This window comes from Diplotaxodon limnothrissa, linkage group LG15 (assembly GCF_057381915.1).
Source record: "Diplotaxodon limnothrissa isolate DT_005_m linkage group LG15, D_limnothrissa_male_GT1.1, whole genome shotgun sequence".
In the NCBI taxonomy this organism is placed as follows: Eukaryota; Metazoa; Chordata; class Actinopteri; order Cichliformes; family Cichlidae; genus Diplotaxodon; species Diplotaxodon limnothrissa.
In genome coordinates this window covers 44,015,445-44,159,623 of record NC_140610.1, presented here as the reverse complement: position 1 = coordinate 44,159,623, position 144,179 = coordinate 44,015,445, and the positions used below count along the sequence as shown (strand labels likewise).

The 144,179-nt window shown below is 39.4% G+C and overlaps 7 protein-coding genes, 1 long non-coding RNA gene and 1 pseudogene across 8 annotated transcripts; 5 read left to right on the top strand and 4 right to left on the bottom strand.

Moving 5' to 3' along the window:
* Positions 1-7,351: 7,351 nt before the first annotated feature.
* Positions 7,352-10,439, top strand: LOC146618105 (cyclic AMP-dependent transcription factor ATF-3-like). The gene is made up of 4 exons (XM_085372388.1): positions 7,352-7,469; positions 8,639-8,897; positions 9,029-9,136; positions 9,305-10,439. The coding sequence occupies exons 2-4, from the start codon at positions 8,640-8,642 to the stop codon at positions 9,605-9,607; spliced, it is 669 nt and encodes a 222-aa protein (XP_085228514.1). The 5' UTR covers positions 7,352-7,469; position 8,639; the 3' UTR covers positions 9,608-10,439.
* An 18,001-nt stretch (positions 10,440-28,440) lies between these two features.
* LOC146618104 (basic leucine zipper transcriptional factor ATF-like 3) lies at positions 28,441-30,312 on the bottom strand. The gene is made up of 4 exons (XM_085373301.1): positions 30,230-30,312; positions 29,782-29,886; positions 28,761-28,805; positions 28,441-28,584 (listed from the first exon to the last, which is right to left on the bottom strand). The coding sequence occupies exons 1-4, from the start codon at positions 30,302-30,304 to the stop codon at positions 28,441-28,443; spliced, it is 369 nt and encodes a 122-aa protein (XP_085229427.1). The 5' UTR covers positions 30,305-30,312.
* Positions 30,313-31,585: 1,273 nt separating this feature from the next.
* On the bottom strand, positions 31,586-40,390 carry LOC146618103 (kinetochore-associated protein NSL1 homolog). The gene is made up of 6 exons (XM_085373202.1): positions 40,197-40,390; positions 38,559-38,631; positions 38,321-38,451; positions 38,010-38,064; positions 32,174-32,241; positions 31,586-32,080 (listed from the first exon to the last, which is right to left on the bottom strand). The coding sequence occupies exons 1-6, from the start codon at positions 40,386-40,388 to the stop codon at positions 31,823-31,825; spliced, it is 777 nt and encodes a 258-aa protein (XP_085229328.1). The 5' UTR covers positions 40,389-40,390; the 3' UTR covers positions 31,586-31,822.
* Positions 40,391-40,510: 120 nt separating this feature from the next.
* On the top strand, positions 40,511-46,376 carry LOC146618102 (putative deoxyribonuclease tatdn3). The gene is made up of 10 exons (XM_085372871.1): positions 40,511-40,648; positions 40,796-40,828; positions 41,051-41,124; positions 41,558-41,642; positions 42,694-42,756; positions 44,587-44,696; positions 45,106-45,161; positions 45,230-45,323; positions 45,413-45,512; positions 45,600-46,376. Exons 1-10 carry the CDS (start codon positions 40,592-40,594, stop codon positions 45,732-45,734), a joined length of 807 nt encoding a protein of 268 aa, XP_085228997.1. The 5' UTR covers positions 40,511-40,591; the 3' UTR covers positions 45,735-46,376.
* Positions 46,377-50,561: 4,185 nt separating this feature from the next.
* On the top strand, positions 50,562-60,202 carry LOC146618101 (choline/ethanolamine transporter FLVCR1-like). The gene is made up of 10 exons (XM_085372648.1): positions 50,562-51,245; positions 51,712-51,856; positions 52,600-52,740; positions 53,879-53,946; positions 55,976-56,079; positions 57,009-57,119; positions 57,519-57,624; positions 57,954-58,065; positions 58,202-58,269; positions 60,104-60,202. The coding sequence occupies exons 1-10, from the start codon at positions 50,562-50,564 to the stop codon at positions 60,200-60,202; spliced, it is 1,638 nt and encodes a 545-aa protein (XP_085228774.1).
* Positions 60,203-74,774: 14,572 nt separating this feature from the next.
* On the top strand, positions 74,775-84,379 carry LOC146618100 (uncharacterized). The gene is made up of 8 exons (XM_085373556.1): positions 74,775-74,955; positions 75,114-75,215; positions 80,904-81,212; positions 81,655-81,936; positions 82,075-82,188; positions 82,450-82,478; positions 83,942-84,022; positions 84,302-84,379. The coding sequence occupies exons 1-8, from the start codon at positions 74,775-74,777 to the stop codon at positions 84,377-84,379; spliced, it is 1,176 nt and encodes a 391-aa protein (XP_085229682.1).
* A 976-nt stretch (positions 84,380-85,355) lies between these two features.
* LOC146618099 (cell adhesion molecule CEACAM2-like) lies at positions 85,356-88,973 on the top strand. The gene is made up of 6 exons (XM_085373555.1): positions 85,356-85,401; positions 86,151-86,453; positions 86,908-87,186; positions 88,280-88,390; positions 88,471-88,499; positions 88,893-88,973. Exons 1-6 carry the CDS (start codon positions 85,356-85,358, stop codon positions 88,971-88,973), a joined length of 849 nt encoding a protein of 282 aa, XP_085229681.1.
* Positions 88,974-135,993: 47,020 nt separating this feature from the next.
* Positions 135,994-136,663, bottom strand: LOC146618098 (uncharacterized). The gene is made up of 3 exons (XR_014906872.1): positions 136,649-136,663; positions 136,142-136,284; positions 135,994-136,064 (listed from the first exon to the last, which is right to left on the bottom strand). It is a non-coding gene; the product is annotated as an uncharacterized LOC146618098 (long non-coding RNA).
* Positions 136,664-136,835: 172 nt separating this feature from the next.
* Positions 136,836-137,513, bottom strand: LOC146618097 (cytochrome P450 2K1-like; annotated as a pseudogene).
* Between the last annotated feature and the right edge of the window lie 6,666 nt (positions 137,514-144,179).

The following is a 144,179-nucleotide window of genomic DNA, read 5'->3' as shown; positions in this document are numbered from 1 at the left end:
CTGAAGAAGATTTCATTCTTCATACAGTTCAGATTAGAGCCAGAACTATTGTTTTATTGATCTGTTCTCCATGTCTATTGAAGTTATACTAATAACAAGACAAGGAAAAGCAAAAATCCAGACCATGAGACCAAAAAACAAACAAAACAAGGAAAAAACTAAAAAACTAAAATAAATAAATAAATAAAATGGGGGTAAATAAAAAAAACTAAAATGAAAATAAAAATGCCCAAACAAAACAACCCTGTTTCAGAAAAAAAGTATGCCATCAAGCATGTGAAGCTTTTTATTTTAATTGAATTTTCCCATCTCCTACACTCAGAAAAGGAAAGCTAAAGTGGTTTATTCCCTTTTTCTATTCCTTTTTTCTGTTACAGTAACTGTGACAACCGTTAACGGTCAGTTACTTTTCTGTTTGCTAACCGCCTTTGAGTTTCAATAGCCATAAATCACATTTTCAGCCACAAGTTTCTTGTGACACGTGCACTCTTGTTGGTAAAATATAGAGCCACTGAACATGCAGGACATTGTCTCAGTATGCGGCGTGCTGTCACACAGCAGCAAAAGCAAAGCCAGCCGGTAAAGTCCTAAAAGGAACCCCCGTTGAATCATTATTAGGGCTGCAGTGAGTTTTTACTGCTATTTAACTTGATTCCAGTGCAGTGGGTTTGATCCCTTTCTTTGTAACATTTTCTTACATTTTGATTAAGTTAATCCAACATGTAGCCCTTTGTTTACTTTGTCTGTGCAGCCATTGCCCCAGTTCTACTCACTGCCCTACAACCCCAGTTAAGGATCTGAGGCTGTTAACCTGCTCACGCGGAGGTCAGTATTTCTGTCATGTAGCTTGAACGCAGACGCTGACACACTTTAACACTAAATCTTAAAATCAATTCCAAAACGTACAGGGTGCCAATGGACAAGAGCCAGGACATGTGACAGCATGTGCTAAAACCATTAAGAAGCTGCTGCTGCATTTAGAACTGGCTGGAGGCAAGAAGGTGACTTTTTTAATAAGACACAGTTGCAGTAGGGAAGCTTTTACTAAACAGAAGCATGAATGAGGTGTGAGTTAATGTGCAGCCTGAACCACGAATTGCAGGGTGTTTAGTGTTTAACTGAGGGTTTAAAAAGTAGGCTTTGCTTCTCTAGACTGCTGCACATGGGCTTACGAATTCTTCTTTGGTTTTCACTTTCTCTTCCACTGAGAGCAAACTCTCAGAATGAGAAACTCGCTCTTATTCACATTCCTTTCTGTCATAGTGAAACCCGTCCTCTGTCCTGTTTTCTTTATCAGCTCACATCAGGAACTGTTTTGGAGATTAGGTAAGAGTCCAGGATGTGAACTGTAAGCAGAATAGCAGGTGAAAGTGAGAGTTTTGTGGCGAAATCCTGCGGTGCCCTTATTTACAACTTGTAAGAAGAACTGTTTTTCTTTTTAGGTTAAACTGAATAGAAACAAAATGATTTATTATCACAAGGAAAAGTTATGGTTAACTGGCCAAAGACCCACCTACATATTATACATCACCCTATGTACTTTCTGGGATTAATATATTTGTTTTCATATGTTTTTGTAATGTGTTTACACCAGATTTATTTAGAAACCAGCTAAAATTCACTGTTTATCTTTTAATTTAGCTTTTTAAAGTCCACCTGTTTCCATTATTGGATTTTATATTTTAAAAAGGTATGAATTTTTTGAAGTTTGACATTAAGAAAGTTAATCTGATAGACTGTATTTTCCTTTTTAAAAGCTGCCCAAAGAGCCTGCTCCTCCATACTGTATGTGGATATGAGCACACGTAGCTCTTTGGCATGAAACACTTGAAACATAAAAATAGAGAATGCAATATTTAGCTGAGGAGGGTTAGCACTCCGATCATATGGTATTAATAAGCGACAGTGTCAGCAATGACTTCATGTCGCAGCATCAATCTGGATGACCACACTGACCTCATAAACTTTTCAACACTCGTCTGGCTGCTCGCGGAGAAAGACAGAGGAGTGGAAATGCGAGCGTGAGCATTTTTGCCATTCAGCTCGAGCATTTTGACGATTGTCTGGCGTACTAAAAATAAAAACTACAACTCCAAGCGTGTCAGCTTTTAATTAGATGCAGTGTAACATGGATGTATTTTGAGGCGAGGTCAAGCATGCGCCACAGTAGATCTGTGAAGTGATAATCAGCACAGGTAGCATTTCTAAAAGGCACAGTTAACTAATGGTACGGTTTAAAATCAGAGCTGGGAACAAACGACACTGGACTTTATATGTCGAGTATTTCTCTGGCAGATTCAAGACAAGTTGACAGAAATTCAACTAAACTAGATGTGAAAATAGCTCAACTAAAAATATTTTAGTAAAACCTATAACATCTCTATTCATAATGTTTGTATATATTATTGTGAATGACTGTGATGTTCTGCTCTTACGTTAGTTGTCTGGGCTGGTGACCTTTTAAAGGAAGTTGTCAGCTGTAAAAGATTAAATATGTTTCTTTGGAAAACTCTGGCGCATTTATGTTGGAAACACCTCCCTCCTCCCGAGCACCTTTCCAACGTCAGGCTGAGGAAGGGGAGTACTGTAACTTTCCAGAACAGCGTGCACACCTGGGCCTGAAGTTCTCCATCTGGGGCTCTGAGCTATGAGACATCACATACTATAGGACATAAACATATTTTGACAGGTGGATAACCAGAGCTGGTGGGAGTTTGCAAAATGTGTTGCAAAAGCCAAGGCTCCGCATTCCACTGAATGTATTCACTTTGATAGCAACAAACTCAAAATGTGCGAAAACACTTTTCTTTTCTATTTTTTTTGCTTTTGTCAAGATAAAAATCATCTTTATTTATAGGTTTTGTTGGTTACGCATTTTTGCTTTTTATCATAAGAGTTGTTCTGAATTAAGAATAAAAATATATAAATAAATTTCCCAATGAAATGAAATCATCACTACAAGCTTAATGTTTTAAAACCATCTAAACAGTATTAATATAACCAGTTAAACGGGGAAAAGTAAACTGAAACCAGCGTACCTACTCTATGAGTTAACTGAAACTACACTGAATCAAAGCATACATTGAGTCTCTGCATGACTCACTGTTATAAATGTAAGTGATGGCTAATTCAGATCATGTGACTCTTTATGAGGTTCAGAACTGGACGTCATTTCATTTCCTTCAGCTAAATTCAGACGAAACTTGCCACCAGGTCGTAGGTCACGCTGAACAGATTCTCCCACCGGCTGCTTCTCGGCCTGAAAATTTCAAGCTGGTTGCAAATTATCTTGAAATCTGATTTAATTAAAACCTAAATTTCAAGCACCACATTGTGAGACTAATGCAGTCATGCTTTTATCATCTTAAAAATTAAAAAAAGATGTCATTTAAGATTTAAAAGTGTGCTTTTACATGTGTCAGCCTTTTTTTCTTTCCTGAACTAAAACTCTATTTGAACGACTGTAGACTATAAAGAAGTCAGCAGCCTCCCATCACTCCCATTTTGGCATTTTTAAACTGGCTCCCAGTATGTTCTGGAATAGTCTAGATTTGTCATTTTGATTACTTTTGAGGCTCTTCCTGCTCCCAGTAGAGCAGCTGAGCAGCTCAGACTCAGTCCCTTCATTTAATTTGCCCCTAAAAGTGTTCTTATTAATATATTACTCTTCTTACTTTCATTTTTATTTAGCCTGCCTCTGATTTGTCTGTAACAATTTATGTTTTCTTTCTTTGAGTGAGTGAGTATTCTTCGTTGGAAGAGCTTTTTAGGATCCTAAGTTTGCTTTGGAAACCCCCTCCCCTATCCTCTGTGATGTCTGATTGAGCAGGAGTTCTGAGTCGGAGCATTTTCTTAACTTTCCAAACAGCAGTCACTCTGCATTTATGTTTTCCATCTGGACCAAAACTAAAAGCACAAAATCAAGCCATGTGACTGTGAGTTAGCACATACATTACATGTCACATGCACAGGAAACGTAGACAATGCATTGAAGAATTCAAGGGCATAAGTCAATGAAGTCACTTTCATTTAGTCTGAGGCCGACAAAAGCATCTGTGGTATGTTTTTATTTATAAGAATATTTATGCTGGGTTAAATTATATTAAAATAATTTTTATTAGAATTTATTTTAACCTATTTCAGGGTTTCAGATTTACAGCTTGGGGAAACAGCAGATCTTTTCTTTCAGTTCCTGGCAAAGAGAAATATTTCCCTTGTTCAACTCGGCCTTCAAACTCACCGTCTAAAAATGGAGAAAACACCTCAGCAGGTCACCACTACATAACCTTCTTTGTCAGGGAGTGTTTTTTCAGAGGTTCACATAAGGCCAGATGTTTTCCTTAGCAGTGGAAACTCATTTGTTTAATTATTAACCATTTTATGGCCTTTACAACTGGGTGGGATTCATAGTTACATGAATTTCTAGATCAGTCATGGCAGTCATCGTTCATGTGACAAGTCATGTCTCCTTGGCTTCATTTCAAGTAAAGTTAAGAAAAGATGAGATGCAAACATAGTGACCACTTGATGATCACTCGATTTTGACATTTCATAATTTCATGAAATAGTGAAGCAATATTGTTTCCAAGAAAGTCTTGAGTTGGCAAAACTGAAAGTCAATTTTGTTGGTACACTCAGAGAAACTGGGAGTTTCAAAATTACAAAACCGAGAGGGCATTATACTGAAAATGGCAGGAAATGAGAAAAGGAAGGAAAAGATAGAAAGACTACAAGGAAATAGGAGGGAAAGAACCTTTTCTTCAGTGTGTGAAATCACTCGAACAAATAAAAAAAACCTATGACACTTACAAGTTAAGCACATAAACTGCAGTAGAGGTCAACAAGATGCCCAAAAGCTTGCATCTTTTAATCAGAATTAAAACATCCTCATGAATCAGGTCACTTAAAATCTAGTAGGAGTAATCTAGTGGAAGCAGGATTTTACAAAACTGCAGAGCTGTTGTTGCATGGTTCGTGTTAGATAACAATCTATCAGGAAATTATTGTATCATGTACGCAAAAGTTGAGCCGAGTTTTCTGCTTTGACAGGATATGTAGGCATCATAACAGACACACACACACACAAAATAATAACGTTGTTCTGTTTTCTGACAGAAATATTTGAGACAAAACAATCTGTTTCTTTTCTTTTCTTTCTTTTTTGGAATGATTCTGAATCAGGATGACGTCAGCATGCTCTGCTTGTCTTTGCTAGATATGTGTGCACTTTAAAGCCATGCTGCTTTCTGCTTTATGGCTGCACATTAAAACAGCCCAACATAAACAGCTGCACCTGATGTGGGTCAGCCCATATGGAAAAAAATAAAATAAACTAAACGTGCGTTTCATGAACCATCTTCTTTTCCAGTTTTGGACAATTCAGTAAGCATAAAATAAACATTATGTTACAGTAGCAGAGTTTTATAGCTAAGGTAAAACCCTTTAAAATGTATTTTCCTTTAATCTGACTGCTAGGACGAGGACATTACTGCTAGAGCTGAAGTTGCAGGTGTAACTTTGAAACTATTATCAATAATAATACATAAAACTAGTGTGAAAGACTGCTAATAATATCGATTATTATGTCTGAATATTATTAACATATAGATGCTTACTAGTTGTGTATTTCCACAGCTGCCACGACTTACAATTTAAATTTAGATGTTAAATAGTGAAAATTCGCACATATTTTTGTATTCTGAAGCCAAAAACCAACATTCTCACAGGAAATCTGTGTCAGCAGTCGAGTAAACAAGATCATCTGATTACGACTAATCAAGAAAATCCCTGCGTGTAGATTACATTTACTGGCAGTCTACAAATCTGTGACACACACACACATGTAAAAGCACAAGTAGTTCAGAAATGAAAACATGCAGAAAGTTTTCTTTACCTGTCCTCACATGACAGGTAAATGTCATCATATCATCAGACAGGAAAAGGAAAATCATTATAATCCTTCCATCCATCCATCCATGCAAAGGTCCATATCTGTCTGCATGTCTGTCTAACCTCTTTTATACCCCAGCTGGTGAGTGTGGTGTAACCGCACAATAAATAACCGTCCACTGTCACTCAGCCTGAACGGCTTTATTCACTCGTTAGTGTGGAATGCCTGGAATGGAAATCCATGTCAGTGTCAAAACAGGGAGAGATGACAGAGAGGGAAGGGAAGCGTGTGAAGAGGTGATGCTTATGGAAACAATAATGGAGGGCAAAGAGGAATAATAAAATGAGGCTGATTAGTACAAGACGGGACATGTATGGGGGTGAAAAAAGTGGAGGAAAGAGAGAGAAGAGAAATAAGATAAAAGAAGTAGAAGAAAGAGGGCAAAAGACTTCAGGTGAATAGAAGAAGGAAAGATGTACAAGTACTATGATGAAAGAATATAAAAACATGGATAATTAAGAAAAAAGTATCAAAGTAAATACTGGGAAAAAGTGAGCAGAAAGAACTTGGAAATATAATGATGGAGGAGTGAAAAAGGAAAAGACGTGAAGGTTTTTAGTAGAAAACAGGAGACAAAATAAAAAGGGAATAAAAGAAACTGCAATTTTAAAAAGAAAAAGATCAAACAGGTTAAACTGGTTATCTGTAAATACCATCAACCTACCAGGTGTCGCAGAGGAAAATTAGCCCGTATTTCTAAATTTGGTAAATTTACGAGACAATAACAAAAAAAGATTCAAGTGATTAGTGGAGATGCGTGTGCAGGAGGTACAGCAACGAGTGGAGAAGAGACAACTGGAAATAGGATGACAGAGATTAGATGGGAGGGAAGATAAGAGAAAAACATGTTATGAGAGTGGCAAAGAATAGAGGGATTTTGGGACATAAACCATGGAAATTTGTGAAAAAGGCCAAAGCTGATGGGGGGGATTAAAAAAGGAGGGGGATAGAAACTATACCAAAAAAGAGGATTGGAGATGATGAATGAAGTGTTGAAAAAAGAGACAAATATAAAAACAAAAAAGGAAAAAAAAAGATTAAAAGATTGGGAAAGGAATAACGCGTTGGTGGGAAGAGGGTAGGAAGCAGAGAGGAGGAGGAGGAGAATGAGGAAGAGCTGAAAATCTGCGGGAGGATAGGCAGAGGAGGAAAAAACATGAGGAGGAGGAGGGAGGGGACGCCTGTCCTGTTATGGCAGAGAAGAACACTCGGGGTTGCTAGATTGCATCATCGCCGGATCAGCCTTCTAAAAATAGGATGACGTCACCCCCCCCTACTCTCAGGCTCCCAACCCTAGCACCCTCCCTCTCTCGCTCTCTAGTAGCGTTGCGTTGCGTCATGTGTCCCGCCCCTTCAACCAATTTAAAAGCGCGAGGTGACGCAACGTAAAGGCCACAAGAGCAACCGTAGCCAACGAGCAGGAAGCCGACACAGGAAGAGCGGAACGCACAGACATAAGAGAAGGTTTATTTTCTTCACGGCGCACTTCATCCGATCCGGACACTCACAGCTTTAACAGGTAGGCTGGAGATCTGTTTCCCGTGGAGGAGGACGGGGGTGTTTGAGCGTGTGTGTGAGGGGCAGAGAGGCGGTGTTGTCGCTCTTTGATCCCGGTGAGAAGCGCAGAGAGCCGGTGTCTCCGTGCGCTCCGTCCCGGGACACTGCGAAAACTTCCGCGCGTGTTTTTGCGTGAAAATATAAAATATATAAACAAGCGCATCTTTTTGGAGCAGTTTGCACTAACGATTTTTCTTTTTTTCTTTTTTTTTAATTTTAGCGTATTTTGTATTTATAAAAACTTGTTATTGTTTTTGTTTCAAATATGACATCATGCGACGTTTTTCTTGGATTCTGCTTGAATGCATTTTGTTACACTTTTTTTGTAACTTATTTATAATCAGGTATTTCGGATTTTTGCACTTGTTTCCTCACTTTTGACGAGACTTTTAATATTGTTGTTTCTTTTTTTTCTTCTTTCTTTTGAGTTAACTTTATAATAACAAAACCAAAACAAACATATGAATAGCACAATTCTCTTTTATAATTACCTGAACACATAATAACGAAACTGAAGGGAACAGAGGGAGGCGGTGGTAAAATATTTGTAGAGCTAACAAGACTTTTTAAAACTTTTTTTTTTTATTCTAAGAAGGTGCAGCTGTGTGCAGACTAATACAAACCATATCATTAATGACTTCGTTGCAAATGATTTATTACTGGAGAACATAAGAATATAATATAAATGTGCTTGTTTTGGTTTTGGTCTCAGAGCTGATGTAAACACCTTCTTATCTGGCTGATGGCCATAATTCAACTCTTTTCACTTCTCCGTTTAGATAACAAACATCCACACCTCCCTAATTAATGAGCCTTTTTTACAGCATGTTTTCCACAAAGCAAATATTTGCTCAGTTTTGAATGACACAGCTATTTGTCTTGTCATCACAATCTGTTTGTCCTCCTTAACATGCCATGTTGACCTTTCAAACCGATCTTAGCTTTGGACTTCCTTCTGACATTTGTGTCATTGTTACTCAGCAAAAAGTTGAACATTCCTTTATTATTCTTCCCACATTATTTATCTTGTGACTTTCAGCGTTGGGTTCATAATGACTTTAGCTCAGTTTCTTTTGAATTATATTAAGTGTTTCTAACCCACCTGATGATTTTCATCTCTTGCGTTTACAGAATGATGCTTCAGCACTCGGGTCCTTCTCTGGCTGACATCAGCTGCTCCGCCTTGGTTCCTTGCTTCTCCCCTCAAGGCACACTCACCCTGGACGACTTCACCAACTTCACACCCATCGTGAAAGAGGAGCTCCGGCTGGCAATCCAGAGCAAGCGACTGTCCAACGGGCTTAGCACCGACATGAGCTCCGATGGTGCCAGCTCCAGCTCGGATCGAGCCTCTGAGCTAACTTCATACAGGAACGGGGTCAAGCGAGAGGTAAGGCAGAGGGGGAATTACAGCATGTAGTTATCTGTAATGTGTCTGTTATATACATACATACATACATACATACACAGAGAGAGAGAGTATTTTTTTCTTAATGGTCTATATTTCTCACTTTTTTTTAGTTGACATCTGAGGAGCATGAAAGAAGGAAAAGGAGGAGGGAGAGAAACAAAATCGCTGCCGCCAAGTGCCGCAACAAGAAGAAGGAAAAGACTGAATCACTCCAGAAGGTAGTTTTCCACTTTCATCAATCTGAGCATTGGTTATTCTGCACCTACTCTTAGCTTTTTGCACCCTCACAGTTAGACAATTTATAAAGCATGACATTCGCAGCTTGCGGTGAGAAGTAGCTTATGTTTCTCGGGTGAATAACAGTCTTCTTCCATCCTTCTCTGCAGGAGTCTGAAAAGCTGGAGAGCATCAATGCCGACTTAAAAGCTCAGATTGAGGAGCTTAAGCAGCAGAAGCAGCAGCTGGTCTACATGCTCAACCTGCACCGGCCGACGTGCATCGTCCGAGCCCAGAACCCCCAGACGCCCGAGGACGAGCGAAACCTTTTCATCCAGCACATCCAGGAGAGCACCTTACAACTCCACAACCTCACCTCCACCACCACCTCATCCGCATCCACGTCCACAGCAGCGCCTCTCGGCGGAGGACTTCTGACTCTCGATCATGTCCAGTGCCCCAGTCACTTATGATCGCCCAGAGTGTTATCTAGGGCTTGCAATTCTTCCATCTCCTGCTGCTGATGTAGGACTGACTGGTTTCGCAGGAGGTGGAGTTGCCACATACAAACTTATGACCTGAGAATGAAACGCCACCTATGACTCCTCACGCCCACCTGCCGTCCATAATGCTGCTAGAGAAAAAGAGAGCGGTGTAAAGTGACCTCAGCACCTTCCGCTCCCTGAACCCGTAGCTGCTGATTGGACAGGAGTGAGAAATGATGGACAGCACTTTGACTTGCATTGTGTTTCTTTTTTTTTTTTAAACATTTTAAACAGTCAGGGCCAAGAACAGATGCTAAAGCACTTAAACAAAGTTCAACAGCTTTTCTTGATTTATTAGTATTTTGAATAGTCGATGGTCTGATTTTTGTACCAAAGCACGATTTCAAGGTGATCAAGGCACATTATTTAAGAGTTCACCCCGACAGTAAGGAGATTCAGAATGACTGTGTGAGTGTGTACAGATGCAAGTCACTGACTTTAAAAAGAAGCGGTCTCTGTTTAGTGTACAGCAAAGATGACATATTTATTAAATGATTACTGTATGTTAGGATGTTGCTGTTTTAACCCTGTCTGCTTGTCCTGTATACAAAGTGAATTACTAAAAACGCTGCTACTACTAACCACTCAGGACCTAGGTATGCTATAGACGTCCGTTTTGTTATACATAATATGAGATGACTCGTCCAAAAGCATGAGTACGGGTCGGGTTCCTTGCTGTGAGTGTAGCAGACACAAAAGGGAAATGTACGTTGCAGGCAGGGTTTCTAATTCTGCACTTAATGAAAAAAGCCTAGTACAAAAGACAGCGTAATCACATGTATAGATAAGTGTTTTGTTGTGGGGTTTTTTCTTAAGAATTCAATATTTTATGGCAATCACAATTGCCCAATGGACACTTTATTTATCACTGTGTTCTCTCTTAAAGCAAAGGGGATTTTTTTTCAACCTGTTCTGTGACAATGAAGCTACATAAGTGTTATTTTACAGATGTGTTTTCTACCCAGTGTCTTGTATAAAGTATCAAATGCATATTAACTATGTGCTGCTGTATGTAAACACCAATGCCTCCTTTGGTCTCAACAGAGCAAAACCAAAAGTTATTTTTTTACAAATGTATTTATTGAAAACATTTGGTCCGGATGTTGTGTTCATTAGATATCGTTAGCTAGGTATCAGAAGCGCTGCATCAGTTTACTCTGAAGTTATGCAAGATTTGTTGACACGTTAGAATCTAAGTGTGTCGTGAACTTCCACTGTTTGAAAACGAACTGCCAAAATAGTTGTTGTTCACTTGCACACCCTTTTCCATTGTAAAAAAAAAAAAAAATAGCCCAAGGAAAAAAGCAGTTTATTGCTCAAACAGAAATTTGACAAGCACGATGATTGCTGTTTGTTGTTTATTGGCAGTAAAATAAAGCCAAACATGAGATCAGAAGCCCTTTATTCCTGAGCGACACTCTAACTTCTCATTCTCAATCAAACTGAAATTCTGACGCACAAAGCGAAGGATGAGTACATACCAGAAGGGGTTTCCTTTGACAGAATAATAATGAATTTTGTAGACTGAAGTTGTATTCCTCTGTTAGAAGGTTTATATTGTTGTATGTGTTGTGTGAGAGTCACATTGTTAAAGGGACGCAGGCGTCTTTGTGGTCATAGTACTTTTGTCACCTGTTGTCCCGATGCTAGTCATTACTAGATAGTCACTGAGCACTGAGTGCATGTATTCATATTGTGCCTATTTCTACTACTGAAGACTTTTTTTTTTCTCTATAGCTGTGTCATAGCAGAAATAAATAAAGGATGTCAGGTACAACTGCACTGCTACTATCACTGTGTAACTACTTCCATCTTTGTTTTGATTTTTGATACTTTGATAATTAAAGATGTGAACTGAAAATGCGACCTGTGAGATGCCTTTTCTGGAAATGGATGGGCAGATGTGACATCAGGAGTTTCTGGTAGAGAGCAGAATTCATGTTTCCATCAATTACAGCAACCAGTGAGGTCCTGAAACAGGACAGCAGTCCCAGACCGTCACCCTGACACCACCATGTTTGGCTGTCGTTTAATGAAATGCTGTGTTAGTTTCACACCAGATGTAACGGGACTCATTATTGAAAACATTTGGCTTTGTCACCCTGTCCAGACTGATAGATGTTAGTGACTAGTTATCTCTTTCTAATATTATATTTTGTTTGATGATCTGAAACATGTAACTGGGACAAAAATGCAAAAAAAATTGTTATTAACATATCAGTAGTACATAATAATAATAATAATGGTTAGAGCTTAATAAATGTGCAGCAATAATTGTAGAACCAAAAACAAGCTCCCTGAAGCTCAGTGGAAGTGGGCTGAGTAGCTGATTTCTTATGATAATCTTAAATTAAATTATGATATGATTATTGCTACAGTGAGCTCACATGATGCTGTTGGAAAAAAAGCTGTGATAGTACGTTGATAACACTAAACAGAGCAGAAACAGAAATATTAGTGCCTTGCTCTTCGCTGTTGGAGCTGTACAATATCATATACCTATAGACTTTCTGCACTTATGAAAACATGTGCCATCTGATGCAACACGTTGTAAAACAAATGTTTGCAATGCTTATCATCAATAATCACCACTTTCTGACAATGCAGTTGACCGGTCAGTTGCTTTGGATTGCATCAGATCAGTTTTGAAACAATGATTTTCATTTTGTAGCCATTAACCCGCTCGCGTATGTCTCATGTTCTCCATGTCTGAAAATGACAACAGCAGAACTAACAAAACTCATGCTTGATCTTTAGAAAACTAACTCTGCAGCTGTGGTCTTCTGCTTTACTTTAGGAACACAGTTACATCAGCACCGGGCCCTCTCTCATTAAAATAAAGAGTGTGTTATGAATATCAGGAAAAATAACACAGTTTCCTTGAAGGATACTCGGTTTTAAAATGTTTTAAAAGCTTACATTCCCAGATGTACTGCTGTACTTCTATCACCATGTTTTTTTTCCACAAGTGGAACAATTTCACAACATAAACGTTTGCTTACAAAAATCTCCGACAGAATTCCTACATGTAATCACAGAGCAACTGTGCATGTGATGGAGCTGAAGGACAAGACTGAACATGTTCTCTTCAAAGAGGTAGAGGCAGGCAGAAGGGTGAGGTAACACTGCCTTGTTAGATATGACTGGATGTTTTCTACAGTATCTGTCCAAGAAGGCTCTGACATGCAGTTCAAATAACAACAAACCCGCCCAATAAGGCCACTGGCCTTAGAGATGTGCGGTACATCACACCGTAAACAAGCGTGTTCAAACACGAGCCAATATGTGGAATGTGCAAAATCAAATCCATTTGTTTCCTGTCTTTTTTTTAATACATAGTTATGCCAAAGTTGCAACATAGAATGATGTGAATGATGTGATAGGGAATTAATCCGATGAAACCATTCAAATGAGCTTTCTGATGAAACGTGACATATGTGTTCTAAACAATCCCGGCAAACTGAAAGTGTATAAACAGATAATTATGTGATTACACAAGAAGCTTCATGCGCTCAAGCATCAAATCTCACCCACCTGCACCAGGACGTTAAAACTCACACAGAAAATAACTTGTTCCAGGTCTGCCAGCCCGAGATCTGCTATGGTTTGACCCCACCTAGCTGTCACTGAAAGTGGATGAAAGCAAACATCCAGGTATACAATCACTGTAATCAATACTTTGCACCTGTCCTAGTGAGTTTCACGGTACCAATAGTTAGTATTCCGGTAAGCTGCCCAGAACCTAGAGAACACATGACGTTCCGCCTCTTTCCTATCACAAGTATTCTGATTTCCTGTTAAACTCCTTAAAGAGCAAGTCATCTCATTTCAGGAAACCATGCATGGAATAAAAGAGTGATGTCAATTATTCAAGGCCTTTCACAACAGCTCTTATCGTTTATCAATCTAGTTGTTGAAGTGATGAAATAACGACACTCTTTGAGTCTATTGTACACTGCAGCCCTACAGGTGGTGTCCCAGCCTCCAGATATATGTGGACATCAGTAGTATCAGTCTTGGGTTACCTAAGATTTCAGTGGATATTAAGGTCAGGTTCAGGATCTTTGCGCCCATATATAAATCTCTAACCTTGTGCTGTGTGTGGGCTCATCTCAGGCATTTCTTGGCTGGCGTTTAGTCCATTTTTGATGTTTTTATGCTCTCAAATGATGTTTGAACACGAGAGACTTTCAACTTGTTGACATTTTAGAGAAATGTATCCTTCTACAATTTCCTGTGAAAAAAAATAGCTCACAGATCATATCTGCTGGCTAGTCCAGGTTCACTGACACTCACTTCTGTTGATACCTGTCTCTGCTGACATTCAGAGTTGTTCATGAGACCGCTGGGATCTGCTTGGCTCTGAGTCATCAGACATTGAGACCGAGGGTCCATGTGGATGTCTGCATGCTTGCCAATTTTCGTGACTGCACAGACTTGTCGACAGATCATTTACATCACGTTACAATGTACCGACCATACGATATGACAACTTTTTTGACTTCAAAGGAACTACTTCTCCAGCTCCGGCAGCAGAGTACAATTGAGGCCTGGATTTTGGATGTAGTTTTTTATTTTTTACAGATGGAGCTCCCAGACAGAAGGAGGAAAAGAGGAAGACCACGGAGGATTTGTGGATGCAGTGAAGGAGGACGTGCAAAGACTTGGTTTGACAAAGGAGGATGATAGGGATAGAGTTAGATGGAGGCAGATGATCTGTTGGGAAGACCCCTAAAGGGAGCGACTGGAAGAAGAAGAATTTATCTTAAGTCCAGAATTGAATCCACACCCTAAACACTCCTGTCTATAAATGCCTCTGTGCCCACATACGTTTCTCATTGTTTCTATGCCCTACCCTCTCTCACGCGCACTTTGTCAAAGGTATCAGTCAGGGAGCTGCTGCCAATACTTCATAAGGCTCCAAGCTTTGTTGCTTCATTATTATAAAACATTCACATGTGGGGTTTTGGTACTTGCTAGTGAATGATGAGTGCAACAAATAGAATAAAAGAGGACTCCACTCCTCATTATTCAGTTTATTAGAACGCTGGGATGAACAACAACGGGGCTGTGACCAATTTATCACATCTGTATAAACACCTTAGTTTCATTATTATCATCTTGTAAAGAGATGACTTCAGATTGGCTTAAGGTATACTCCTGTGTCATAAAAAACTACAATAAAAAGTTCAAAACTGTGTATGGGATCTTTTCAGAGGTGAGCCAAGGTTCAGCGTTCTTCAGCTGCAGGCTGTAATTAACAGGTTCAGTGGGAATGTCAGGAGGAGATACATCAGCAGAACAGCATCTCACATGAAGGCGTTTGTAATGCAAATGGGATTTCTCCTTTGCTTTTGAGAAAAAAAACAGTTCCAACTATTTGGTCAATCTTTTTGTGCGCTCGTTAAAAAGGAACTAAGATTGCACTACTTCACAGTATGCAGGCATGGGGAGTGTCGTTATGCACTGATATGACAATAGTTTTCAAACTCATTAAAGTGTTAGTAATGGTAACTAAGGCGAACTCCCAACTCTTGAGCCACGATCGCCCCGCAATCTCATTGCACACAATCACAAAATTAACAAACATTGCTAAACTGTTATAGTGTAAGGGCATAATATGTGGCAGATAACATTATTTCTGGCCCATAACTTTTAAGTTGAGTTTTTATGTTGCTTGTTGCCATGCAGGAATGTTTACTTTTGGCAGGTCAACAAAGTTGTTGGGACAAGTTTAATGGCAACACCATTAAGGGCAGGGTGGCTTACATAAGTGTTATGGTTTTATAAGCATGCACACATCTGTTTGGGTCCGAGTTGTGCTCTGAGACAAGTTACGAAAAAATTGTGCGTCCGTTCTTCAGCCTGATTCTAAACAGACTTTAAAAATAGACAACTACTTGTCCCTGGCTCTGTTTCAATTCATTTGACACTATGTGACATAATAATCAGTTTGTTTGAATTTGTACTTCCCCTCCTCTACCAATCCTAAAGTTCATTGCTCTATAGTGCCTGCGACCTGTTGATTACAGTGATGTTTGGCCATGTTTTAGGAAATGTCAGACACCAATGATGCTGGAGATTTAAGAATATTTTCCTTCTGTAATCATTATAGTTTGTTTGAACATTAGTCTATGAATAAAAGTTTATTTACAAGAAGTGAAAATGGCTGATGTTTTCAACCTGATGAGAACTGTTCTGCTTCATTGCTCAGTTTAATGTCATTTTGAATTCATTAATAATAAATAATTAAGTTAAAAAAAATAAGCTGCTGAAATAAAGTTTTATATTTTCAACAGCAATCAATCTGTAACTTAACTTAACTCAAAAATAACTGAAACACAAATTAACATCCTTTATGGGTTGTTTCCCTTTAAATTCTTTTTTTTTCTTTTTAAAAAGTAACTTTGTTTCTCAAATTTCAAGCGGAAGTAGAAGTGGGAAGTGCATGCTTTGACACACCCTGAGTGCTGCGAAATCAGAGGACAGTTTATCCTTGGGTCTTTTTGGGGTCAAAAGGTGACATCATGTTAAGTCATTCCAGAGGGCGAACTCAGTTTCTACCTCTATGTTTGATCATAGTTGGTTGTTTCACTGGCAAACACGTATTGCTGCCTGTGGTCTCAACTGCTGGTTGTTTGTCTTGAGTGTGTCCCATGAGTTGTTGGCTAATATGGAGCCAAAGTACACACAGGCAGGAAGAAGGGGGGTTGTAATGGAGAGGAAGGATGGTTGGTCACTTGCTTAAATGAGAGGGAAACTGAGGCAATTCAGTGACAAGCAGAGGAAAGACAACTGATGAAACAGCAGTGTCATAATCTCTAACCAATGTCACCCTGTGTGGTCAAAAGGTCCAATGAAGACTAAAAGGTCATTAAGGGAGCAGTTCACGGTTAACGAAACTACATTCAGTGCATTCGCTGTTCTAATCATCACAGCTGCTTACTTAGCTACTGACGCATTAACAGAATACGAGAAAGATGAGTGTGAAATATGAGGAAAATCTGGCATCCAAAGGGCTCCATTTTTCAAAGAATCTGTCTGGGTAAGTATCCGCTAACATCTGGGAAATGATTTGGTAACACTGGAATGTATTGCATTATTAATGTAGGAGTATCCTGTCAAAACATTTGATTTAATTAATATAGTCACCCTGGTGTCAAAACCAGTTTCAACAGCTTTGATTGTGTATTTTGTATTTTGTGGTAAAAACACAGCACATCCTCTTATAAGGTTTGATTTAACAGCACAAAAAATATTGGTCATTATGAGGTTTTAAAAATTACAACCTGTGTCATTATCTCTTTATTTGTCAAAATACAGAAGGAGAGTGTAGATAAACGGTCTGATTTGGCAATGGCCCAGGCAAAGTCCACATCTTGAACTGATTGAAATGCCGCGTACAAATAAATGCCTGTAGTCCTGAATGAACTGACGCAATATTATCAAGAAGGGAGGGCCAAAATCCCCCCCCCCCCCACTGAAATGTAAGAGATAAAGATATGAAATTACACAGATGAAATAATAAGATAAAATTACACAGAAATGTATTACTCACTTACTCAGATTCTTGTTACGAAGGGTGGTTCTACATTCCTGTTCCTAGTAATTCAATTCAATTCAATTTTATTTATATAGCACCAAATCACAACAAAAGTCGCCTCAAGGCGCTTCATAGATACAGAGAAAAGCCCAACAATCATATGACCCCCTATGAGCAAGCACTTTGGCGACAGTGGGAAGGAAAAACTCCCTTTTAACAGGAAGAAACCTCCGGCAGAACCAGGCTCAGGGAGGGGCGGCCATCTGCTGCGACCGGTTGGGGTGAGAGAAGGAAGACAGGATAAAAGACATGCTGTGGAAGAGAGACAGAGGTTAATAACAGATATGATTCAATGCAGAGAGGTCTATTAATACATAGTGAGTGAGAAAGGTGACTGGAAAGGAAAAACTCAATGCATCATGGGAATCCCCCGGCAGCCTAAGTCTATTGCAGCATAACTAAGGGAGGATTCAGGATCACCTGGTCCAGCCCTAACTATATGCTTTAGCAAAAAGGAAAGTTTTAAGCCTAATCTTGAAAGTAGAGATAGTGTCTGTCTCCCGAATCCAAACTGGAAGCTGGTTCCACAGAAGAGGGGCCTGAAAACTGAAGGCTCTCCCTCCCATTCTACTTTTAAATACTCTAGGAACAACAAGTAGGCCTGCAGAGCGAGAGCGAAGTGCTCTAATAGGGTGATATGGTACTACAAGGTCATTAAGATAAGATGGGGCCTGATTATTTAAGACCTTGTATGTGAGGAGCAGGATTTTGAATTCAATTCTGGATTTAACAGGAAGCCAATGAAGGGAAGCCAAAACAGGAGAAATATGCTCTCTCTTTCTAGTCCCTGTCAGGACTCTTGCTGCAGCATTTTGGATTAGTTGAAGGCTTTTCAGCGAGTTTTTTGGACATCCTGATAATAATGAATTACACTCATCCAGCCTGGAAGTAATAAATGCATGAACTAGTTTTTCAGCGTCACTCTGAGACAGGATATTTCTAATTTTAGAGATGTTGCGCAAATGGAAGAAAGCAGTCTTACATATTTGTTTAATATGTGCGTTGAAGGACATGTCCTGGTCAAAAATGACTCCAAGGTTCCTCACAGTGTTACTGGAGGCCAAGGTAATGCCATCCAGAGTAAGAATCTGGTTAGATACCATATTTCTAAGATTTTCAGGGCCGAGTACAATAACCTCAGTTTTATCTGAATTAAGAAGCAGAAAGTTAGCGGCCATCCAGGTCTTTATGTCTTTAAGACATTCCTGCAGTCTAACTAATTGGTGTGTGCTATCTGGCTTCATGGACAGATAGAGCTGGGTGTCATCGGCATAGCAGTGAAAATGTATGCTATGTCTTCTAATGATGCTGCCTAAGGGAAGCATGTATAATGTAAACAGAATTGGTCCTAGCACTGAACCCTGTGGAACTCCATAATTAACCTCAGTGTGTGAAGAGGACTCTCCATTTACATACACAAATTGGAGTCTATTAGATAGATATGATACAAACCACTGCAGTGCAGTACCTGTAATACCTACAGCATGTTCTAATCGCTCTAATAGGATATTATGGTCAACAGTATCGAATGCTGCACTAAGGTCTAGCAGGACAAGCACAGAGATGAGTCCACTGTCAGAGGCCATAAGAAGATCATTTGTAACCTTCACTAAAGCTGTTTCTGTGCTGTGATGAGCTCTGAAACCTGACTGAAACTCTTCAAATAAACCATTCCTCTGCAGATGATCTGTTAGCTGTTTGACAACTACTCTTTCAAGGATTTTTGATATGAAAGGAAGGTTGGAGATTGGCCTATAATTAGCTAAGACTGCTGGGTCTAGAGATGGCTTTTTGAGTAAAGGTTTAACTACAGCCAGCTTGAAGGCCTGTGGTACATAGCCGATTATTAGAGATAGGTTGATCATATTTAAGATCGAAGAATTAATTAATGGCAGGACTTCTTTGAGCAGTTTTGTAGGAATGGGGTCTAAAAGACACGTTGAAGGTTTGGAGGAAGTAATTATTGAAGTTAACTCAGAAAGATCAATTAGAGAAAAAGAGTCTAACTTAACATCAATGGTACTAAGAGTAGCTGTAGATAATATTACATCTGTGGGATGATTACTGGTAATTTTTTCTCTAATGATAAAAATTTTATTTGTGAAGAAGTTCATGAAGTCATTACTAGTTAACGTTAAAGGGATGGTTGGCTCAAAAGAGCTCTGACTTTTTGTCAGCCTGGCTATGTGCTGAAGAGAAACCTGGGGTTGTTCTTATTTTCTTCAATCAGTGATGAATAGTAAGATGTTCTGGCTTTGCGGAGGGCTTTCTTATAAAGCAGCAAACTATTTCTCCAGGCTAAATGATGATCCTCTAAATTTGTGACACGCCATTTCCTCTCCAGCTTACGAGTCATCTGCTTTAGGGTACGTGTTTGAGAATTATACCACGGAGTCAAATACTTCTGATTAGAGACCTTAGTTTTCACAGGAGCTACAGTATCCAGAGTCGTACGTAGTGAGGAGGTGAAATTATTAACAAGATAATCGACCTCTGTTGGGGTAGCGTTCAGATAGCTGCTCTGCTCTGTGTTGGTACAGGGAATTGAAGATGATAACAGTGGGTGGATTATATTCTTAAACTTAGTTACAGCGCTTTCAGAAAGACATCTACTTTGATAAAGTCTACTCTCCACCGCTGTGTAATCAATTATTGTAAATGTAAATGTTATCAGGAAATGATCAGACAGGAGAGGGTTTTCAGGAAACACTGTTAAATGTTCAGTTTCTATGCCATATGCTAAAACAAGATCTAGAGTGTGATTAAAGTGGTGGGTGGGTTCTAAACAAACAGTAAACAAACAGCTACAGGGTGGATTGTTCACATGTTTGTTTCAGTCTTCACCCCAAGGCTAATTTAACATTGCAGGCATGTAGCTTTAATTTCCGAGATGTGTCAAATCAACTCGACCTGACCTTATTTATTTGTGAGGGGACCAAATCAAGTTGTGGGCGAATGCGCTGGGAACAGTTTAAAAACCAAAAAACTACTGAAATCCAATAAAGTTTACCTCTAAAAGCAGTAGTATTACAATATACAGTTTGACTGTGGTGTTCAAAAAGATGATGCCTGAAGGGACATGTGGCTATTACATTACATGACTGGTTGTAGGATGTATTGTTTTTAATTTGCTATCTCTCTAAATAACATTGGAACGAATGGTATAACCTTCCTGGAAAAAATTGGGAAAGACTCTTTTGTGCTCAACGGCACATGAATCCACTGTAGTTGCTCAGGTAGTTACAGGAAGCATGGTTTCTTATGGTGTCAATGACGTCCAGCATCAGACCTGTAAAAAAAAAAAAAAAAATGGAAATACCGCATATAAAAAATGAGGGCACCTGTCTGTGATGGCCTTTACGTGGAAGGTTAACATTGCATCAAAGTGCAAGAGGTTCCAGTGCAAAGACAGAGACACCATTTTGCTTTGGCTTTGTAAACACGTTGCTAGAAGCAGCAAAACAAGCCCTCACTTATAATTCCAGAGTTAAAAGAGGATTTGAGTGAACTGTGTGATGAAAAAGGCATTCAAAAAGCTTTCAAAGTGTTTATAATTATTTAGTGCTGCTTGCACTAAATTAAATCTATTTGTGAGTTGCAGACCAAAACCTTAGACACTTAAACTACTGCAGAAACAGATGATCTGTCCATTGGCACAACCACTACTCTTCTAGGGAACTTACTGAGAATGCAGTTCATATTTCAGCAGAAGTGTGTGTGTGTGTGTGTCTGTGTAGATGCGTTGGAGGTGAATGGAATTTTTATGTCAGTATGTGGGTGCATTGTGTCTGTGTGTGAGATAACATTTTTTATTTTTTTTTATTTTTTTATTTTATATTTCTATTTTCCCTCAGCTTTCCATCAGTTTTTGAGAAGTTTCTAAAGGAAACTGGAATTACTCCAATGCTATTTCATGCACCCCACCACTCAGCAAGTTAGCACTTTATTTTAATGTCTCATAATAAATCTAGTGAAAGCTTTATTAAATAGATGGTCACCAATAAACTGATAAAATAAATCATTTTAAATTTATAATATGTTCATGATCTCCCTTTCTATCCCTGAATTATGCAACTGAGTAATTGCTAGAAACGTTATGGTGTAAGTCGACTTTAAAAAAGACAGAGAAGTTGTAATTTGATTTAATTTGATCTCATTAACATTTATGAATACATTTTATAATTCGCCTAGGAACTTTTGAGCTATGGTCACTGAGGTCACCCATTAGCTTACTGAATTTTTCGGACCATGAGGCGCACAAGATTTTAAGGCGCACTATTGATGAACACGTCTGTTTTCATGCATAAGACACACCGGATTATAAGGCGCATTAAATGAAAGAAAACAGATAAGTCAAACTTTACTCAACTCTTGCTTCCTCTACATCCGTACCATTGATTCATTAATGGCCAGAGGGGCCGATGGCGCGATATGGCAGCCTCGCTTCTGTCAGTCTGCCCCAGGGCAGCTGTGGCTACAACCGTAGCTTGCCTCCACCAGTGTGTGAATGCGAGAGTGAATGAATAGTGGTATTGTAAAGCGCTTTGGGTGCCTTGAAAAGCGCTATATAAATCCAATCCATTATTATTATTATTAATGTTGAATTCTTTCGCAGCTGCTCTGTTCCCGTGTTGTTGCAGTATATGAATGACTAACCTCGTATTGTGGATACATTACCTCAGTTGTTCTCCTGACTGAAGTTTGGTCCGTTTATAGCATCCTGCCATGCGATTGCATTTGTCCCTAACCATCGGGAACCCTTGGGTTTCCACCCTAGTGGAAAAAACGTTAGCATTCATCTTCCAGCTTCACTGTGTTTATGTTGTGCTAACATAGCTGTGCCGCTAGCGATCACATGGCACATCATTATATACCAGCTAGTCCAACTTCAGCAGCCCTACAAAAGTAACTGCTGTTTAGTTATCTGTCTTCATTTATGTTGAAAGTGATAGCAGAGCTGTAAGTTTTAATTATTTCAGAAATCTCTCAGTCAGAACATGGTATATCATGTTTACGTGGAAACTAGCGAGCTAACTTCTTGCTAACTGTGAACTCCGTTAAATGTAATAAATTCTGTTTTCGTGGTTGCCTGGATGTGAAACTTAATTGTTACACCTGGTAAAGCAGCAACGCTGATCATTTTATTAAAGAAAGAATTTAGAAACAATTTAGACAGTTTTTAACTCTCAGTGATGCCGCAGTGTTCTTTTGAATTTGGGACCTGAAACAGACGGAGTTTTGGACCCAGATTACTCTGCGAGGCTCCTGACTACTCTGACAATCCATCAAGCAGTGCAGCTTTGTAGCTTACCAAAGTCGTACTAAAACATTTTTTTGAATGCCGCGTACCACATAAAATTGGTTTGAGGACAGTAAGTATAACCAGAATTCATACATAAGGTGCACCGGATTATAAGGTGCACTGTGCCTTATGGTACGGAAAATAAGGTAGTGCTGTAATTTAGTATCATAATCATCTATTTTATGAGTGCAGCTCACAGAGACACATAATAAAGAACTTTCATTTCACCCACAAAACTGAAGTGCAAGCTTTCCAAATAGACTTTCATTCACAAAGAGCCAAATTATATGTCAGATAATTAAAAATCAGTCAATTCATATAATTCAAAGACTTGTGTTGTCAAAAGTAAAGCTTAGTAGTCAGTAATCAGCAACAATGCTTTTTTCTGGCAAGCCCGAACATCCTAGTGTATTGCATATAGTTATAGAAACACTGTAGATATGTTTGTTTCACAGCTGAAGATGGACATTTTAACATGAGAGACTATGGTGACTGACTCACTTTTGGAGACAGCCTCATGTGACCATTGGAACTGCAGTTTTGGCATTTCTGCACTGGCTTCACCTTTTAACCATGAAGGTTTCCTGTTTTTTTTATCATGTCGTTCTTTGTGAAGCCACTTCGATCTTTTAAAATCAGTTAATCAGGTCACGGCTGTCCCAAGAATAACCAATCACAGTTTGTAGCAGGATACCAACACAAAGGGAAATAAACTGTAGTCTGTGAGAGACTTGGTTTAAAATATAACAACGCCTAGGCTAAAAAACATGGACTTTAACAAATACAAACAAACAGCTATAAATTTGGTAGAATTTGAAAAGTTTAGTGTGGGGATACTGTACAACATCATACTGTCTAAACATTGTCAAGCTAAAAGGCAACAATGGGACTCAAACTGTACTCTCCTGAGTAAATGTCCTCCTTTAAAACAAACACTTGATCCCATTCCCATGCAGAGTTTGTTTGCAATTTAATATCGGTCACCTCTGTCACTGGATAAACTTTTCCATTACAGTATACGTTTCCTGAAAAACGGAAATTTTACTATGGAATTTCATCTGATTTATGATCTCAGCATTTCTAAAACATTTCCTACAGCCCTGTTCTCATCATTCTTTATCTGTACACAGAATGAAAGATTGTATCAGAATTTCAGCAGAACTCTGTGGATATTTGTGTGTGGGGTGTTACTTGACAGCTGTGTAGGTGCCTGAATGCCTTTATCTTTGTTCTGTGTGATTGAACATATATTTGTAGCTTAATTATCTGTCTCAGCAGGCTGCCTACTGGATTCCTCTGAATAAGTCAGTGACATATTCGTTTCCGCCTGGGCAGCGTTTCCTTACTTATTGTGCAACGTGAGTTGTTTTAGAGAATGGTTCACTTATACGTTGGTCTTGGCTCAGTTTCATAGAGTCTGTGCTGCCAGTTTCCTGAGGATGTCTGAGGAACTGGAGAAGCCAGGCCAAATATGGTTTAATTTGTGTAACTTGGAGACCTTGATGGGTGGAGTTCAGCACAGTAAGGCAACTGGGAGTTGTCCAAGTTTTTTTTTTCCCTGAAACTGTTGATCTGTGTTTCATTAGAAAACATTTTGTACTGTTTTTTGGCCAGTGGTGTTTACATTGCAGCAGATTAATGAGTGGATGTACGGTAGGTCAGCTTTTTCTGGGTCCTAAGAATTTTTTTTTCCAATATCCTTGCAAAATATTTTCTCTTAAATTCAACAGCTTAACATGATTCGTTTCTTCAGGCTGTAAAAGGTAAAACTTCCTCATTTTCCAAAGTATTCAGACACATGGACAATAAAATGAACATTAGAAATAATTTAAAACCACTTGTGGAATATTTTAACCTTCACGCTGGGGGAAGCAATTATTTGATCCCAACTGAATTTGGCAGAAATGACCAGTCTCTCATTTTTACGGTAGTTTTATTTTAATGAAAAGAGAAAATATCAACCAAAACTCCAGGAAAAAACACATTACATCGAAGTTATAAATTGATTTCTGTGTCATTTAGTGAAATAAGTGTGTGATCCCCTACGACACAGCTAGAATTCTGGTTCACACAGGTGCAGTGTGCCCATGTGACACACAGATTCCAATCAGTCAATCAACCAGTAAATCAGATACTCATGAGCTAAACTTGTTATGTGTACAAAGCACACCTGTCCACAGAGTAAGTTTCTTCCATTCCAACCTGTCTATCACCATGGGCAAGACCAGAGGAGGCGTCAAAGGACATCAGGGACGATCCGCACATGGCTCGATTTGACAATATGACCATCAGCAAGAAGGCAAGTGAGAAGGTGCTAGCTGTTGGTGTGATATAAAATAACCCTCGGTCTGGAGCTCCACGCATGCAGAAATGGGGGGGGATCAGCCCAAAATTACATGGAGTTTTTTAATGATCTGATAGATTGAAGTCTTGCAGTGCCCCGCAAGGTGAGAATGACCCAAAGAGCACCATCCCCGCAGCCAAGCACGAAGGTGAAAACATTATGCTTTGGGGCTGTTTATCTTTTAGAGGTACAGAACTTCACCGGGATCAATGGACAGGGGCGTGTATCGTAAATTCTTGGACCACAACCTCCTTCCCTCAGCAAGAACACTGAAGATGGGTCATGGACATGTTTTCCAGCATGACAGTGACCCAAAACATATCACCAAGGCAACAAAGGAGTGGTTAAAGAAGAAGCACATTAGGGTCCTGAAGGCATACCTCAGTGCCAACTACTGGAAACATCTTATCGCTGGCTTTGCCAACAAGGTTTTCTCCACTAAGTACTATAACATGTTTTACGTGGGATCAAATAATTATTTCTGCCACTATACATAGAGTATGGGTTAAATTTGACCTGCTGCAGCCTATCCCCACTACCATAAATTCTTTTAACCTGAAAATTAATGACTTCTCTTAAAGTGTGCAAAGAGGCTTTTCCCGGTCAAATTTGACCTGTATGTGGTTAGATGGATTTTAGAGGGAAAGTTTCAGGGAATCCTGAAACTGTGAAAGCATACTATGGGAGGAAGTGGGAGTACTTGGAAAGAACTTCCTCAGAAAGAGGGAGAACATGCAAATTTCACATAGAAAGGCCCAAATGTGAATTTGACCAGGACCTTTTTGCTGTGAAGTGACATATCTCTTTAAGTGTTTATTTAAAAAATTCCACCAATGTTAAAAAATATCCAGAATCTAAGTAGATTTAAAGTTTTAAAGAAGTTTAAAACCTACTATTCATCACACCTCTTTAATAATACATATTATTATAATTTATTCATTATGTAGACATCATTAATGTTGTTTTGACTGATTTTCCATGGAGCCGCCTACTGCCAGCTGTAATTCTAACACGCTGAAAACAGCTCACCTTCCCACTTTGTTTCTTTTTGTCTTCAAAGAATTCATCAGCAGGTTTGTGGAAGAAAAGCATCCGTTTGGCTTCCCTGAAATCTTTTGCTACGAAATGGTTGGTCTCTGGTGGTTTGCTTCATCATATTCTGTGTCGAAATGATCCACTCACCTCTTCATGTGAAGGGGGAAGGAAGGAAGGAGGAAGGAAAACTGAAGTGGGCTCTGTACTGTGCTGTCTTAAACTCTGATGCAGTTGCGGTCAAAATGGAGAACTGGTAGCATTTACCAACTTATAGATTTCTATTCATATGCTCAAAATGACCTCAGGACTTCAAGTAAAAGGATGTGATGTCCTCAAAGACGTTTCTGTTACTTAAACTGATGATGGTGAGCATTAGCTTCGCAATTAGCCCGTGACACAATTGAGAGATTTTGCAGTTTTCATACATCATGCAGGTCTGGTGAGCTTGACCTTTTGTGATTTTGACCCACACAAACACACACAATTCACGGTGAGCAGTTTTAACGTTCTCGTTGTTTGGTGTGGTGTCACTGTGGGACTTTGAGAGGCAAGCATGGGAAGAACATGGAAACTCCACACAGAAAGGCCCCATGTGACCAGGAGATTTAAAACCAGGACCTTTATGTTGTGGGGAGACGGTGTGCTAACCGCTGCACCACCGTGCATTAGAAAACAAAGCTTTGATTCAAAGTGTGGTCTGTGGGTTTAGTACTTGACGTGCTAACATTTCATGTGTCTCTTAAGTGCAAAATAAAGTGCATTGCTGTGCTTTTCTTTCAACCAGGGCTCATGGCGTATTAGCATATAGCAGCACAAAATAATGCTAAAGGAACATTTTACTTCAGTGTCAGCTTCTTTAGGGATTATCATAAAATTAGGTTTTAAGATTTGACTTTTTTTTAATCACTGGCAGAGTGAAACAGCTACTGGAAGAAGCATTCTCACAGAAACTGTCTGTCTCTGAATTAAAGTTAATAAACAGGTTATTAACGGGGTTTTTTAATATGTCTTGTGCTTTAGGAAACTGTATTGCCACACCACGTAGACACAGTCAGAAAAACCTGCTGAAGTTCAAGCCAAGCATCGGAGGAGGAAAGAAATCTGATTTACACTACATTGCACTCAGTATGGTTGTTAGTGCCAGATAGGCTGGTCTGGACATTACAGAAACTGCTGATCTGCTGGGATTTTTCTAAGGCCATTTCTAAGGTTCACAGAGGATGGTCTGAACAAGAGAAAATATGCAGTCCTCTGGGCAAAAATGCCTTGTTGATGTCAGAGGTCTTAGGGGAATGGCAGACTGCTTTGAGCAGACAGGAAAGAAACAGGAATTCAAATAATTACTCATTACAACCAAAGAAGGCAATATCTGTATGCGCAACAGGTCCAATCTTGAAGCAAATGTGCTCCAGCAGCAGAAGGCCACACCAGCTACCACTCCTGTCAGCTAAGAACGGGAAACTGAGGCTACCGTTCACACTGGCTCACTGGGCTGGTATTGTATTGTAGAATCAGTATTTGGTGAAAACAACATAAAGCATGGATCCATCTAGCGTTGTAACAGCAGTTCAGGCTGCTGCTGGTGTTGGAGATATTTCCATAGCACACTTTGGGCCCCTTAGTACCAAATGAGCAATGTTTAAGCCTGAGCAGTGATTATTGATGAGTAGGGTGTGTCACGATCTAGCAGGATAACACACCCTGTCACAAAACTCATCTCCACCGGGTTTCTAAAACATGACAGGGAGTTCGCTATACATGGATGACGTCCACAGTTACCAGATGTCAATCCAATAGAGCATCTTTGGAATGTCATGAAACAAGAGATTCTCATCACGGATGTGCAGGACCTGTGTGAGGCTATCACATCAACTTTCCAGCACCTCGCTGAAGCTACGCTACACTATGAAGAATTATAGCAGCTCTGTGGGTTAAAATAGGGTCCAGTCTTGTACTAGTGAGGTGTACCTAATAAAGTGGCTACTTAATGTGTAATTTCTTTCAATCCCTATCCCTGATTAAACTAATGTTGTTTTATGAGCAAAGGCTTCAGACTAGCTTCTATGAGAAGAAGAAGGAGATAATAGTAATGGCCCATCTTTCATCATTTAGGAACAGTGAAAATGTATAACCAGATCCTTTTTGTTAAACATATGTCCACATACGAATGAGTCAGTATTTTATTCTGATCACAACAAAGATAACAATATTACACTGACGTTGCTTTTCGACTGATAGCTTCGTATTTGCTGCAGCTCAGGTCTGCTCTCAGTAACATGATCAGCTCTATAACAGCACCACCAGAGGACGCTCTTCACCTGGATTTCAGATCAGCAGCAGCTCGAACCTGTTGCGTCGTCACTGTGTGTAAGCGTGGTGAACAGCGCTCTCTAGAGGTTCACTGCAGCATTACAGAGACACCAACTCTCAGATACATTCAGAAATTTAACTCGTCTTCAGAGACTTTGTTCCCTGCCTCAGACAGAACGGGCTGCCATGTTCTCGGGCTGCAGGGTGGAAGAGGTGGAGGAGGCAAAGGAGCAGTGCATGATGGGACAGAAGGGCTCGTGGGCTCTAAGAGCTTCGGTCAGCAGGTGCTGCTCCTCTGACAGAGAATCCACCTGGAGATGAATTCACTCTGTTACTGCTGTGTAAAAGCAATGGAGGTACACCAGAACTATTTGCTTTCATTTCTGCTGTGTTTTATGCATTTCATACAAACAGGACTTGCTGCTGTTTGTATAAAATAAAATTGTCTATAAAAGACGAACAGAGACAGAATTAGCAGTGTGTTTACCTCTCTCCTCAACTTCCTGTTCCTCTGCTCTAGCAGCTCACAGGCCTGGAGGTGAAGAGGGGGAAACAATGTGGGAAATACATGTTACATTAAAAAACAAAAGCTTTCATATGAATAAAAAAAAAATATTTATTTGAAAACAAAAGCTAGACTGAACATTTCATCTTTGGGGTATTTTGATTGGGATTGTAACTTTGGAAATGTGATTTTTGCATAGACACATAAATGTGGCTGCCACACATTCATTGCATAAATGCACAATGGGATTTTTATTGCTGCAGTCCCAGCTTGTAAGCACTCAGTCATCTCTGGATTTGAGAATATGGAGACAGAGAAATCAGAGAGCACTCTCCTTGCCCTATTTCAAAAGCCAACAAACAGTCAGGAGACACGCATCACTTTTTTTTTATTAATAAATTTAAAAAAAAAAAAAGCTATAAAAGTAATATTAATTAACTCAATTTCACTTCATATTTTTATCCCGGTGGTCCACATGTAAATTTGCTCTTCAACTGACAGTTTGCTTTAAACCAGCAGCTTCAAGCAAGAAAGGACCTGTCAAAATACTCACTCTAGTTTATCAGCCACATACAGCCCAATTTGATCTGAACTGTAGTAAAACCTAAAACAGTTTGAGAAACAAAACAGCCAGCCAGAAACACTCCAGCTGTAAATCAAAGAAACGTGTTGGCATGGTCGTTGGTTTAACCACCTCACTTTAGCCGATGTGTTATGGTCAGTAACAAGTCTGTAAAGGTGAGCGGGCGGTCATCTGGCTGTGATGAAATTAACGTCTCAGACAACCAGTCTCAAAGACACAATCTGTTCTCAGTGACTTGCAAAATAAACCTTCATGGAGGAAAAAAATACAGTGCAAAAAATATTTGCAACATTTTGCAAACCTGTTAAGAGCCCAAAAATAGACCTTTTGGTGGGCCACTTTGGGCCCAAGTGCCATATGTTTGACACACCGACTTAATGCATATATCAGAATCTGATCAGCAGAAATACGTTCACCCACCTCGTGCAGCAGGTCGGCTCTCTGAGTTTGTCTTTTGCGGCTCTTCTGAGCTGCAACTCTGTTCTTCTCTCTCCTCTTCATCCTCCGCCCCTCATCCTCCGAACACTGACACAAACAAACAAACACTATAATCCGTTGACACGTTCTACAATTGTGATATTTTACGTCTCGTTTTTTACTGCTTAACCAGAGTTTGTTTGTGCAGATTCATGTGAGGACACTGGCAGCGTTACATCACATATCTGCCTATTTCTCACACAACCTCCATGTGAAGCACCGAGGGCGACCATAGCGATATCAGCCTATATACACAAGATGATGTTTTAAACCATCTTTAAAACCTCTTGACCCTTGACCTCCCCGTGGATTAATAGGAAGGTAAACAGTAAAAAAACAAACCTAAATGTACACGTGTTAAGAAAAAACACGATGACGTGATCTTTCTTACCTCCCATCCTTCACAGAGCTGGTTGGTGCTGATGTTATTCTGTTGAGACTGGCATGAAAAACCAGAGACTGACATCACAGGCTTTAAAATCAAAACCTAAAAGGAAAGACGACGGTGTTCTTAACACTGGTTCTGTCAGGAGACTGATAGGTGTGTGTGTGTGTGTGTGCTGGGCACTGAGTCCAGTCAAGTTCAAACACACTGGGTAGAAAACTAGCTCGAGTTTCACTTCAGCTTACTTTTCAATTTCGCTGCCTTTTTTAAAGAAGTGGCGAGCACAGTTAATGTAAGTCACGTGACTTGTGGGGCCCCATGGTTAACCTGTATTTAGCATATGGAAGAAGTCTGTCTTCAGGACTACCAGACAGCCAACTGAGATAATCAACAGACGAAGCAGATTCTATTTAAAAACAACAAACTGGTGAGACGCAGGACTTTCACCCTGGAGGTTAGGGTTCAGCTACTGTTTACACTCACACATTAGATTTATGCACCAAAACTATTTGGTTAGATTTACAGAATGAAATGTTGTGCATTAAAATACACACTTCTTCCATTCATAAACATGTTTTAAAGTTTCTGTTTTTACTGTGCGCACAGATCATTCCCATATTCTGCAGGTGACAACTATAAATCCACTACTTACAGTTTCTCTCAGTTAAAGTTTTGAAAAACAGAAAAGGGATTTAAAGAGTTATGACATAACAATATATTTAACTAAGCCGACAGCTTTTACGGAGTTTTAACCATAAATTTAAGGTTTATGAAGCTCTTTAAAGTGGATTAAAGTGACCACAAAGTGACCAATATGAGAAAGAAGTACAAGCAAAGCCCCTGGAATTGTATTATATACACATCATGCACAAGATAACAGAAATGACATAAATGATTTCATTTGATTCAACACTAATCAGTTTTTCCTTTACAAAAATCAATTTAGACTAACAAATGAACAAATCTGATGCTGATCAAGTTGAGATAATATGCAAAAACATGCTGCACGTAACTCCACAAGATTAAACCTCTGATGCTACTTTAGTCCTTGCAAGTGGACAAACAAATCAGCCAGTTTGAGGTATTTTTATTTGTGCTTTTGACTTGCCAAACAGTATCTCTGTTGCCGCCCACACATGGAACTGAAACTTCTGTTTGGCTTCATGGAAAAGAATGATCATGTTTACACTTATTAATTTCAGCCACAGACTGGATATTAAAAAGGGATGTATCCACTTTGACACAATCTGGTATATTTTAAGGCCCCAGTGTTGCTATTTTGGCCACCACAGTGCTGGTGAAGTGCTGACAGAGAGAGCAGTGAAAAGTTTTTGGCCAAGTTTGGACGGCAAGCTGCATACAGACACAGACCAGATCATACTAAAGCTAAACCTTGTACAATTGTTAAAGAGGGTGGAGCAGGTTACAGAGAGCAAAACATTTTTGTAGCAGCTTGTAAAGCACATTTATTTCCGCTGTAAAGTTAGACATTTTAATGTGGGAGTCTATGGATGTGCTGGCTCTTGGGATCAGCCAAGTGGCCATTAGAGGAACTGCAGTGTTTGGGAATTTCACACTGGTTTAATGTTTCTTGAAGTGTCACTCGAGCTTGTCCTCTCCCACGCAGCACTCTGGTTTCTTGGCTTGGGGCACATAGCCCTCTGCGGCTGCTGCTTCCTCTACAGCTCTCTTGATTGGTTGCTTGTTTCCCATGGCTCTTTTCGCAGGAGGAAAAGGAGCCTCTGATTGGTCATTAAAACCAAACACTTCTCTGTGTATCTCCAGAGAGGCTTGGCTGGGTTTCATTTTGAGGATTTCGCATAGGCCTTCAACTTGTGTTTGCAGAGTGTTGATTGACTGTAGAAAAAAAATATGTGAGTAATGACTCCATACATGAAGGTGTGACTCTATACATGAAGGACAACTTGCTAAGAGCTTTCAGTGTGTTACCTTTATGACCTGGATGGCCTGCTTTACCACACTAGGAGCGGCTGCTGTCAAATCATTCATGATGTTCTCTGGTAAAACACACAAGAACGGCTCTGTTATCGAGGGTAAACTGCACGTCAGCTGTGTCTACAGTTAGTCTTGTCTGTCTGCTTAGGCATTGTGGAGATTTGCTGCAAAATAAAAAGAACTGTCCACACTGATTTAACACAAAGAATATCACAAAATAGTCACAGAATCATTGGAAATACTGAAACTAAACTTACTCTAGGTGTGTGCAGAAGGGAATACTGTCTGGTATAAAATTTGTAAGGAAACAGTGACTATATCTGGACAAATACTGCGGTTTTATTTATATAGGACTGGATCGAAACAACAGTTACCTTGAGTTAAAGACCCTACAATAATACAGAGAAAACCCAACAATCAAACAACCACCTACAAGTAAGCACTTAGTGACAGTGGGAAGGAAAAACTCCCTTTTAACAAGAAGAAACTGCCAGCAAAACGAGGCTCAGGGAGAGGTGGCCATCTGCTGCGACCGGTTGGGGGTGAAGGTAAGAAGACAGGACATACTGTGGAAGGCAGCCATTGATGAATAACAACTAATGATTAAAAGTAAACTGGTGGAAGAACTCATCTATTTATACACCATATAAACATATCTGCTTGAGCCATTTGCTCCTCAAGCATCATTTATCGTTTTCAAGCTAATGTTGATTCAAATTTATTTTAAAGCGATTGATTCGGCGGCTGTGGCTCAAGAAGTAGGTCATGTACTAATTGGAAGGCTCCAGTCTTCATCTCCAAGAATCAATGGGAAATATACTGAATCTCAAGTTTCACAGAATGATAAAATGCACTAACACGTAGGAAAACGTGAAAGTGTGTAAATGAGTGATACCTTATATATGTATGACTGATAAAAATTTTGAGTGGCAAAATAAGGTAGAAAATTCTGTGCATTTACCATTTAAAGTGGCGCTATAATATATATATATATATATATATATATATATATATATAAAAAACACCCAGCACGCCCCTGCGGGCGGTTTATCCTTCAAGCTCGGGTCCTCTACCAGAGGCCTGGGAGCTTGAGGGTCCTGCGCAGTATCTTAGCTGTTCCCAGGACTGCGCTCTTCTGGACAGAGATCTCCGATGTTGTTCCCGGGATCTGCTGGAGCCACTCGCCTAGCTTGGGAGTCACCGCACCTAGTGCTCCGATTACCACGGGGACCACCGTTACCTTCACCCTCCACATCCTCTCGAGCTCTTCTCTGAGCCCTTGGTATTTCTCCAGCTTCTCGTGTTCCTTCTTCCTGATATTGCTGTCATTCGGAACCGCTACATCGATCACTACGGCCGTCTTCTTCTGTTTGTCTACCACCACTATGTCCGGTTGGTTAGCCACCACCATTTTGTCCGTCTGTATCTGGAAGTCCCACAGGATCTTAGCTCGGTCATTCTTCACCACCCTTGGGGGCATCTCCCATTTTGACCTCGGGACTTCCAGGTTATACTCGGCACAGATGTTCCTGTACACTATGCCGGCCACTTGGTTATGGCGTTCCATGTATGCCTTGCCTGCTAGCATCTTGCACCCTGCTGTTATGTGCTGGATTGTCTCTGGGGCATCTTTACACAGCCTGCACCTGGGGTCTTGCCTGGTGTGATAGACCCCAGCCTCTATGGATCTTGTACTCAGAGCTTGTTCTTGTGCTGCCATGATTAGTGCCTCTGTGCTGTCTTTCAGTCCAGCTTTGTCCAGCCACTGGTAGGATTTCTGGATATCAGCCACCTCCTCTATCTGCCGGTGGTACATACCGTGCAGGGGCCTGTCCTTCCATGATGGTTCCTCGTTTCCCTCCTCTTTCTTGGGTTTCTGCTGCCTGAGGTATTCACTGAGCACTCGGTCAGTTGGGGCCATCTTCCCAATGTATTCTTGGATGTTCGTTGTCTCATCCTGGACTGTGGTGCTGACACTCATATATATATATATATATATATATATATATATATATATATATATATATATATATATATATATATATATATATATATATATATATATATATATATATATATATATATATATATATATATATATATATATATATATATGTGTGTGTGTGTGTAGCGGAAGGGGCTACATGAATAGGATGACGGACCTATGGATTCTTCGATACCCAACATCCACAATGACGGCGAAACAACTAGTAGCTCAGTGTTCCAACATTCGAAAGAAGGGACTGCTCTCACAGCTAGAGATTGACGAGGTACAACACAAATGCTACGGCAAGGAGGAGTCAGGACGCCAGGTCAGGGGGGAGATATCATCACCCCCACCCGAGATTGGGTACATAGCCCCAAGTGCGATAGGAGAAGGATCGTTGAGTGCGAGAGGAACTGACCTGAAAAATAGGATAGCTTGAAACCTGGATCCCCCGTAGCCGGTTACCAAGATTACGTGAAGTACCCTCAGAAAGTCTGCTAGATGATGTTAATGCAGCACTACGGACAATACCTACAACCACAATTACCGACACTAACAAGCTGATCTACAATACGGCAGCAGTGATCAGTGAGATGCTTGGCTACAAGTTGAACAGCCACAAGGGGCAGTACCCTCCATGGAGAAGGAGGCTAGAGGGCAAGATCAAAGTAGCACGGAGGGAGGTTAGCCAACTAACGGAGTTGCAGAAAGCTGCGACAAAGAAGGTGCATAAGAAATACAGCAAGCTGTCCATACCTGAGGCCTTGGAAACTGCCAAGCAAAGACTCACAGCCTTGGCCAGCCGCTTGAGGAGGTACACCAGAGAGATAGAAGGCAGGAGAATAAACCAGCTGTTCTCCACAGAACCAGCAAAGGTGTACTCTCAGTGGCAAGGGAACAATAATAAGAGAACAGCACCACCAAGGCTGGAGACGGAGCAATACTGGAAGAGCATATGGGAGAAGGACGCAACCCATAACGGCAATGCTCAGTGGCTAGTGGATCTGAGGGCAGACCACAGCGACCTCCCTGAACAGGGTCCAGTAACCATCACAGTGGCAGATATCTAAGAAAGGGTCTCCAGTATGAAGAGTTGGACAGCACCAGGGCCCGACATGGTTCACGCCTACTGGCTAAAGAAGCTGACTGCACTCCACGAGCGTCTGGCAGCACAAATGAACCAGCTGCTAGTTAACGAGAGACACCCGGAATGGCTAACCGAAGGTCGGACGGTCCTGATCCCCAAGGACCCCAAGAAGGGACCGGTCCCCTCCAACTACCGACCAATAACCTGCCTCAGTACTACATGGAAGCTCCTGTCAGGCATCATATCGGCTAAGATGAACAGGCACATGGGTCAATACATGAGTGGGACACAGAAAGGAATTGGCAAGAATACCAGAGGCGCAAAACACCAGCTACTGGTAGACAGAACAGTCAGCCGAGACTGCAAGACCAGACTGACCAACCTGTGCACTGCCTGGATTGATTACAAGAAGGCCTATGACTCAATGCCCCACAGCTGGATACTGGAATGCCTAGAATTGTACAAGATCAATGGGACCCTAAGAGCCTTCATCAGGAACTCAATGGGGATGTGGCGTACAACACTAGAGGCCAACTCCAAGCCCATAGCACAAGTCACCATCAAGTGCGGGATCTACCAAGGAGATGCTCTGTCCCCACTGCTGTTCTGCATAGGCCTGAACCCCCTCAGTGAGATCATTAACAAGACTGGCTACGGATACCGACTACGGAACGGAGCAGTTGTCAGCCACCTCCTGTACATGGATGACATCAAGCTGTATGCCAAGAGTGAACGAGACATCGATTCACTGATCCACACTACCAGGCTATACAGCAATGACATTGGAATGTCGTTCGGACTGGAGAAGTGTAGTCGGATGGTAACAAAGAGAGGGAAGGTAGTCAGTACTGAGGGGATTGAACTACCAGAAGGCAACATTGCAGACATAGAGGACAGTTACAAGTACCTGGGGATCCCGCAGGCAAATGGGAACCATGAAGAGGCCGCTAGAAAGGCTGCAACCACCAAGTACCTGCAGAGGGTCAGGCAAGTCCTGAGGAGTCAGCTGAATGGTAAGAACAAGATCCGGGCCATCAACACGTACGCCCTGCCCGTGATCAGGTACCCTGCTGGGGTAATAGGCTGGCCAAAGGAGGAGATAGAAGCCACTGACATAAAGACAAGAAAGCTCCTTACCATGCATGGAGGGTTTCACCCCAAGTCCAGCACCCTGAGGCTGTACGCTAAGCGGAAGGAAGGGGGCCGGGGACTGGTGAGTGTCAGCACCACAGTCCAGGATGAGACAAGGAACAGAATACATTGGGAAGATGGCCCCAACTGACCGAGTGCTCAGTGAATACCTCAGGCAGCAGAAACCCAAGAAAGAGGAGGGAGACGAGGAACCATCATGGAAGGACAGGCCCCTGCACGGTATGTACCACCGGCAGATAGAGGAGGTGGATGATATCCAGAAATCCTACCAGTGGCTGGACAAAGCTGGACTGAAAGACAGCACAGAGGCACTAATCATGGCAGCACAAGAACAAGCTCTGAGTACAAGATCCATAGAGGCTGGGGTCTATCACACCAGGCAAGACCCCAGGTGCAGGCTGTGTAAAGATGCCCCAGAGACAATCCAGCACATAACAGCAGGGTGCAAGATGCTAGCAGGCAAGGCATACATGGAACGCCATAACCAAGTGGCCGGCATAGTGTACAGGAACATCTGTGCCGAGTATAACCTGGAAGTCCCGAGGTCAAAATGGGAGATGCCCCCAAGGGTGGTGGAGAATGACCGAGCTAAGATCCTGTGGGACTTCCAGATACAGACGGACAAAATGGTGGTGGCTAACCAACCGGACATAGTGGTGGTAGACAAACAGAAGAAGACGGCCGTAGTGATCGATGTAGCGGTTCCGAATGACAGCAACATCAGGAAGAAGGAACACGAGAAGCTGGAGAAATACCAAGGGCTCAGAGAAGAGCTCGAGAGGATGTGGAGGGTGAAGGTAACGGTGGTCCCCGTGGTAATCGGAGCACTAGGTGCGGTGACTCCCAAGCTAGGCGAGTGGCTCCAGCAGATCCCGGGAATAACATCGGAGATCTCTGTCCAGAAGAGCGCAGTCCTGGGAACAGCTAAGATACTGCGCAGGACCCTCAAGCTCCCAGGCCTCTGGTAGAGGACCCGAGCTTGAAGGATAAACCGCCCGCAGGGGCGTGCTGGGTGTTTAAGTTATATATATACATACACATATATATATATATATATATATATATATATATATATATATATATATATATATATATATAAATAAACATTTTTCATGGCAACTGTATGAATGACTGTGTGACCTGCGATACTACAGTAAAACTATTGTTATCGCTTCATGAGTCATTTACAACCTGCCGATATGTTTTTATTCACAGCCTTTGCTTCATTCTACTAAAAACGGTGAACAAGAAGTACTGATGTGTTTAGGTATTTCACTTCAGTGATGCTGAAACTTTCATGTCTGCCTTGAAAAAGAACCAGTTCTTCCTAAATGCACTTTAAAATAGCAAACACCCCCTCACTGAACAAAGGGCGCTTTATGTGTTTTTCTTTTTGACTCTACACGTAACCATAAGATGTCTAAATTTACTCTCCAAAGTAAGACAGTAACACTGTCCTGAGCCAGCAGTACAGCACTCTGTAGCTGGTGCTCAGCAATTCAAGTCAGCTGCAGGTGAACAGTCACTGGTATACCTGTAAAGATTTGGGGAAGAAGCTAAAATAAAAAATGTCTGTGTCTATAGAAATGATCAGAGGCTACTACCTTGATCAGGATCTTTGACCACCTCTTGAGGTTTGATGGCCTGCTCATACAGCCCCTGAAACATGAAACAGTTTGTTTCAATCTTTAGACAAATATCTGTTCATGAAAGATTCTGTGAAATCTATAATTAGCAATAAACATTTTCTCAAAGATAGAAAATACTCTTTGCTTTGAAAAACACTTGCCACTTTTGCACTTTAGTTATTCAATATATTTGTTTATTTTTATACAAAAAACTCAAATTGAGAGTAATGCACAATAATCAGAGCTGGTAAATCAAAAAATAAACAAGGAGAAAAAAAAAGCCCCACCATGATTTTCCGTTCAGCCTTGAGGGCATGCACCACATGAGGAAGGATCTTTTTGGGGAATGTACGGCGCCTTCTTGTGGTCTCAACAATAGTATCGTCCAGGAGGCTTTCCAGATCTACAGCTTCATCCTCTGCTGAGGGTGTTGGTGGTAGAGAAACAGACAGCATAGTTGACTTAATAAAGCTTTCCTTAAAATATAATAATTGAAACAAGAGTATGAAAAGGGCGAAGGATCACCTTCATCATCGGGCGCCTCCTCCCAAGGCCGTCCATTCACCAACACGTTAGCCTGAACAGCAGCCTCAAAATTCTGCACAGTTTCAAATAAACAAACACACAATCAGTGGCAACACACATTAAAATATGATGTCAGCTGTTCAACTGCAGCAGGATCAGATCAATTTGATAACGTTTCTATTTTGGTCAACACAGGAAGCCATATTACACTTTATTTTGCAGGACTGTCCTGATTAATCTAGTCCCAAAGAAGACTACCAGGATCATTTTCAGGAAACTCTGTTGCTGTTATTATATGAACACTGTACAGTCCTCCATACAAAGGTCAAACGTTGATCACAGTTGTTTCTGTACTTAGTTCACATGAAGCTTAAAGTGGGCTACAAATAATCTGCACAACTGAAACACTGTTTTCCCCAAATTTCCATGAAAACTTGGTTTCTTCTGCTGCAGCGTGATGATGATTCAGTATGAAGCACATAGCTCGAAATACGTGGGATGCACTTACTGTGTACTTAAAATAATAGTGTGATAAAAAGACTAAAACAGTCATGCCTGTCTTTGAGGATTTAGTCAGTGCAAAAACTGACACGAGTCACAACATAAACTTCAAACGCTGCGTTGGTTACAATAAAATAATTCGTTAGAATACTGACAGCCGGCAATATCTGTAGATTGTAAGTTTATAACGCAAGTATCCACACAGCAGTCAGCACAACTTAAAACACAAAACAAACAAACACACAGTATTTACACACTCTCCATTTAATTATTCTCCATCCTAGAGCATTTAGACTACCCCTAAGTGAAATTTAGTACTGTCACCATATCAGATTTCCTCTATGTAATTAAAAAAAAAAAAAATCACCATAGTGGCATTTTTTCAGCTGTCTGTCTGTTGTCTCTTTTTGGCACAGACAGTCTGTAATCATAGGTGCATAAAGGATTTGTAAAAATAACTAGATCAAAAAAATGGGGTCATCACAGCATATCATCTGTCTCCATCTCATCCTAACCCATGCATCCTCATCTTCTCTTCAACTCCATCTTCAACATCCATTGTCCAATAGAGCCATTATCCCTCCTCTGCACTTTTCCACACCATCTGTACCTCACCTTTCCAACTTTGTCTCAAAATGCTCAACCTGAGCTGTCCTTCTGATGTACTTATATCTAATTTTGTCTCATCACGTTCAACTATCATCTTTTTCCACCTCTCGCGTGCACTGTCCATTTCTTTGAAAGGTGACCCCAGGTATTTAGGCTCCTCTACCTTCGCTACATCCGCTCCTTGCATCTTCGCTGCTACACCTGCCTTCCTCTCATCCACACATATCTATCCTGTCTTGCTTCAACTGACTTTCCAGAGCATACCTCCATTTCCCCTCTTCCACCTACTCTCAGTGTGGTCTGCTAACATCACAGCCCACAGACACTAATGCCTGACCTCATAACTATTACTGGTGAGCTTAACAGATGTGGCTTAATAATATCAAGCTGTAAAGTATATATGCAAAGATTTTATAAATACGCCTTCATTAAAACAACTATCAGCGGCCTGGCATCTACAGTTTAGCATTGCCCACATCATGTTCAGTTACAGTCAATCCCAAAATGTGAGAAAGGACTCGGACTCACTGCCAGCAGCTCCTGCAGTAAAACTCGCTTCGTCTCCTCCGGAAAGTCCTCCGGCTGCCCGTCCAGAGCCGTCTTTAAAAGTTCTTTGTATTTGTTCACCTGCTCACTTACTACTTTCTTCGAGGTTACCTGGACCCTGTACTCTGGATTTGTTTCCTCACTTGGTAAGATTTCACTCTCTACAGCCTCCATCTTTACCGCCAACTTGTTTATATTTTTTTTTAACGCAACCCGGAACTGAACAGAAACGAACCGGTCCTTCTACCATAAATGACCGTGAAGGAACAACGTTTATTTCTGGAGGAGTGTTCCGGGATGGTTGTTAGCTATGCTACTAACGCAGAGAAGTTATTCTAATATTATTTGGTCTCTTAGCTTTTATTTGTTGATTTTCAATGGAGAATGGCTTCGTTGATTGTCACTGTCATATCTCGGCTCATGAGTTTGAAGAGGTAAATTGTCACATGTTGGAAATTATCCGTCACCTCTTCATGAACTGCAGGAAATTTGGAGCATTATTTACTCTTTTTATTTACAGTCTGATTACAGCTCCTAGCTTTATATATACTACTCAAATATAGCCTTTCTTTTACTTTTAGGATTTCGAGGATGTGATCCTGAGGACGAGGGAGGTAAGCATAATGAATTCCTTTTATACCTTCACATATGCCTTACAGATCTTGGCCATTTGAAACCTGTAGATATTTTCAGAGCCATTTGGAAATACAGCCTGAAACTACAGATGAAGAAAACGTGTAGTTGTATGTTTCATCTTGTTTCACACAAGTACAATAAGTGCAGTTTAATATAATATTTAAAATAGTAAGCATGCAGTTATGTGTGTCTATGTGTAGGCTGGTGTGAAGACTCTGGTTGCAGTTACAGAAGAAGTCGGAGAGTTTGCCCGAGTTCTCCAGCTGCAGGAAAGGTCTGCACGTCTGCAAAGCACATTGTCTGTCTCACAAACATATATTATGCTGCTTGCTTTTTATTGAGAGGACACCAAATTGAAGAAAAACGACATCAACAGCATAAAGCCTAAAAGAATCATTAAGCTGAAATAAGACAGGAGAAAAAGAGACAAAATTTCAGTTATTTGCTGATGAAATAAATACAACTATCCAGGAACTTAGGTGCAACTAAAGGTTAGGTTTTCTGAACTAATATTTGTATAGTAAAAGTACACAGACACACTGAGGTGCGCTCACAGTAAGAACAGAGCTTGTGTTACTTTTCCTCTAAAGTCAGTCATGCAGAGTGTAAAGAAAACAAATGTGTATATACTGTTCTGCACAGCTGTTCACAGCTGGAAAGCATTGCATTTATTATCTTTGATGTTATGTTGAATTCCTTTCTCACAGCTATCCAGATCTCGTGGCTCCGTGTTTTGGCATCCATCCGCTGCAGGCTGCCGAGGGCCCTCAGCAGCGCAGCGTGAAACCTCAGGTAGTGAACCAATGTGTAGCGCATCTGTCTTTTAAATATTTTACTTAAATAATCATGAAAAAATGGGAAGGAAATCTGTATCCAGACTGTATCCAGTGATTCATGTAGTTTGCTTACTATGGTAGAAATCTGCTTTAATTCTTCATGGCAGCAATTCAACCAGGTGCTTGAAGTATTCCTCAGAGATTTTGGTCCAAGATAGCATTATCCATCCAGTACAGATTTGTTGGCTGCAGATCCATGATATGAATCTCCTGTTCCACCGCACCACACCCTAAAGTGCTCTGTTGGATTGAGATCTGGTGACTGTGGAGGACATTTGCATACATGTTCAAGAAACTAGTTTGACAAGGATGTACCAACCAGCTTGAAGCAACCATCAACAGACAGGCACACTGTGGTCATAAAGGGATGGAAATGGTCAGCAACAGTAATCAGAAAGGCTGTGATGTTTAAAGGATGTTCAATCTGTTCTAAGGTGGTGCAACGTGTCAAACCATTACACCACCGCAGACTTGAACAGTTAATACAAGGCAGGATCCATTTCATGTTGTTTATACCAAATTCTGGCTTTCTGTTTTTCAAATTTATTGTTGTTTAATTTTAGCGTCAGTTTTCCTTTCTTCGCTGACGGGAGCGGCAGCCCATCAGAAACAGAATGCTTATTAATCCCTAAGGAAATGATGTAATCAGACCACCATTGTGGTCTTCTGCTACGCATTTGCTTCAAGTATCTGTGAGTGCGTGTCTGTGTGCTCAGAGATGCTCTTCTGCACACTTTAGCTATAACAAGTGGTTGTTTGAGTTATTGTTGCAGCAGTCTGGCCATTCTTCTTTGATCACTGTCATTAACTTCACATTTAAACTCACAGAACTGCTGCACACTGGTTGTTTTCTCCTTTTCAGACTATTCTCTGTAAACCCTGAAGATGGTGTGGGAAATTTCCAGTAGATCAGTGTTTGCTGAATACCCAGAAAAATATTTTTTTTAATGTTTTTTTTTTTTTTTCTTTTTTAAACCTCACCTTTAATAAAGAAATATGTTCTACAGGATCTGGACGTCGCCCTTCCACACTTCTATAATCACAAAGAACGCCTGGTCGCTGTTGGAGAGGTAGACTTTTAACCTCTAACTGAACCTTATAATAATCTCTTTTATTAAACTATTTTTAATTTTTCTGCGGATTTAATAAAACATGTTTATATGTCTAAGCTAAACGTCTTTTTAAATTGACTAAGAAGTGTGCTGCATCTCAGACTCCATGAAATGGAGCTCAGTAGGAAAAAGTTTAACCAAAGTTTTATATAATAAATAATTCCATGACTGGAAGACTTCATAGATAATTTAAGTTATATCAGCTTCTGAAGGCTTAAGGGTGGTCATGGATTCAACTGTTACAAACACACACACTAACACACACTGTGTCTGCCCCATGTTAAAAAAATCTTTACATTGTTAACGTAACCTGTCTTGAAGCAAAGCAGATTAAACTTGTTAAAAGCCCCGATTTACCTGCTAATCTCGCTTGTAAGAAAAGGTTAATGCACACGGTCAGTAACAATCTTTCTCAGGCTCACAGACAGTCACACACACACTAACTGCTCTCCAGCAGGCGCTGATGGTGCAGGGAATTTCTACATGGTCTCAATGAGGAATGTGTGTTTTTTCAGCACATTTCAGGCGTCACAGGGCTAAATCGACACTCTCCTACTGCTGTTTCCAGCTGTTGGATTAGGTTGGAGACGTAGAGCTCCATCCTCTGCTTCACTGAGCACATTTTAGTTCAGCTACAGTTTGAATCTGTAACCTTTTCCCTCATATCTGGTCTGGCAGTTTTTTCTTTAATCTGCGGATGCTTGAGTGGTTGAGGGTACTTTGTGGTTTTAGGTTGAGCAATCAAACCAGTTTGACTCGACTTCATTTGGACATAAGCTCTGTGAGAACTGACTCACTTGAGAGATGGCGACTTAAACCTCTTCCTTGCCAGAGGCTCATGCACCAGAGCAGGTGTCAGTTTTTAAGGTGGCACACACAAATCCAATGTAGCATTTGGTGCGCCTCATTTCTGTTTCTTATAGAAATTTCTTATGTTTCTTCTCTTATGAAACTTAATCAGTAACGATTCACTGACATAGATCAAAGTTGAGAGTTTAAAGAGCGAACCTGAGACCAAGGTTTAGTTTCTACCGTAGCATGCATAAACCCTTTGAATACTGAACTTGTAGATCAGTGCGTTAAATGTTTATGTCAAGTTAATGGTGAGCATTAAGATGCTAGTCTGAGTGTACCTTTTCAGGAAATGAAATTTTGATTAAATTTGTTCTAAAAACGACTTAAAATTTGGAACGATCATAGTGAAAAAGAAATGCAAAGTGATTCTGGTCTTCTAAAACTTTTCCTACATTAATAGTAGTCTGGGATGGGATGACTGATTAAAAGAAAATGTATTTATTTTTTACGATTTGGGCTTGGGGTGTGTAAGGTCCTACTTTCAAATCCCGGATCAGCCCCAAACTTTTACGTACTCTTAAAGGGTCCAGGGGATGAGGGAAATATCTAAAGGAGACGTGGGAGGCAAAATGGTTAAATTAAAGGGTTTTATTAATGTTTTTATTAGTAATTCAACTAAAAGAGACGGACAAGCCCTATCACATTTTAAAGAAGGAAAACGACAAAACCCAGTAGTTGGTCAATAAACTGAAAAGTAAGTCAAAAAAGGGTTAGTCACCGAAACACACTCCTCTCCACAGAGCAGGCCACCTACAAAACCCAACAAGGCTCTTTGGCACTAGACCTCACCTGTCTCTGGTCCTAATTGCTGATTAGAGTCAGCTGTGCAAAAAGGGTGGCACCTACGGTAGGAGAGAGCAGGACACACCCACACAAGTTCAATTTCACAGGAGGCCCTGCTAGGGCCATAACAGCCTTCTTTTAATTTTTCAGATTGGTTTAGACTTCACTCCCTGGTGCGCCCCGACTCAGCAGGACAGAGATGACCAAGTGACCGTCTTCATCAAACAGCTCAGCATCGCCAAGGAGCTGGACTTACCTGTGTGAGGACTAATTAAAATAGCTGTTGTTAGAGTTCAAATTCAAGTTCTTTCCCTTTTCACAAATATAACACAGGGTTTATATTTGTGTACTCCACTGTGTTGAATTCCATTGTTTCAAAGTGTTTGAACTTTTAAATGACGGATTTCATTTAACACATTTTAGGACCAAACAAGATCTTATAGCTTAAAGAAGTCCTAGTGCATCAAGACTCAGTGTAAACATGAATGAACAAATCATGCAGAGTCCAAGAATAAAAATATGAAGCTCACATTGAGCTTTTTACCCCGAGCCTGTGTTTCCCAGAAATAATCAAACAGTCAGTCTGCCGAGCATGCACAAGTCGCTAAGTGAAGGTTTTTAATCCACATAGAAGTCTGTGTAACGTGTCGATTGTGAATTTCTGTTCAGGAACGTCCACTCCAGATCAGCTGCTAGGGTCACGATTGAGACCATGAAGGAACAAGGTGAGTGTTAGATTCCAGCGAACCGTGCAGACATCTGAACGTTATCTCATGTTCTGTTTTTCTGTCAGGCATCAGCCGAGCTCTGCTTCATAACTTTGCGGGGAAGCCATCGGTCGCTCTGGAAGGTGTGAAGGCGGGCTACCTCTTCTCTTTCCCCCCGCCGTCTGCAGAAGCAAACAGGTGAGATGAAAAATGTCGTCCTGTGGAAAAACATTTTTTAAAATTTTTTGCTGAGTCACCTGAATAAACAGTTTTAGTACCGCCACACAGAGAGACAAGTTAATCAAGCAGATCCCATTGGAGCACATTTGTCTTGAGACCGACTTTCCTGCCCTCGGGCTTCACCAGCATGTAAGTTTTAAAGGCTTTAAAGTCATCATCATATTGAGACACAGCGCCACAAGTGCAGACATGTTTAATCTGTCTTTTGTCTGCCAGGTGAGGAATGAGCCCGCTAACATCATCCTGCCATGTCGCTACATCGCTGATGTCAAAGGTCTCCCTCCAGAAACTGTTCGGCTGGTCACCGCACACAATGCATACAGACTCTTCCCCAAAGCTAAAACACGCTGACAGTGACATGAGCGTGATTTCGAAATCCAAGGCTCACCCAGTGTGTGACGTCATGGAAAAGATAACTCCCTTTACTACTTAGGGGTGAATCAATTTTTTAATATAAATTTATTTTGCCCAAAACGCCAGAATCTCAGGTTAAACCTCACAAAATTTCAACAACCACCAAACAGCTAAAACAGTAAATGCGAGCAGGAACACGGATTCTGCACAAAGACGTAAACACAAAGCGCGGACCTGCTGACGAATCAGTGAGATGTCGCCTTTCTCACCCGACGGCACGGACACGTTCGGGGCTGAAAGCGGTCGCGCTTTGTGTTTACGCCCTTTTTGCGCTGATTCTAAAGCTGTTAGTTTTATCTCTCTCCAAATATATTGACTGAACCAGCAGCAAAAGAAGATCCAAACGCTTCACATAAACAGTGTCATGAATTCACTCTGACTTTTGCCGTTTTGCTTCCACCACGATAAAATCACACTTCATGCACAGCTCTCTCTCTCTCTCTGTACTGTTTTCTGCATTATTCGCTTGCTTGTTACGCACAAGTCTACCGTTGTTTACAGCGCTGTCGGCCGCTGTTTCCCCCCCCCCTTTAATTACTTCCAAAAAGAAAACGTAATTTCTGCCGTTCAAATAGGCTTCTGAACAAATTTAAACTTTTTAAATTATGCAAAACGCTTAGCCGTGTCTCTAATAAAACCTCTGTAACTTCAGAGGTAATGTTCATATGTTGATTAATGTTTTTCTTTCGTTTTTGATCTACTGCAGCATATTTTTATAAAATCCCAGGCCAGGAAAATCACCTTCATGTTTTTCTGTGTTTTATCTTCAGCTACTTTGACACAAAGGCCTCTGCTCTGATGCTCACACCTATATATAATATTTCTGACTGTCTGAGGCAAAATTTCCCAGATTCAAATCGAATCGAATTGAATCGAATCGATTCGGGACCTTGTGAATCGGAATCTAATCGATTCTAGAGATCAGTGACGATGCCCTATTACTACTGTCCGCCTCTCAGTGTTTCACTGCGAGGCTGTGAACTTTTTTAAACACGTGATGAACACTGCTAACGTTTGAATATCAGAAAGGTTTTTCTTTACTTTTGAGGGTTTTTTTTAAGTTTCACACAAGCTAGAAGCTTTTTGCAAAGTCTTGCAGATGATTTTAATAATTAATGAGATGTGTCTTTCTTGACCAAAGCGAGTGATGCATGGAAATTATTTTTTAAAAATGAGTTTTTAATTTCGGTACTGTCAATAACAAGTACAATCAAATCTTTTAAGACCTCATGTGCCATGATCTCCAGCGTATTTGGGGTTTTGTATCACGTCATATATTAGTTGTGAAAATAAAATATTGAAAGTTGCCCCACGTCTGGGTCCCTGGTGTATCTGCAGTATGAGCTCAGGTCATCTTCTAAGGCTGCAGCTCTCTAGACCAGGTGAGTTTTATCTGGAAGAGAAGAGACAGATCTCAGGAGTCAACAGCTGCTCATTTTCTTTTTGATCACTTTATAGAAAATCAAATAATACGGCTGTTCTCAAACTTGTTTTTCAAACAAGTTCTATTGAACATTAACAAAACAATACTTAAGTAGAATTTCAGTTAAATAAAAGCAAGAAGAATAGCATCAGTTTTGTTTTCCTCCATAAATCATTGATACAGCATAGTTCCACCTCATGTTTTTGATAAATATGTTTATGTCAGCCTGATCAAGACATGCAGCAATTAAGTGGTGCACTACAGATTTTAAACTTTAAGCCAGTTAACTACAGTACAAGTGGTAAATTTGCATTAGATGATTGCCTGGGTAAGTGATGTGAAACTCATTTTACTTTGTGGGCCACATACCATCAATTTAACCTTAAGTAGACTGGACTGGTAAGACCACTGCATCAAGTTTTTAACATCAAGCTAATAATAATACGCCTCGTTTTTTACTTTTCCCGTCTACTGTTAGAGAAAGGCATCAGCGTGGCTCCTAGGTGTAAGTAGATTAGTAAGGTGTTGTATGACACATTGTGGGTAAAATCTTTTAATGAGAAGGCTGAGAAACTGACCATGATTCAGGGTTGAGGCTCAGATTTAGCACGTTAAACAGCCATGCTCTCCTTTTCTGCAAAACCATCCAATGAGGTGGAAAGGACCTACTGAGGCTGGGTCTGTCAGCAAAAACATGTGGGCCACATGTTTGACAACAGCAGTCATAAAACAGGTGACCTGTAGGGTCCTAATGTAATGGCATGTGTGCAAACTATCTCTCATTACTAACATTTCATTTCATTTCTCTGTACTGTGGAGCAAATGAAGGTACTAAACAAATTTCATCTTTAATAACGTAATACGGGAAATTGGAATATCTGGAAAGTGGGATTCTTTGATAAACTAAATAACTGTGGATACAGGTTTGCTGTAGTTTTAAAATATTGAATCTTTCAGCCTTTTAGAATTTAATTACCTAATTAAATATTAATATCTTTAAAGTATTTGGGACAGACACACAGTTTCTCGTGTCCATATCAGATCTACAGAAACATTTCTGTAAAATCTTCAGAGAAGCCTTCTTACAGCCCTCCTCGAAGTGCCTTCTCTCCGGGAGCTTGATGGGGGCAGGCCGCTGGGTGCAGGCCTCTCTGCGCTGCGGTCCGCCGGTCAGAGCTGTAAGGAGAACCGAGCTGGACTTCAAGTGACTCCGGTAATGTCTCCTCTGTGATCTCTCCCAGCCCTGCCGGGGGTTCATCTCCACCTGACACCACGTCTCCCTGCTCTGATTCAGCTCCAGCAGAGCCCGATCCTCATACCCGGACATTACTTTTTATCTTTGTAGGAAGTATTAATGTGGACTAGATTTCCTTTCATAAATTATCCAAAGGTAAGCTGTGAGAATGCACTAGTTACCTGGGCAACAAGAAACCGGAAGAGGGGTCTCAAAGATAATTTATTAAGGGAGATGAGCCACTCTGTGCGAGCGAAAGTAGAACATCCCTCGCCTCGAGATTACTAGAATGTGGAGTAAGAATCCCACATCAGATATTAAATTTCAAATTTAGTCGAGGTGTGATCTTAGTTTCCTTTGGTTTTGTTTTATTCTTTAGTTGTCAGGCTTTCATAAAACACTGATACATGAGAAAACAAGCCTTGTACGAGATTCAACCTCAGGTATTCTACAGTCTGCAGAACCTGTAAAGCCAGCTGCATAAAAACAAAATAAATAAAACCAACCACTGTGTATAATTAACGTAGTTGTGACGTCCGGAGTGGACAGAAGTTTGATTAAGCCCACTGAGAAAGAACCTAATAATAATAACTGGGATATTTACAAGCTGGAGATTTATAAATGATTGCAAGCTGAATATTTACACATTGTTCAGTGAAGTCAAACAACACTGCACTGCCATTCATTGGAAAAGAAACACAGAAAGGGCTGTGAAATGTTGCTTGCTTTGCATTTTAAAGTCCAGTAAAGAGATCAGATGCGTGTAGATTTTACTGTAGGTGTGAATCACCTGTAGGATCAGACTTGCTGCGGCATCCAGTCTCACTGGGTCACACTAGGATTAGAGCAGATAATGCTCAGCATATGGACAGGCTACTTTGAGTATATGGAACAGGCAGCGTAGCTACAGACTAAAGGAACACTGATTAGTTTTATATTTTTTCTATCAGTTCTGTTCATCTTTACTTGTATACCATTTACAGTATTAGAGGAAGAACCCCTGCAATCTGATAATCCCCATTAAGGTAGGGCTTGGCGACTGTGGTGAGGAAGAACACTGTTTTATCCACGTCTCCCATAGGCTCAGGGAGGCACAACCATCTGTTGTGACCAAAGAAAGAGGAGTGTAGACAGTGTAAACATAAAATCCACGAGAGAGTGGCCAAACATTAGTCGCATAGAGTAGTGGCATATTAGCAGCAGGAGTAAAAAGAAAAAGAAGGAAATGCTTAGTGCATCATGGGAAGTCTCCCAGCACCCTGGGCATACAACAGCATAAATATCAGGTGAGTCAAGCGTGCCTGCTCCAGCCCTGCTTTAAACAAAGCAGCCTCTACTTTGTTTAAAGCAGGGCTCTAAAAGTAGAGGGTGTGTCTATTGCTCCCAAACTGAGCTGTTTCCACGGGAGAGTCTGACAGTTTAAGGCCGTGTTTCTAGGAGCCGCTGACTATGGTACCGAGAGATCTCACAAGAAGCACAGATTACATGAAAATAACTCACTCATCTAATTTGGTAGAAATTAGAAACAGTCTAACATCCACAAACATTTAAATGATCTCGCGTTACTTTTTTGGTATTAGAAAGCAGATTAAAGAGAAGATGATTTAGTGACGAAACTGACTCGTTTTGACTTCCTAGCAGAGACTTTTCTTTACGTGTGCATCAGAGCTTCCACGGTTACCATTCACACATACGCCCAGACAGGCAGCACTACTAGATACTACTACAAGCTCATGCTGCTCTGCTATTGGCTCATCGTTATCGAAAGGCTTTGTGTCAGAGTCGGCTTAAAAGGTAGAGAGACGTATTGAAACCACCAGACAGGGAGAGAGAGAGAGAGAGAGAATCAAGTGTGTCAGACCGGGAGCAGCACGCTGTTTGACAGAAGCCGGGTATTGTTTTCTAAGGAGTGTTGAGTGTTCGAGTATTTTCATATTTAAGGATATGTAGTCAGCAGTTGTTCATATTTCAGTCATCTGCAGCTCAGCCTTCTTTTTCACCGGTAACCAAATGAGGAAACCTCTCTGTTTCCTGCTCAGCTCGCCTCAGTCGATCATCTCTGGACTCAGCATCGCGCAAAAAGAGCAAAAGGCTGCGAACACGCATCATGGTCGCCGGTGAGCTCGTGCAGGAGCATCTGCGCGCGGGTACCGGCGCACCTGACGACATCACGGTCGGCAGGAAGGAGCCAGAGGACGAGGAACGGCCAAACGAAGCGGCCGGGGAGACAATCTCAAAGCGCGCGCAGGAGCTGGAGGAGGACAAGGAAGCTCCGCCTGATGAAAGAGAGGTGATGCTACCTAACGGAGGAGGAGGAGGAGAAGGCGAGGAGGAGGAAGAGAAAAGGCTGGAGACCAGGGTGTACGCCCGCCGGTTCGCCGTGCTGGCCGTTTTCAGCCTGTACTCCCTCGTGAACGCCTTCCAGTGGATCCAGTACAGCATTATCACCAACGTGTTCACGCAGTACTACGGGGTGACCAACGACAAGGTGGACTGGCTCTCCATCGTCTACATGGTGGCCTACGTGCCGCTCATCTTCCCCGCCACCTGGCTGCTGGACCGAAAGGGTCTGCGCTTAACGGCCCTGCTGGGCGCCGGCCTCAACTGCGCCGGCGCCTGGCTGAAATGCGCGAGCGTGAACCCCCAGCTGTTCGCAGTCACCGTCACCGCGCAGGTCATCTGCTCCGTGGCGCAGGTGTTCATCCTCGGCCTGCCTTCCCGCGTGGCTTCGGTGTGGTTCGGACCCCGAGAGGTTTCCACTGCGTGCGCCACGGCAGTGCTCGGAAATCAGGTCAGCGCGTGCGCGTGTCACAGATTATTGATAGGTTAGGTTTGTGTGGAGTTTAGTGAGCAGACCGAGTCAGGGGGGAATAGAGACGTGATTCTATTTTAGTGATCATTCAAAGTTTTTACAGCAAATGAACAACAAATACAATAATAACAGCCAAGAACTCACTGACAATTATTGACCCCCCAAAAATCATTGTACCCACGAACGAACAGTCTAAATTCCAACATTTTCATTACTAGAAATAGAGAAATTAGAAAAACTAGGGACCAGTGGAACATACTAGGACTAATAAAACCTAAGAATAGGCCTATAGTAGATGAAAAATAATTTCTTAGCCACAGCCAACTAATGGACAACACTATCATCACCAGATTATCAGCTCTTTATATGCTCAGTTTAGCAATAGTAATATTTGTGTAAGTAAATAATCTCTTCTTCTCTCTCTTCCTGTGCCTTTTATTTGTAGTTGGGGACAGCCATTGGCTTCTTGTTGCCTCCTGTTTTGGTTCCTAACACCCCTGATAATGTTGAACTCACAGGTCACAACATCATGATTATGTTCTACGGTACAGCTGCCGTCTCCACGGTCCTCTTCGTCCTGGCAGTGATAGGTACACATTTAATATCACACAGTCGCACGCTGGCTTACATTATGCAAAGCAGCATACGTTTTCTTGGTACTGCCAAATGTTTCAGTTGCCAGGGAGTGGTGCTCAAACTCAGACTTCTGTTGTGTACATGTGTACAGAGGCCTGCAGGTACAAAGAACACTGGCACACCTCTGCTTCCAGGTACACAGGTGTGCAAGTATGCTTTTGTGCATCCAAGGGCCAGGTTGTCTTCTTGAGACTAAGATTATTGTAAATATTCTAAAAAACACTAAGCATCCAGTTCAGGATCATGAATTGGGTTTGAGATTAAGATTCTGCATCATTCTGTAAAGTGGGGTTAATAGTAGGTGTCTTTAAATATCTATGACACCGTATGTAAACACACAGTGTTGAAACTGCAGCTGGTTTAAAACGAGCCAATCAAGAGTTGACATATTATCAAAGTTCCATTGCAGTAATTTCAGGAACTCCTGGTTTTGGCAGCTGACTTCCTGAAACTACCTCAGACTCTATAACAAATCTCTGATTTAACCTCATACTTGAATTGAGTCAAAAATAATCTAAATAAATAGTTTATAATTCAAAATGTGGGCTGTATGTACGCAGATGTGTATTATTTACATTTGATACCACATATCAATAATTTCCTAACTTTTCTGGTTCTTGTATGCTCACAGAGGCTCTGATTTATTTTCTTCTCACATAAAAGGTCCATGACTTCACTGTTTCTGCCTTTTCCACAGTCATAAAAGACAGACCTCCTCTCCCTCCCAGTCAAGCACAGGCTGTCTTACCAGACTCCCCTCCTGAAGATTACTCTTACAAACAGTCCATCCTCAACCTGGTGAAGAATAAAGCTTTTGTCCTGCTCCTCATCACCTATGGCAAGTGTAAAACACCTGACTTTTACATTGTTTGTCTTTATTTTTGGTAACATTTTGGAGACTCTTTCAGGTCAGCAGATCTAATACATTACCATTAGTCAAAACAAACCCTGGCCACACTCAGCATATTCAGCCCTGATATTTCCTCCAATTATTTGATATGATATGAAGCAGGAGTCCAGTAAAGATTGCGTAATACTACGATCATTACCTATGTTATCCGGACTTACGGCCTATGCTGTTATCATCATGATGAATAGTAGCAACTTCTTCTCACCCACCATTATCACCTATACAGATTATCATTACAATGTCACAACCTTATCACTATAAAGTTACTCCAGATAGCAGCATTACCCACAGTACTGCTACACATATTTTCTTTCATTTGGTATGCTTTCTTTTTATGCTAGAATTACTTCTCTATGCACACCTCTGTTTCTGCATTCTTAGAAAACAGCTGACCGCTGTCTCACCTTTGATAAGCTCCATTAAACAAACACTGTGGCACCAAGGTTGAATTTCTGTCATGTCACACATGATCAGTGGGAGATATGACCTAACAACCTTAGTGATAATCAGGTGTGCAGAACGAAGTTTAAGCTAAAACTTCTTTGTTAAAATCATGTTTTAGTCTTCAGACATGTTCACCTAACTGTTGATGTCCATGAAATAAAAATACATTTTACCAGAAACCCACACAAAAATGAAAACAATATCATTACATTAAACCATTCTGCAGTCAAGCAAGACCAGATGTCCTTTACATAGGACTAAAAATAAATATTTTTTTTATTTTACTGTCACATATTTCTTTCAACCACAATACTTATATTATATAAAAATAAATAAATATCAAAAACTTTGATATTTTGCTTTTTTTTGGGGTCTCAGAGGCTCAATGAAAGAAGAGCTATAACATCAATTTACAGTACATCACTACTACTAATGCTACTTTTACTGTTTGGTTCTTATTTTAATGTCTGCTTTGGGTGTTTACATTCAGAATTATACTTATTATTTATTATTTATAATTATAAACATCCAATTCTAGCTCAGTCATAATCCTCATGGATTATTTCAATTTTAAGCTAAATGCAAAACTGTGCTCACCTTTGCCTTTGCTGTCTGTCTGCAGGTATAATGACTGGCTCCTTCTACTCTGTCTCAACACTTCTCAACCAGATGATCATGGCCTGTTATGAGGTAAAATCATCCATCCGTCCCAGCTGAGACTGGGCAAGATGACTCTGGAGAAGTTATGAGTATCACGAGGTCATTTTAGAAATGCCAGTTAACATAACATGCATATTTTGGGACTGGGAGTTATCCATAGCACCCGGAGGCAAACCAAAGCAGGAACAGGGAGAGCAAACAGACTCCACACAGAGAGGCCCCACAGAGCATGTGAGGCAGTTAGTGCTAACCGCTGTTACACATTACAGTACAATAATGTAGCAGACATCCATGACTACAAACACTCATCACAATCAAGTTGATTTGATTGTGAAGAGGTTGTTATTAATAATTAACATAGTAATCGTTATTCTGAGCTCTTAGCTCATGACGATCTTCACAGTTTTGTAATTTTGATCAGGTTGATTGGTTCTGGTGTCATTAAACTGGTCAATGGATTGCTCACTAGTTTGATATACTAATAAACATATTAATAAATCTTGTGCAGACATTTTGATGTTTGCACAAGATCAAGCCCAATAACTCTGGAAACCCACTGGTTTGAAATTTCCATCTTACTTATTCTGATACTTTTGATGTTAAGAAGCTCTTTCGTTTGGTAAAAGCGCTGGAAACTTGCAATCAACATGCTTACTTACTTATTGGTAAGATAACTCCGTTTTCTTATATAGCAAGATGTTAAGTAATACCACACAACCTACTAACTTTATTCATGTTTATCTGGCTTTTTTACTTAGGCTAATAACTGTGATGCATCTGTTTTTGTTTTGATGCTTTTGAGACTTCAAGAAACAAGTAAAAGCCACCTAGAGACCAAAGTTGGGGAGTCATGAATGTGAGACATAAATGCTTTTAAAAATAACCCAAACAATAACTGGTGACAGTCAACAAAGCTAAACATCTCTCCTCCTTGCATACAAGTGTCTAATATATATACCGATTTCCAACCTCTACAACACAGAACTCAATAGACTCTTTAAGCATAAAAAACGCTTAAATTACACATAAAACCATCTGATATTGCACTTTAATATCAGCAGCTGCAGTTCTGTGTGTACTGTATTTTGAGCCAAAGGGCAAAGTGAAGCCTTCAGTTCACTGTTTCTCTTTGATTTGACCCTCATGTTCTTAAAGGTTATGATGAAAAGAGCGTGAGTGTGGACGCAATGTGGGTAAAATACTGTCATCATAGTGGAAAATTGTTACTCTGTCAGCACATATGTGCACCAGCTGCTCCACTTCGACCACTGTAAACCATGTTTGTATCATTTATGTTACTCTGGTGAATGTAAAATGCAGATAAAACAGGTGTTAGAAAACTGCAGAGTGGATGAAGAGGCTGAGAGGGAGAAATATACAGAGGTTATTGAGAAAGCAAAGAACAGAGCAACTTGTGACGGCTGCGATGAGACACGAGGTTATTGTCTATGGCTCTGAGTTCATTAGCTGCTTTCATGCATGCCTGCATCCCACCATAACACACACACACACACACACACACACACACACACACACAAAGCTAAATCAACAGAGAGCGGGCTGATTCAGTCACTTTGAAAGACTCATGTCTTTTTTTCTCTGTCGCCATCAGACACTGTACACACACGAGTGATGGAAAAGCTGATGCTCATTCAGCTGCTGCTTGTCTCAGCAATACAAACACACACACACACACACACACACACACACACACACACACACACACACACACACACACACACACACACACAGATCCTCAACCTTACATGACCTTAAAAAACTCTCCGTCTCTTGGCTAAACTGTTAGATGACTTTGCAGCCCTCTCCCACCAGAAGCATTTTAAACCTCTGACCCCCCTCCCCCCAGCCTCCAATTAACAGCCATCATACTGACAAAACATGTGACTTTTTTTTAATCTCCACCTGCAACTGAGATACTGTATGCTCAGTTTAAACGGAGGCTAATGCCTTTGAATCAGCTGTCTGCACTGTGGCTCTTGTAACCTCTCCTCTCCTCTTCTCTCCTCTCCTCTCCTCTCCTCTCCTCTCCTCTCCTCAGAACCAGGAGTTGAATGCTGGTAGAATCGGTTTGACTTTGGTTGTTGCTGGGATGGTTGGATCTATCCTCTGTGGCCTTTGGCTGGACCGCACAAAGTTGTACAAGTAAGCGACACTTACACACTTACACAAGCTATAGATATAGTTTATGTTATAGGCTGGTGTCAAAAATATGACCCATCAGCCTGCAGGATGGTTTCTGGATGGCAGAAATATTAGTGTATTTTGCACATCTTTAAGAACGGTGATCCATTAAAGGCAGAAAGACTTCCTAATAACAAAGACATTACCTTTGATCTGCCAAAGGACACTGAAGTAAGACTGTTAAACCAAGGAGCTGTGCCAGTGTGTTTCTGAGGGATATTACAAAAGGTTGATTGATTTAAGAAAAACTGAGACATATTGCTGAAAAGTGAAAAGCGTTTTTTCAGCGGTTATTATACACTGCAGTGTATAATAACTGCTATGGCATGCTATGGCATGCTATGGCAGCCTCCTCTGCTCACTGGACACTGCCACAGCAGCATTTGCTTGAATTATAAGGTCTATTTCACATTCAGCACTTTTGAATGTGTTTGAGAACAGGCTCTGAACCAACGGAGGAAGCATTTTAAGGTTGAGACAGGAAAAAACCCTCCCCAGAGAGCTGACATAACATTACTAAAATATTATTGTGAACTGTAGCAGTAAGATTCCCCTTCATGACAGCTAAGAAAAGGCTGCATACTTTTGATCATATAGAGGGATATCAGAGTTGTTTCATATGTCTGACACAAAGAGTGGTAATCCCTCAGCCAGGAGGGCAGGTACAGTAAATTAAAGCAGTCAAACACCTGCCACTTTGGCCATGATTCAGTTTCTGCAATTAAAGCTCTATTTTAATGTTTTCTCATAGTTTTTGTCAGTTTGTTTTGGTCTGTGTGGGAGAAAAAACAGTTTGATATGTTGAGAAGTATGAAGGCTGTGTTTGTGCTTGGTGACCATAATCAAATGAGTACGGGGGCTCTCATGTTCGCGCTGTTGCTTTTTCACAGGATCACCACACTGATCGTGTACATCCTGTCGTTTGTGGGCATGTTGGTCTTCACCTTCACTCTGGACCTCAAAAACATCCACTTGGTCTTTGTCACTGCTGGAGTCCTGGGGTAGGTCCAGCTGTTCTTAAGAAGCATTAAAGAAATATATATACATAGAATATATTTAGTGTTATAGTTATATTATTTAATAACAACAACAAACAAACCAACAGAGAACAGGCTTTACCTTCCTTTTAAACTGAGTATACAGATCTCAGTTACAAACTGATTAGCTGCTTTTCATTTTGCAGGCTCTGTTGCTGATGCTAGTACGTTAAATTAGCTTGTTTGCAGGCCACACATCTTTCAGTGTTTTTTGTTGAAACACACCCCACCCCTAGGGAGATACAGTGCCGATGTTTACATGTAAATACCAAATGAAAATACATATTCTTGCACATTATGTAGATCAGGTCATTGGATTTTGTTTTGACTCTAAACCTCGTTTCTGTGACTTCTGTGTTTCAGGTTCTTCATGACAGGTTACTTGCCACTGGGCTTTGAGTTTGGAGTGGAGATCACCTACCCTGAGTCTGAGGGAACATCATCAGGACTCCTCAATGCCTTTGCTCAGGTACTCCAGAAGCTGTGCAACACTTTCTCATACTTAAGGAGCGCCTTCTATTTGCACTATGGGCCACATCTGCAGTAAGAAAACATAAGATTGGACCTCTTTCTCCAAACAGCTTTTGATTCCTCTAATAATAAAACATTTTTTTTATCTGAAGCATTTATTTAAAGAAGCTAAATATTATTTTTCATTTTATACCTTTTGGCTACAAATTTTCCACATCTTCTTATCACTTTGCCAGTGATCAGAGACTGGAATGTTTTTTAAGGATGTAATGTACTTTATTAGCAATTGTTGCTAACATGCTATGTGGGTGTTTACTTATCTTGCAGATATTTGGGATTATTTTCACTCTGATTCAGGGAAAACTGACCACAGACCATGGCCCACTGTCTGGAAATCTCTTTCTCTGTGCCTGGATCTTCCTGGGAATAATTCTTACAGGTAAGCAGTGTGTGTGTGTGTGTGTGTGTGTGTGTGTGGGGGGGGGGGGGGGGGGTTATATGGATGTCACTATGTGTTCATGTGTTCATTAAATGAAATATTAGATTTCTAATATTTCATGATGTTTTGTTTTCAGCCTTAATCAAATCAGAACTGAAAAGACACAATGTGAACATGGGAGCAGACAGCAATCACCTGAAAGCGGTAAGTCCTTCCAGGAATGTTTCAACTAGATTAAACAGTTTAGCTAAACAGTAAAATAAAATATTAGTATTATAAAATGTAACCTAATAAAGTTCTTTGCCTCTTGAAAGTAGAGTCTTTATCCGGAAACAAACAAATGTAAATTCACACGCTTACAGAAAATAAAAATTATATTTTTATTGTAATGGCAGAAAAGTAGCAATAATTGATAGTAAATGGAAACCATTCACAGGCACCTTTCAAAATATCTCTTTTACATTATGTTGTTGGCTTTCTGTGTCCTGTACAGCTGACTGTATTTAGTTTGAGTGTCTCTTTGTGTGATATTTTAATGTGACCTTCAGAGGTGACAGATTCTTGAACCTTTCTCTACTTTCCCTGAACATTGAGTCTCTTTTTGTTTCTGTTCTGGCATTTAGCCTTGCAAATTGTCCTCTAAGCAGACAAGGCTTTAAAACCCTATCTTTCGCACATTATCTTGCTGCCAGCTGGTTGTTTCTAATCATTTTGCTTAAAACCCTTTAGACAAGCCAGGCCTTTAAATCTGTTTAAGGACTCTCCATTCAGTTGATAGACCACCTTCCCACCATCCTGCTGAGTCACAGTTGAAGCGCCCTTTAGAGACCCGAGTTTATTCAGGCTCTCCTTCGTTGCTTTTATCACGTTTGAAGTTTTTTTTAAAAAAAATGGTTCACACAATCTTTTGTAGGTTATGAGGTTACCACAATTTAATAAATGCAAAAAATAAAATAGCAAAAATGATTTGTCCAACTGTTCCTTTGCTTCAGGGGTCACAAGTAATGCCTGCATGTTTTTATTGGTGCCATCTGGTGGCAGTGTTAAGAATAACGTTTTAGTAGGTGCTAAATAGAGCACAGGACTGTGCCAGCTTCAATCAGAACAGAGATTTAATCACACAAAATCTACAAATAGTAGATAATAAATTACATAAAGAGTAATGCTGGATTTGGATAAAACCCTGAATTGCCACATTTCTGAAATCCACAGCTCAGAAAAACCTAAAACCATGAGAAGAGATGTAAATAAGGAAATTGTCACGGTCTGGCTAGGGCAGACCGTATGTTGCAGGGAAGGACTCAAGCGCAGACCAAAATGAGATGTGAATAACAAAACAAGCCGTTTATTAAGGCAAGAAATGAGGGTACAAAATAATAGGGAATCGATGAAAACTAAACAATGACCTAAACTGGGTGAACTAAAACGAAACATACAAAACTCTAAACATAACAAACTGACAGGGATACCTGGAGCGGAGACATAGGAAACAACGGAGCAGTACAACGGACGACCTGACAAAGAATGACTGAGAACACACAGACTAAATGGACACAGGAGGATAATGAGGGAAGTGGCAACACATGGGAACCCAGCTGACACATAAACATAATTACGTCACAGGGGGAGAGTAACTGAACATGATGAACACAGACACACCAGACCTCTTCACAATAAAACAGGAAACACAGTGAGATATAGACATGACAACCTGAACTGACAACATAAGCCACAGACATGAAATACATGAAAAGCAGGGGAGACTTAACATAGTGGAAACACGAGGGGAAAATAACTAGAAACACCTAGGCATGATTATGATGAACTTAGGAAACCTGAAGGCTACATAAACTAAACACAAAACGCTGGGTCAGCAGACCCAGGATCATGACAGAAATATCTTATAGTTACAAGAGTCACAGGAGTTGTTCTTTTGTGGGTTATTTGGCAGTTACTAGAAAAAGCCCAAAAAGAGATGTGTGCATCAAGTCTGATTAATTACATTACAGTTCATTTTGATTTCTTGTTTGTGTCCCAGCTTACTACTGATTGTCCTGGAGACTGCCCTTCAGAAAAGAAATCCAATGGAGACAAGATGGAGCCCTCAGTCAGCTTCTCTCGTGAAACCTCACTGTGACCTGCCAAGTCACACAATCACAAACAAGTGAGACTATCTCCCTGCTCCCGTGGGAAACAAGTTGGCATCAAATACCTACAGCAGTACCTGCTTTTTGTTGCCAAAAATCTCCTCCTTAAAACTTGGAAAGTTGAAGGCGCCGGGCGTGAGCCAGGTCTAATTAAAGACAGCCACAATCTACAGGTGATTTAGGACAGGTGTCTCATGGATGGGATTAGTTAATGTTGTAACCAAGCTGCCTGACTCCTTTCAAAGCTCCTGGAAAGATTGTTGTACACTGACATGCAGAAGACACTCCATTGCACTTTACTTGGCTGTAGGTAAAGGCTGGCACTCTTAGCTGGTTAGTGAAGGAAAACTGGCTGGAACCCCCCCCCCCCCCCCCGCCAGTCCCAGACGACTGTGACACTGGTTCCTGTAAATAAACTCTTTAATGGGGCAAAGCACATAGTCTCCCCCCCCCCCCTCTCAATAGCAGTTCCACATTATTTAAACATTCACCACATGATGCAAGAGAAAGCGAGCAGAGCAATCTTGTTCAGTTTTATACTGCCACAGATGTTAGGCCACCATTTCCTGAGTTTACTTGAATTATTCTTTGAAGCTCTACTCTAGATGTGAATCTCACTGTAAATATCTATTAAATTTTTTTACATGGCAGTAATCAAAAGGTCCTTTGACTCAGATTAACTCCTGGAATCTGTTTCAAACCTGCTTCAGCAAAGAATACGGAACATGTTTACTGTTTTCTATAAAGCAGCATGAATTGACTGTGTATAAAGGATGGATGTAGGCACTGTGACATCACCAACCCACAGTTTGAAACCTCAGCATTAGCAATTTGGAAGCTTCCATGCCGTGTTTCTTTTGGAGTCAGAAGTGACCATATTTAGATGAGAGGGTGGGGTGCTAGCTAGGGCTCAGCTAACTTTCGTTAGCAAACTGCATCCATAAAGTGCACAGGTCCACAAACACTGATCCTAAATAGTTCCAAGTAAAAGACTTCAAATTATGAAAATAATAATGAATATTTAAGTTTCACGGACAGCTTGGATGGGCTTTTCCACACAGACAGCCATTAAAAGTCTTTCACAAAGCATCGGCACAATGGAGACGTCAATTTAGGGAAGTTGGTTTAAAAGATTCAGTTCAATGACATTTTATTTATACAGCGCTAAATCACAACAACAGTCGCCTCAAGGCGCTTTATATTATGAGGTAGACCCTAAATTTATACATACAAAGCGAAACCCAACAATCATATGACCCTCTATGAGCAAGCACTTTGGCGATAGTGGGAAGGAAAAACTTGCTTTTAACAGGAAGAAACCTCCAGCAGAACCAAGCTCAGGAGGGGCGGGGCCATCTGCTGCGGCTGGTTGGGGAGAGAGAAGGAAGACAGGGTAAAAAGCATGTTGTGGAAGCGAGCCAGAGATTAATAACTAGTATGATGACTAGTATAATGCAGAGAAGTCTATTAACACATAGTGAGTGAGAAAGGTGACTGAAGAAAAAACACTCAATGCATCATGGGAATCCCCCAGTAGCCTATGCCTATTTTAGCATAAGTAAGTAAGGATTCAGGGTCACCTGGTCCAGTCCTAACTATATGCTTTAGCAAAAAGGAGAGTTTTAAACCTAATCTTAAAAGTAGAGATAGTGTCTGTCTCCCAAATCCAAACTAGAGCTGGTTCCATAGTCGAGGGGCCTGGCAGAAAGTTACTTGCCTGTGTGGCACACCTGTGAAATAAAGGAGCCACACCCTCACTTTAAGCCTTTAACTTTATCCAGATGGATGGTTATAGCTAAAAAGAAACTCAGCTCTAGTTTAGTTGTCATGGTGGGAGAAATTAGCTTCGCCCAGCTGTTTCTTGTAAATATGTTATTTTCATGTCATGCTGAATTTGGGCATTTCAACATGGGCGTCTCTGGGAAATGACTCGTTTTTTGCGCCAATGGCAAGTGGCCAATCAAGGAATTGCACTTCTTTGCTAGATGATGTCTAAAAATCACCATGAAGACCTCATTGCGTTTAACTGTAGTTTCTTTTTACCGCAGCATTGTGTATAGATGTGTGCTGTTTTGCTGGACACATTTAAAGCTCCAGTGACATTTCATGGTGACTGAATGCACCTACTTGCTACGTCCCCCCCAAAAAGGTTCAATAGTTAAGGAAATGAATAATCCCTGAGCATTGTACCTTCTTTCTTCTGTTTACACACAAAGATAGTGTAGGATCAGAACACTTGATCTTAGAAGCTCTTTTTATAGAGACGCACACAATCATATCCTAATGTGAACACATGCAGTCACAAAGAGCAAATAGTTTAGTTATCATTTGGAGGGAAGGCGAAAGCTGATGACATGGTAACTCGGCGGTAATATCGCTCAATAAAACAGATTGTGGAACTCATAAATATGTGACAAGTGGAATGTGCTGCAGTGTTTTCCAAATTTGGACCAAACAGAATGTAGCGCACAGTTCAGCGCACAATTTTAAACACAGGCACAACTTTAGGCCTTTTTCTGAAATACATGATTTCAGTTTTAACTCTATCCGTTATGCATGTCATGGCTGGTCGAGCTGCCGTTTGTGGGACGAGGAAAGCAGAGTGGACAGGAGAAGCACAAAAGTTTGACATCTGAATATTCTCAGTTTAATATTCCTACTGTATCCATAAAAGTTTTTCTTTTTCCTTTTAAAGTCTTGCATAAACGCAGATACTTTGGTCTTAGCTGACACGTAGCCTTGTTTCATGTTTGTGTCCAAGCTCGTAAACCTTGTAAGAAACACATTTGTTTTCACTTATTTTGACCTCATAAGTCCTGGTCTATAATGTGAAATGCATGAAGTCAGACTTCGATTCTATTTTTACTTAAAAATTGTAAATTAGAATAAATAACAGACTTATTGAGTAAGTCTCATTACAAATGTACTAAATAGGATGCAACAAAGCACAACAAATCATATGCACCAGGTGGCCTCTTCAGTAGATGTGCCGCACTTGTCAACCTTAGGGCTAATTTGTTATGGCTACTCCTCATACTTGATCGGTAGGAGGGCTTAAAAAAATCGGGCTCACCATCACAGACATTTACCTGTCCATTCTTGTGTTCTTTTAATTCAGCTAAGAACTGAAAAGATGTAGAAAGAGAGCGTTTGTCTTCCTCCTATGTGCAAGATTTTTTGGTATAAACATTTATTTTTCTGCTTTCTGCTGCAATCTCACCAACTCTTCACTCCAAGAGGATTCATGTCAGTTGACAGGGTCTCTTTGTTTTTCTGGAATTTGTAAGTAAATAAATATTGATTGACAATTACATATTGATACCACAACCTCAAACATTTTACTTTTTTATACCCTTACCTTTGAGATGGTAGGGTATTTCTCCAAACAACTGTTAAATCCTCCGTTAAACCTTTCTTTTTTTCTCAGAATCTTTAAAATACTTTTATTTTATGCATTTTTCCTGTTTTCTGGCTTCTTGTTAATCAAGATATGTTTTGTTTTTTTTACTTTTTCTGACTCACTGATGTTTGTCATTTTTATAAACTACTAAAAGGTTTTATCTGGAATATAATTTGATTTTATTTATTTTCAGTCTATTTATTTTCCTGTGAGTATGTTACAGAAAACAGCACTTAACAATTACAATGATGAGGTGGTGAATAACATGGCCTTGTAGTCTGAAAAGACTTCAGCCTCTGGGGTAAAAGTATTTCATATTTTGTCAGCCATATTTTACACTGTCAACATCCAGTTTTGAACATTTCTTCATGGAAATAAATTATGTGAAATCAGTAAAGCATTATATGCTTCCTTTGTCTTGGGGATACTGTTTGCATTAACTGGGTCACTGGATTTAGTGGCTATTTTATATCAGCATTAGAAACAGTTTTTATGCAGCAGATGTTTTTAATGCTTTTGCATGATTGACAGTTTCTGTTTTCTGACATGTAAAAATCAAGTAGTTGAGGGTAGTTTGCGACTTTTTGTTCTCCCACACAAGTTTAATCTTTAAAGGCTAAATAGACCAAAACAAGCTGCTGCACATCGCACTGCATTGAGCCCCTAGCTCACTGGTATTCTCTCAAATGGTCAGCCAAAAGTTAAAAATAAAGAAAACTGGTTAAAAATTTGAATTTTTGCAAATGTGGAGGACTATTTTTTTTATCTGTGGATGGATACAAGAGATGTACATAAAACTTTTACCGGATTTTTTCTTGTTTTGGGTCTTTGTAGAGAATTCTGTTTTGACTGTAACAAAAATATGAATAATGTCACTTACCCGTGAAACAAGGATGTATATTGTAAATCTCAATGCCAATTATTGTTGAATATTTTCAAAGAAATAGCACAGTAGCCAAAAGTAGCTTTTATTTTCAAAGAACTTGTTATCCAGACAAGTGAAACTTAAAATAAGAAACACCAAGAAAATATCTTGTTTTTCTTCACTGTCAATAAAAGCATTTTACTGTAACATAATTGTTCTTACAGACTTTTTCTCGACTCAATAAGTAAACCCAGAAGTGAACAATCAAGCTGATCTACCTATAAGTTCATTTACCTGAAAGTGAGTTAGACTGAAAGTAACAGACAAAATAAGTTGCGTGCGAGCGACAGAGGAAAGTTGTTGTTTGAAGCTGTGGGCAGTTTGATAGTATGAGGTTGTAAGAATGTATTACGGATATTTACCAGAGAAAGACAAATACTTTATAAGACACTGCATAAAAATAGCATACTGAGGTAGGAGGGTTCTTCCAGGAACTGTGACACTGTTTTCCAGAGAACTGATCAGTAGGCGGTGACTTTGTACCTGTGTTATACCATAGATGGTTACAGCTGCGGTCACAAGTTTATAAAAACTCATCCTGAGCAAGAATTTCCTGTTAATTCTGGACTTTTAACAATTTCTTTGAACTGCTCTCTTTCCAGGATGCCATGATTGTAGTATGTAAGCCTTTAATGACTTTAATAAATAAGAATTAGGTGCATATAACAGCACAGTGGTGCAGTGGTTAGCACTGGTTTCTGTGTGCAGTTTACTTGTTCTCCTCATGTTTGTGTGGGTTCTCTCTGGGTACTTGGCTAATTGGGGATCTTAAAAAGGTCATAGGCGTGAATAGTTGTCTGTCTCTGTGATAGCCCTGCGTCAGAGTGGCGACCTGTCCTGGCCCCCATCCTACGATAGCTGGGAAGGACTATCCTTGTGTATGTGTGTACATTTTCCAAAGAGGGTGTTGGTTTATGTATTGGTGAATGTGGCTTGCAGTATCAGTACTTACCAAGAAAGGTATAAAAGTCAAACCAAGACAGGAAACGCATTCAAAAACTCCAAAGTGACCAATGTCAGTGGTCTTATAACATGCCCTTTCAACCTATTTTTGGCTGATGAGTTGGTGCTGTTACACAATTCTTTACTCATAAATACAACCATCAACAGGAAACACTATCACTTGTGTACCAGGAAGCCCATTTCGAGCCTGCGAGATGCAAGAACCTGTAATAATCCTGATTTTTATGCTTCCGTTTGAAGGTAATTATTCCGATTTTCTTTTCTTGGTTCTGTTATCTATGTTGCGATGAAATATATACATTTTAATTGATTGTTGTTGCCATGTGGAAAAAAAGAAATACCAACATGTAAAGTATATTTTTAGGTTTTGGATCATAATTAGAAGAATTCCATTGAATTCGGTTGACAATAGAATGTAAAGGGTTTTTAGATATCATAGATCACTTGACCCAAAGCATAAAGTGCACTAGGGATCTTACCCTGGATCTTACAGTGCATATTCTTTCACTGACTGTTCATTCCAGTTGAATATAAAGCAGCTGAAGGAAGAAAAACTATTAGAAAAACTCAAAGCTTTGATCTTTTAAACGTTGTTTTAACTTCCTAAGACCCGAACTCTTCCACGGCATGCTTTTTAATTTCTCTTTGATATTTGGGCTGATTGGGACCCGATGAATGTAAAAACAAGAATTACCAGATTTTTTTTTTTCTAAGAAAAATGAGAGCCACATATGAGGATAAAAATTTCAATAGAACAGTAGCAGTATAATGTCCTTGTAAGTGGATATCAGGCCCTTGTAGAGCAAAATTGAGTATTTTGGTCTAAATAACCCAAATAGTGATGTCCACATATGTGGACGCCAGGTTCTAGGAGGTTAAGAGAGAAATACAGTTCGTTCACAATTTTTTAGAAAAAGACACAAAAAAGTTAGTACTTATGGCTCTGTACTCCAACACCGATGAATTCATTTGTATTTTATTTTCGTATTTTCTTAAATATAAGACTCAGTGCAAGTTTAGGAAACCCCAGAGTTTCTCAAATCAAAGAAATGTAGTATTCTTCAAAACCCAAGAGCCACAAAAGAGCATATTTTCAAGTTATTAAATTCAAAAGTGAATGCGGAGACCCACAATGTCCATGTCCATGTTTTCCAGTCACTGTCTGCAAAATTCTTTCATGAAACTGTTAAAAATATATTTTAAATTATGTTCCTTTGTCCCGTTACTATTGAGTCATGGTGCCTTCCTCATCTTGATAATTGGGTAGACTAGAATAAACACATCTTTTTTCTTTGCAGTATGCATCAGTACATCAAGCATTCAAGCATACATCACTCTTAATTACCGACTTGGAGATGATGCCATTCTCCCCTGTGACAACGCACCCCCTTTGGATTCAACATGCTCCATCGTTAGCTGGTTTCACAGCCGAGAGCTACCTTGGACTACAGAGGTGGTTCACAATGGAAACATCATTGAGAAAACAGCCCAAGCCGCCAGGCTGAGTCTGTACAGTAACTGCTTCCTGGGCATCAAAAGCATCACTTTGAAGGACTCTGGTGTTTACTACTGTCGGCCTGGGGACAACAATGCACTGCTTACAACTGTGTATCTAAATATCCTGACAAGTGAGTACAATGACCTGAGCGAACTTGATTTGCTAGTGATATTAAGAACCTCCTACTGACTGATTCTTTCCCAAACTGATCCTATGAAACACACTCCATATTTATGTCTGTGTGATTCTCTAACAATTTTCTAGGCCAAAATGTGAAGATTATTATTGTTTTTATTTAAAACAGTTTCATTATGACAGATCATTAGAAGGATATGAGCATGATTTATTGGTGTGGAGAATTCAGTTTGAGGCATTTGGCTGTTCATTTAAAATTAAAAGGAAAAAATAACCCAAATGATAAAAATATGGCGAAAATACAGAACACAATATAATTTGATTTATGATTATTATACATGTTTCAAAGCATTAGGTTGAATAGGTTACATGGATTATTCCATTAGAATTATAAAAGAAATGAGTAGAAAGGTAAACATGTTTATTTCTTCACAGCGGGCATTGGTGTAAGATACTTCTACCTTTATTACAAATCGGGGCATGATGCCATTCTCCCCTGTGACAACGCAGCCCCACTTGACTCAAGCTGCTCCGTCGTTCACTGGCTTTACAGCAAAGATCGATCTGGGACTGCTGCCATAGTTTACAATGGGGCCATCGAGAAGAACTCATCCCGAGCTGCCTGGCTCAGTCTGCACAGTAAATGCCACCTGGGCATCCAGAACATCACTGCTGAGGACGCTGGTGGTTACTGCTGTCGGCCTGGCAAGAACACTGACCAGGACACAGTTGTGTATCTACATATTTTGAATAGTGGGTACTTACACTCTGCTGTAAAACACACTACATGTATTTGTGTCTTCTTCTTTCTTTTAATTCCTTAATTGGGTTGCCTCAGTGAATCATCTGCCTCACCCTTTCCCTACCATCCTCCTCTGTCATACCAGCAATCTGCATGTCCACCTATCCATGAATCTTCTCTGCGGTCTTCCTCTTTTTCTCCAGCCTGGCCGCTCCATAATCAACAGCCTTTGTCCAATATTTGTCCAATATTTCCTCGGGATGGGCCGTGGAGCGTTTAACATTTAGAGTTAGAAGCTGCATACATTGAAGTGTATTAAAAATTGTATGGGCTTTAGTCCCCATGACCCTAAAGTGGAATAAACTGGATGGATTGAAGACTTTTAGCATGCAGTAACTGGAAAGTAGCAAACTAAAAAAACAATGTTTTGACTAAACACGGATGATGAAATGTATTAAAGGCTTTTGTTTGAGTGATTTTAACACTTCAGATTCATGCTGTCCTTAGAAACAACAACTTAAGAATAAAGTCTCACTGATGAATCCAATGAAATGTGCATAAAGCTGTTAAACATTAGAATTAGTTTGAGATGTGGGAGCAGTTGTGATGACCTAATTACATTTACTTTGTTTATCACCTATTTCTCTCAGTTTCAGCATCTCAGACACTAAATGGGGATGGAGACTTCACATTAAAGTGCGCTCTGTTCAGATACTCTGACCTCCATCCTTGTGAAGAGAACAGCATCCTCTGGCTGGACGAGACGGGAAAGATGCTGCTTGACAGAGGTGTCACGAACACTGGACGGACGTGTGTTTCACTTCTGACCGTGAAACATCAGCGAGGCCACAGAAAAACATACACCTGCCAGTTTTTTAAGGAAAACAGCGTGAAGATAGAAGCTCAGTACACACCTGTCTTCACAGGTAGGATAAAGAACAGATTGATTTTGACATATAGCTTTGGTTTGTTACTGTAGCTTCTAAATGTTCAAAACATTGATGTTGCTGGACATTGACTATAAGGTTACAAGAAGGAAATTTAAGAAATTTAGGAATTAATATTTTCCTTCGTGTGTTTTTCACAGATTCCACAGATCCGTGTCCTCTGAGCTACATCATGTTGGCCCTTTGTATTGCAGGACTGATCCTAATAATTGCTATCATTGCTCTTATGAGAAACAGAGGTTAGACAATTTAAATGCTAACAGAGCTGCAGGATATAAGTTTTACTGCAGAATTTCAAGCACAGGATCAATTTGGAAGGCTTTCCTTTTGATTTGGATGTTTTTTACCTATATCAAGCATTTATTTCAGCATTTGCATCATATAAGGTTCGCTGATCAAAAATAATCAGACGTTTCAGTTTAATTGCTGTTCTGTTACTTTTTCCAGCTACTTTAAAAGCTTGAAAACACCAAAGTGAGTTGAAGCTTGAAATATGTAGGTTTTTTGATTTAAAAATGTAGCTAACGCTTACAGTTTAAGTTAGCAGTTAGCAGTATGAGTCATCTAAAGTGCCTCTTGAACAATTTGGTAGTTTTTGAAAACCTATAAACATAATACTGGATGAAACTAGGACTTTATTTCACAGTTTTGCTGTTACAGGAACACTCTCATGAGTTAGTACAGGAAAGACATGCAAACCTGTCTTATTGCAGGATTTGCTATAAGGAGGAGGCACCACCTTGTGGCATCATTCAGTACTGCAGCACATTTACATGACTGACTGTAGCAGCATACTAATCTGGTCTTTAAAGGGCCTTCAAGTTAGATAAGTGCAACCTCAGATGAACAGCAACATATGCCATTGATACTGTGTCATTTTTATTTAACAAAAATGAAACAAAACTGCATAAGCAAACATGAAAAAGCACAGCTTTCACTGGAGGTTCTGCCAGGAGAGAAAGCCTCTTGTCTCTTAAAAGAATATGGCAGCACAGTTTAGGTTTATAAAGTGGCACCTGAACAAACCAAAGAATATCATCATGTTTGCACAAAACAAGCAAAGCATATCAGTTCAAACATAGCAACCGTCTAAATTAACAACACAGGCATTATTTTTTATGTGTCTGTAATATCTAATACACCACCTGTTTTTGAAGATTTACTTGCGTTGTAGGGGAGACCGGGGATAGTTGTAACATTTTTGACATTTCTGTCTGTAAATTGGAGCTCTTTTATGGTAGTGGATTCAAAATGTAATGCAAAGTATTTACATGTCTCGGCTATTAAATAGTGCAGCTATTTTCTCTGCAGCACAATTACCCATTGCATGGTATGGCCTCAAACACAAAGAGTGAAATGTTACAATTAACCCCATAGTCTGGGTTAGTTGTAACATATCCTGGGGTGAAATGTAACACAATGAAATAAGGGTACTGACAAAATATTAACATGTAATCTTTGTTTATTCAACACATGAATGCACTTAGTTGTTCACCAGCATCGCAATTCCATTACTTTTTATCATGGCTTACCTTGGTGTGGTTTGCAAAGTGCTTCAGAAAGATGAGGAAATCTGTTTCTTGCACCCATCCTGATTTATTTCCACTACCAGTACTTCCTACTGGTCCATCTCTGACACAGTGGTCTGCATAAGGTATGTGTGGGAACACAAACAGTGGAGGAATTGTGTTGCCAATGGCATTAACCGCATATACAAAAGCGACCAGTGAACCTCTCTCTGCTGATGTCGTTGCCCCAACTTGTTTAATATAAGTTAAAGTAATAGTGTGGTAAGTTTTAACATCTGCGTTATTGTTACAACTAACCCAGACTGTTGCTGTTACAACTGACCCAGACTCCTATAGCCATGAACTAGCTAACATTACAGCCAACGGCTAAAACATTAGCACTAAAGACCTACACAGAATATATCCCCATAGACATACAAATAACATAATTTAAGTTTGATGAGTTTAACTGCAAAGCAGATAATGCTATTAAACATTGAAATAAAGTAGAAAAACTTACTTTTTGGCATACAAATTACTTTTTTTCGTGTTAAATTGTCTGTGTTTGACAAAATGTGCTGATTTTTCACATGTGATAGCAGAACTGAGTTGGGCATGCACAGGATGAGTCACATCATTTGAAACTTAGCCCTGATTGGAGAAATTGGAAGTGTTACAACTGACCCACGTTACAACTATCCCCGGTCTCCCCTACTTAACAGGTTGATGGTGAACGTGCTGATTTTGGTGACCCTGAAAAGCAGTGCTGAGCTCAGAGCACCAACTTTATCTCACCAGGAACAAAGAGTCATCATAATTCTTTTTAGTTCTTTATCATTTTATAAATAATTTGTATTCTTCAGAAAGATCATGTTTACTTTCTCTTTCTTGTGCTTTGTGGCTTCTCAGTTCCTGCACAAATACATCATGAAACCTTTGGATACTGAACAAGACTGAAACACACTGTACAATGTGTAACTTCTAGAAAAATTAAATAATCTAGTGGAAAATGCTTCATCTTCTGCTGTGCTTCACAGTAAAATTTTAAATGTTTACAATGTGGAAGAGTTTACCCGTAGCCGATGTTAAAATGAGGTTGGTAAATGAAGTGGATAATTTTCTCCCTCTGCTTTTTTAGGGCAATTTTTGTTGCTCACAGTGAGATATGTATTTGTATTCTACAGTCAACTGGATAAAAAAATGGGGGCTTGGTGCTTTTTATGCTCCTTTTTCATGGTGAACAGTGATATTGGAAGTCTTTTTTCATTAATTATGCCCTGATCAGCTTTTCTGAAACCAAACTTTCTGAAATTTCCATCTCAGAGTTAAGACCTCAGGATCCTGCTTGTGCATATGTGTTGACAAGTGATCAACACATATGCACACATGGTCACTGAAAAACCATGTGTCTCTAATTTGAGTAAAACTAGGTGCAAGTCAAATTTTAAATAACTTAAAAAAAAAAAAAACTTTTAAAAACGTAAACACATCATTGGCCAGCTAAATCGTTTTTTCCACCAATAACACAAATAAAATATAGTCAGATGCTTTTTGTGTCATTAAAGCATTTTCACTCCAACAAGCTTAAATGACATACATGTAAGGCAGAACCTGCATTTTTTCCTTGGACTTAATTTGCTGCAAACTACACTGCTGAACTAAACAGTCTATTTGAAGGCCATTTATTACTAAGAATAACCTTTAACTTTTTAAATAGATCAGATTTAAACGTTCAGAATTCCATCTATTCTCTTCTGCTCATCCAATTCAGGGTCACAGGGGCACCAGAAGCCTGTGCCAGCTGCAATAGGGCAAGAGGCCGGGTATACTCTAGAGAGGTCACCAGTCTGTCACAGGGCTAACACAGAGAGACAGACAACCATTCACACGTTTTTTTTCTTCTAAAAAAAGAGTCTATTAACTCATTCACTGCCATTGACGTCTATAGCCGTCAATTGCAGTGAATGAGTCAATGGGTTTAACTCATTCACTGCCAATGGCTGGCAGTGAATGAGTTAAACAACTGTTATAGCTGCTAAATTCATGGCCCAAAGGGCCAAAAGAGACAGGAGGGAGACAGTCAACAAAATCAGGTTTCTAGCTAAACTAATGGAAAAAAAACCAAAACTAGATTGTGATTAACTTGTAATTAAAATACACAAATAAAACAAAAAGGTAATACCCGTGGTGAGGGAGGAAGAGAAAGGGAACAAGATGTCAGCTGCAAACTTCCACGCTCTGACTTCTCTGGCTTTATATACGTGGACGAGTATTCTGCGACCAACAGAGCTGGTTAATGAGATGACAAGAAGACAATAAAAGGATGATGAATAAATCAGTGGCCCACATAACACCAGTAATCCCAAAGGATCACTGAAGCATTGCTCTGACCTATAGTGCCACTAGTGTGTTTTTTTTCTCTTCTTTTTAGATAATTTATTAATTAAATTTATCAAATGCATATGCATGCGTTTGGCGTATTGCATTTCCAGGGAAGAACTTTAATCTAATTTAATACAGAGAATAACAGAGTTCTCAGCATATTTTGCCTTTCCTTGTGTCTTATCCTGTATATGTATTTAATTGCAGCCCAGAGTTTGAAATAATGAGTATGTGCAAAGCTCACCTCAGGCACACAGCTCTGGATGTGACAACAGTTGTTCGTTCAACTTTTGGTACATGTGTTGATGAGGAGCAGCCAATCGGAAGAAAGCTTATAAAGGTATAAATGAAGACGTTTTCTGTCAGACAAAAGATAAAAAGGGGCTATACAAGGAGTAAGTATGTATAATTTGGCCTTCTTGTCCTTCTTTTGTGGCATGTATTTTACAGACTTTTAGAAACTCTACCAGGTTAAATTAACCAAGACCTGTTTTTTCTTTTGTTTGTTTTACTTGCCCCTGGGCTTCTATTGAAAAGCCAGTTATACACCGCACTGTCCCCATAGCTGATTTAGCATCTACTGTGACATAAGATTGACCTTGTGGGTGAAACACTTCAGGTAACATGGTAAATGAATGGCAATGAGTATGTTGGGGTCCTGGGTCATTTTGACCTAGCACTCTCAGTTTTGTTGCGTTTCTGTATCATGCTAAGATCATTTGTCATTCTAAGGAGTTATTCTTTGTTTTTCCGTTTTGTTGATTGGATTTCCCCTTGTGTCTTTACCCCCTGTGTCTCCCTCTGTGTATTGGAGTTCTGGTGCCTTATTTTCCCTCCTTGTGTTTTATTCCATGTTTCCCCAACCCATCATGTCTGTGCTCTCCCTCGTGCTCCTCAGTGTTCTCTCTCCCCCTCCAGTCTGCCTCTCTGTGTATTTCCTGTTTTACTTTGAAAGTCTGTGTCTTACGTTAGTGCATTCTGCTTTGCTTCCTTGTCTCTTTGTGCCCAATCAGTTCTAGCTGTGTTGCCACCTGTTCCTCATTCCCTCATGTTCCCGTCTGTGTATTCAGTGTGTGTCATCTTGTGCTCATTGCTGGTTCGTCTGTGTTGTTTCCCCAAGTCTCCCTGCGTCTCTGTTTAAAGGTTTCTGGTATGTTTTTGTTAGTTTTTCCAGTTTAGGTTATCTTAGTGTAGCCAGGTGGAAGGTCAGTATTATGGGACATGCCACTGGATGGCGCTGTTTCTTTTGGGGTACCTCTGAGAGCGCAAGAGATGATGATGGGGATCTACAGAGACATTCACGGAAGTGCTAGCTTGCATTGGTGTAATGTGGGTGTGCAATGCCCACAATGTAATCACGACGGTTTTTCGCTGCGTGATCTGTTTGAAACGCAAAGTGTGGAACAGTTAAAGCACCAGAAGTGTCTGCAACCGACTTCAACCATTCATCTCAGAGGGATCTGTATTCCGTTTTTCTACTGGATTAATGCACTGTATGTATTTGAGTTCACACTTGTATTATAATATCTCCGTGGGTAAGAGGGAAAATGTACCTTTGTTAACTGTTTAATCTTGGCTCTGTCTTTCAGCAGGAGAAGCCACTACAATTATTTTTGCACTGCTGAGATTTTGTTTCTGGATGGGTTTATATCAGTCACACATTGATGCTAGACATCTTTGAGTTACAGATGCTGACAAAGTTGAGAAAATAACCTGCAGTAGCAGTGGGTTACCAGTGCACAAAGCTGTTACTGGATAAGAAATAAATGCATTTATTTTTACAACCTTTTTATTTCCAGCGCTTACTTTATCATTCAGATTAAAAGAACCCCAAAGATAATCTGTGTTCTGGGCTGGTTAATTTAGCCAGGCTACGTTCTGCACATGCTATCACCACTGCTGTTTCTACCCTCACCATAAAAATGAATCTTGCATCAGAAGCAGAAGCCTGCATCTTGGGTCCTAATCAGTGTTGGTCAAGTTACTTGAAAAAAGTAATCAGATTACAATAATGCGTTACTTCTATCTCTGCTGTACTCTCCCTCCTTGCAAACAAAACAGTATGCGTTGGGTGGATGAGACAGGAAGTGTGCTGTGGGACAGAGATGTGAAGAACACTGGACGCACGTGTGTTTCTCTTCTGACTGTGAAGCTTCAGAGTGGCAACAAGAAAAGATACACCTGCCAGTTTGAAGATAACAATACTGTGAAGATAGAAGCTCACTACACACCTGTCCTCATAGGTAGGATTTGTATAACAATTAGATCAGTTTGACCCATGACATTTGAACTCCTAGTATAAATAATAATTTGGATTTTTACAGCAGTTAAAGTTATTTAAATACTTTGACTAAACGATATCAAATTTATAAAGAAATATTTTGAACTGTGTGTTCTCTAGGTACCCCAGATCGGTCTCCTCTGAACTACATCACGTGGGCTCTTCACTTTGTAGGACTCACAGTGATGATTGTAATCACGGTTCTTGTGATCAGACACAAAGGTGAGACAATTCAGATCAGTAATGAGACAGATTACCAACAAAAAGACCTTTGAATTTATTCAGTGCTCTTGTTTTAGGAAGGAAAAACCAACCTGAAGACACGAATGTGAGTTAAAAAAAACCTGAATTTTAAACACACAGGCTTTCTGTGGCTCACGAGTTGGGAGTTCACCTTGTAATCGGAAGGTTGCCGGTTCGAGCCCCAGCTTGGACAGTCTCGGTCGTTGTGTCCTTGGGCAAGACATTTCACCCGTTGGCTACTGGTGGTGGTCAGAGGGCCCGGTGGCGCCAGTGTCCGGCAGCCTCGCCTCTGTCAGTGCGCCACAGGGTGGCTGTGGCTACAATGTAGCTTGCCATCACCAGTGTGTGAATGTGTGTGTGAATGGGTGGATGACTGGATGTGTAAAGCGCCTTGGGGTCCTTAGGGACTAGTAAAGCGCTATATAAATACAGGCCATTTACCATTTTTACCATTTCTAATATAAAGACTTTAAATGGCACAGAAAAACATAATCTGTATGTTTACAATTTAATCTGCCATGATGCTTCATCGCAAATGTTTATAGGATTACTGGGTAGTTTTTTTTTATTATCTTGTTGCCCCAAATAAGTCTAGAGCGTTGTGTACTTTTTTTTTCCCATTATGCACCAGAAACAAACAGATAAACAAATAAACAAGTAAACAAATTAAAAAAATCATATTCAATCTAATTTAATTTATATATCGTAAAATCACAACGGCAATCACCTCAAGATGGTTTGTATTCAAAGGTAAAGACCCTACAACAACTAGAGAGAAAACCCCAATGATCAAACAACCTCTTTGAAAAACGCGCTTGGCTACAGTGGGAAGGAAAAACTCCCTTTCAAGAGGAAGAAGCCTCAGACAGAACCAGTCTCAGGGAGGGGCAACAATCTGCTGAGACCAGTCTGTGACCCAACTGATCTCAACTGATCGTTGTGTCCCTGTCACACACTTATTTCTCAGCTCTTTGGGAGATTTTTTTCTTTCTGCTGTAAATGGCAGGAAACACTATGACCTCATTTTTGGTTGCCATAATTATTTTTCTTCAGTGGCAGCAGAACATGTTTTTAAGACTTCAGAAATGCTCACAGTTAATTTAAATCTTTAAGTGATAGTGAAATAGCCATTAGTAAGTAAAGTTAAAAAAAACTAACAGTTGTATGTAAAGCATTACTGTCTCCATTCAAAAACAATCTCATACTGTGAGCAGACATGCAGATACTGCAGCTAAGCATCTGGTGCATGCACCTCAAAGGTCAAGTGCTCTGTTTCCTGCACTCTTTAGCTGGGTTAAAAAAGATTTTCCAAAAACCTAAGACAACTATTTCCTCCTGTGGTACTACACCTGTTATGGAGGACATCTTAACCTGAGTCTCCCAAAATTATCTGACATTTGTGTGAAAATTGCTTAACGATGGCAGTAGTACTAGTACTAGTAGTACTGTGAAATTATGTAAATGTGCTACCCTCAGTCTCCACCAGTGTGATCATTGCTAGCTAATTTAAACTAGCTAAGGATACCTTTTAGATGACCTAGTATTTTATTTTAAATATAATTAAATTTTGATCTCAATGAGTTTCCCTTGACGATTTACCTGTGTTGTTTTTCGCAGGTACATTATGTTGGTGACCGTGATGATGACACAGTGAACTATGAAAATGTGAGAAACAGGACAGCTGATCGTGAACTGGACTGAACGTCAGAGCACCACCTTCTGTTAACCAGAACAAAAATGAATCTTTGTTTTTAATTAGATTTTTCTATTTTAAAAAATAATATCGTTCACTTTCCCCATAAGTTTTTTTTTAATGCTTCATAATCTCATGACATCTTTTTGAATATTGACCAAACTACGTATAACAATATTGCTTGCGTAACAAAATATTGCTTATATGAGCAATGTCCTGAAATCAGGTTTCGTCATTTTCAGTCGAATTTGTGTTGCACTTGCTGCAAATAATATGCTTCAAAACAAGGAAGTTCTCACTTTCCTATTTTGTAATCTGTTGTTCTCTTGCATTTCGTTTGAAAGTTTACCTCTCCACCTGTGTTCAATCAGCCAGTCACTCACCGACCATACACTTTGTTGTTATGGTTGTTATTACCATACTCTTTGTTTAAAAGTAAGCAGCGACTGTGTCCTGCACTGCTTCTGAAGTCCTGCTTTGGACTGTGGACCCTGTTTTGGACGGTCACAACCTAAATAAGTTCACCACTAAAATAATGCCCCCCCCCCCCCCCCCCCCCCCCCCCCCCACACACACACACACACACACACACACACAGGGGAAATTTCATCAGCCCTGTAGTTCTGTAGCCTTCTTTCTTTTCTGACTGTGAAGCATCAGAATGGACACGATAATAGATACACCTGTAAATTTGGTGAGGAAAAACCATGGGACGATAGGATCTTGCTACCCACATGTCATCAAAAACACAATTGGAATGAGGTTTTTGCAAATGAAGATTCAAATAGTGCATATGATGCATTCTTATCAACTGTAATTTCACTATATGAAAAACATTGCCCTTTAATGAAAATCACTAGAAAGCATCACAGATCAAATAAGCCATGGATCACAAAGGGGATAGAAGATGCATGTAAAAAGAAAAATAATCTATATAAGAGATTCATAAAACAGAGGACAAAAGATGCTGAAATAAAGTACAAGTTATATAAAAATAGATTAGTAAATATTATAAGAACAAGTAAGAAAGAATATTACCACAAATTATTGGAGCAAAGTAGAAGTAACACACAAGAAACATGGAGGATATTAAACAGTCTAATCAAAAAGGGCTCAAAAAATAAGAATTATCCAGATTATTTTAAAAAAGATAAAGATATTGTGCTTGATAAAACTAAAGACATTGCAAATGAATTTAATGATTTCTTTGTAAATGTTGGCTTTAATTTAGCAAAAGAAATTCCAGAGTCAAGAAATAATAACGACCTAAATAAACATATTACTCAGAATGTGTCCTCCATGTTTATTGGTGCTGTAACTCATAGAGAAATAATTAACATTGTGAAGACATTTAAAAATAAAAAGTCCACTGACTGTTTTGGTATTGACATGATATTAGTTAAAAGTATTATAGAATATATAGTGCAACCTTTCGCATACATTTGTAATCTGTCCTTTCAAACTGGTGTGTTTCCCTCACAAATGAAAATAGCAAAAGTTATTCCAATCCATAAAAACGGAGAGAGATGTCAGTTTACCAATTATAGGCCAATATCACTACTCCCACAGTTCTCAAAAATTTTAGAAAAGTTATTTGTTAATAGACTTGATAAATATATTGAGAAGCATAATCTCCTAAGTGATAACCAATATGGCTTTAGAGTGAAAAGGTCCACTTCAATGGCAGTGATGGAACTTGTTGAAGGGATATCTAATGCAATAGATAATAAGGAATATACTGTTGGTGTTTTTATAGACTTAAAAAAGGCGTTTGATACAATTGATCATTCTATATTAATGAATAAACTCGAGAGATATGGCATAAGAGGGATAGCATACAAGTGGATGAAAAGTTACCTGGATGAAAGATATCAATATGTCGAATTCAATAATGTAAAATCTAAGCAGTTGAAGGTAACTTGTGGTGTTCCTCAGGGCTCTGTGCTGGGCCCTAAATTATTTATATTATATATAAATGACATATGTAGTGTTTCCAAACTGTTAAAATGTGTATTGTTTGCTGATGATACGACTCTGTACTGCTCAGGTAAAAACTTAGAACAGCTTCTGACTACAGCGGAAAAGGAGTTAAATATATTAAAAAACTGGTTTGATGTAAATAAGTTATCATTAAATATAAAGAAAACAAAATTGATTATTTTTGGCACTAGACAAGTGAAAAATGTATCTAAAATAAGGGTTAATGGAATTGAAATTGAAAGAGTGTACGAAAATAAATTTCTTGGAGTGATAATTGATGATAAGCTGAGTTGGAAGTCTCATATAAACCACGTGAAAACAAAAATGTCAAAAACCATTGCTATTCTCTATAAAACAAAGCATGTCCTGAACAAAAAATCATTATACACACTTTATTGTACTCTGTTGCTTCCATATATGACTTACTGTCTGGAGATATGGGGTAATGCATATAAAACGAACACTCTTCATATTTTCAAGTTACAAAAAAGAGCTATAAGAATTATAAACCAATCAAACTATATAGAACCAACTAACATTTTGTTTATTAATCTGAATACCCTGAAATTTTATGATGTAGTTGAATATAAAATGGCACAGATAATGTATAAAGCACAAAATAACTTGCTTTGCCCCAGTACTCAGAAGCTGTTCAAAGTCAGAGAGAGTCAATATGACTTAAGGGGAACAGATTTCTTTAAGAAAAACAAGATGAGGACAAATATAAAGCAGAGATGTGTTTCTGTTAGAGGAGTTAACCTGTGGAATAGTTATGACAGTGATTTAAAAAGGTGTAGTTCATTTTCCTTGTTTAAAAACATGTTTAAAAATAGAGTATTAGAAAAATATATAAATCAAGAATGAAAAGAACAAAAAGGAGAAAAAAAACAACAACCTCTTGATTCTTTACTTTGATGTAGTTACTTAGCTAAGGTGGAAAGTTTTTTTTTCTTTGTTTTGTTTTTTTGTTTGTTTGTTTGTTTGTTTTGTTTGGTTTTTGCTTTGTTTTATTATTTTCTTCAAGCCCTGTGTACAGGAGCTGCATACAAAAAGATATTTTGTGAAAAGGGTTGGCGTAATAAGCAAATGCTTCAGCCAATACCTTTTGATTAGCCTTGTCTCATGCTTTCTTTCTTTATGGTAGATTTTTGTTCTGTTTTCACTGTTTTTTGTTTTTTTTTTTTCTCACTGTTTTCACTGAGATTTGAATTTGAATGCTAATCAATAAAATCAAATCAAATCAAATCATGGCCAGGATTATTTTAAAAAATTAATTAACCTAAGATATGCAAATTCAGTGTGGAGTTTTACTCTAGTCTCCAAGTGCTTTATTGGCTACAATAGTACAAGGAAAAGAGATGTATGAAAAAAAAATGTTTCAGCGATCATTGCAGCGATCAGGCCAAACCAGTACGGTTTTCATCCATCTAATTAAGGTGAATTTTTTTTAAGCTGTGTTTGCAGGCACAGATGTTACATAATCCAAGTTCTTTTAAAATAATGTTGGTGGTTTGTGATGATGTCAAAGAGGAAATGGAAGCATCAGACAGACCATCGGCAGAGAAAAGCCTCATAACGTTTGCGCGCTGACAGAACGGCACAGAATGGTCCTGCTTACATTTATTCTAATTCTTGTGCTTCAGTGTGAAGGTAAAGCCTCCTTTATTTTTATTGCTTACTTTGATAACCACTTTGATAGCTTCATACAAGTTTTTTTTGTTACTTGTTAAAATTAGTCAATATTTCGGAAGACAGAATTGTGGCATGAGCGTGAGTTCAGTTTGGAAACAAATTTAAACTTGATTTGTGATCTTCTGACAAATCCAAAGCCATTTCAGTATAATACAAAGAAATCTTTGGACATTGAATGATTCTAAAAAGAAAAAAAGGGGGGGGGGGACAAACCTCTTGCACTCAGTTTATTCATTTTTTTGTTTGAAGATGACCATGTGTGCTATATACACATTTTTCTGAATGTGCTCTTTTCTTTGCAGTGGGGGTCAGTGAAACCAAACACGTCTTGTATCTAACACCTGGAAATGATGTCATTATGCCCTGTGACAATGTGCCTGATACATGCTCCATGGTTATCTGGGCTTACAGCAAACATGAGTCTCAGACAATAAATATGGTTCATAATGGAATTGTTGAGAAGAACTCAGCTCAAGCTGACAGACTGAGTCTGCACAGTAACTGTTCACTGAGTATTAACAACATCACTGCAGAGGATGCCGGTCAATACTTCTGTCGGCCTGAGGGGAACGCTGATCAGGACACAACTGTGGACCTAAATATTTTGACCAGTGAGTATTTAGACTTCCATGGACTTCCATATATCCATATCTGTGAATGACACCGTACATTAAGCATTAAACACACCCATTATCACCACACTTACTATTATACAGCATTGATTTCCCTCTACACGTGTCATGTAATTGAATGTATCACCTTCTTGGGGAATTAAAATTCTCGTGTTGAAACATGGAGACAGGTCCTTAAATGAAAAGAGTTTTTATTTCATTGGATGAGAGCAGTAAATCTGGCCATGGCTTATGTATTCATTTCAAATTTTATATTCTAAATTAGTAAAACTACTATTAGATAATCACTTATTTAAGCTATTAAAATACCAGGAGAAAAATAGAACTTATTTGTAATGTCTCATAAGGTTTCTCACATTTAGGAAGATAATCCAGATGTTTTGAACTTGCATAACTGTTTTCACTCGTGTTCTCTGCTCAGTTTCAGCATTTCCATCAGACACTGATCCAAAGGACGATGGAAACGTCACGTTAGAGTGCTCTCTGTTTAGATACTATCCCTCTCCTTGTAAAGAAAACAGTATGCGTTGGGTGGATGAGACAGGAAGTGTGCTGTGGGACAGAGATGTCAAGAACACTGGACACACGTGTGTTTCTCTTCTGACTGTGAAGCTTCAGAGTGGCAACAAGAAAAGATACACCTGCCAGTTTGAAGATAACAATACTGTGAAGATAGAAGCTCACTACACACCTGTCCTCATAGGTAGGATAACATCAATAAGAAAAGTAAATTAAGATAAGATGGGATATAAGAGTGAGTCACTTTTAAAAAAGTGAATTACATACTTTTTAATGACTTTTGAAAGACTTTTAATGCTGACTACTTTGAATCCTCTGACAGATTCCACCCCAAACAAGGCTTTCATCATCATTGGTGCTGTGATGCTGGTGCTGGTGGTTGCCGTCATCGCTGCTGTTTTCATCAAATACAGGAGGCGTGCTAAAGTGACAGAGGGTTAGTAATTATAGTACATATAAATGTGGTCATTCTTGGGTCATCTACTTATCATCTAGTTCATCTAATATTATTATTACTATTATATATTATTACAAGAGCTCTATCCCATTTTGAGCAATCTGCAATAATTGCAGCTTAATGTTAACTTGTGAAAATGCTACATTTTCACTGCGGTTACTTCAGTCTAATATACTTTGCACTGGAAAATTGATTTAAGAAGCTCTACATTGTGATTATTGATTCTACTTTTTCTTCCAGACATTCAAAAACCCACCCAACCCAAACATGTAAGTATATTGATACACACTATATATGATATGTTTTCACATATAACAGAAATACCTTTGTTTAATATTAATATAACCTTTACAAATGAACTTTTTCTTGCACATTATTGCCACTGATCACTCGGAAAATTGCAACATGCTGACCGTGCCACAGTATATGATGACAATGTGTTCTTCCCTTTTCTTGTTTAGAATGAGGAAATACTTCAAGGAGTCTTGGGCCAGCTGATCTCGGTAAATAGTTCATGTATCTATAATAAATATAGTAATGAACATAGTAATAAATTAAATTATTATTTATATAATTCATTGGCTTAATTTGCTGTCTAAAGTATTCCAGTTAAACCTGTATTCATCAGATTACTGTGTATGCTGAACCCGAATACGGTATTCGGAGAGGCACAAATAACGTGTTTTTTTACGAATACTTATTTCGAACAAATACTTTAAAAATATATTTGTATTCGGGAACAAGAAAAACTTTATATCAAAAAGCTGAGTTTCCTTATGAAACCGCTGTGCATGACTGGATGAGTGAGTGACGTGTGAAAGAGGTGACTGACACAGGCTGCTCCACACAACTACAGACACAGTTCGGCTGAGCGAAAAAAGACTGAACTGCATCACTATTCTTGTTGAATAGATTTTTTTGTACCTTAACTGGGTTCCGGACGCTGTTTATAACTTTCGCGAAGATCGGGAGACTATTCCATTACGCTGCATTACTGACGACTGCAGTCTTCGTTCTGTTTACATAGCTCTGTTAGCTCGGTCATTTACAAATAGGCTGTTGACAGAGTAACGTTAACGTTCGGTTAAAAGGTTAGAACAATGCTTGTGTAGTTGTGTCGAATTTTATGCATTTGTGGAAACATTTTACAATCAGTACTGTAGGTGAAACCAAAGCGATATGTAATGTGTGCAAAAGTCAAATCGACAGTGGCAGATACATCAAACATCTGTCAACATCTGCTATGCATAATCACATGCATTTAAAGCATCCTCTCTTGGTACTGTCTTCATTATATTAAATTATTAAAACCAGGACACTACATCCATCTGTTATTTAAAGTCTGTATGTATAGAGAGGGGAAAAAATACATACCTGTGACTAAGTGGACAGGTGCACTTTGCAGCAGTTTAAAGCTGGTTTGAGATGCAATGAGTAACTGAGGAACAACAATTACTTTTTTTTGGCACAATGGCATAATAACCTCAGCCTGCTTGTAATTCCTCTTCTCTGACTTCACTGGTTTTAGTGGACGTTTTAAAAGGGTTTTTTGGTTAGTTTCACCCTTTTATACAGAATTTTACTAAAATAAGAGTAAAGCCAAAATCAAGTCTTTATTTGAAAGTTAACATTTAGTTTTTGAGACTATGTTTGATCATCATGTGTCTGAAATAGAACCTAAAGTAGTTTTCATTCATGTCTTTGCTTTTTGAACCACTGTGTTTGCTTTCAGGATGAGCCAGAGAGCAGCATCACCTATGCTACTATTGACCACACTGATCAAAATGCCTCACTGAGGAAAACTGTAACTATTGTTTTTTTGTTTTTTTACTTATATTCCATTTTAAAATTACTTTTGGGCTATATAACAGTTGTAGATTCATGTTTTATTCATTAACCCATTTGATTTGAATCAGTGAATTTTTTGAGAAACAAAAAAAGCAAAAAAAAAAAAAAAATCTACTCTCTAGTGTCTGTGAAGGTTCTCAGTCATCCAGGTCATCTTTGCAAGCTCCTTTGACTCTACTCTCTAGTGTTTGTTATGGTCTGAATTATTTAAATCCTTTAATTTTCTGTTATACGGGTTAAAAAGGAGGAAGCGGTGACTTATTCTGCAGTGAAGACAAAGGTAGAAAGTGACCCCAGCGGCTTCTACAGTATCATCAGCTAAACTTACCAAAAATAAATCAGAGGAAATAAAACATCTCATAATGTCACTGCTTTTATTTAAGCTTGCTGTTGTCAGAGATAAACATAACCCTACATCTTTGTCAGCTTCAAATACATACAAACATGAAATATGGCAGCATTACCGTAAAATACATGAGTTCATCCAACTAAAGAAGTAAAAAGTTGTTTTTGTATAATTGTGTGTGTGAGTGTTTTTGACATGTTATTTAATTTTTTAGTTTAAGTCATCCATAAATTAAATTGTTCTCCTCATGGTCCTGGGTATTTGACCTAGGTGTTTGAGCTTGGTTGACTTGTTCTTGATTTTTGCAGAATATTGAGTTTCCGATGTTCAGTGTAGAGTGCCTCTGTTACTTAAGTTCTAGTTCTTAGTTCCTGTTTAAATTAATTCCTTCTCCGTCTTTACTCGGGTTGTCCTCCTCAGCGTCCACAGTGTGTAGTCAGTCATGTCAGAATCATAGAACTATGAGGAGGAATAACAATTAGATGTCCAAATGGGGAAACAAGTCAACAAGTCCAGATTCAAAACAACTGATTTTATTTTTAGGTTAAGCTTAAGGTGCTGATAAAAATATATAGGAAAAAGAAAAAGGGGAGATGGCAGTCCCAAAATGGCAATAAACAAAGGAAACAGAAATAACAAACTATGCAAAGAAAAATTTTGCACTAGCAACAGTTCCTCACAACTGAACCACAACACAGTACTCAGCTGGGTAAATGATACTGATGTATATTTTAATTTTGGAAGACTGTCAGAGCAAATAAATCAAACAGCCTGTTAGCAGTGTCTTTCATTGAAAGCACTTGCGTGTAGTCTATTTGCAGACACGGATGTGAAGAAATCCAAACTCATGACAGAATGGGTGGCGTGTGATGGGCTCAAAGACAAAACAGCAGCAACATAAAGATAGAGAAATACCTCACAGTGTGTGCCTGCTGACAGGGAATGGTGCAGAATGGCTCTTTGGAAATTATTTCTGGTTTTTGTGCTTCAGTTTGAAGGTAAATCTGCTTTTTTTTCATGATGCTAGGCCAAAATAAAAGGTTGTTTTGTGTTTCTTCAGTTTGTCACCGTGGGTCTGCATTTGGGTCCTCTATCCTGCAATGCCATGACAGTTTATGTTAAATTTCTTTGAATAATTTTGCAGAAATGATAAAGAGATGCCACTTTCATAAGCTTCAGTAACAGTTTTTAAAAAGTAGCCAGTATTTGGGAGAAAAAAAAGAATAGTAATAATGACTGAGTTATATTTGGAGTGATTCTCAATTTTATGTAGAATTTATTTTTAATTAGTCTTGATTTTGGATTACATGAGATGTACAGTAAAGATATCATTGAAAGTTATTCATATAAGAACTCATGCACTATGTATGCATGTTGCAAATGTTAAGGTCTACGTTCATTATTTGTTTAGTTGCATTTGCATTGTTGCCTCACAGCAAGAAAGTCCTGAGTTCAATTCCACCATCAGGCTGGGGTCTTTCTGTGTGGAGTTTGAATACTCTGGCTTCCTCCCACAGTCCATAGACATGCAGTTCGGTTAACTGGTCACTTTAAATTGCCCATAGGTGTGAATGGTTGTCTGTCTCTCTGTGTTAACCCTGATGGTGACCACTCCAGGGTGTACCCTGCCTCTCACCCTAAGACAGCTGGGATGGGCTCCTGCTACCCTGAAAAGGACGGGTGAGCGGGGAAGAGGATGGATGATGCGTGTCATTCATCACAGAAACTTTCCTTTCCTTTGCAGCAGGAATCAGTGGTGAACCATACTTTCTCTATCACAGACCAGGAAATTATGTCATTTTGCCCTGTGACAAGGCGCCTGATACGTGCTCCATGGTTACCTGGTTTTACAACAGAGAGCCATCTCAGACAACACAGGTGGTTTATCATGGAGATGTTAAGAACTCAACCCAAGCTGCCAGACTAAGGCTTCACAGTGACTGCTCTCTGTGCATCAACAACATCACTACTGAGGATGCTGGTGTTTACAACTGTCGGCCTGAGGGGACCACTGGCCAGGACACAACTGTCTATCTAAATATTTTGACTAGTGAGTACTTGAACATAAATGATTTGGGTCTTTGCAGAGTATCATGGTCATTAATATCCTTTTTAAAAAAAAAAAAATCTCTGAGGCCCTTTCCCTCAAAAACAAATTTGTGCATGACACTCCGCACTAAGGATTAAACATCCATCATCCCCACAGGCTCTGTGAGGGATCCAGCCTTGATTTTAATCCATCATTAGGCATATTTGGAGTAACTGAATGAATCCATTTTGGTGGAGTCTGAGCTTTAACTCGATATGCCTATGCAATAAAAGGAGCAAGATTTTACAGTAACATCTGGATGAAAGTTACATATATTCAATGTGCAAAAGTACTTTTTCTACAGGACAATCACTCAGTAAACCTGTGACAGTAAGAAGAAATTACAGAACTTGCATTTAAATTCACATTCCACTTTTTTCTTAATGCTGAGGTAACTGTCGTCACTCATTTTCAGTTTCAGCATCTCCATCAAACCCCGACCTACAGATGAATGGAAACATCACATTAAAGTGCTCTTTGTTCAGACTCAGTAGCCTCCCTTGTGACGAGATAAGCATCCGCTGGGTGGATGACACAGGAACTGTGCTGCTTAATAAAGTCAGATACACTGGACGCACATGCATTTCACTTCTAACAGTGAAGCTTCACAGTGACCACAACAAACGATACACCTGCCAGATTGTTGAGGAAAACAATGTGAAGATGGAAACTCACTACACACCAGTCTTCATAGGTAGGTTATATATAACGATTAGATGATTTTTACCTATTAAACACTGATGAACAGAGTCCACAGATTCCATAGCTCATTACACACCTCTAGGTAGAATAAATAAGCTGGTTAATTCTACCTAATATGTGCAAGTCGCTGCTATAAATACATTTTTAAAAAGGCAAATTGCCTTAGATTTGAAAAGACAATAAGTTCTATCGGTGACGAGGGGAAAACCACCATGGTAACTTGTGGGTTGGAAATTAAAGTCTGGCCAGTTCAGGGTTCAAGGACACCACACTCAGGGTTGTCATAGGTCTTGTGGTAGTGGGCTCCATGCTCCGACCTGGGAGTGTAACTGTCAGTCTTTTCCCACCCAAGCCTGCTGCCTTCCATCAGGTTGGCCACCACCTAAAATTGTGATTCAAAGAAAAAGACAAAAAGACAGTAGAAGCCAGACCAGGTTAAAACGATAGTAGTGTTTTGGTCCACAGCTGAAACCAAGGTTTCAAAGCAGCTGCTTCTAAACTCTACAACGCTCTTCTTTTTACCTTCCAGGGTGTCCTAATTTTCAAACAATTTGTAACGTCATTGGCAGATCTTACCAACATACAGGACCAGGTCTGAATCAAACTCTAATTAATGTTTTGGTCTGGTGAATCCCTTGCTATAGGAGGTGATTAAAAAAAAGCATTTAAGACTTCTTTCCTTAGTATTTGAAGAATTCAAATAGCTTTTAACCTGTCCAGGATGAACCCCGCCTCTCACCCTATGGCAGCTAGGATTGGCTCAAACCCCTCCACAATGATGACTTGGATAAGAAAACAGATTGATAGAATAGCTCTAATAATCACATTCCAGTTAGGAACATTCAAGAAAAATTGACTGTTATAATGTACCTCTGGAGTACAGTGTAGTCTCCACTCTTACAGAAAATAAAGGCATACAATAACTTATATAGAAAAAAAACCCCCAACCCAATGTTTAGGGAAATGGCCTCTTTTATTCCACAGTGCTGCATTTTGTAAAAATAACTTTGAGTCCTACTTTAGTTTCCAAATATTGAAACGCTGAAATGCATGAAGAAATACTGTGAACCATGTGCTTTGTGCAGACTTTAGAGAGTCCATGGACCAGTCTCCGCTGAGCTATGCCATGTGGCATCTTCGCATGGCAGCACTGATCCTAATGATTGTCATCACTATTTTAGTCATCAGATACACAGGTGAGCCAATTCAGATTACACATAATAACTATAATTACTGAAAGTATACGTTTGAATTAAATTGCTGCTCTTTTTTTAAGGAAACAGAAAGCTTCTTGAAGAGAGCAACGTGAGTTTAAAACGATCTTGTTTTAAATGTTATGTAGGATTTTTTCAATAAACAGTACACAGTAAGTGGCTCTGATAAGCAGATTTCATGTATACACAATTTGTCAGTGTGAACTGGCTAGTTTGAAACCTAGGAGGAACTAAAATAGCTTGTAAGACAGATGATGAGAAAGTTGGCTGTTTTCACACCTGCATGGCAGTATTGAATTTTTCTAGGACTTACCTGATAAAGATGCATGTGAAAACATAAATGTCCTAAACAGTTAGACTGGACTTTAATCTTTAACCTGCCAGATCCTTGGTAACAATTATGTGAAGTATAATGAATCCTCAAGTTATTACTTCAGTGGCCACCCGAGTTTCCCTTAAACATCTGCTTGTGTGCTTTTTACAGGTCCATTATGTTGGTGACTGCGATGATGGCACAGTGATCTATGAAAATGTGGCAAGTCTGGCTGACTCTGAACTGCATTGAACTTCAGAGCACATACTTCAGCTCAACATTTTCTTAATCCGTTTGCAACTACTTAGATTCTCTTTAAGTCTTTTGTATATTAACAATAATGTAATGTACACCATCCAACTAAAAAAATAGACCTGTAACCAGGTTTAGTCTTTTTCGGTCAAATCTTACTTTCTACCTACTGAAACTGCAGTAATAGAGTGATCCTGAATGAAGTTATGCTGCTTCTTGCTTATATAACTTTGGATTCCTGAAGATAAATAAAGCTGAAAACTGTGAATGGAGAAGAAATGCTCAGTGCATTAGCAGCCTTAGCCTGTAGCAGCATAACTAAAGGATAATTCAGAGTCATCTGAATCATCCCTATGAGATTTATCAAAAATGAAAATTAGGAGTCTAATCCTAAAGCAGTGATGGCGTCTGACTTCTGAAATCCCAACTGGCAGCACAGGAGAAGAGGCCAACAGCTAAAAGCGCTGCCTCACATTCTTCTTTTGGAAACTCTAAATGCTGAATCTCAAAAGGTTGATTCTGTTCACCTGGGAGAAACGTTTCGTCACTCATCACTCTCAGCTGAGACCTTATAAACAGTGCATTTGGACAATAACTGAAACCAGCCAACTAAATGAACAATGGGCTGTGAGGTCAGTTCCTTGATCATTAATATGCAAATTGTCATGACCATTGATCAACAACCACTGATCAAAGATCATTAATCAATATGCTATATGCTGAAAGCAAAAACACTTGGGTGCACCTCTCCATCATTGAACACAGCTTTTCTGGCAAGCCTCCAGTCTTCTTTGTCCTCCAGATGTATTTTAGCAATTGAGATATCATTCACAACAGATACTGAAACTGATCTCCATGTCACTGGTAGAACAAGGAGATGAAGCTGCGCAAATTAGAAAAAAACCCTAAAGATAGGATTGAATAATCCAAAAATGTACCTCCTTCTGAATCACATTTCTTTGATCCCCATGAATAAGGAGGTTGCTATCCCACTTTTACCATCGGCATGCTCTGCATTTAGAGGTAGCTTTGTCTAAGTGTGTCCAGTGTTGGGTGCTTTTTTGGTTGAGCCAATTTAATATAAGTTTGCTCTGATGATGTTATCTCAGGATGTTAGTGCAGGAGATGAGCCCTCATTTTTTTTAGCATTCACAGATTATTTTTTAATTTATTTAATAAACTATCATATCCCTGTGTGAATACATAAAATAGCTACAAAAGATATTATAATACCATCAACCCCCCACCCCAAACTCTAGTACTCACAGGAATGGTCACATTTTTTTTCGAGATAACTGATTGGTCAGTAGGTAATGACATCATACTGTAAAGATTGACCCGACAGACTGTGATGCTGTTCACTTGAGGAGTGTTTATTGAAGCACCACACATGTGGCTTTATGTTTTGGCACACTGTTCACCAACTTTTGAGTTAGTCATCTGCGAACACCCCTCCCTCTAGCTTCACTATATAAAAAGGGAGAAACCTTGTTAGGCAAATCATCGCCACCTGTCCCTCCAGCCTCCTTGGCACCACCCACTTGAGCCTAACTGCCCCAGTCCTCCCCTGCAGCTTAGCTAGCGATCACACCGCCGCCACACATACCTGTTGATTTCAGGCAGTAGAACCTGTTCTCTAACAATTAGAGATCTCTAAGATTAGTAGTTCAGTCCCAGGTTCCATCTGCTCTTGACTAGGTTTGATCTCCTAATTGTCCTGGATGTAGCCGTGAGTGTGTGTGACTGCTAGAAAAAGTGCTTGAAGGCCTATTTGAATTAATAATAATAGATTGCATTTATATAGCGCTTTTCAGGACCCCTCAAAGCGCTTTACAATACCACTATTCATTCACTCTCACATTGAAGGCAGGCTACAGTTGTCCAGCTGCCCTGGGGCAGACTGACAGAGGCGAGGCTGCCATCAGCCCCTCTGGCCATCACTAGTAGGCGGTAGGTGAAGTGTCTTGCCCAAGGACACAACAACCGAGACTGTCCGAGCCGGGGCTCGAACCAGCAACCTTCCGATCATAAGCCGAACACCCAACTCTTGAGCCACGATCACCCTTGGTGGTTTGTAGTAAAAAGCAGTATGAGAGCAAGTCCAGTTATCATTACCAAGAAAGAGACACAAAGCTAATTTTACAGAACAGAGAAAGATGAGGCAGAGAGCAGGAAGAGTAACACATGGACAGTAAAACAGACAAAGACTCAACAGTATCATTAGAAATTACTCTTACAAAAATAACAAAATCAAAATGGGAATTCAAATCTCAAACAATAAAAAAATTAATGAATGTAGAGCACAAGAACAGCAGTAAAATCAAACAAAAAAGTGCCCAATGCCAGGGACTGTGACCCACATTCAGATTCATACATACCCTGTCAAACTGCAGATACATTGGGTGACGAATGGGACTATTTCACAAGTTTTTCTCTGAAACCAGGAACAGGAAATGTTATCACTTCTGTTCTTCTGTGCCAGAGAGCCTAATTTGAGCCTGCAGAGAGAGATGCAACAACACATTTCTTCACTTTTAACAATCCTGATTTTTATGCTTCAGTTTGAAGGTAATTACTCAGATTTTCTTTTCTTACTTTTGTGCTTGACTATGTTGCTATGAAATATGAACATTTAAATTGTTGTAGCCATGAGGAAAATTATCATCAATTGCCAACACAAAATGACAACATCTTTGTATTCTTAGATTTTGGACCTTAATTTGATCAATTCCATTGACTTTAACCGCAACAGAAAACTGAAAAGGTTATGATCCAGCGCTTCACACAAAGCAGGGCTACTGTAGATTCTGCTATGCACATAGCAATCAATTAAGTGTTCATTCTAGTTGAATATACAGCATATTTCTCTTGTTTATTACTGTTTTTTCTATTGTTTATTAATTATTAATTATAGAATGAAATCTGCATATCAGTGTTAGAATAATGTTTACATCTTCAGTTGGCTGAGAGGTGCAAATGACAGGGTAGAAGCTACTAGAAAAACACTGATCTTTTCACAGGTCTTGATAGGGACGATGTAGAGTTAAGAACTTTATGGACAGATAAGATTTTTGTAGTTTTGCCTCTGTACATCAGTACCAGTGGATTTTAATTCAAACAGTCAAGATGTGATTGCAATGCTGACTTTTGGCTTTAATTTAAAGGCATCTTATAAAAATTGTGCATTAACTGTTCAGAAATCATAGCTGTTTTACACTTTCAGAGGCTTTGTAGAGGCAATTGTACAATTGACTGGCAAGTGGTTTCATGGCCGGGGGAGACTTTTTTTCTTTCTTTTGTATCTCATGACGAATAAAACAGATAATATATATTAATTTGATTCAAGGTGTCATGGTCTGGTTGGGCACCTGCAGGTCTCAGACAGCGGCTCCTCCTCCTTTAGGCGGAGTCCGGTTGCCCCTCCCTGGCTGACCACCTGTGAGCAATCGTGCCAGCGGTATATCAGACCTGCGCTCTCAACCACTCATCGCCTGAGTATCTGCTATTCCCATGTTAGTTCAGTGGAGCATCCTAAACCTTGTCTTAACGCCGTGTGATGACTGACCTGTCTTTTCTTGTCCTCAGCGATAGCACCCGGAGTGGAGATCTTGTTCCCCTCGCTCCCGTCCTCCTGGACCTGGGCCGCCAGCTGCTTACACAACGTGGCCTGCCGGCCCACCGCTCACCTGCCTGCCTCCCCACGCCTCGACCGCTTCCGGGTTTTCCGCTCCACCTGTCCCCTCCATCTGAAACCAAGTAAGGCAATTCAATTCAACTGCGGAGGATTATTGGTTGTCTGCTGGATCCCTCTGATCGTGATCTCCTCTTGTTCCAGTGCCCCCGGCCCCTACCTAGTCCTGTTTCTACCTCCCCGCTGTCCCCGCTGCTCAGCCGTCTCCTAGAAGTGTCTAGGTCGCCCTCATTATCACCGACGAGTCCTACGCACCACTAGTGTGGTGGCGTCGCTTTGTGTTTCACCTTTGTTTACCTGTGGGCGGAAATAAATCATTTGTTTTCTGTCACCTCGCTTCCGGGTTGGTTTCTGCGCCTGTGTCCATCCCTGTTCTCTCGTGCCGTTGAGCCGTGACACAAACTGTTGCTTTCCACTGGATTTCTAAATATGAGGCCCAAATAGAAGAATGGAAGTGATGGAGGACATCATTAGGCAGAAAAACAGAAACCTGTCAGAGAGCTGGTAAAAACTTCAAGGGCATGCACAGTTCAGAAAAAAAACTTTCAACAGATGAAACCATTATATCCTTAAACTTATGTACATTAATCGCACCAACCCAAAATTATGGTAAAACGTGCAGTAGAGATGCCAGTCCACCTGAGTTTTTTCATATCCCATATGCCTTGCCATGGAGTTTTAGAGCCGACGGCGATATCATTTTCTGGCGGCTTTTAGAAACCAACAACTGGGAATGTCATGACTCACTCTATGAAGTCTATCGCTGATCAGTACAAAATGCTGGTAGGTCAGCGCTGCATCAGGGTGTACCATGTGACCATCAATTTTTATCCATTGGTCAAAGGCTGAGTGCAGGGTGTTATCATGAAATTGTTCTAGTAGGAAATCTCCTGGGGCGAGCAGGGCCTTGCTGTCTCCTCTCCCGGACGAGCCCGTGTCACTGCTAGGTGCAGCACAGCTGCTACATACTGTTAAAGGCCATGCATCCCCGCACACTGCCCCAGCAGGTTATTAAACCCTGGCCAGTCTGTCCCCAAAATTAAGGGATGCACAGTCTTTCCTCTAGCGTCTTGCCCTTATGTTTAATTTGCAGTGGCACTATGGGATATTTGGGTATGTCACACATCTAACTTCCACCAACTCAGCCTCCAACCTCCCTGGCTGAACCAGCGTTTGTTAGACAAGGGTCTGTGTACAGCCCGTGTCAACAATAGCCTGGCGTGTACCCCCTTGGGACCTTACTGGATCCCTGTACGTGCCTCCTGAGCCAGGGAGTCTGTTGGGACTTCAGCAACACCAAACACATGGCTGGCTTCCATGAATGGGCACTCCTGGTGGAAGTGTCCACGCCCAGTCTTGACCTACAGGTCCTCTAGCTGCCTCCCATTCACAACTGCCTGCATCTGCCCATCATCTGGGCCACCTGAACTGGCTGCGGTACCTGTGGGTTTGACATATCACACCTGGAAGTTGGGCACCACTGTAACACTCGTTACCAGAACCCCGGCAGTTTCTGGGGCCTCTTCCTCTAGGCCCCAGCAACTACTAGAAATAGGGAAGGTGTGGTTAGGATGATGAAAATCAACTGCGCCAGCAGGCCTTCCCTGGCACTGTCCATTGAATGCACTACTCCACCCCTCCCCTGCAGCTGAGCTGCAAACCACATCCTGCCACAGTAGCGTTATTCATTTGCCAAGTCAGGCATCTGATCTCAACTCAACAGAGCATATTTTTCCATTATTAAAAACAAAGCTGAATGCAGAGAGACCCACAAACAAACAGCAACTGAAGGCTGGACTAGCAGAGGATCTCAAAGGAGGAAAAACTGCATTTGTTGATGTCCATGGGCTTTAGACTTCAGACAGCCATTGACTGCAAAGAATTTTTAAATGTTAAAAACAAGTGCTATATTTCAAATTATGTTAGTTTGCTCAATTATTTTCACTAACTCAAAATAAGGGGACCATATTTATAAATGGCTGTAATTCTTAAATTCTACAGAGAAATACCTGAGCTGGCCAGCGGATTCAAACCCAGGACTTTCTTGCTATGAGATATACCAACATCATACAGGTTTTATATACATGGTCCCCTTATTTTCAGGGGCTGAAAATAATTTAGCAATATAACATCATTTGAAATGTAGCAATTGCTGATGATCACAATATCATGCCACCCTAACTTAAGCCTTCAAGTAAAAGTCAGAAAAATAAGTGAAGGAACGTAACCTACATCACAGAAATGATTATGAAAAAAAAAAAAGAAAGTTCAAATTAGCATGAGTATGAGAGGTTCCTATTAGTCTTATAGGCTGTGGGCAAAAAAATGAACATTTAAGTTTCCTGTTTCTTGGTATTGATTGATAGGTAAATACATGGATTCAAAGAAAAAAGAAAGTAGAATAAACATGTTTATTTCTTTGCAGCATGCATCAGTGAAACCTACATCGATGTTTATTACACACTGGGAAATGTCGTTCTCCCCTGTGATAACACATCCTCATTGAACTCATCATGCTCCATCATTACGTGGTTTTATAACAGAGATAACTCTGAGACAATAGAAATGGTTTGGAATGGCGCTATTATGGAGAACTCAGCTCAAGCAGCCAGACTGAGTCTGTACAGTAACTGCTCCCTGGGCATCAGGAACATTGTTGCTGAAGATGCTGGCCTTTACTGGTGTTGGTCTGGGAACACTACAGCCCAGGATACAATTGTGGGTCTGCATATTTTGAACAGTGAGTACTTAGACTGTAATGATTCTGAGCTTGGACAAATCTCATATCCTTTTCTTCACTTTGACTCTCCTCCCAAACACTACAGTTATGTTCACTACATTTTTGTCTTAATAAATTAACTGCGTACACAGAACATTCAGCAAGCAGTAACTGCAGACTAACAAACTGTGAAAGAGGCGAAGATTTGACCAAACATCATATAACAGTTTTAGTTTGGGAATTTAAAAGGTTTCAGATTCATGCCGACCTCTGAAACAACAGATTAAAAGGGAAATCTCACCAGTGAATCCAGTGAAATTTGTTTGAAATGTGGGAAAAGTTCTGAGGACCTGTTACAGAGTTTTAGATTTCTTTTATCACCTGTTTTCTCTCAGTTGCAGCATCTCAGACGCAAAACTGGGATGGATACATCACATTAACGTGCACTCTCTTCAAATACTCTGACTCCCAATTGTGTGGCGAGAACAGCATCGTCTGGTTGAACGAAACAGGAACTGTGCTGCTCGGCAGTGGTGCGAGGGACATTGGACCGATGTGTGTTTCTCTTTTGACTGTGAAACCTCAGAGGGCCCACAACAAAACATACACCTGCCAGTATATCAAGAACAACAGTGTGAAGATAGAAGCTCACTACACACCTATAGGTATGATAAGAAGCTTAAATGAATTTCAAAATAATCTGAATTATGCACTTCAATAAATAAAGCTTTGGTTTTATTTGTAGAAGTAATTTACTGTAGTTTCCAAATGTTCAAACATTAATTTGACCAGATTTTAATAATAAAGTTACAAAAGCATGACATTTTTTTGTAGTGTTTTTCATAGAGTACACAGATCAGTTTCCTGTGAGCTACATCATGTGGACTCTTCGCATTGGAGCAGTGATCCTAATGACTGCAATCACTGTTTTTGTCCTCAGAGACAGAGATGAGACGATTTAGATCCTGATAGAGCACTGATAAACAATCTGACATTTGAATCTAATTGCTGTGCTCTCTGCCTTTTCAGGATGCAAAAAGCCACTTGAAGACATAAGAGTGAATGGAAAAAAAAACTCAAAAAATTTGAAATTTATATCACGTGTTCTTATTTCAAAGTAAGCTTTGGACACCAAACGACATCTTTGTGTCAATATGAGCACTTTACTATTTGTGTCAGAGTTAAATTAGAGATTGTTTGTCTCTAATGTAATAATCATACTTCTCAGCTAATCCCTGAACTAGGACTGAGTTGCACTCACCTGGTCAGAAAATGAAATGATGAAATGCTCTTTTGTATGAGAGCAGAGCCTGAGGGCCTGAGAGCCTGGGTTAGCAGATAAAGATAATAACCACGCTCAATCCCTGTTATTTCTGACTTGGATTTTTGGTTTTGCCCACCCATCTAAGACAAATAAACCTGACCTTGCTTCACTATATAAGAATTTCCATTTTAATAATCCCCCACATTTCTTCCCCATCTGTGGTAAATTATCCAGTCATTCACCCCGGTATTGTTACCTGCCTTTGGACTGTCACAATGATAAGGATATGGGCTTTTGTTCACTGCAGTTTCAGTTCTTCTTGCTGAATAAAATGTAGCAGCATTGCACATTGTGAGTACAAGAAAATAATTATTAGAATATAATGTGTTAAATTTGCTTAGATAAGAGGGTCCAGCAGTAGATGAGAGGAACAGGGAAGGATTTGTCTGTGTGTTTTAGTTTGGCTTAGCTGTAGGCCTGAGAGTGTGTAATTGTTGAGGGACAGGAATTTATGGACACTGGGGGTCTGCCTGTCATAAAAGGAGACAGGAAGCTACAGTTGGGGATTGCTGATGCTTGTACCTTTAATAAAAACTCATAATTGTTATAAACTTAGAAGTAGGTTTGCAGGAGACTCTCCACACGCTTATCTGTAACTGTAAGACAACAAGGGGCCAATGGCCCAGTGGATGCAGAATGGGGGTCTCAGTGTTTGTAATCTGTTAACTCTGTTTTGTATGTTGTCTAAAGGAATTTGGTTTAGCTTGGGTGAGGAGATTACTTTTATGACCGGCAGGAAGTCACACACACAGTGCTTTGGCTGTTACGACACACCCACACCTACATGCACACTCACTCACGTGCACTCACATGGACACACGGGTATGTGCACACACAGGCACTCACGTGTTCGTGTATACACACACAGACACAAGTTTGCAGCACACCATGGGGGTTTTATGATAGGGTCGCTTCTACAAAGCTATGTTTCACAGACAAAGGAGGGAAGATTTGCAGAGGGACACTGGCCTTGCACATCTCCTCTTCTAGAAGTGCATGCTTAAATGAAGATGAATAAAGATTAATAAAGGTTTTTGTGAAAATGACTACTGAGTCCGGTGCCGTCTCTGGATGCCCGAGGAATAAAAGAACCGGGGTGAAACTGATTTCGTAACAACATCTACACAAAAGATACCAAATTAAGGAATTAAAATGTTATGACTAAATTTAGGATCTTGTGTTATTTAAATGGTAATTGGGCAATAGTAACTACATAACTTCCTCTGAAATTCTGCCTTTTAATTCATAAGAAATAGGAAATGGCATCACCTTTTCTGATGTAAAGCTTGTTTACAGAAATCCAGCGACAAATGTCTTCACCAACCTTTTATAGAAGACTGTAGGCGGCCCAATGAACATAAGCTTTAATGCAATACTGATTTCATCATTAGGTTATTTTTCTTTTGTAATGTCTGAATAATTTCCATTTAGAAATACACAGAGACCCCAACAATTAAACACTTGGTGAAAATGAAAAAGAAAATCTCCCTTTTCTGGCTCTACAGGTTTATTTATGATTGCATTTAATTATTAGTTTATTATTAGTGGCTAAACCTATAGACTATAGTGTAACATCTTGTTTTCAAATGGGTCCACATATGCTGTCTATTAGTTTCTGCTAGGGCTGCCTTGCTTAACGTATAGGTGTTTCCCATTAAGTAGCTGTTGGTAGAATAAAAGCACTGAAAAGTACAGCGGTACTCAATAAAGCCAAGTTATGATTCTTAAGCTTTAATATTTGTCATCACTTGAACAAAGTAATTCATAATAATTCCCCTGGATCTTCTTGCTGTGAGGTAACATTGCTACCTTGATAAATCTTTACGTTATGGCTTTGAAATATCAAATTTACAATTAACATATAGTAGATATTAGCTAGTTAGGTAATATCTATATTAGATAGATATCAACATTAATCTGATTAATCTGCATTTAAAAATATGATGGATCATTTTGAGGATAAACTCCAAATTTTTGGAAAAAATTGTACTTAGAGAAAAAAAAAAGTGCTATACTCTAGAAATCTCCTAAGATTAAATGGCATTTGCCCACCTCTAATTCTTGTTTTTTGACATTGATTTATTTTCTGAATTAGTTTACAACACCTTACCATGCTTCCAGGATTCTCCTCATAACTATCCATCCATCCATCTGCTTCCACTTCTCCTTTTCAGGGTCGCAGGGGGTGCTGGAGCCTATCCCAGCTGTCATAGGGCGAGAGGCAGGGTACACCCTGGACAGGTCGCCGGTCTGTCGCAGGGCTAACACACAGGGACAGACAACCATTCACACTCACATTCACTCGCACATTCACACCTAGTGGCAATTTGGATTATCCAATTAACCTATCCCCACAAGCTGCATGTCTTTGGACGGTGGGAGGAAGCCGGAGTGAACCCACGCAAACACGGGGAGAACATGCAAACTCCACACAGAAAGACCCCGGCCTGATGGTGGAATTGAACTCAGGACCTTCTTGCTGTGTGGCAGCAGTGCTAACCACCGTGCCACCGTGCTGCCCTATGTGGCAGATTATTGAACTGCAATAATCTGATCATACTTGTTAAAGTACAGCCAAATTAAGATTAAAGTTAAATTAACCTATTAAGATCCACCAGGAGACAGTGACCCATTGACCTGTCAGAAAGACAAATGAGGGTTATGGTTATGTTCACATTGATCCTTTCATATTGAATTTTCACCTTTATAGATTCCCCAAAGTTTTTTTTAACAGAAAAAGGGTAAAGAGAAAATGCACAAACTGATAATTGTTAGAAATGCAACATATTGTAGTTTCTGAAAGTATTTTTGTTGACCTAAAATGGAATTTATGATGTCAAAGTTCTCACCCAAGAGCGGAGTTCTGTGTATTGATATTTATGCAATCTAAACCACTGTGTTTCTAATCAGAACGAGCCAGAGGAGAATATCATCTACGCCACAATTGACCACTCCAATCAAAAAACTCTGAAGTAAAAGGTAAGTTTGTCAGTTTTTTCCTACAATAATTATGATCTTATCTTAAATTTTCTTTGCAGCGCTATATAATAGGATGTATTACAAAGCATATATTTATCTTCAACTCCTCTGATTTCAATCAGTGAGTTGTTTAAAAACTGAATAAAAAAACTGAACTCAACATCAAAATCTTTGTAACGATCTGACTTATGTAAATGTTGTGTGAAGCAGGTCAAAAACGAGGAGGCGGTGACTTATTCTGCTGCGAAGACGAAGGCAGAAACTGACCCCAGGAGCATCTACAGTAACATCTGCTAAGCTTACCAAAATTAAATCAGAGGGAATAAAACCTCTCATAATGTCAGTGCTATCTACCCATGCTGGTTCGGGTTTTAGCACCACCACAGGCAAGGTTATTATCGTTAACGAAAACTAACGAAATAACGAAAACTAGAAGTGAAAAAACATTTTCGTTAACGGAAATAAAAATAAAAACAAAAAAAGGAAAACTAACTAAAACTGTAATATGTGTTCACAAAACTAACTAAAATTAACTGAATTTATAGCAAAAATGTGTTTAGTTTTCGTAGATGTGTGTGTGTCATAGTCAAGGGTGAAAATGAAGTTTAGTTTCCAGATTTTTTTCTTGCTATGTCTCATTATGCCAGCAGGTGGCAGTATGTTAGTCGAGTCGTCTGTGTTGCTGCTCCGTCCACGCGCAGAATCATGTCAGGAAAAGTCGGGAGAAAGCGCCGGAGTCCAATTTGGGATTACTTTGAATATGACTGTGTTTTGGATAAAGCAAGTGTCTTGTAGTGGAAAGAGACAAATTATGAGGGACATTTCTAAAGGGGAAAAAAATCCCACAAACCTTAAAGTGCACTTGAAAAGCTCACACAAGAAGGCTAACCTAGCTTACCTTGAGAAGGTAAGGGAGCGCACTCAAACCTCATCCCCAGAAAACAGAAGCTAACCCCAGGCAAGGCAGCGTGATGCATCCCGAGACAACAGGACGGGGATATCTACATAACTGTGTGAGTCAATTGCCTTCAAAAGGTTTATCAATTCACTTGAACCAAAATTACGAACACCCGGTGCTGCAAGAGTTAATAGTCTCATTGGGGCCAAGATATAAATTTTATATTTGCCTGGTATCAATGGTTGTTCATCTGCCTTTATTTATTTATTTAAAGAACCCATAGGTGGGAATGTGAGTTGTCTGTCTCTGCGTGTTAGCCCTGCGACAGACAGGCGACCTGTCCAGAGTGCAGGGTATGGTAGCTGGAATAGCAACATACCCAAGGATAAGCAGAAGAGAATGACTGATATGATGAAACTGGGATTTTGTTGCACTTAATTATTGCAAACACAACTAAAACTATAACTGAAACTAATCAAAACTAAACTGAAACTAAGGATTTTCAAAAAAATAAAAACTAAACTAGCAAACAATTGGTAAAAACTAATTAAAACTGATATAAAATTGAAAATCTGAAGTCAAAACTAAATAAAAATAAAAACTAATGAACATTGCAAAACTATTAAAACCCTGACCACAGGCACCAACCACTTTGCAGCCACAGCTGAGTGCAGCAGCTTCAGCAATGGAGGTACTACCTTTTTATCCCAGTAGAGCACTTTGCTCTCAGACTGTAGGTTTACTTGCTGTTCCTAGAGTTTTTAAAAGACCCCTGCCATTTTAGGATTCAGGAGACAGACCATCTCTACATTTTAGATCAGGCTTAAAACCAATTATTTCTGTCCCAGGTATCAGAAAAAACAACCACAAAAAACAACAACCCAACACAGAACTTCAGAAGCACAGTGCCGAAGCTCGGTTCATCTGGTCAAAGTCACGTGATCAGTGATATCCAAAGCTCAATTCAGTATGTCACTGCTTCAGTACCTGATTCAATGGTTTACGAGGAAGTGAATCATTGGCGGGATTTGTGATGTGTTTAGGTATGTCCATCCAGAGATAGCGAACCAGTGTGTGACTTAATGACATGGAGCCAGTGAGGACTTTCGGCCTGTTCATAAATAAACAACAAAAATAATAACCTTATATCTGTTATGTTTGTATCTGTACAAGAATGACAACACCACGGGACAGAAGTTTGATACCATCATGGGGAGGCTCGCGGTTCTCCAATGGGAGATTGAGAGACCAGTGTCGGAGTGTTAAGAACAGCTTTGAAATTCTCCTGAGCTGCTCGCATAAAAGAAAAATCAACAACATCAACATGCGGACACCACGGCGCCAGCTGCACGGGTCCAAGGCTGGAGCCGAACAAAAACTCCCTGATAACAACTGTGTGATGACTATTCTTCCCATCCCATGCAAGGCCACATGGGTTGGCTAGTAGACTGTTTACTTAGCCTGATAGGGTGAAGGACACTGTCTCAGCTGAACTACGGACACGCACACACATACACTTACACTGATAAGCACTCACACATCCCCCCTCCCCTTCCAATGCCTTCGATGCTTGTTGCCTCCTGGGAACACGAGGCGGGTCTGGGCCCGTGCTGGTGAGTCGGCGCAGTGGCAGGATGGCTGCTGTGTTGCCTGGGATTACTCCTTATCCCCTACCCAACCCTGTTGCTGGTCATGTGCTCTATAATGTTGTACTGTGGACATTTATGTGCTTTCTGTGCAGAGGAGTTTTTTTGTTTCCTGTTCACATGCTGTCCTCCTGTAGCCCAGCATGAGTAGAGGTCTCTTTTTTTCCTCTTGTACTTTTCCCATTGTAGTGTACATTTCAGTGTTTTTTTCTGCAATGCAACCATTCTCTGACTTGTATCCCCATGTGATGTCTGTGTTGTGTGTGTAAGGTCGGGGGGCGGGTTCATTTCACTGCAGGGCAACCTGCATGTGGCGAATAAATTTGAACTTGAACTTTTTATTTTACCCAGATTAAAAAAATAAATTAGAAATACATTATACATGTAAGTTATAGTATTTTATATATAAATGTATCTGTCCACTGGTTAATCACATAACCATGTGGGGGCAGAGACCTCACACCACAAACATACTCCCAACCTAGTGTATGACTGTGTTGTGTATTATTATACATCATTGATTGATTTATTTTTAATTTATCATGTTTACAAATGTCAAGTAGTCACAGTACAAATGAGACCACATCATTTTACATGTTTAAACAAGGAAGGTTTATTAATTAATATTCAAATAGACATAACATTATTTTGTTTATATGTGATATTTTAAAAGAAGCTGTCAACTTAGATCTGTAGAGTGAACAATCATAATGAAAAAGTTGATTTTAATTTATAGACGCAAGCCGCACTTCATATTTCTGACCACCAGATGCTACTAAAGAAGACTGTGTTCAAAGGTTTAGAGTAATGAGCCCCTTTTGAATACACACTTCAATCCTTCAGAAAGCTTCATTTGCCCACCACTAGCTGCCCGTCCCTGAGACTGGTTCTGCTGGAGGATTGAGCATTCATCAAGACTGTTAAAGGGATGCTTTTCCCTTCCCACTGTCGCTAAGTGTTTGCTTATAGGGGGTCATCTGATTATTAAGGTTTCCTTTTGATATTGTAGGGTCTTTATCTTCAGGTGACTGTTGTGAATTGGCACTATATACATAAAACTGACATGAACTGTATTATACAGACACAGTGTGAGACCAGATCAGATGACAAGGATATTCTGCTGTTGTGGATCCTTGTACCAATGTCTAAACACAATGCACACACACACACACACACACACACACACACACACACACACACACACGTACAAAGCCTCTAGCAAATATTATATTTAGAGTTTAGCAACATTTTTTTTGCATTTAAATTTAATAAGTCTCACAAAATAATAATAGATCAGTTAGGACTGACATCATTGTTTTGATCACACCTGATGAATATCTTGTGATTTGTGACCACACTTGCCTGAGTGCTTCTCAGTTCTCAGAAAAACAGAAGCGGCATCATTTGTCACACCTCTAAAATAGTATCAGCATTGCCAAGTATCAAACATCCAAAAAATGGTAACTAAACAATGAAGTAAAATAATATGATTGACATAGACTCTTACAGCAGAAGCACAGTTTTGTAATGCTGTCTAATTATCAGAATCTGTGTGTTCATAGTCTGAGGCTGCAAATATAATTGCAATATGTCCACACAAAATATGCATGATTCCCATCTCCTAAAGTCAACTGTCGACACATTACGTAAGTGCATGTGGATGTACTATGTTTCAGAACATTTTAAATAAAAATGTTGTTTTTGTCTTTGGTTATGAATCAAATCTGAAAGAGATACTATGAGCTTACCTACCTTAAAATAAACAACACTATAGTCTCATGGGGAGGAGACATTAACCACAGGAAGTAGATACCACATTTCTGCTCATGACAGAGTGCAACAGAAACCTTTGAGAGATGCTAGACTGAGAACAGGAGATAAAAGAAGAAAAAGCTGATAATTTGGAGCAAAGATTTTTAATATCTTTCTATTTTAGATTTTTTTTTTTACTTAAAGGTAAGGAAACAAATATATAACATATATTTAAACAACAATCAAAAACTTGTATTTATATTACAGTTTACTTTGTAAAGTATTAATTACTGACAGAAAGTGTTGTGTTTGCTGTTTCCTCAACAGCAGCACCTGGAAGAAATTAAATTTATTGTCATAGTTGGAGGTGAAGTCACTTTACCTTGTGAAAATGGAAAAGATGTTCATGAAAGATGTTATGTTTGTAATATGTAATACCTGGCTCTAATTGATTAGAGAAACAATAAAACAATAATGCTGCTGTAACACAGGAATTTAGCACCGGCTGCCAAAGATGCCACAGCTAAATAAAGCAGCGCGGGTGTTACAGAAAACCTTTCTCACGTTATTAAAGGACAAAGGTGAAGATGATGGTCATTATGACTACAGACAGTCATCAGACCATCAGGTCAGAGGTCAACATTTAATTTTATTTTATTTATACAGCGCCAAATCACAACAACAGTCGCCTCAAGGCGCTTTATATTGTAAGGTAGACCCTACAATAACACTTACAGAGAGAAACCCAACAATCATATGACCCCTTATGTGCAAGCACTTTGGTGACAGTGGGAAGGAAAAACTCCCTTTTAACATGAAGAAACCAGAACCAGGGAGGGGCGGCCATCTGCTGCGACTGGTTGGAATGAGAGAAGGAGGACAGGATGAAAGACATGCTGTGGAAAATAGGGAGAGATTAATAACAAGTATGATTCAATGCAGAGAGGTCTATTAACACAGTGAGTGAGAAAGGTGACTGAAGAAGTAGTGACATGACATGATATTTTAAATCTTCACATAGTACTTCCATTGTGTTGGTAATACATACAACACTAAGTAACAATCTTAGTTTCTAAGTTTATAAGGCTGTTTGGCAATTTTCAACCAATAAATTATTAGTTGACCTTTGTAATGGGGAAAATTTTGGTTTATCCTCATATTTAGATATAAGCATGCAGATGGCAGCGCAGTGGCAAAAGCCCTCCTATCAGAGATCATCTCCAGATGGGGTATCCTGGAGAAAATCACAAGTGATGATGGCACCCATTTTGTAAATCAGGCACTGAAAGAAATCAGTGTGAGAGTGGGGTTTAGATTACAAACACATTGTGCATGGAGGGGCTGTAGAAATAGCGAAAGACTCCTTGAAAACCTCCAGCACACCTCAGTCCCTATGAAGAGTTGTATGGATGAGCTGCCAGAATGGGGGCTGAAACCCCAAAGTGGACAGGCGTGTCTACAGAGCTATGTAACAGTGAACTGATTGTGTATTGTCAAAATCTCCCCAAGACTCTCTCGCAGATACACCAGACAGCGAAGGCAGTCCCTCCCAGAATGGCAGAGGAACCCCTGCACCCTTTCAAGTCAGGTGACTGGTTGCTGGTGAAAGGCGTAAGAAGGAAACACTCGAAGGCAAAACGCTGGTTGGGCCCATTCCAATTCCTGCTGACCACACAGACAGCAGTGAAGGTCGCGGAAAGAGGCAAGTTGATCCACGTCAGCCATTGTAAGCTCTTCACAGGAGAATTGCCTGTGACACAGAAAGTACAACCAGACAAAACACATTGGGCAGAATAATCCTCGCACCTCATCCAGGTAGTAGGCTACCCTCTACCTGCAATGATGTGCCAAACCGAGAAGCAGCCCTTGTGCTATTCACAGGGCTGCCTTGTGGTCAAGCCTCTGGGGAGACCTGCAGCTGAAGACCTGCAGCTGAACACCATGCCAAAGCCCAGAGACATCCGTACAATAGGAGGAACTGCCAACAAGCAGAGAGACAAATCTCTAAGTATGGCGGATGCCTTGAACTACACTATGTATACTCAACCACTCAAGATTTAAGTTTTGATCTGTGTAATGTGATTAATTGTAAGGGAAAGGGTGACAGTTGGAGAGGGTATGATTTGTATTTGTGTAGGCCACCAAGGGGATGGCCCGAACCTGGAGACCGAAGCTGGTGCAGTAGCTGGGACGATGTGTGGTCTCACTTGCAACCAAATTATTGGGGCCCAATCAAGGTACGAAATCTGCGCTTTTCTCATTAAAGAGAGGCCGGGTGGGACTGGGACCAGATCCAACCCCTTGCTATTGACCATAAATGGTCTGAAACAAAATCCCTGGTCCATCGCATATTCAGGACGATGTTATGATCTGTCTGAAGACTCATTTTACATGATTATCAGAGTAGACCAGGCAGGCACAGATAGCATGGGGATAATTAAGGTAGTTCTTCACTCTAAGGCGGAAACTGTCGGTGGGGGTTACATTCCAGTCAACGGCACTTCAGCACCACAAAGATTAAGGGGTGAATGTCACGGATTTGGCCTACGAGACCTCCAGAGACCTATTTGTGAGGTATGTAAACATATCCTCACCAGAGGACATGATACAGGTAGAAACAGGGTACATAGATAAAAACACCTGGCTGGATTGGATAACATACACAGCCAGTACAAACAACATGATAGAGTGTGTGGCCTGCTCTACAGCGCGCCCCACACTGTTCACTGTGACTGCCCCTTTATTGTTCAGGGAGGACAGGCCAGGATTTGACTGCATGTTACAGCTCCACATGAAGGAGGAGGTGGGTCATGACTAACAAATTTTAAGTGCACTTTTCCCAGTAGTCAGGAAGGGTGTCACTCCTCCTCTGTTTTCCCCAAGGGCCGGAAATTACACCTGTTTAACCAGGGTAAGTGTCACCCCTATAGGAAACTCAGACGCTGCATGGTGCAATGAGGTCATAGATGTCACTGAATGGGCAAATATGAGCAGCATTAATGTTGCTCGTGCTGACCGCTCCTGGTGGTGTGGAGACAAGACCGTGAGAGACACTCTGCCCAGTGGTTGGTCAGGAACTTGTACTATTGTGAGATTAGCGCTCCCTATAGTGTTAATGGGATCTCATGCTACTGCAGAGACCGTTGTGAGTAGAACTGGTAGAACCATGTCAGAAGATTCTGATTTGACTAAAAACTCTCCAACTTACATAGATGCTATAGGCGTCCCTAGAGGTGTCCCTGATGCATACAAATTAGTTATTTCTTAGATGAAGGATGTGTGTGTGTGTCAATATGTCCTGGTGAAAAATGCTTAGCTATGCTTAATGATGTTTCAATATGTTATCTGCTAAATGTTAGATCGTAGAGGGACAAATTCTAGGAGGTTCCTGAAGCAATGTTAGTGGAAAGTCTTCCCTGCCCAGCAATAACCCAGGTGGGACGAAGTAAGCCCTTGTAGCTAAAAGATAGAGGGATAGCATTTTACATTTCCAATAAGTAGGATTGTGGGTTTGTGACTTACACGCAATTTAAAATTAGTTAGATATGACAGTGTGGTTGAACCTGATGCTTATTTTTGTCATGTGTATGGCACGCAAACAGAGCTGACATTAACCACAATGTCATCAAAACACCTCCTACCCTAGTACCCTAGTTCGCTTTCCTGACCTCAACAGACTGTTCTCTCTGTTGAGGTCAGGAAAGCGATTCCGCTCCCTGAAGACCAACACAGAGAGACTGAGGAGGAGCTTCTTCCCGCAGGCGATACGGTCTCTCAATCACACCACCACACAGTACTGACCCACACATATGGTTCTTACACACACACTGGACTTTCTGGACTTTGGTTTTGCACAACACTGGTCACTATATTCTTCATTTCCGGTTAATACTTGTACAGCTGCTGTTATTGTGTATATATTTATTTATATTTAGATTTCTTCATACATTCTTATATAGTTCTATATTGTGTATTGTGTATTTTGTTGTACAGTTATTTTATTTTCAACTTTAATTTATATATTTATCTTTATCTTATTCTTCCCAGTTAAATTTACCCTTCATTCTAATTTGTGTTGTACAGTTATTTCATTTTTAACCTTAATTTATATTTTATTCCTTCCTAGTTAAATTTACCCTTTTTAATTTTTCATATTTATTTCCTATCTTATTCATAGCCTTTTCCTTTTTTGTTCTCTTTAGGTCACGAGCAGTTGTCCAAGCATTTCACTACATATCGTACTGTGTATGACTGTGTACGTGACAAATAAAAATTTGAATTTGAATTTGAGTTCTCAGAAAAAAATAATCTCATGACCACAGTTCTCAGACCACTAAAATATCTCGTCCGTGTTATCCTCTATAAAACATTAATGTGTTACATCTAGGAGTCAAATATGGTTTAGAAGTTCAACTCCCTCATAGTTCCGTGTGCTGTCCGTCATGCCATGAATCCTGCTGTTTAAAAAGCACAAATGTCAATTTTCCCAAAGAAGCACACATACTGTATAGTGACACGCTTTTGTGCTAGCTGGTTGAGTATATATGGTTAAAGGATAGAAATACCCTCATTATATTGTGTCGTAATGCTAATTTTGAAATATAAAAGTAATGCATGGTCGATTCATTAGAGACTAGTTCTGAAACAAAACATTTATATTCTTAAAATGTATTCATTCATCAATATTATGCTAAAAAAATACAGTGTGAATTCGATTTAAACAGGATATAAGTTTAAACTGAACAAAATGAAGACGTTAATGTGATCTGCCTAGACTGAAAACCACCAGTCACAATGAGGTGGAGACAGGAAGTAGGCTGGATTCTACACTTGTCTTGAGACACAAGTACAGTGACATTGAGACTTGAGGTTATAATAAAGAAGAAGACAAAGAAGCACAATGGTTGAATTTGCAATATTTAAAATTCTTCTTATTTTGATGCTTCTATTTACAGGTAAAGAAACATATTTAAAATATGTATCAAACCTATACTGACATTGCTAATGATGGTTCAGGACGTAATAGTCATGTAACTGAAACTGTTTACTATTTTTAGTTAACACGATGAGTTTAGGAAATTCTTGAACCATGTGCATTTTATATATATAAATATAAAATTATGCCCTACATACAATATAAAAGCTGTGTTTGAGTCTAACGTTATCATTTTCATTTATCTACTTTTGTCACCAGCAGTTACTCAAATGACCAAATTAAGCTCTAAAGTTGGAGGTGAAGTCATGTTGCCTTGTGTAAATGGAAAAGATTTTCACAATAGCTATAACAGTACTACTTGGCTCTTCAGTGGTTCAGGAAGCAATGAAACAGTGTCACTGTTTGAACATGGGCAGTTTAACGGTGGTCTCAGAGCTAAATCACACAGGTTGAGTGTTACACCGGACTATTCTCTGATTATAAAGCAGGTCACATCAGAGGATGATGGTCATTACACCTGCAGACAGTTCAAATCAGGAGAGCAATTTACAGACTCTTTGGTTTACATGTCTGTTATTAACAGTGAGTATTGACATTACTGTTTTCACCTTTAACTGCTTTGTTACAGCGCACTCAAAGTACAGTAAATAAGTACATTATCTTGGCCTATGCTGACACCTGTATATTTAATGAGAGCTTAAAAAAATCAAGGAAAAATCTGAACATTAACGCCTACAGTGAGTGGATCTAATAGCTCATTTATAATCATGGATAAGTTTTCTGATCTAATTAAGCTCAATATGTTCCCCTCCATGATTCAGTATAAAGATAAAACATTAGTTTTTATTCTTTACAAATGATTTAAAATAAAAAATGTGATGATTTCACCAGTCTGGTCTATTTGTTCTGTTTTAGTGATTTACAGTATATACAAAGTATTGCATATCTTATAGTACAGTAGTGCTGTTGCATACAAGTGAGAATATGATAAAAAGTTTGAAGAGATTTCATACTGAATTGTTTTGTTTTTATATTGATAGATTTGTAATTTTTAGACCCATTGTTTTTTGTTTAATGACTGTAGATAGTAAATGTGTATATTTTCTCACTGGATTTTTTAACATTTCAGAAGGGGACACAACAAAAGGAATAATTACATCAACAACAACCAAAACTGCAATATCAGCAAATGCCCCTGAATCTAAAAGCGCTACATCAACCACAGAACCAGAGAAACCCTCAAAAACAGGTACAGTGTGAGCATCTAAAAATTAAAACTGTATGTGTTTATTTAATAAAAAAGCTGTTTCTGAGTAAATAATACAGATCAAACCATCACCAAAAACAGGGTTAACATTATTCTGGTAGCACATTGTCTCAATCAGGCAAAATGTTTTTTAAAAAACTAAAAATACATAAATTATTTCCACAATTTACATAGGCTGGAAGTAGCAGTCTTTTTTTTAGCAAGCCCTATCAACACTTATCAAATCTTATGAAATACTGACAGGTAGTGCCACGTGCTGCCATATTGCACAGGTGCGATTAGAGCAATAAGAAAGGGTATCTCTCTCGCTCTCCCATTTAGTGAAAATACACTGGATATAAATCATTTACCATGTTGATAACTGGTTTAATAAATACATAGTATTGTAATTAATAGCTATATTTTGTTAATTTCTGAATAAAATTTTTTTTCCAGTTCAAACCAAACACATGCTGATCATTTTAGCAGGTGGTTTTCTAGTACTCTTCATAATCCTGGCACTCATTGGATGGAAGAGAAATAAAAGTGAGAACACCACATTTATATTTGAGAAACACAAATATTTTTTTTAAATAAAGTTGTTGGACTTAAATTGTTGTTGTTGGAATTCCCTATTTTGTCTCTTTAGGGAACAAAACACAGAAGAGTGATGAAATTGTGAGTTTTAAACTGAATAGTCAAAGATGTTTATACAGCGAGGACTTCTATAGTTAATTTCTCTGTGGCTATAACATCACTTTATTTTAAGTATCAGTGGTTTAAATGAAAAATATCTAACAACCTCTATTTGTTCAGGAACTGAGCATGAATTACTGCGGTATACCACAAACCAGTCAGAAGGGGGTGAGATCACACACCAGTGCAAATTACACCTGTTTCATATTTTACTTATGATATATTTATCCTCTAACACACACACACACACACACACACACACACACACACACACTATACACTGAACCAATTATTAAAAGTAATGGTACTCATTACATTTCCATTTTCCTTAGTGTCAGGGGTAGATGGTTGGGTGTCCAGATACAAAGAATAATAATAATGGACTGGATTTATATAGCGCTTTTCAAGGCACCCAAAGTGCTTTACAATGCCACTATTCATTCACACACTGGTGGAGGCAAGCTACAGCTGTAGCCACAGCAGCACTGGGGCAGATTGACACCAGAGGGGCCGATGGCACCAGCACCAGAGGTGCCTCTGGCCAACACCAGAGGCACCATTGGCCCCTCTGGCCAACACCAGTAGGCGGTAGGGTAAAGTGTCTTGCTCAAGGACACAACGACCAGGATAGAGAGCCCGGGGATCAAACCAGCGACCTTCCGGTTACAGATGCACTTCCCAACCCCCTGAGCCACGGTCGCCCCTTACAAATTCCTTATAAATGTTTATAAGGAATTTGAAATCTATATAAAACTGACATCAAAAGACATTTTTTTCTCAGATTATATTTGACTGAACTATACTCAAATATATTTAAAAAAAAAAAAGTTTCCTGTTGCCTAAATGCAACTTCACAAAAAATGCAAATGATTAAAAAAATGTGTCACCTTTTTTGAATGGTGTTGGAGTAAAAGTACAAAATAGTTTGAAAATGGTAAAAAAGTATATACTATAAATGTACCTCTAGAAATTAAGTAATGAGGTGTATTTGAGTATTTATGTTCATTTTCTATATTTTTCTGACTTTACTGCGTAGGCTGATCCTGCTTACTATCATACCATTGGTAACAGAAACAAGACCTACAAAGCCCCAGTAAGCTGTCTCACTGGTTATACTTAATGTTAGTTTTGTTGCATGAAGACAAATTTCAACAATTAGAATTTGCTGTGTATAATTGTGTTGAATGAAAAAAAACTTACATTATGCGTTAGGATTGTGTGTGTGTGTGTGTGTGTGTGTGTGTGTGTGTGTGTGTGTGTGTGTGTGTGTGTGTGTGTGTGTGTGTGTGTGTGTGTGTGTAAAACCCCTACAGCAGATTAAATCAAAGCATCAAGGGTGCAATGAACAAAAATAACACATCTCACACATGTTTGAAATTCATGAAGAACAAAAAAAGTATAAAAAGCAATGACTTCACCAGTCTGGTCTATTCAACTATTAAACTAGACTAGTTTATTGTCTCAAAAAAAAAATCAAAATTTTTTAAGTATGTCCCTCTAAAATAAATAATAGATAATATCTATCTGCAATCATTACTTTTGAGATTTAAATGTCTGTAAATTCAATCTAGAAATCTTTCTGAATCTGCACACTAGGAAATACTAAAAGAAGGCACAGGTTAATCACAAGAAATTTGATATCAAAAATATTAACATATCACCTCTGGTTATTTTTAATGTCTAGGCTAATCCTGCAGTTGATGTTTCCTATTCCTCCATCAAAAAGTCCAGGAATAAAACCCAGGTAAGTACCAGTATTGATCAAGAACAAATCACAGCAGCAAAAATTTTGTATAGATATTTTTTTTATTTCTGATGACTGAAAAATTATGCAGTTTTTTTATGTGTGTATTTATTATGTATTTATGTGTGTGTGTGTGTGTGTGTGTGTGTGTGTGTGTGTGTGTGTGTGTGTGTGTGTGTGTGTGTGTGTGTGTGTGTGTGTGTGTGTGTGTGCTGCTTTCCTATATTTTACAGGTTCAGAGTAATGACCATAAAGATGATGCACTGACTTTCTCCACCTTTGGCAAAGCCTCCAATAATGATAACAGGATCTACATGAACATGAAAAGCATACAAAAATCCAGGGGCAGTTATTTTTAATGATCAGAATATGCTTTATATTATTTGATATTACTGTGATGATCATTTAGGAACCTACATAAATCCTTTTTTTCCCTAAATGATTCATAAAGACAAATTTCAAAAATCAAAACAAAAAACAACAACTTATAATTGTAACATTTTTTCTTTTTCGGACATCTTATGTTTAATAAAAAAAATGAGATATTTTCTGTCAATTTACTTTGCGTGATCTGAATTCCAAACTTTGCTAACAGCCAAAACATTTTACACTTTTAATTTTTTTGCTATATTTTGAATAAATACTTATATTAATCAGTGGCAGGGCGTGGCCTGCAGTGCCGCTGCAAGAGAGGTGGTCACACCTGAGCGTCATCCACAATCACGCCTCGCTGCCTTAAAGTCTGTGCTGTCTCTGCTGTTGTGTTATGTGTCGGGCTGTGTGCTGGAAAGCTAAACCCAGCTGCATGTGTACAGCAACGTGTGTGAAATTGATCAACAAAGAGAAACTGTAAAACATGTTCATGCAAACATCGTCGGGTCTGCCGTGATATCTTTACAATAGGACTTCTGCTCCTGAACCTCTGCGCACAGCTTCTGCAGACTGGGGCTGTACAATGTCACTTTCATCTTTACGCAGGACTGTAAGCTGTTGTTTGTAAGGCATGAGCGGTTTTTGTTTTTATCATTGTTCATGGTGGGGAATAGCTGCTCAAACATGTATGTGGATCCGAAGATCGACAATCCACAAATTAGGCATACTGTTAGGCAGCTCTCGTCAGAAGTAAATAAATCTGCACAGGCATCATTACATCTTCTATTTTCTTCAGATATTTTCCTTTTCTTTTTTTTTACATTTCTCCATACTTGGCCTACCTGGGGTTGAAAGTCTCAATAAATGCACGGCGGGTTTCGGCTGGTATACCGGCTTCCACGAGTGTGACTCTTACTTTGAGCAACGAAAAATAATAAAATATAATTTTATTTTTATATTTCAAGATCATGATAATCCTTCAATTTAGAACTACAAGTTAAAAAAGAACTAACACAAATAAAATACAATTCAGCTAAATACTTTTACAATTTATTCTCCCTAACCACAGGGCCACAGCATAAAGACTAAAGAGCCGCAGGTTGCCCACCCCTGGGCTAGGCAATGGTACTATCATGGCCTCTGTATGCCATGGCCCAAGCGATATATTCAGAGAACCCTTATTTTTTTGTGAAATACTTCCACCCTATTGAAGCAGGAAGTAAAACGGTGGGGCTCACTAGAAGTGAGAGAGCACATGGTACAGCAGGATGCTTATAATACATGATGGAAGAACAGCAGCACAAACTTCTCAGTCTGAGAGTTGTTTAGTTAACTGGATAAACTGGTTTAGATACAAAGAGGGAGGGCAGCATAGGCTCCCTGTGCCACGACTGAAAGAGCTGAACCCCAAGATGGACCTAGAAAGCAGATAAATTTTTTCTCAGCAGTTCCATCTCAGCCATCCAGTTCCAGCTTCTCTGTTAGAGCTGGAGATGGAGTTACTTTGCCTGAGATAGATAAGAATTCAATTACCAACGTAAATTTGGTACGGTTCAGAAAGAAGCTGGATCTAAATCAGACACACTGAGTGTTACAGCACACTGTTCTCTGGTTATAAAGGTCACATCAGAGGATCATGGTCCTTACACCATGATTCAGATCAGGACAATCAGTTACAGACTCTCAGGTGGATGTTCTTAACATTGAGTTCATGGTCTGTCTGTATCATGGTGTTCCAGTCAAAGAAACATATTTACACAGAGATCAGTAATGTGTTTTGATATTACTGATGGTATTTATCTTTAAATAGGGTGAGTTTAATGCATATTTCAAGCAAACAAAAACTTTCAAATACAAATTTAAAAGACATATATGGCTGAAATTTATTTTCTCAAGCTGTCCTATTATCATTTTACTATCTCTTTAAAATAGCGATTAAAATTTGGTGTGTATATTTGTGATATCTAATGTCTCGTCACTCGTATATTTTTTCTTTATGTGTGTATTTGTTGAGCTTCTATCATCTGACATATTTCAAGTAGACATAACAAATGTGAAGAAGTGACCTGGTCTGTGTGGGTAACTGCACTTGACTGGTTTCGATCCTATTTAACTGATAGAAGTTTTTCGGTCAGGTCCGGTAGCTCTTTATCCACATCCACGCACCTTACATGTGGGGTCCCCCCCAAGGATCTATCTGTGGCCCAGTACTCTTTTCACTTTGCATGCTCCCATTAGGCTTTATTTTCAGGAAACATGAAATCTCATTTCATTGTTATGCCAATGTCTATCAAACCTACTTTCCTCTTAAAAAGAATTCTAAAGACTCTCTAAAAATGTTCTGCTAGACTGCCTTGTTGATATTAAATCGTCGTTTGCATTACATTTTTTGAATGTAAACGATCAAAAAACTGAGATTGTACTATTTGGACCTTCTGACCCTCGTTTTTCTCTTAACGGTGACCTAGGCTCTGGAAAAGTCCAGAACTCCCATTTCAAAAAAATCTGATTGTGTCCTTCATCTTTTTTCATTTAAGACACAAAGAAACTCTGTTGTAAAAGCCAGCTTCTTCCAGTTCAGGGCTCTTGCAAAAACTAAGAACATTTTTATCATTTGCTAACTTCGAGAAAGTGATACGTGCATTTATTTAATCCAGGGTTGAGTACTGTAATAGTCTTCATTTTGGTATCAGCCAGGCTCTGATCTCTCATCTTCAGTTTGTTCAGATGCTGCAGCCCAACTCTTAACAGGCAGTCGTAAGCATGACCATATTTAGAATTTATGGTTCAGGGGTGACAGAAGCGGTCTGCTGGTAATCTAATGATGGCAAATGTACCTACAGAGAGTTCTGCTGCCAGTGGAGGCAGTCTGCCAGGGATACCAATGGTCTGTGGGGTACTCTTGTTTGTGCTGTTGTTGATCCATCACCCTATTGTTGAAGAAGAGTGAAGCTATAACACACAAAGAGCTGAAGTGAAAACCAGTGTTCAAAATAATGAAAAGTGTGCTCTGCCACCACTGTCTGCATTTTTCATGCTCCATGCTTTCTTTTTTGGGCCTTTCTGATTCTTAGCTAATTCTGCTATTGGATTGTGCAAATTCTAAGACATAACAACCACAACTGAATTGACTAATGAAAAAAAAGGAAAGAGTGATAAAAAAAAATTTCATATAGGGCAATGCTTGTGTGACCAAGTGGTCGGCGGAGTTATAAAAGAAATAGTAATAACATGACAACGCCACCAAGAGGAATTTCACCTCCAGGAAATATATATATTTAAGAAAAATAAATAAAAGAGGCCGCACATATTCAAGGATGCACACCGAGGCAGGTTGGCTCCAATATTAATACAGTTTTATTTATAGTTAAAATAAAGAATAAAATTAATACATTAATGTAGCATCGTAGTTGACAGTGTCCTAAAAGTGCAATAAAACAATCATGGAACTTGGACTAACCAGCAGCCGTGGACCCAAAACAAAATCACACAAAAAGAAAATCACTACAGCTGGCACCCAGTGTTGTACAAAAGGAAGTGTGAAAACGACCCACCACCTGAGGTCCCTGGACCACTGGCACGTCCTCTGTTCACTGAAATAAAACACAGAACAACACGTTAAAAGAATAAAAGGACGCTGAGCATCAGGCTCGCTACATATCATCTTTAATAGCTTTAATAAAAGAAATCACACACACACACACACACACACACACACACACACACACACACACACACACACACACACACACACACACACACACACACACACACACACACACGCCTTACATCCCACGAGTCAAACCACAGCTTGGGTTGGTGGTAACTGTCCAGGCCTCCGCTTCCGCCGTTTTTTTCGGCAAAATTATCCACACCACCGCCGCGCTATGAAATCTGGGATATGTTGGGCCATGAAGGCTACACCGACCCATCCTTAAAATTCAGAGAAATTAAGGACGCATTTGGGGGCCACATTTCAAGCAGCCTTTGAATTGGGACAGCCTTCGTCGTGTCACTGTGACGTAATCGGCCTTAAAATGCGGCCTTCAAGGCCGCAGACCCTGAATTGGGATACAGCCTAAATCCGGTCATTGGTACTTTCTGGCTTGTGTAGTTACTAGGTAACAAAACCTCAACACTGCCCCTAGCGTCCTGGAGCACTTCCGTTGTGTTTTGGAATTTGCAAGTGTTTTGGAGTTTGCATGTGTTTTGGAGTTTAAAAAAAGTTTAAAGTTCCCAACACGACACTTGGGCAGAGGATCGCTCTAGCCCGATCACGGAGGCGTGGGGACAAGCAGCAATCCAGAATAAAATAGAATAAAACCAGGTGGACCAAAGAAAGGTAAGCCCACTTAATAAAAACAGTTCCAGGAAAATAAAAGATGACACCAGACAAGACAAGACAGCAGCTGCACTGAGGAGGAGCCCTCAAACAGCGACTAGGCAGGCGTCTCGATTCTCCAATTAAGGTTGGGCGATTTGCCACGGAGAGGTGAAGGCAGCAATCAAACCCCCTGGACTGGAGGCGCTATACTGCACTGGTGGAGATAACTCTAGCACCTCTCTCCGCAACGCTGGAGTAAAACAGAAGCTGCCGCGCTGTAGCTGTCACATGATCTGCTCAATTATGATGCCAGGTCTCTCTTGGAAATGAGATTTTTAATCTCAATGAGATTTTTTACCTGGATAAATAAAGGATTAATAATTGCTGATCAATCCGTAGCGGTGTGCCAGCATTACTGCTGCTTTTCGCGAAAGGCATGGGAGGAATAAACCAGGAGAAGACCGGCTTCACTTTATACGGACTGATGCCCCCCTGCAATCAATATGCAGGTGGGTTCCCAATTAACCTAGTTGCGAATGCAGGAGAGAGCAAGGGCGGGAGAGCGAGCGAGGGAGAGAGAGAAAAAGAAATGCGAGTAGCCCATCCGGCTACACTTGTGTCTAATGCACATGGGTTTCCATATAGTAAGAAGTGGCATGAATCAAACCCGACATCAGGCAGAAACGTACAAAGTTCTGCTGCTCTTGTCATTACGTTCTTATGAAAGATCGCTTACTCAGTTCTCGGGAAAATTACATCACGTCTCACACAATTAAAATAGCTTATCTATGTTTTTCTCTGATGATGAAGCACATCCTGGAAACATCAAACAAAAATATTGCCCCCAAAAAACATCATCTAAACAACAGAGGACACCCCCCCCCCACCACCAAGAAGTTGATTTAATACAGTTTCAAACAATAGCCATAGAGACCATGGGTTACATTTCAAAGCAGGAACACAATCTTTATAACGGCATAAAACCGTCGTTTATGTATCTGCAGCTGGTAAGTGAAGATGAGGTAATCAGGATAATATATTATGGCATTAGTACTCAGGATAAGCGTGGGTGGAGACAAAAACACACAACAACATTTAACATGACGGCAAATGTCGGTCAAGATTCGATATTATTCAAATGACGCAGATACTACGCACAAGCCTTATAACGGATGTGAACAGATAATTTGCGCCTTATAAGTTTCACCACAATAGACAAGAGAAAGAGTAGGCAATCAGAATCAGAATCAGAATACTTTATTAATCCCGAAGGAAATTAGGGTTACAGCAGGCAGCACGCTAATGGCGCATGCGCACTTACAAAGGAACCTTCTGACCAACTTTACACAAACATCACATTGGGGAGACATGTCAGAAAGGTAGGCTGATAGGAAAAAAACAACGAAAATACATAACATGAGGTAAGAGGAGGAGAAAAAAAACTCCACTCAGACTGAGCTCCTAGTGGGAGAACAGTTTGATAACAGAAAAAACACCTCAGCACAAAATGACTATCAATACACCATAGAAACACAAGACAAGCAACAGGGGTGGGTAAAGGGTAAGAGAGAGCCGGTGTAGACAGCGCATCCGGTCCTGCAGCATGTCTGCGCTGGTCCAGTCGACTGCCATCTTCCCCGGTAGGGCACAAGCATGGAAGGCGTTTGGAAAGGGAGGGGGGATCAGTGTGTGCATATCAGTGTATGTGTGTGTGTGTGTGTGTGTGTGTCCAGAGTTCAGCTGAGACAGTGTCCTTCGCTCCGCCAGGCTAAGTAAACAGTCTTCCAGCCAACCCAGGTGGCCTTGCATGGAATGGGGGGAACAGTCTAAACACAGTCGTTTTTAGGGTGTTTTGTTCAGCTCCAGCCTTGAGACCGCAGCTGGTGCCGAAGGGGTCTCCGCATGAAGTGATGATGGTTTTTACTTTAGTGCGAACACCTCTTATGAATTTCAAAGCTGTTCTAACAGTCCAACACTGGTCTCTCAATCTCCTGTTGGAGAGCCGCGAGCTGATGTTATCCAAACTTACGTTCTGTGATGTTTTCATTCTTTTTGCTCAAAGAGCAGGTTCTGAGAACTCACGACCGCAGTGCACTTCCCCAAGATGTGATCGAATTTGCGTTCAAAGGTGTTATTCGAGCTAGCCCCTCCAGATGTAATCCAGTTTTTCACTCAGAGGTCTTGTTCTGAGTATTCACGGCAGCCGTGCGTTCTCCAAGATCTTCTGTGCGACCGCCTTCGTCAAGAGCAAGAGCAGTGTGTGTGTGTGTGTGTGCAACATTGGCATTTGTTTACTCAGATCCAAGGCAGGCCAAACCTCTGTGTTACAACCTTCAGAAATTCCTGCTGTATCGATACAAAAGACACACATTCACAATATATGGGTACACAAGTCTGTTTTATTTCAAAGTGTTTCAAACTTTACAGCATTGGCAGACCCAGTGTCCATCATCCCTGCATTTGGCACAGGTGAATTTGTGACATGTTGCACAGGTAAACATGCCACTTCTAAGCACTGAAGTCGAGAATATCTCTCGCTTTGCAGTATCTTTTGCAAGTTGAGGAAGTTCACACCGGACTTTATTCACGTGCCCAGTAATGTTGTTTTGCGCTGAAGTAGTCTGTGCGACAGTGACAGTGAAGTAAAGAAATTGTCCGTTGTGACGTTTCTCCCATCATCCAAAAACGGCTCCATCAGTTTCATGACCACGTTCTCTGCCAGCCTCTCTCCCTTCTGACGACTGGCGTCCTTTCCCAAGTAAGGATATGCGTTGCAGACATATTTGGTCTCCAAATCCGTGGCCATCCAGAACTTGATTCCAAATCTCTCTGGCTTGGTTGCGATATACTGTGTGAATGGACAAGGAACCTTGGTAGGGAACATCTGTTTATCTATGGTCATATGTTCTCCTGGAGTGAAACTCTTAGCACAGTTCTTGTTGAAGCATGTCCAGATGTCGGAGATCGCCGCAAATTTGTCTGTTTTCAGCTGTTTCAGAACATTTTGCTCTACATATTTGAGTTGTTTGCCATGCTTGGTAAGTCATTTTTTCAAAGATTGTTTCAATTATTATTATTAGCTTTTACTTCTGTGGCTCTTTGGAGTTTAGACAAAGCTATGTGAAAGGCATTAGCCATATTGCTCGCTGATAGCATAATATTCTGTTTTAGCTAGGTGGAAGGTATTGTTTGCGGGCAAATACTACAGTCCTGAAAAAAAGCTTACATGTGAATTTTCAGTCAAATTTTTGGTCAACTTAAATACACCTAAAACAATGTCTAGAATGTGAAATGTTGGTATAATGGTGCTACTTGAAGCCTGAAAACGATCTCCCATAAAAAAATGAGCAAACAGCAGTAGCAGATGTCCTGACTGGGTTCTACGTTAGCATCTAGATCCCTCCAGAGTTTTGTGCACACGGTTTAGGTAAAAATGAAAAAGGTTGAGGTTTTAAATTTAGTTCAGTATTACCTGTTGTCTGTGTCCTTGTCTTTTGGGAAAATACTTTACACAAGTAATGGCTCAAAAATTATTCCTTTTTTTTTTTACTATGATTATTTGTGATTATTTGTGCAATTAATTAGTGTCAACTAATTTTTAATCAATTTTTAATCAATCTCCACCAGTGTTGGTCAAGTTACTTGAAAAAGTAATCAGTAACTAATTACTGATTACTTCCCCAAAAAAGTAATCCCGTTACTTTACTGATTACTTATTTTCAAAAGTAATTAATTACTTAGTTACTTAGTTACTTTTTAAAAACACGATTTACAACCTGATAGAGGTGATAAAGCGATAGATCTTTCAGCCCAATTCTACTTTTTCTGCATAATCCATCATACAAAATGTAATCAAATGGAAAAGTCTCTTTTTTTTAACTTGTTTTATCAGTTTTAATCTTTTAACTTTATGCATCAAGTAAAAATTAAATTATATGCAACATTCTCTGACTTGAATAAATTAGTTTAACATTTAAACCTATTTTCTACACATTCCAGCACATAAAATAAAATATTTTTTGTGTTTACACTCAGTCTTTCAAGTAGATGCAAGTAAAACACAGCAGAAAATAAATAAAGTCAAAGACTCAGCGGTCCTGTTGCTCTATTTTCACCTGTAAAGCAGGACTGCGGTAGGCGGAGGTTTACCCTGGTGCAGGTGTGCCGTGGTCAATGGAAGAATCCGCGAGTTTCTCTGTGAATTTCCCATTACGTCATAGCGCACTCGGTGCTTGCTTGGAAGTTTAGGGGTTTTTTTCGCTGTAAAAAGAAGTTTTCTTCCCACGCACGATGGACGCTAATGTTTTTGTCACTTTTTATGGAATCAAACTCAAAGTAAGGTCAGTACTTCCACGCTTTAAACGCTGCACGCTCATACTCTCTCCCGCACTCGATATGTGATCCATTGTTGATCTGCACACAGCTGTTGTCACTAACGGCGCACTCGCTTACGTCACTGTCGTGAGACATTCTCGCAAAAAATCACAGTTTTAGTAACGCAGTAACGCAGCGTTCCTACGGGAAAGTAACGGTAATCTAATTACCGTTTTTGCAATAGTAATCCCTTACTTTACTCGTTACTTGAAAAAAGTAATCAGATTACAGTAACGCGTTACTCTCTGATCTCCACACAGAATATGCTGTGAATATGAAGATGGAATATGGGGGACAGCAGAAGTGCGTTGAAGTTCCACAAAGTGATGAATGAAGGACATGCATATTGTATTGAAGAAATAAGTGATGAGAATGCTGTTATTTGCATTTACCAGCTCATCTATGTCAAACAAAATTCTAATGAAAGTGAGAACATGTACACTGTTACATCTTTCAGAAAATGTTTTGAAATTGTGGTGCACAGTTCAGAATAAATGTTTTTCAAAAACCATTGCATCTTTTTAATAACTGTTTATTTCCAAAGGAATTTCTAGAAGTTCAGAACAGTAAAATTTCCACTTTTTAGAATTAATTAGAAGATAACTCTTATGTAGTTAAACTAAAATACTCTTTGAGAGTTAATATATAAACTCTTACCACCTAGTTAGCATTAGTAAATGTTAAATTATCAACTCCAGATAGATTTGGTGTTTAACACTAAATCAGAGTTAACGTACCAACTCTCCAAAAAGAGTTAAATTAACACTCTCTGATGTGGACCCATATAGACACTTTAATAGTGTTGAAATCTAATCTGACAGTGTTAATTTGGACATGCTGGATTTGCTGTGCAGTGACAAACCTTAGCAGACTCTGTGGGTCCAGCTTGCACAGTGAAGCACGAGCGATTTGCTACTGCACTGGGCATTCCAATGTCCTCCTCATCCACACAGTGCCATCTTTTGCCGTGTGGCTCAAACAGGGCTTTCCAGTACCACGGTGCCTCTTCCATGGAATCATGTTGGGTTCTTGTTCCGTCTCCTTTTCAGATTCTTCTGAGGAGGTATCAGTGGCCTGCTGGACAAATGAAACCTCTCCTCCATCAAAATCTGCTTTGTCCATTTCCTGAAGCCAGGCCAAAGCCTGTTGCACAGAGAGGTTCTTCCTGCGTGGCAGTGATACGGAGGCCATCCTGATGTGCGTTCTCAGAAATGTGAACAAGAAATGATTCTTCCGCCTGGTCGGTCTGCTTTTATGCACAGTACTGTGCTGTAGTCAAGCAATGCCTCTTCCTCACATACACAGTGACAATGGAACAATGGAAGATCTGTGCTGAGAGTCAAGGAAGGTGTGAATGTGTGTCTTTTATATTTGCAGGTCAGTCAATGTGTGGGATATTTTGTATAGATACGGCAGGCATTTCTGAAAGTTGTAACACAGAGGTTTGGCCTGACTTGGATCTGAGCAACTCTGAGTGAGCAAATGCAAATGTGCCAGGCCTCAAGGATAATGGGTGGTTTGCACAACAAAAGCTGGAGGAGAAACGAGCTGACGACCTGTGAAAATCTCAGCAGGGGTGATTAACACCTCGGGACTTGCACCAGAAAATAAAAAAGCCAGTAATTCTAGGAGGTGTTGGGTTGAGGGAAGTTACGCAAATTTGCACAGGTTTAGTAAATCTAGTGCTAGAGGCCGTTGGGCCTGTCAATCAGATCATGAGAGAGAGTCTGTAGGATAGCATGCGTGTGGTTGGCTGAGAGTGTTTGGGGGGTGGGTGTTAGAGAGTGTGCCTTTGGTCTATGCAGGGAAAAGGATCATGAAAAGGTGAAGAGAGAGTGACTTGTTTGTTTTGTTTTGATTCTGGAGAGAGCGTTTTCCCTGTTGTTTTGGCATTGGCTACGGTCCGCAGTTGACTGTGTTACTGTTCTTAATAAACAGCCAGTAAACGGAATACCTAATACCATCTTCTGTTGGAGGGACACTACAATATTAGTTAAAATAAAGCTGGTAACATCAGTAAAATCCATTAGTGTGAAAAACATATAGGCATAGTATATGTGGGTACAGTATATGCTAAAAATAGCTTTATTCAGCGTGTTGCAAGGTAGTCTGTGGACAACATGATGGCATCACAGTGTATAATTTAGACAGGGATGCTAAGAGGCCTTGGTGTACCTGCAAAGTTTGTCTCTCAGCTCCCAGTTGTGCACCAGAGTTAGTGGACAAAGAAACAAACACACATCACAGATGCTGTGAATTATAGGAAGGTGTATTATACTGACCGACTGGCCTCAAATGTCCATGAATGAGTCATGTGGCTTTTGTTAGAGACTAAAACTACAGGCCTGCTGCTCTTCTACCTACATTCTCACCATCCTCTGAATCGACCTTAGTTAATCTAACCAGTGCACACAAAAACACACCCAAACTTACTCTTGGAACTGATAATATCAGTTTTCAATAATTAGAAATAGTCATTTCTAATTATTGTCTTGACGCAGCTGTTTACTGTTATGCTATTTAAAACAAAACAAAACATACTATTCCAAGTTTCCAAAGAGGGGGATTGTGTTTGTCATGGTCCCTGCCACACAGCCAGTTCATGACAGTGTTTGAGTTTCTCATGCAAGTTAAAACTAACATCAGTGTGTTCACACCTCATGATTATTTTGTCCATTTGTGGGTAACACCTCCAGAGCTCTGCTGTTGTTTTGACCAAATTCATAACGAAAGACCTCCCACGCAAAAATTATTTGAGGATAACCGGTGTCATATGACTAAAAATTGTTCTTTCCCAGCTGCTAAACAAGTAAAATGTTTACAACCTGGACATAAAGATGGGCTCAACTGTTCAATTTCCACCTGTTTATGTCTACTGTTAACATGAATTCTGCTGTCTAATAAACACAGAATAAATAATATACGTTTTATTTAAAAGCACATTTCACACTGCATTATATAACGTACGTGGATTAGTGGGCTTTAGGATAAATTGCACGAGGCTATCATTTAACTGTGTATGTTTCTGCTGCACAAAGAATAACCAAAAAATTTCTAATATCATACATCCATTTTTAGGGTCTGGAGATAAGAAAATTATACAAATAATAATCATGACCAGAAGACAAAAATAGCTGGAGTGTTTATGGTAATAATGACCTCATTATTGGTCACAGTTGCTTTTAAAGATGGCTGTGGACAGGAAGTGTACTCTGGCTTCAGTAGAGACAAAACTACAGCATCTGCACATTTACACATTTACACAAATAGAATAACAACACACATTAGTTAGCTCTGATAGTGTCACTTTGGTTAAAGAAAAAAGGGATAAACATCACTCTTTTTTTTCTTTTTTTTTCTTTACATATGCCTAATGGTCTAATATGATCCGCCCACACACAAAAAACCCCAGTGAAGTCATGCTTTGGTGGAACATACTTATGTCTACATTTATATCTATGACACTCGAGTATGTGCCATTTCAGAGTCAAGAGTGAGAGAACGGGAGACAAGAAAAGACAGAATAAAGCACAATGGCTGGATTAAAACTGGCTAACATTTATGTGTTTGTGATACTAATGCTGCCATTAGCAGGTAAGGAAACATTTAACATATCTTTAAAAAAAAATATGAGTCTGTATTTTTTTTTAGTTCAAATTTTGCAGTAGTGACAAGATTTCTATGTACCACTATCCTAGTGATGCCACTTTTTTCAAAAAACAGATCTTCAACAGACTTAATCAGACAGACTGTTTTTTAGTCAAAAAGAATCTCACAGCTGAGTGTTTTGGTCTTTGCGCCTCAGTCAATTCAGATCAGAAGAAGCAGTTATGCATCTGTCTGTATTAACAGCGGGTATGTCCTTCGAAACTGTTTGCACATTGAATGGTCTGAAACGTTACAGTAATAAGACAGCATCACGATAAGGAAATTTAAAGCTAAGTCTACAGCAGGGGTGTCAAACATAAGAACTGACCCACCACAGACTGTCCCACTGTATGGCTTTGGAAAATGTAAAGGAAGGCATACAGAAGGCATTTTGGACTTTTAACTGTATTTTCGTAAGTTCTGCGTCTTTTCATACTGATAAAGACCTTTCCCCATTGCCATTTATACTACACTGAATAAATAAGACATAGTTGAACAATGAAATGACAGAAAGTTTCCATTTTTCACAATCTACTATAGAAATTTCTGTGAAGTCTGACGATGAGCTAACAAAACTTTTTCCTTTAATTTTATATTATTTCTTAAACCTTAAGCTCAAAGAGTCATGCTGACAGCCCTCTTTCATTTACAATAGCAGCATTACTTTATCATGTGGAAAAACAGGTGTATTGTTATATATATTAAATATATATCAGTGTTTAAATGTGTTAAACTTCTTTACACTTACACAAAGGCTACAGTGGTCCTTTGTTTATCGTGGGAGTTATGTTCTAAAAATAACCCGCGATAGGGGAAATCCACAAAGTAGCCAACTTTTACTTTTACAGTTATTATAGATGTTTTAAGGCTGTAAAACCCCTAACTACACACTTCATACACTTTTCTCAGACAGGCATGAACATTTTCACGTTTCTCTCTTGTTTAAACACTCTCAAAGTTCAAACCTTCGTAGAAAAATACATCCAGTATTATAGAATGAAACCAAAGATCAAAGCCTGTTTTCAGGTCCAGAACATGGGAATAGAGCAGCTGCGAGAGAATTCAACATTAATGAATCAATGGTACAGAAATAGACGAAGCAAGAAGAACGAGTTGAGTAAAGTTTGACTTATATCACTGCTTATGTCACGCCTTATAACCCGATGTGTCTTATGGTCTGAAAAATACGGTAACTTTTAGCTTCCTTTAGCATGTCCAGAAGTCCAACTTATTGTGTGATGGTTAGCATCTTCCTCTGCCTTTTGGGTGCTACCGCAGGTGTCTTTGACAGTGCAAAACATTTTGTCGACATTGTTGTGTTTGTTGGGGAGGAAACTTACAAACATACAGTACAGCACTTCAGTCTCACTGCCAGCGATCAAAGATTTATGTAAATTTGACAAGCTGAATGCATTCTGTGCTGGACAGGAGACACGGCATGGAGGATGCTCTACAGATAATGGTCTACAGCCGATCAGGACGCAGAACACAATGCGATGTAAAAAAAAAAAAAAAAGCATGCAAAATTGCACCAAAAAAATCCGCGAAATAGCGAGGCCGCAAAAGGTGAAGTGAGGGACCACTGTAATTTCACTGGTCTGGTCCACTTAAGATCAAAGTGGGCTGTATGTGGTCCACCATTTCAAATGAGTTTGACATCGTTGGTCTCCAGAGTAAAAGTACAGAAACTTTTACAGGTAGTGATGTGAGACAGGAATCGAATACCAGGTTTTATATGCCAGAACTTCTAATCTAATGAAGAATGAAGACAAAAGTTTTACGTTTGTATGTTTTTTATTTGTTTGTTTTGCTTTGCTTTTCTCTTTTCCTCAGCAGCAGGAACTCACCCCTACCTGTCTGTTAGGATTGGAAATGAAATCACGTTGGCTTGTCAAAACAGAGAAGACTTTAATAAAAGCTGTAACAGTACTACCTGGCTATTTGGTGCTTCCCGAAGTTTCATAACAGTGCCACTGTTTGAACATGGGAAGATTCACAATGACGCCAGATCTAAGTCAGGCAGACTGAGTGTCACAGAAAACTGTTCTCTGGTTATAAAGAACATCACATCACTGGATGACGGTCGTTATAACTGCAGACAGTTCATATCAGGAAAACAAGTTTCAAACTTTATGGTTTTTCTGTCTGTTTTTAACAGTGAGTATTTCTATCATAATATTTTTGCCTTAAACTGTTTCAAACATTACAATAATTATAATTAGAGGAAGGTCATTAACTCTAAAGTGACTGATAAAGTCTACTTTTGGCTTCTCTCGTATTCACAAAAGGTCACCGCAGGAGACAATTCGTATTTGATTTGGCAGATTTAAAGCCAGATGATCTCGAACTACCAATCTTTCACTTATTAAGCAGATGTGCAAATCCAACCTTTATTTAATTATGTGTGATTTACACACAAACATATAAAGATTTATAGATTCTAATAGCTTCATAAACAGGAAGCAAAAACTCAGAGGAGAATCTAATTCATTGTTCTAAATTATGCTTTACCTATAGTGCTGTATGTTTTTGTCATGATAACTTTCTTCTTCTGTCTTCTTCAAACTTATTAAATAATCATTTTAATTAAAGTACCCAGAATGAACTTTGTTTTTCTTTCTTTTTTATCAGCAGCAGGAATCCCACCATCCAATTTCACCAACAACGTGAGACATGAAGGTGAAGTGCCTTTGTTTTGTGCAAGTAGTGCAGCATTACTATTGCTTATCTATGAGCAGGAATTCAGAGCTGTAGGAAGGGCCTTGAAATTGAGGGTGATAAAGTGAGTGTGTGTGTGTATGTGTGTGTCAGTCACAAACACAGGTGAGCAAATTATGAAACCATAAAAGAAGAAAAAACATTTAAAAGTATACCAGTCTTCCAACTACAAGGTTTCTCAAGACACAACAGTGAAAATATAGAATAAATCTATTTGTGCATAGCTGACAAGAAAACTTTAAAGTTTATATAGTTAAGTTTAAATAAGTTTATATAGTTCACTAAATTGAAAATTAAAAAACTGAAACTAAATGTAAAAAACATTAAAGGGAACTAACTAAAAATGTTTTAAAAAGTGTGCAAAATGTCTTGCAGGACATTTAGCTGGGAATATGTATTGGCTGATAGGTCATTTTGAAAAAAACAAAAAACAACCCCCCCCCCCCCCAAATCAAAACAGCTAAATCACATATTTTAGAGAAAAAATAAGAATAGTAGTTTTATGTAAAGAGTTTAAATACCTTTATAAATTTTGCATTTGGCAGGGGGTCCTTGATGTCTGCCTTTTGCATTTCCCATTTCCTATAAATATCACTTGCACTGTCAAAATGCAGCAGACTTTAATGCTAAATGTAACAGTAAAACCTGGACCTTTGTTGGTTGAGTAAGTAATACATCAGCGACACTGTCACTGGATCAAATCACTGGATGACAGTGATTACCGCTGCAGGGAGTTTTTATCAGGAAAACAAGTTTCAGACTCTGGGGCTCTCCTGTCTGTTTCTAACAGTTAGTGTTTCTATAGTGATGTGTGAACCTTCAAACATTACAGTAATTATGATTAGAGTGAGGAAGTTAAGTGTAAAGCCACTGATAAAGGTTACTTTTGACACTCCTTGTGTCACTACAGGGGTCACCACAGCTGGTAGCTCAACATATTTGATTTGGCAGATTTTAATACCAGATTCCACCCTGATGCAACCCCCTCTGATCTCCAACCAAAGATCTTTCCCTTTTTATGCAAATGTCTAAACCACACTGATACAATTATGTTGTTATTACTCACAAGAATAGACTTTTTTTTTTTTTTAATTAAGAGCCTTAAAACAGGAGACAGAAAATGAGATTGAAGAATATTTGTTTAAATTTTCAGTTTTGGACCCTGATGCTTGACCTATGATACTGTATGTGTTTATCGTTATGCATACAATGTCTTTTTTTTTCAAGCATGAACATTTCCAAATTTGAATCTAAACTTCTGCTCACTTTTGTGAGCAAAATGTGAACAGTTGATACATACATAAATATTAGGGGTGCAACGATATTCGTATCGATATTGAACCGTTCGATACAGTGCTTTCGGTTCGGTACGCATATGTATCGAACAATACAACATTTGTAATTTATTTTATCAATTTTCCTTCTGACGATGCTGTCTGTGTTGAGCGCTCAGTGAATCTGCGTTCGACTACTCCGCCTAGGCTGCACTGTCCAGTGCAGATCCACTGAGCGCTCAACACAGACAGCATCGTCAGAAGGAAGAGGGCAGGGCACCTCCCCCACCCTCATTCAGATCTGGCGTTTGGAATTATTTTGGTTTTCATGTGACGTATGACCCTGAAGGTAAGCGAGTCATGGACTAAAGTAAAACAGTATGTTGGATGTGCCACGCAATGCTCAATTACATGGGTGGGAGCTAGTGTGTTAGCGCAGTTAGCTCGTTAACGTGTTGGCCGTCTAGCCCCATACACGGAGCTATCGGCGGTAGCTCGTTAACGGAGATTTGCCGTGTTGTGGCGTTAAGGTCATTTCAACGAGATTAACCTGAAAGCACTAGTGGGAACACAACGAATATGACTGCACATTTACGCCGACATCATCCTAGTGCAAAGACAAGTGGAAGCAGACAAAAAAAAGCAAGCATGCTACTAACTTTAGCCGAGTCATTTAGACAGCTGTTAGCACATGATTCTCCTTATGCTGCTGAGAATATAGCCCAGAAGAAGCGGATAGTATAGCTTTTATTTTGGAAAGAGCCATTTCTCTGTAATAAACTCTCTTTTCCAAAGATGAGTGATTCCTCAATCAGATACAGGGCTTGCAATATCGCTAGCCCGACGTCCCGGAGCTAGCGATTTTTTCAGTCGGGCTACCAAAATCTATCTCTTCCCTGCCCGTCGGGCTATTGTAGGAAAAATATATGTCAATGCTTTTGCATTCTTTCAGAAATGTAGCTGGGTAATTATGTCATTGGCATCGGTGAGCCACTGTCAATATGTGACATATTGAAGTCGCGTTTGAATTTGCGCTTGTTTTTTTGCTTTCACTTTGCAATCGTGCGAACTGTGTATAGAGAGCGACAGCACTGATCTGTGAGTGATGATAATTTGTGCACCAATTCCTCTGACATCGTCTTATTAATCGTTAGCTTACTATGCAAACATGACGCAGCAAGCTTAAACATGTGAGAGGTTGATCGCGCAGAGAATCGCTGAGCTTATGTGAGTGAGCGTGTAAAAGCATTTCAGTTCTGCTGAGCCAAATAAGACAGGTCAGGGTGAAGAAGTGACAGCCAAAGAAAAGCTTACCACAAAACGGAGAAGTTATGACAAATCAGACTATAAGGCAAAAAGAAAGTGCAGCTTTATGGTTTCATGGACAAAAGAATTTCTGTGGCTGCAATATGATGAGCTAAATAACCAGGGCTGCACATAAGTGGTCCGCAGGTGCGCATTCGCTGTCAAAATAAAAAACACGCACAAGGGTTAGGGTTAAATTTAAAAACTGTACTTTTGAGTTAAAATATATATTTATAATTTTAATAAATGACAAATTAAAAATGCATGAACATTTTTTGTATCGAAAAAATATCGAACCGTGACACCAAAGTATCGAACCGAACCGAACCGTGAATTTTGTGTATCGTTGCACCCCTAATAAATATGTATGTATCAAATATATTTATACATAAATATGTATAAAGTTATGGTGCAGAGATATATGTGTGAGTACACACACACACACACACACACACACACACACACACACACACACACACACACAGTTTTGTCTGGTTTAATCATATCTGCATATTCCTAGATTGTAAAACTAAATATCAGATATTTTATTTTTCTGGTATTCTTGACATCTTTAGAAAAGGACTCAGCAAGCACAAGAACAACAGCATCATCAACAACTACAGCAAAACCCAAATCAGAAGGATCTATATCAAGCGCAACAACTACTCAAGCACCCACAACAGCAGTTGTAACAACATCACCCTCAACAACAGTCATCAACAGTAAAACAACTATAACAACAACCAAAACTAAATCACCCATGACAACAACCTTTACTAAATCAGTTACAACAACAACCACAGTTGTTGAATCCCTGATGACAAAAAATACAACTACATCGATTGTAATAAGAACCAAAGCTATATCCCTGGGGACAATAAGAATAACTACATCAAATACAACAGTGACCACAATTAAATCACCTACGAAAACAACCACATTTAATTCAACTACAACAATAACCTCAACTAAATCACACACGACAAGAAACACGACAGAATCAACTACAGCAACAACTACAATTAAATCGGCTCGAGCAGCTCAAGAATGCCCAAATGCAGGTCAGTACAGTTTTTCAAATCCTGCCAACATACTGAGCTCTGGTTCATAATAATGTCATGTTTCATTGTTTCACTTATGAACTTTACAGTTCAGTCCAACATCATTCTGATCGTTGTAGCCGGTGGGTTTGCTGTACTGTTTATAATGATTGCTATCGTCATATGGAAAATAAGTAAACGTAAGAATGGTATATTTACAATTTATAAACAAAAATGTTTTTACAAGTCAGTCAGTATTGAACTGAAATGTGTCCTTTTCTATGTTTTTAGTGAAAAAATCACCGACAAGTGGCAACATTGTGAGTTTTCAAATTAAATAATCAGGGTTTTAAAGAATAATGACAACTTTTGTGAATTCTTTTATTTTCTCTATCCATCATTTTCAGTAATAAACTTAAACTAAACTATGTTTGTCCAGGAAATGAGCACAGACAACTGCCATGTACCAGGAACCAGTCAAGAAAGGGTGAGATTATGCACCAGTGCAAATTCACGCTTGTTTCATATTTACAAGTACAAGACTGAGTACAAGTATTTTTTACTCGGGTGACAGAGCACATGTATTTTTTTCTCTAAGTGTGTTTAAGTGTTTATTTGTTACGTTTCTTACTCTTATCTCACAGGCTCACAGTAAACGTCAGGAAGGTGATGTGGCGACCAACAGGAGAGTCAGAGTTTCCTACGCCTCTTCTGCAGCTTCCAGTGATAGCAGCAGCATCTACGCCACCATGAAAAGAATCTAATGGTCCAGAATTCGAATGAGAAAACTAGCAAATGAAACTTTTCATTTGTTTAACTACATTAAGAGAGATTTTCTGCATATCTGCTATGTTTTTTACATCAGCAGTCTCCAACCTTTTTTGCGCCATGGACCGGTTTATGCCCGACAATATTTTCACGGACCAGCCTTTAAGGTGTCGCGGATAAATACAACAAAATAAAACTAGTACCGGTACCGAAAAAAAGAAAATGTATTCATAAACTATACATTTCACACCTGAGCCTCAACTCTCGCGGCTCGGTACCAAACGACTCACGGACCGGTACCGGTCCGAGGCCCGTGGGTTGGGGACTGCTGTTTTACATAACAGTTATATATTCCAGATATTTTAACCCCTGTTTTTGCAGTGTTTTTTTCCTATCTTACATTACATAAATACCATACATACATATCGTTTGATAATCAGTCTTTAGCTTTTCATATTCACATCTTAACATTTGCACTGACCTTTTTCATATTTAAGCATTCATAATTATTTGTTATAGTTACAAGTATTAGTAGTATTACTTAGTAAAATTTAATTTTCAGTAGTATATATTATTCAATATTTAGTAATATTCAATATCATGCCTGAAATTCATTATATAACCTTCATAATTTATTTTTGTCTAGTTTTATCTAATTAACAATCTAAAAGTACATTTTCATTTACATTAAAATGTGCTTAATTCTTTTTTTAAACATCAACCAAAATGTTTTTTTAATTTATTTTATATTTTTCAGATTTACGAATAGATTAAATACAGTAATAGTAATAGCTGTAATACTGTGACATCAAGAGTTATGACCAGCATAATCTTAATGAAGTATACATTTGTAAAATTTCTTTCTTATATTGCAGTATATTGTATTTTTTAATAGTAGTAGTATGCAGTTATATACAATCAATATGCAAATGCTTTCAGGTGCATCTTTTTATTTTTAAGATTAATTCACATAGTTGCCATTTAATCTCACTTTGTCGCAGGTTTATGCTGTGACTTTCGTACATGAAGTCACAATCTCTCATGTATCAGAAATATTAATCAATAATGTTTTGTGTTGTTGGTTATGATGTTCTTTCTGAGTTTAATAAAGCATTTTAATGTTCAGCATTTTTTTTTCAAATAAACACAGATATTGAAAACAATGATTTTCACATACAAGGTCTTGAATAATCAGGCCCAATCTAAACACCTCATCTTATAACCCAGTAGACCGCTTCACTCTAAAACTGCAGGCTTCTTGTGGGTCTTAGAGTATTTAAAATTAGAATGGGTGGCAAAGCCTTCATCTTTCAGGCTCCTCTTCTGTGGAACTAGCTTTCAATTTGATTTTGGAGGCAAACACTATCTCTGCTTTTAAGATTAGGCTTACAACTTTCCTTTTTGACAAAGCATGTAGTTAGGGCTGGATCTGTTAGGTGTGGCTGTGTGCAGGCAGGAATAGGACCCAAGGTGCAGACTCCGGAGACAGACGTGAACTCAAAAAAGGCTTTAATTTAATACTCAAAATATAACAAAACTAAAAAAACTCAAAACAAACTTAAACTAGAGAAATGACAGAACACACAGCTAAGAAAACGGTAGATCGCGACACGGACACAGAGAAACACAGGGCTTAAATACACAGAGGGAGCAATCAGGGAATGGGTAACAGGAGGGAAACACAGCTGGGGCAAATCAGAACTGACGAGACCAAAGAAGCATAAACTGAACACACTGAGAAAAGACAGAGACCTTCAAAGTAAAACAGGAAACACATAACACAGACTGAACAAAGACACAGACTCACATGCAGGCACTACAAAGGGAACAGAGACGTGGGAACAGGGCAGACAAACACTGACTGAACACGGGGATATAGGAACTTAAGATACACATAGACGCGAACTAGACAAGGGGATGCAGGTGATAGGGGAGACAGAGCAACTAAAGACGACAGAGACATAAGCCATAAGACGGAACTCAAAGAAACCAAAAACTAGGAAGTATAAATAATATCAAAAACTCAAAAACCCTGGGTCGACGACCCAGGCATCCTAACAGGATCAGGTGACCCTGAATCCTCCCTTTGTTATGTTGGAATAGGTGTAGGCTGCTGCACTGAATATTTCTTCTTCAGTCACCTTTTCCACTCATTATGTGTTGATACACCTCTCTGTATTTAATTATTGGTTATTATTAATCTCTGGCTCTCTTCTTCCCGTGAGCCCAACCAGTCACAGCAGAGCCTGGTTCTTCTGGAGGCTTCTTCCTGTGTCTACAGAGAATACATGTCATATTTTTTGTAATAATGTGGAAGAGGGAATAACAAGCATATATATTTCATTATAAAATCTTTAACAGTATATGCTCCGCTAGATTTAATCAGTACATTTTATAAAGAGACCGTATAGATCTGACTGATCTGATGCTGAAATAGTAATCATTACAATATGCAAAATAAGTTCAGAACCAAACTGTAAACACAAAATCAAGATAGAACACACGTTGTTCTGGGTGAACAATGTTAACAATTCAATACTCAATTCAGTTTCACACAGCTGCATTTATATGTTGCCAACTCCTTTTATATATTATGTAACAAAGTTTGGATATAACACAGTTTAGATTTGCAGAAGTGTAAATCTATGCTGACACATAGTAAAGCATGCACATATGAAGTAAAACCTCAGCAATCAAACGATGAACTATAGGCAGCACTTGGCAGAGGTAGGAAGAAAAAAAAGAAGTTCTTTTAACAAGAAGTAATCTTCAGCAGAACCAGGCTCAGGGAGGGGCCGCTACGTGCCATGAAGGGAAAATGTAAGGAGAGCCAGGAGAAATACACAATCACCATTGGAAGAGAAAATAGGAAAACTCAGTGTGAAGTGTGAATTAATGTTTATACTGCATCAATGCAAAGGACAGAATTTGAATGAGATGAATGGAATAAACTGTGAAAGAGATCAGTTTAGTTTGTATTAGTAGTGAAAATCCCATCTTATCTTTTCATAAACACTTTTTCTGAACCTCAGTGGAAAATGTCAAGGAAAGGTGTGACTCTGACAAAAGTTAGAATGGATTGTTTCAGTGTAACTGAAGATGTTGGTGTGTCAGTTGACTGTCTACACTTGGGTTAAGCCTAAATGCATAGTATTGTATTTACAACAAACGGAGGTTTCTATCTTCTGAATCATCTGTAGATTGTGGGTATGCTGAATGCACTAGTCAGATGCATGTCTGAATTACCCTGATTAAATGAATACAACACTGGAGATTAAAAATATCCTTACAAAGCTCCTCGTGGTGCCGCAGGTTTCTTTCGGAGTCTCAAACTGATTTTTCTTGCTTAAAGAAGAATCAAGGAAACACCACCCCTTCTACCTATTTCATTAGCAGCTTCTTTTATATAAATGATTTCTTGTTTAGAATTAATTACATCAGCCCACTGTGTCTCACAAGGGGACAGCACACAGTTTAACATTTGAAGGGTTAAGGATCAGGCTATCAGATGGTGATAGAAGCAGTTCATCATCTGAAACCCCAGATGGCAGAGCAATTCGGAAGTGCTGCAGAAGGAAGGTGAAGAAGATGAAGACTTCCATCCTGGCCAGCCTTGCTCCGGGACAAACCCTGCGACCTGAAATACAAAACAAAAAAATATACTAGATTATATCTGTGAGTAGACTGGGTCTTGACAAGAAGTTGATTACAAACCTGCAGAAAAAAACCATGAAGGCATCACGCTGGATAAACTTTCCATCTTTGTCCAGGAAGTGTTCCGGATAAAAAGTGTACGGTTTCTCCCATTTACTCTCATCAGACAGAACAGAAAACAGGAAAGGATACACAGCTGTCCCCTGTTGAATACACAAACCTTTATTTCTTGCATTTTTTAATATATATTCACAGAATATTACACAAAACTCATATATTGTTTTTACATGCGACTTAAAAGTAAAATTGCATCTGGGACAAACAAGTTTTGGATGAAAACATTTTTAGAACTTAAAAATGCAAATAACTGATTGATGAAGACTGAAGAGTGTATAAAACATTGATTTTCATAATAATTTGGATAATCACATACTAACTGATCAGAGGAAGAATCCCTCACTCTGCTTTGTTCCACATCTGTGACGATGTTTTAGTAATCAAATCTCTGATCATTTGTTAAGCTGTAATATACAATAAACACATCATTTGTGTTCTGATATATTTTACCTTCTTAATGAAGTGACCCCTAAAGAGGTCCTGAACTGATGGAACTTCTTTAAGATTCTTCAAGACATTTAAAACCTTTAAAATTCAGAAAAAGGTGTTAAAAATCACTTCTTTGAGAAATTTTATTTTTTGACTAAATTTCTCGAAATTTAAAGGAGTGAAGTTGTTTTCTCTCCACAGCCATTAATCAGCTTTTACCTTTGAAGGGTTTAAAAGCTTCCAAAAGGTAATGACACTCCTCAATGATTTTGTCCTTCAGCTTCATCATCGTAAACTGCCTCATCTTTTTTCCATGATTCACCATTAGCCCATACAATACCTGATTTGATCAAAACAAATTTCAATGACATACACATGGCAATATATATTTTCAAATTATGATGCACAACAGGAAATGTATTTGCCATAATCTTGTCTTTTTAATTACTCACCCTGTCCTCGAAATAGCTCATCCATAATTGGTATTGGATCCCTTTCTCCAAATGCTTCAGCATAGTCAACAAGTGCCTCCTTTACTGTGTTGTATCCTAACAGGAACACTACTTTTTTGGTTCCCAGATAGATGGTGAAAATTGATCCATATTTTTTGGATAACTACAAACAAAAAAACACCTTAACCCATCCATGCTTATCATACATTACAGTATGACCCTGTAACATTCACTAACGTCACATATATTCTCTTCAGGTCCAGCTGCAGCAGGTTCCCAATTAAAGGAAGTGGTGTGGGTCCAGGAGGCTCTTTTCCATCCTTTTGGGTGTGAAAAATGTTGGAGGAATGTAAATAGAACAGTAGAAAGACTGTCAGAGCTGCAAGTAAAACAACTGAATAAATGGACTCGAGGAAAACATGTAATATCTCCATGGCTTAAACACAGATGAGTTTGAACTGAAAGACACGATGACTGGGGGTTATGATGAACACAATAGGAATGAGACACGGTTCAGAAAACCTAACTCATATTACTGTACTTTGGTCTGTGCTAACTGATTAGGAAACAGGGGATGATTGACACATTCACTTAGTGTTCTACATCTTAGACTGTTGTTTATTGTCATTGTATCAGTTTAGCCCAAGATGTCCATTAATGTGTCACTGTCTTTTAGTTAATTTGTATCTGTTAGTTCTTTAAACACAAACGGGCATGTCTTTAAAAAAATAACTAGTTGTTCTTTAAGAGGGACAGATGGTTCAAATGTCAGCGTGACATTTCAGGCAGGTGACATTGACACCTAAGTTTGTGAATGTGTTTACTTGAAAACAAGGCAACATAGGAGCTTCAAGTTGATACGATGGGTGTAGCTACTAAAGATTTCAGGTGAGTGTAAATGTCAGTGACTTTGACATAAAGTTCAGAGGTCAAGTTTTCTGAAAAAATCATGAAAGCCATAACTCAAGAAGATTTTGAACTCAATACCGTAGCCGTATGTACAATAAATCTTGGATGAGTTTTCTGAAAATTTTGTAGATGTCAAAAAATTACTTTTCAACAAAATGCAATAGGATTTTGAAATTTAGATCATAGGATCAGCTCCTAAGATTCGTGGACGAGTTTGAATCTCAGTGACCTCGACTTCAAGGTTGAAAAGAAAAGTCAGAGTTTTTCTTAAAATCTTTTGAATGCAACAACTCAAGAATGAGGTGACGTAGGATTATAAAATTGATACCAGAGGTGTGCCTACTAAGAGGTTGAGGGGTAACATTGGTGGCTGCCAGTAGTTTTCAGATCATCGTTGTTGAAAATTTTTCACTGAAAATTATTTTACTGCATTTGAGTCTTGTTTCATCTCATCGCAAACCAGGCATAAAATGAAAAATTTCTAAAACTCTGAAAACATTTAAGTACATTTTTAAAAGTAGCAATTTAGTAGCTTTGTAAATGCACTAGAGTAGATTTCACAGGTATTTTCTTCATGCTACATGTCTATCCGCACGTTATTCTCAGCAGCTCTGTGTTTTATTGACTTTATTGGCAGCTCTCTGTCCATCTGAGGTGCATGAACTGTAACAACCCTTACTGTGTTACAGCACCACTAGGAGGGGTTGCCCTACTATTGTAATCGTTGGGAGAGTCCTCCTAGTGTGTGTGAGTATAGTGTGGCAACCATTACATGCTGCTAGTGTGTCTGTTCCGAGAGAGACCTTGCCATTGTAACAGGCTGGTGCCAGCGACTACCTATCCCCTCACATGTATGTACGGACGGAGTAGAGCCGTGGAGACCTGGCTTGTATGGTCTTATGTTGCTAATGTCAAATAAAGGTCTGTTGATCAACTTAACTGACTGGCTTCGAGTTATCCAGCTAACCGCCACACCACATTCCCACTGGACCAGTTAGCTGCTCTTTCCTCGCCAGATTGCTGTTACAGAACAGTCTGGAGAGCAAGATGAGCAATATTTTTTTAGTCATCTCAAAGGGCACAAAATCGGATCTTATAGCTTTTAGAAGTTTTTCAAACTCATGTTATCTGTGTAACCCCAGTCACGAGTCTAGACAGCTTGGCACAGTGTGTAATGATTTTTATTAGCAACAAGAGCATTTTTTGACTTGCATTGTTGTCACGACCACAGCTGCCGAGCTTCCTAGCTGACATCAGTACCTCACTCCGGGTCCCAGCGTCACTGTAAAAGGGGTGAGATGTGATTACACAATAACATACAGTTGTCCACCAGCCTCTCTGGCACTGCCCCTTGAGCCTGCTGCACCACCCCTCCCCTGCAGCGAAGTCAAAGACCACACCTCTGCCACAGTCTGATTTACAGTTTTTTCTGATTGCTTAAGCACATTTTTTGTAACTATTGGCTAATTTTGCAAAACTCTTCACACAAATAAGAAAACCTGTCATCCAATCATCAAAACATTGTAGTTCTCTTGCAAAAGCGAACACAGCTAGACTAACTCTTCACACCTTCGTAAAAGTGGTGTTTCCGTATCAAACAGTACACACAAGCCATCATCTACTAAGCACACAATGCGCCAACTGCACACTGATGGTATGAATACAAAACACATCTGGCTTTTGCTTTCTCTGTGCACAAGGTAGGCTATGTCAGTTTGAGCTACTTCTGTCATAGATCCATAAGCATAGAGGGATCCAAACTTCAAGTACTGGTGTTTATTCAAACACATCAAAACAAACACAAGTGTTCATTTCCAAGTATAGGATTATTTGCAATCGCCATAATGACTATATGGGTTACTTGGTCTGCAGTGAACATGCTTCCTCTGCCCCCAGCATCTGGTCATCTAGCAATTCTGTAAAGTAACAATTTCAGTATTTTTACATCAATGGTATTGGTGTGTTTCTCATTGGCATATGGCAGTGCTACAAATCTTTGTGCGAAGTGACTGTACTAACCGATTCTCATTTCAAGATGTCCTTATGGTACTTGCTACAGTGTAGCGGCTCGAGTTAGGCTGTTGGCCAGCTACCCTCAGGGTCACTCCACGGTTGATTACATGGTCCACTATTGTAGCTCTGATGTCATCAGTAATTCTATTTCTTACTCTTCCTACCCTTCCTCTCCCCCCTCCTCATTTTCCTCTCCCCCCTCCTCATCTTCCTCTTGCTCCTCCTTGTCCTTGTCGTCCTCTTCATCCTACTTCTTCACCTCCACGTCCTCTTCCTCGGCCTCCTCTTCTTCTCACTCTTTCTGCTCCCTCCATTGTACTCCGCACACACAGCTTACCTGTATTATAGTGCTTAGGCAGATTGCAAAGTGAACGAATTATCTAAAAAAGTTTTCACATGTGAAAGTGTGCCAGACAGTTGGCAAATTAGTGTTAATGATAGCCATACATGTGTATACTTTTGCTAGGAGTGTGTTGGAAATTTGGTAATTGAGTGTTGTGCAGTGAATTGTGCCTACAGTTTTGCAAAGTGTGTGTTACAAAATTGCAAACTGAGTGCAAAGCAGTTTTTGTGCTTTTAGTTTTGCAAACTCAGTGAGTGGTTTTGCTATAAGTCTGAATAGTTTTAGAGATTGTGCTACAGGAATCACAGTTAGGGTTTAAGCATTCAGAAAAAACTGTAAAGCTGTCTGATGCAGAAGACAACCACTCCCATTTAAAATTAAGATTTCATTAGAATCTACACTAAAATAGACAATTTATCACTAAATTAAAGCCTCATTATTTGCCGAGACGGATCTATAAGAATCTACAATACTAATTAAATGGCCCTTGAAAAGTTGGAGCTTGAGGGCAAGAAATTCAAATTCCTCTCAAACAGACACTGATGATTGAAAAGTACTGTGGAATCTGTTTTTAACATAAATTGCAACACCACCACCTTACTTTGGGCATTCACAACGATAAAGGTTGTAATGCTTTGCTGCAATATCTTCGTCAGTAATTGATTTATTAGCCCAGGTGTCAGATAACAAAAGAATATCAGTATCCAATGCTTTCTCCCAATTTTTTAAAATTATTTTTAGGAAGAAGACTTCTAACATTTAAATGAATAATATCTAGCTTTAAAATCAAAGGGAGTACTCAAACATTTGCAATCTGGATCAGGGTTAGGTTGTACATTTCCAGATAAAATAAGCACAAGAACAATGAAGCATTTTGTCTTAACAGAATTTTGAAGCATTACAGATTGATTTTTTTCTAGCCCCCGAGCTCTTTGGGAGGTGAGAGTACAGGGAAATAAACCAGTCATACAGAACAAATAAATCAATTACAGTTTTTTCTGAATGCTTAAACCCTAACTGTGATTCCTGTAGCACAATCTCTAAAACTATTCAGACTTATAGCAAAACCACTCACTGAGTTTGCAAAACTAAAAGCACAAAAACTGCTTTGCACTCAGTTTGCAATTTTGTAACACACACTTTGCAAAACTGTAGGCACAATTCACTGCACAACACTCAATTACCAAATTTCCAACACACTCCTAGCAAAAGTATACACATGTATGGCTATCATTAACACTAATTTGCCAACTGTCTGGCACACTTTCACATGGGAAAACTTTTTTAGATAATTAGTTCACTTTGCAATCAGCCTAAGCACTATAATACAGGTAAGCTGTGTGTGCGGAGTACAATGGAGGGAGCAGAAAGAGTGAGAAGTAGAGGAGGCCGAGGAAGAGGATGTGGAGGTGAAGAAGTAGGATGAAGAGGACAACAAGGACAAGGAGGAGCAAGAGGAAGACGAGGAGGGGGGAGAGGAAGATGAGGAGGGGGGAGAGGAAGGGTAGGAAGAGTAAGAAATAGAATTGCTGATGACATCAGAGCTACAATAGTGGACCATGTAATCAACCGTGGAATGACCCTGAGGGTAGCTGGCCAACGGGTCCAGCCTAACTCGAGCCGCTACACTGTAGCAAGTACCATAGGGACATCTTGAAATGAGAATCGGTTAGTACAGTCACTTCGCACAAAGATTTGTAGCACTGCCATATGCCAATGAGAAACACACCAATACCATTGATGTAAAAATACGGAAATTGTTACTTTACAGAATTGCTAGATGACCAGATGCTGGGGGCAGAGGAAGCATGTTCACTGCAGACCAAGTAACCCATATAGTCATTATGGCGATTGCAAATAATCCTATACTTGGAAATAAACACTTGTGTTTGTTTTGATGTGTGTGAATAAACACCAGTACTTGAAGTTTGGATCCCTCTATGCTTATGGATCTATGACAGAAGTAGCTCAAACTGACATAGCCTACCTTGTGCACAGAGAAAGCAAAAGCCAGATGTGTTTTGTATTCATACCATCAGTGTGCAGTTGGCGCATTGTGTGCTTAGTAGATGATGGCTTGTGTGTACTGTTTGATACGGAAACACCACTTTTACGAAGGTGTGAAGAGTTAATCTAGGTGTGTTTGCTTTTGCAAGAGAACTACAATGTTTTGATTATTGGGTGACAGGTTTTCTTATTTGTGTGAAGAGTTTTGCAAAATTAGCCAATAGTTACAAAAAATGTGCTTAAGCAATAGGGCTGAACGATATATCGCATTTGCGATAATATCGCGACATGATCAAGTGCAATTTTCTAACCGCAAAGGCTGCGATTATACTCTGGACATGTCCAAATTCATGGGCTGCATCCTCCTGAGGCCGCATTTGTAGACCGATTACGTCACAGCGACGCGCCGAAGGCTGTCCAAATTACTACCATATCCCAGAATTCATAGCGCGGCCCAGCCAAACTCCAGTTTCCAGCAATGGCGGCCGCTACTAAGTTTTAAAATTACTCATACTAATCTTTCAGGGTCACAAAATAAACTTTTAACATATTTTCAGGCGAGAAAGTAGTTGTGTAAACATCAAATATCTGCTCGGTTTATCAAGATATCCCATATTTGCAAAAGTGCTTCGACGTTTTCAGAGGCGTCTGCTACCCACCAGCTCGACAGCTAGCCGGGAGCTCGAGGGTTACTGATGCGGCCGAGAACGGCACAACTCCCGGCACATCATTTTCAGATCACTGCGGAGTTTCGCTGCTCGGGTTAAACGTAATATATAAGTCACTTAGACAACCTAAAAATGTTATTGTTGGGCTTTTTTCAGTGTTTTGTTTGTTCGTGAGTAAATCGGTTTGGCTGAGATTAAAGTTATTAGATTAGATAAAATAAAACTTTATTAATCCCCCGGGTGGGTTCCTCCTTGGTTTTCACACAGCTGACTAAACGTCAAACAGAAAACTTATTAAACAGAAGTATGAGACAGTCGAGAATTTACACCAGTGTCTGGTTATATTTTAGATAGCAAGAAGCAGACGGCCGAGTTTATTAAACTCCACCGAGACAGCGGTGACGCTAATCAGAACTAGACCGTCCAATTTCACGCCTTTAAATTTTAAAGGCGTGTTTGTGTGTGTGTTTATACAATTGCTATTATGTTTGCACTTTATGTGTAATGTTACTGACTGCAGAGATCAGTAAGATGTGTGTATTTTTTATTTATTAGTTTTATTTATTTAATATTATTTTTTAATTTAATGACTGTCTAGTAGTTCACAGATGTCGAAAAACTGAGTGTGGTAAAGCCACTGATTTTTTTTATGTATATTTCTGCAATCTGCACATTGTACTGACTTTCATTTTAATGTTTACACCAGGGTTCCTTGTCAGCACTTTATGCTCAGATGTTTGTAAGCTAAAAATAAACTATTGTGTATGTTCAAATATACTGTTGTGATTGAAGAAGTTAAATAAAAATGTCAGTCATCAATTCATGCATCACCTCATGTCATCATAACAGAGGTCTGTCTTCCAGGAAAGAACAGTTTAAAATTAATGTAATATAGTATTGGCCATACTATATGATGTATTGCTTGTCTTTGTTTAATAATACAGAAGACAAAGACCTTAAAAAATAATCGCATATCGCATCGCAATCGCAATATTGGGGCAAAAAATCGCAATTAGATTATTTTCCATAATCGTTCAGCCCTATTAAGCAATCAGAAAAAACTGTAATAACTATAGCGCCATATCTAAATTAGCTTAGTTTAGTAGTGAACAACTACAATATTTTTTTACAATCCTTTTTTTTTCTTTTCCAACATTAGT

Coding starts and splice junctions, on each gene's coding strand:
- LOC146618101 (XM_085372648.1), top strand. CDS start 50,562: ATGGTCGCCGGTGAGCTCGTGCAGGAGCATCTGCGCGCGGGTACCGGC. Junction 51,857..52,599: donor CTTCGTCCTGGCAGTGATAG/GTACACATTTAA, acceptor CCTTTTCCACAG/TCATAAAAGACAGACCTCCT. Junction 56,080..57,008: donor GACCGCACAAAGTTGTACAA/GTAAGCGACACT, acceptor GCTTTTTCACAG/GATCACCACACTGATCGTGT.
- LOC146618099 (XM_085373555.1), top strand. CDS start 85,356: ATGGCTCTTTGGAAATTATTTCTGGTTTTTGTGCTTCAGTTTGAAG. Junction 87,187..88,279: donor CTACACACCAGTCTTCATAG/GTAGGTTATATA, acceptor TGCTTTGTGCAG/ACTTTAGAGAGTCCATGGAC. Junction 88,500..88,892: donor AGCTTCTTGAAGAGAGCAAC/GTGAGTTTAAAA, acceptor TGCTTTTTACAG/GTCCATTATGTTGGTGACTG.
- LOC146618105 (XM_085372388.1), top strand. CDS start 8,640: ATGATGCTTCAGCACTCGGGTCCTTCTCTGGCTGACATCAGCTGCTCC. Junction 8,898..9,028: donor GGAACGGGGTCAAGCGAGAG/GTAAGGCAGAGG, acceptor ACTTTTTTTTAG/TTGACATCTGAGGAGCATGA. Junction 9,137..9,304: donor AGACTGAATCACTCCAGAAG/GTAGTTTTCCAC, acceptor CCTTCTCTGCAG/GAGTCTGAAAAGCTGGAGAG.
- LOC146618103 (XM_085373202.1), bottom strand. CDS start 40,388: ATGGAGGCTGTAGAGAGTGAAATCTTACCAAGTGAGGAAACAAATCCA. Junction 38,065..38,320: donor AGGCTGAACGGAAAATCATG/GTGGGGCTTTTT, acceptor TTCATGTTTCAG/GGGCTGTATGAGCAGGCCAT. Junction 32,242..38,009: donor GGTCAAAGATCCTGATCAAG/GTAGTAGCCTCT, acceptor GTGTTTTACCAG/AGAACATCATGAATGATTTG.
- LOC146618100 (XM_085373556.1), top strand. CDS start 74,775: ATGCGTTGGGTGGATGAGACAGGAAGTGTGCTGTGGGACAGAGATGTG. Junction 75,216..80,903: donor TCTTGTGATCAGACACAAAG/GTGAGACAATTC, acceptor TTTTCTTTGCAG/TGGGGGTCAGTGAAACCAAA. Junction 82,189..82,449: donor GCGTGCTAAAGTGACAGAGG/GTTAGTAATTAT, acceptor TTTTTCTTCCAG/ACATTCAAAAACCCACCCAA.
- LOC146618104 (XM_085373301.1), bottom strand. CDS start 30,304: ATGTCAGTCTCTGGTTTTTCATGCCAGTCTCAACAGAATAACATCAGC. Junction 29,887..30,229: donor AGCTCTGTGAAGGATGGGAG/GTAAGAAAGATC, acceptor TGTTTGTGTCAG/TGTTCGGAGGATGAGGGGCG. Junction 28,806..29,781: donor GAGCCGACCTGCTGCACGAG/GTGGGTGAACGT, acceptor CTTCACCTCCAG/GCCTGTGAGCTGCTAGAGCA.
- LOC146618102 (XM_085372871.1), top strand. CDS start 40,592: ATGGAGAATGGCTTCGTTGATTGTCACTGTCATATCTCGGCTCATGAG. Junction 40,649..40,795: donor CGGCTCATGAGTTTGAAGAG/GTAAATTGTCAC, acceptor TTTTACTTTTAG/GATTTCGAGGATGTGATCCT. Junction 45,162..45,229: donor TGAGACCATGAAGGAACAAG/GTGAGTGTTAGA, acceptor TTTTTCTGTCAG/GCATCAGCCGAGCTCTGCTT.